Source organism: Anomalospiza imberbis, unplaced genomic scaffold (genome assembly GCF_031753505.1).
Source record: "Anomalospiza imberbis isolate Cuckoo-Finch-1a 21T00152 unplaced genomic scaffold, ASM3175350v1 scaffold_61, whole genome shotgun sequence".
NCBI classification, from domain to species: domain Eukaryota; kingdom Metazoa; phylum Chordata; class Aves; order Passeriformes; family Viduidae; genus Anomalospiza; species Anomalospiza imberbis.
This window is the reverse complement of record NW_027100224.1, coordinates 146368-276627: the sequence shown is the minus strand read 5'-3', so window position 1 is coordinate 276627 and position 130260 is coordinate 146368. Positions and strand designations below refer to the sequence as shown.

Here is a 130260-nt window from a genome sequence, read left to right as displayed (position 1 = left end):
TTCTCGTCACTGTCCTGCGTCCTCTGCAGCATGTACTGCCACACGGGGGACAGGTGAGCTCACCTGGGCACAGGTAACCCCTGGACTGTGCCCCAAACCCTCACCTGGGCACAGGTAACCCCCAAACCCTCACCTGGGCACAGGTAACCCCCCAAACCCTCACCTGGGCACAGGTAACCCCCCCCCAAACCCTCACCTGGGCACGGGTAACCCCTGGACTGTGCCCCAAACCCTCACCTGGACATGGGTAACCCCCCCAAACCCTCACCTGGGCACAGGTAACCCCTGGACTGTGCCCCAAACCCTCACCTGGACATGGGTAACCCCCCCAAACCCTCACCTGGGCACAGGTAACCCCTGGACTGTGCCCCAAACCCTCACCTGGACACAGGTAACCCCCCCCCAAACCCTCACCTGGACATGGGTAACCCCCCCCCAAACCCTCACCTGGGCACGGGTAACCCTCCCAAACCCTCACCTGGGCACAGGTAACCCCCAAACCCTCACCTGCGCACAGGTAACCCCCAAACCCTCACCTGGACACAGGTAACCCCCAAACCCTGCCCCAAACCCTCACCTGGGCACAGGTAACCCCTGGACCATGCCCCAAACCCTCACCTGGGCACAGGTAACCCCCCCCCAAACCCTCACCTGGGCACAGGTAACCCCCAAACCCTCACCTGAACACAGGTAACCCCTGGACTGTGCCCCAAACCCTCACCTGGACACAGGTAACCCCCCCCCAAACCCTCACCTGGGCACGGGTAACCCTCCCAAACCCTCACCTGGGCACAGGTAACCCCCAAACCCTCACCTGCGCACAGGTAACCCCCAAACCCTCACCTGGACACAGGTAACCCCCAAACCCTGCCCCAAACCCTCACCTGGGCACAGGTAACCCCTGGACCATGCCCCAAACCCTCACCTGGGCACAGGTAACCCCCCCCCAAACCCTCACCTGGGCACAGGTAACCCCCAAACCCTGCCCCAAACCCCTCACCCGTGCCCAGGTGCCCCCAGCCCCTCACCTGTGCCCGGTGCCGCTCACCTGGATGATGCTGTACATGTGGGGGATCAGGCGGTCGATGCGCACCTCCAGCAGCATCACCAGCGCCCGGCACACGTTCTTCCGCACCTCGGGCTCCTCGTCCACCGCCAGCGCGAACAGGTGCTGGGGAGGCACAGGTGAGACCCCGGGGACCCCCGGGGACCCCCAGGAACCCCCCAGGGACCCCCAGGAACCCCCAGGTGCTGGGGAGGCACAGGTGAGACCCCAGGGACCCCCAGGGACCCCCAGGAACCCCCCAGGGACCCCCAGGTGCTGGGGAGGCACAGGTGAGACCCCAGGGACCCCCAGGGACCCCCAGGAACCCCCAGGTGCTGGGGAGGCACAGGTGAGGCCCCAGGGACCCCCAGGGACCCCCAGGAACCCCCCAGGGACCCCCAGGAACCCCCCAGGGACCCCCAGGAATCGCCAGGGACCCCCAGGTGCTGGGGAGGCACAGGTGAGACCCCAGGAACCCCCAGGAACCCCCAGGTCCTGGGGAGGCACAGGTGAGACCCCAGGGACCCCCAGGGACCCCCAGGGACTCCCAGGGACCCCCCAGGGACCCCCAGGGACCCCCAGGTGCTGGGGAGGCACAGGTGAGACCCCAGGGACCCCCGGGGACCCCCAGGAACCCCCCAGGAACCCCCAGGAACCCCCCAGGGACCCCCAGGGACCCCCAGGTGCTGGGGAGGCACAGGTGAGACCCCAGGGACCCCCAGGGACCCCCAGGAACCCCCAGGAATCCCCAGGGACCCCCAGGTGCTGGGGAGGCACAGGTGAGACCCCAGGGACCCCCAGGAACCCCCAGGGACCCCCAGGGACCCCCAGGTGCTGGGGAGGCACAGGTGAGACCCCAGGGACCCCCAGGGACCCCCAGGAACCCCCAGGTGCTGGGGAGGCACAGGTGAGACCCCAGGGACCCCCAGGAACCCCCCAGGTGCTGGGGAGGCACAGGTGAGACCCCAGGGACCCCCAGGAACCCCCCAGGGACCCCCAGGTGCTGGGGAGACACAGGTGAGCCCCCAGGGACCCCCAGGGACCCCCAGGAACCCCCCAGGGACCCCCAGGGACCCCCAGGTGCTGGGGAGGCACAGGTGAGACCCCAGGGACCCCCAGGGACCCCCAGGGACCCCCAGGGACCCCCCAGGGACCCCCAGGTGCTGGGGAGGCACAGGTGAGACCCCAGGGACCCCCAGGGACCCCCAGGGACCCCCCAGGGACCCCCAGGTGCTGGGGAGGCACAGGTGAGACCCCAGGGACCCCCAGGGACCCCCAGGGACCCCCCAGGGACCCCCAGGTGCTGGGGAGGCACAGGTGAGACCCCAGGGACCCCCAGGGACCCCCAGGTGCTGGGGAGGCACAGGTGAGACCCCAGGGACCCCCAGGAACCCCCCAGGGACCCCCCAGGTGCTGGGGAGGCACAGGTAAGACCCCAGGGACCCCCAGGGACCCCCAGGGACCCCACAGGGACCCCCCAGGTGCTGGGGACAGACCCAGGTGAGCCCCCCCCAGACCCCCAGAGCCCCCAGGTGCCCGGCACAGGCCCAGGTGAGCCCCCCAGGGACCCCCCAGGTGCCAGGTGTGCCCTCACCTCGATGAAGGTGTCGATGTTCTCCATCAGCGCCTGCGCCCGGTCCATGATGAACTGGTTCACGCAGGCGATGGCGTGCGACCTGCGGGCGGGGCAGGGGTCACCTGGGCACCCCAGAACCCACCTGGGCACCCCACAACCCCCCCGAGAGACACCTGAGGACCTCAAAACCCACCCGGGCATTTTTGGGAATCAGGATTTTTTGGGGCCACAAAAGCAACAAAACAGCCCCGTGATCCTGCTTGACCAGGTAAGGGGGCACAGGTGTGTGCCCACCTGCCCCACACCTGTCCCCACCTGTCTCACACCTGATTGTGGGGCTGCAGTGCACGAGGAACTGCAGGAACTTTGGGGATCACAGCGTTTTGGGGAATCAGGATTTTCTGGGGCCACCAAAGCAGGGAGGCACTGCCGTAATCCCCCCTTCCAGCAGGTAAGAGGCACAGGTGTGTGCCCACACCTGTCTCACACCTGACTGTGGGGCTGCAGTGCACGAGGAACTGCAGGAATTTAGGGGATCACAGCGTTTTGGGGAATCAGGATTTTCTAGGGCCACCAAAGCAGGGTAATCCCTGCCGTAATTCCCCCCTCCAGCAGGTAAGAGGCACAGGTGTGTGCCCACACCTGTCTCACACCTGACTGTGGGGCTGCAGTGCACGAGGAACTGCAGGAACTTTGGGGATCAGAGCGTTTTTGGGAATCAGGATTTTTTTGGAGTCACTGAAGCTCCATATCCCCACCTGCCCGAGGCAAAGGGGCACAGGCGTGTGCCCACCTGTCCCACACCTGTCCCCCACCTGATTTTGGGGCTGCAGTGCTTGAAGAACTGCAGGAATTTGGGGATCATGACGTTGAGGGGCCGGTTCAGGGCGTCGCTGTCCAGCAGCTCCGAGGAGTCCTCGCAGATTTTCTGCAGCGCCCCGAAAGCGCCCTGGGAGCACGGACCGGGGGGCGCGGGGTCAGCGGCGGCCACGCCCCCCCCAGGTGCGCCCAGGTGCTTTCCAACCCCCCCCAGGCAGGTGCACCTCGCAGGTGTTGTAGTCCTCGGAGTTGAGCAGGTTGCAGAGCTGGGGCAGCAGCTCCGGCCACATCTGCAGCTCGCCCTTGGAGGCGATGGTGGTGATCAGGATACCTGCGGGCAGGTGCACAGGTGAGCGGGTTTGGGGGGGTTTGAGGGGATTTTGGGGGGTTAGGAGGGGTTTTGGGGGGATTTTGGGGGGTCTGAAAGAGATTTTGGGGGGTTTTGGGGTCACATCTGCAGCTCGCCCTTGGAGGCGATGGTGGTGATCAGGATACCTGCGGGCAGGTGCACAGGTGAGCGGGTTTGGGGGGGTTTGAGGGGATTTTGGGGGGTTAGGAGGGGTTTTGGGGGGGTTTTGGGGTCACATCTGCAGCTCGCCCTTGGAGGCGATGGTGGTGATCAGGATACCTGCGGGCAGGTGCACAGGTGAGCGGGTTTGGGGGGGTTTGAGGGGATTTTGGGGGGTTAGGAGGGGTTTTGGGGGGATTTTGGGGGGTCTGAAAGAGATTTTGGGGGGTTTTGGGGTCACATCTGCAGCTCGCCCTTGGAGGCGATGGTGGTGATCAGGATACCTGCGGGCAGGTGCACAGGTGAGCGGGTTTGGGGGGGTTTGAGGGGATTTTGGGGGGTTAGGAGGGGTTTTGGGGGGGTTTTGGGGTCACATCTGCAGCTCGCCCTTGGAGGCGATGGTGGTGATCAGGATACCTGCGGGCAGGTGCACAGGGGAGCTGGGAACGGGGTTTGGAGAGGATTTTGGGGCGTTTGAAGGAGATTTTGGGGGGGTTTGGGGTCGCAGCTGCAGGTCCCTTTTGGAAACCGTGGGGTGATGGGGGAAGACGCACAGGACAGGTGAGGGGGGGTCTCAGAGAGGTCAGACAAGAGCCCAGGTGTGACCCAGGTGCCCAGGTGTGCCCAGGTGCCCCCAGAGCAGGTTCTGGATCAGGGGTTTGGGTCACACAGGTGCCCAGGCGTGACCCAGGTGTGACCCAGGTGTGATCCATGTGCGCAGGTGTGACCCAGATGCCCAGATGTGACCCAGGTGCCCCCAGGGCAGGGTCAGACAGATGCCCAGGTGTGACCCATACACCCAGGTGTGACCCAGACGTGACCCAGGCACGACCCACATGCCCAGGTGTGACCCAGACACCCAGGTGTGGCCCAGGTGTGACCCAGGTGTGACCCAGGCATGACCCACATGCCCAGGTGTGGCCCAGGTATGACCCAGGTGTGGCCCAGGCGTGACCCAGGTGTGATCCATGTGCGCAGGTGTGACCCAGATGCCCAGATGTGACCCAGGTGCCCCCAGGGCACGGTCAGACAGATGCCCAGGTGTGACCCAGACATGACCCAGGCACCCAGGTGTGGCCCAGGTGTGGCCCAGGTGTGACCCAGACGTGACCCAGGCACGACCCACATGCCCAGGTGTGACCCAGGCACCCAGGCGCGACCCAGGTGTGACCCAGGTGCGACCCAGGCATGACCCAAGCATGACCCAAGCATGACCCACATGCCCAGGCGCGACCCAGGTGTGACCCGGGCGTGGCCCAGGTGCGGCCCTCACCGATGGTGGCCCGGATGAGCGAGGAGGCGTCGCCCAGGTGCTTCAGGCACTCCTGCTTGATGAACTCGGCCACGGGCGGGGGGAAGCTCTGGAAGTGCGCCTTGACGTTGTTCTTGAGGATCAGCCCGCTCAGCGACCGCGTGGGCTCGTCTGGGGGGGCACCGGGGGTTGGGGGGGGCTCTGCGCCCCCACCCCGGGGGGTCACCGGCACCCCCAGACCCACCCCCACCCCCAGCCCGGGACCCCCTCCCCAAAACCTTCGGATTTGAGGCGGGTGAGCACGAAGATCAGGTAATTGTTGAAGTCCGGGAACTGGTTCAGCTGCTTCAGCTTCTGCGGGGGGGTTAAGGAGGGCAAGGGACACGAGGGGACATGGGGGGCACGGGGGGACACGGGGGACACGGGGGGACATGGGGACATGGGGACATGGAGGGACACAGGGACACAGGGGGACACAGGGAGACACGGGGGGCATGGGGGGACAGAGGCACATGGAGGGACACAGGGGACATGGGAGGACACGGGGGGACACGGGGGTGCCCACCCTGCATCGCCCACCCCGGTATTCCCCCCACAAAAGAGAGACCTCCACACCCCGGGGGTCTGAGCCCCCCATCCCGAGGGTCCCAGCCCCATCCCGAGGGTCCCATTCCGATCCCAGTGATCCCAGCCCCATCCCAGGGATCCCATCCCCATTCCCAGTGACCCCAGCCCCATCCCAGCGCTCTCACCCCACTCCTGGTGGTCCCATCCTCATCCTGAGAGTCCCACCCCCATTTCCTGGTGCTCCCCGTGCCCCCGGTGCCCCCCAGGACAGATCCTGCCCCATTCCCACTGCCCCCGGAGCCCCCAACCCCGTTCCTGGAGCCCCCGGAGCCCCCAGCCCCGTTCCCGGTACCCCTGGAGCCCCCAGCCCCGTTCCCAATATCCCCCGGAGCCCCCCAGCCCTGTTCCCGGTGCCCCCCAGCCCCATTCCCAGTACCCCTGGAGCCCCCAGCCCCGTTCCTGGTGCCCCCAGCCCCGTTCCCGGAGCCCCCAGCCCCATTCCCAGTACCCCTGGTGCCCCCAGCCCCGTTCCTGGTACCCCCAGAGCCCCCAGCCCCATTCCCAGTACCCCTGGTGCCCCCAGCCCCATTCCCGGACCCCCGGAGCCCCCAGCCCCGTTCCCGGAGCCCCCAGAGCCCCCAGCCCCGTTCCCGGAGCCCCCAGCCCCGTTCCCGGAGCCCCTGGAGCCCCCAGCCCCATTCCCAGTACCCCTGGAGCCCCCAGCCCCGTTCCCGGAGCCCCCGGAGCCCCCAGGATACGTCCTGCACCACCCTCTGCGTGGCCGTGTTGGGCGACTGCGAGTCCTTGAGCAGCTGCAGCACCTGCTGCAGGCCCTGCTCGTCCGGCTGCCACTCCATGGCCCGGGGGTCCCGCGGGGGTCCCGGGGGGGTCCCGGGGGTCCCGGGGGTGGCAGCGGCTGCGGAGAGAACGGGGGATGGGGGACAGGGAGAAATGGGGTGGGGGTAAGGGTCAGTAAGAGTGGGGGGGCCGGGGGGGGTCAATAACTGGGGAGGGGTCAATAAATTGGGGGGAGGGGGTCGATGAATGGGGGAGGGGCACAGGGGAGGGGTCAAGGAAGGAGGAAGGGGTGTGGGGGGGTTGATAAATGGGGAGGGGTCGATAAATGGGGAAGGGTCAATAAATTGGGGGGAGGGGTCGATAAATGGGGGAGGGGCACAGGGGAGGGGTCAAGGAAGGAGGAAGGGGTGTGGGGGTCAAAAAATGGGGAGGGGTCGATAAATGGGGAGGGGTCGATAAATGGGGAGGGGCCGATAAATGGGGAGGGGTGCCTGGGGGTCATGGGGACAATAAATGTTGGGGGGGGCGGTCAATAAATGGGGAGGGGTCGATAAATGGGGGGAGGGGCATGGGGGAGGGGTCGATAAATGGGGGGGGAAGGGGCGTGGGGGGGGTCAAGAAAGGCGGGGGGTGTCCATAAATTGGGGAGGGGCGCGCGGGAGGGTGAGGGGGTCAATAAATGGTGAGGAAGGGGCGCAGGGGGGGTGTGGGGGGGTGGTCCCGGACATTTGCCCCCCCCCCCGGTCCCCGCTGTGGGGGTGGGGGCGGGGCGGGAGCGGCGCACGTGGGGCCGGGACCGGGAATGGCGGGAGAACCGGGATGGGGGGGGAGGGGAGGGAAACGGAACGGTCCGGTGCCCCCCCCACCCCCCCCCCCCACCCCTGCGCCCCCTCCCCAGGATTAAACCCCCCCCCCCCTTTCCCCAGCACCCCTCGAACCCCAGCCCCCCCCACCCCGGTTGGAGCCCCCAAACCCCCCCAGTCGCCCCCAGACCCCCCCCAGTCGCCCTCAGACCCCCCCAAACCCCCCCTCAGACCCTCAGACCCCCCCAGAGCCCCCAAAACCCCCCCGGACCCCCCCCAAACCCTCTGAGCCCCCCCCAAACCCCCTCACAACGCCCCCTCCTCCACTTTGCCCAACCTCCCCCGTTCCCCGAGCCCCCCCCCGTTCCCTCCCCCGGCCCCCCCCCCCAATTCCCCCCAGTTCCCCCCTCAGCGCCCCCCATCCCCCGCCAGGCCCCGGGCCCGCGCGCCGCCCCCCGCCTGCCGGTACCTGCCCGCTGAGTCTTGGGGGGGGGGGAGCGGGGTCCCGCTGTGGTTTTTGGGGGGGGTCCCGGTGTTTTTCTTTTTTGGAGGGGGGGCGGGGGGGGTGCCGGTGTTTTCGGGGGGGGTCGGAGCGCGGCCGGGGGGGGCCGTTTCGCCGCTGCCCCCCGTGACCCCCGCCGGCCACCGTCCGCCCCGCGCGGCCGCGTCACGTGCGCAGGGGGCGGGGCTTCCGGGGGGGAAGAGGCGGGGCTACGGCGCGCACGCGCCGAGTCCTCGGGAGGCGGCGGGGACTGCAAATCCCAGCGTGCACCGCGCGCGGGCGGAACCATTGCTGGGCAAGGGCGGGGGGACCACGAGCACCGGCAGGAACTGGGATGGACTGGTGAGGGAACTGGGATGGACTGGGATGAACTGGTGGGGGAACTGGGATGAACTGGGATTGACTGGGGGGAACTGGGATGGACTGGGATGAACTGGGATTGACTGGGGGGAACTGGGATGGACTGGGATGGACTGGGATGGACTAGTGAGGGAACTGGGATGGACTGGTGAGGGAACTGGGATGGACTGGGATGAACCGGGATGGACTGGTGAGGGAACTGGGGGGAACTGGGATGGACTGGTGAGGGAACTGGGATGGACTGGGATGGACTGGTGAGGGAACTGGGATGGACTGGGATGAACTGAACTGGGATGGACTGGGATGGACTGGTGAGGGAACTGGGATGGACTGGGGGGAACTGGGATGGACTGGGGGATGAACTGGTGAGGGAACTGGGGGGAACTGGGATGGACTGGTGAGGGAACTGGGATGGACTGGGGGGAACTGGTGAGGGAACTGGGATGGACTGGGGGGAACTGGGATGGACTGGTGAGGGAACTGGGGGGAACTGGGATGGACTGGGATGGACTGGGGGGAACTGGGATGGACTGGTGAGAGAACTGGGATGGACTGGGGGATGAACTTGTGAGGGAACTGGGATGGACTGGGGGGAACTGGTGAGGGAACTGGTATGGACTGGGATGAACTGGGATGGACTGCTGAGGGAACTGGGATTGACTGGGGGGAACTGGGATGGACTGGGATGAACTGGTAAGGGAACTGGGGGGAACTGGTGAGGGAACTGGGATGGACTGGTGAGGGAACTGGGATGGACTGGGGGGAACTGGTGAGGGAACTGGGGGGAACTGGTGAGGGAACTGGGGGGAACTGGTGAGGGAACTGGGGGGAACTGGTGAGGGAACTGGGGGGAACTGGTGAGGGAACCAGGATGAATTGGGTGAGGAACTGGGCTGAACTGGGGGAGGAACCGGGCTGAGCTGGGGATGAACTGGGCTGAACCGGGCTGAGGCGGGGCTCCGGCCGCGGGCGTCGCTCGGAGCTTCACTGAGCCAGAACGCCCCAGAACCAGTAAAAGCTGCACACTGGGAGCACTGGGAGCACTGGGGGGGACACAGGTGACACCGGGGGTCCCCGCCCCACCCAGACCCCCCAAAAAACGGCTCAGCACCTCCGAAACCTCCGAGCTCTTTAATGCCGCCCCTCCCCCACAAACCCCCCCAAAACGCGAACGGGGGGAGGGGCGGGGGGCGGCGCTGTCACTCAAATCCAGCTGGGGGCGGGGCGGTAGAAAAGGGGCGGGGCCGCCACAAAAGGGGCGGGGCCCTCACCTTTCCATAGGAATTTCGGGGGGGTGGGGGAAGGGCGGGACCCCCCCAGGGGGGATTTTGGGGGGGCCGGGGGGGTCCCCACCTTCGCAGGTGTTTTTGGGGGAAGGGGCGTGGCCGCTTTTGGGGGAGGGGCGGCCACGCCCCCCACACCACAGGGAATTTTGGGGGGGGGGGGGTCAGCGCTGGGGGGGCGTGGCCATGACCCCCCCGTGGTTCTTTTTTTTGGGGGGAGGGGTCAGCACTATTTCCATTTTTTGGGGGTGGGCGTGGCCATGACCCCACCCTTATTTTTTGGGGGGTCAGCACTATTTCCATATTTTTGGGGTGGGCGTGGCCATGACCCCACCCATATTTTTTTGGGAGGGTCAACACTTTCAAAATTTCTGGGGTGGGCGTGGCCATGACCCCACCCGTATTTTTTTTGGAGGGGGATCAGCACAATTTCCAAATTTTGGGGTGGGCGTGGCCATGACCCCACCCATATTTTTTTTGGAAGGGGGGATCAGCACAATTTCCATATTTTGGGGGTGGGCGTGGCCAGCAGCCCCGCCCCGCAGCCATTTTCCGGGAGGGGGCGGGGCCTATTTGACCAGGCGTTTTTTTGGGGGGGGTCCGGGCCGGGTTGGGACCCCCCCGCGGGGTTTTTTTTTGGGGGGGGGCCGGCGCTATTTGACCAGGGGCCGCGTCTTGTCGTCGTCGCTGCACTGGTGAGCTTTGTACTTCTGCACCTCCGCCAGGTACTTGGCCCAGGCGTCGCCTTTACTCGTCAGCACCTGCCCCGAAACCGCCCAAATTCACCCCAAAAATCGGGGGGGGGGGGTGGGTTGGACCTCGGTCACCGCCCCTCCCCGAGCCCCCTGCCCCAGGAGCCTCAGTTTCCCCCCGGGATGCCTCAGTTTCCCTCCAGGACCTCAAATTCCCCATCTCTGATCCCAATCCCCCCACCCCGACCCCAAGTTTCCCTGCCAGGACCCCCCCAATCGCCCTCCCAGGACCCCAAATTTATCCTCCCAGGACCCCAAATCCTCCCCCGATCCCAATTTCCCCCTGCCAGGACCCCAAGTTCCCCATCCCCAATCCCAAATTTCCCTTCCCAACCCCAAATTCTGCCCCCCCCCAATCAAATCTCCCTCCCAGGACCCAGAATTTCGCCCCCCAAACCCAAATTCCCCCTCCAGGACCCCAAATTTTCCCTCATGGAACCCCAAACCCCCCCCCCCGACCCTAATCCCCCTCCCAATCCCAAATTCCCCCTCCCGGGACCCCCAATTCCCCATCCCAGGACCCTCAATGTCCCCCCACGACCTCAAGTTTCCATTCCCAGGACCCCCAATTCCCCTCCCAATCCCAAATTTCTCCTCCCGGGACCCCAAATTCCCCATCCCTGACCCCCAGTTCCCCTCCCAGGACACCCCATCCCCCTCTCGACCTTAATCCCCCTCCCAGGACCTCAAATTTCTCCTCAAAAAACCCAAAATTCCCCTCCCAACTCCAAATTCCCCCTCCAGGACCCCAAATTTCTCCTCCTGGGACCCCAAATTCCCCATCCCTGACCCCCGTTCCCTGCCCGGGACCCCCAAATCCCCTCCCGAATCCCAAATTCCCCCTCCCTGACCCCAAAGTCCCCCTCCCTGACCCCAAATTCCCCATCCGGGATCCCAAATTCCCCCTCCGGGACCCCCAGTTCCTCGCCCCCGACCCCAAATCCCCCCTCCCGGTAGCCCCCACCCCCCCCGGTTCCCCGGTCCCACCTCCTCGTCCGTTTTCTGCTTCTTGGCCACCACTCCCGTTTTCAGGGCCAGCTTGTTGCCCCCCCGCCGCCGCCCCACCTGGGGAAGGGACACACCTGCCCCGTTACCGGGAGCGGGGAGGGCCCGCCGTGACCCCCGGGGGCTCCAACCCCGTCCCCGGAACGGCACCGGGGGCTCGGGAGGGCAAGAACCGGGGACGACCGGGGAGGCACCGGGACGGACGAGTCCGGCGGCGGCGCCGGGGAGGAGGCGCCGCCGCTACCGAGGAGCTCCGGGCGGGGTCCCGAGGAGCCCCGGGAGCGGCCCCGGGAGCGGCCCCGGCCGCGCCGCCCTCACGCGTTCGGGCCGGGCCGGCGGGAGCGGAGCCGGGAGGGGCCCGCGGGCCGCCGCGTCCTTACGAAGCTGAGCGCGCCGCCGCTCCTCTTCGCGCCGTCGGCCCCGCCGCGCTGCTGGCCGAGCCCGGTGCCGCCGCCGCCGCCACCGCCGGACGCCTCCGCGGCCGCCGCCGCCTCGCGCTCCCGCTGCTGCTCCTCCGCCTCCATCTTGCGCTTGAAGAGCTCCAGGAAGCTGCCGTCGTTCGCGAACACGTTGACGCCGCCGCCCGGGCCCGGCGGGGGCGGCGAAGGCGCCTCCGGAGCCTCCCGGTCCTCGCCGCGCGCCGCCATCTTGTCCGCCGCCACAGCCGCCGGCGCCGCCCGATGACATCAGCGCGACCGCCGCGGCGGCGGCGCCGCTTTGTGACGTCACGAGCACCGCCCTCCCGCCGGCGGGGCGGCGTTGCCCGGCAACGCGAGGGGCTCGCGCCGCTCCGCCCCGCCCCCAGCGAGGATTGACGGGCGAGGCGACCAATGGGGAGCAGAAGAAGGGAGGGCGCGGCGGCGCGGCGGCCAATCAGCGCGCGGCGGGCGGCGGCGCGGGGAAGATGGCGGCGGCGGCGGCGGGCGGGTGGACGGCCGAGGGCCCCGAGGAGTTCGAGGACGCGCCCGACGTGGAGCCGCTGGAGCCGACGCTGGCGAACATCATCGAGCAGCGCAGCCTCAAGTGGATCTTCGTGGGCGGCAAGGGCGGCGTGGGCAAGACCACGTGCAGGTGCGGCCGGGGCACCGGGACCGGACGGGACGGCACGGAGCGGTCGGGGAGGGATAACCGGATCGGGGCGGGATCACGGGATCAGGGAGCCGGGGTGCGCTGGAGCAGCAGCCCCGAGAGGGCCTGGCGGGCACCGGGACGGTGGGGGGAACCGGGATGTGGGAACCGGGGACCGGGATGTGGGAACCGGGGACCGGGATGTGGGAAACGGGGACCGGGATGTGGGAACCGGGATGTGGGAACCGGCAACCGGGATGCGGTGGGGACAGCAGAGCCCGCGGGGGGAACCGGCACCGACCCCGGGATGTGGGGACACCCCTGACCCCCCCAGGGGACACCGCGCACACCTGGGGAGGGGTCACACCTGGTGGGGGTCACACCCTGGGGGGGTCACACCTGGTGGGGGTCACACCCCTGGAGGGGGTCACACCTGAGGGGGATCACACCTGGGGGAGGGGTCACACCTGGTGGGGAGGGGTCACCCCTGGTGGGGGTCACACCTGGGGGAGGGGTCACACCTGGTGGGGGTCACACCCCTGGGGTAGGTCACACCCCTGGGGGGGTCACCCCTGTTGGGGGTCACCCCTGGGGGGGTCACCCCTGGTGGGGGTCACACCTGGAGGGGAGGGGTCACACCCCTGTCGGGGGTCACCCCTGTCGGGGGTCACCCCTGGGGGGGTCACACCCCTGGAGGGGGTCACCCCTGTCGGGGGTCACACCTGGTGGGTGTCACACCTGGAGGGGGGGGTCACACCTGGAGGGGAGGGGTCACACCCCTGGAGGGGGTCACCCCTGTCGGGGGTCACCCCTGTCGGGGGTCACACCCCGGGGGTCCCGCCCCCTCTCCCCGCGGCTGCTGCGGGGGCAGAGCGGGCCCGGGGCGGTGCGGGACGCCCCCGGTGACGCCCCCGGTGACGCCCCCGGTGCCGCCCCAGCTGCAGCCTGGCCGTGCAGCTGTCGCGGGTGCGGGAGAGCGTGCTGATCATCTCCACTGACCCCGCGCACAACATCTCCGACGCCTTCGACCAGAAGTTCTCCAAGGTGCCCACCAAGGTGACCGGCTACGACAACCTCTTCGCCATGGTGCGTGCCCGGGGGGCTCCCGGGGGGGTCCCGGGCCTCGGGCGGGGCTGAGCCCCCTCCCCACACCGAGCGGGAGTTGAACGAGCTGGGGGCCGGGGTGGAAGGGGCCGCTTTGAGGGTGGGAACGTCAATAACACGCGGCGCCGAGGCAGCGGGCTCGCTTAGAGAGATCGTCCCGCGCAAAACTGGCTCACCTAAAATTGATCGGCTTCAGTTTGTCTCGCTTAGGAAATGCTCGCTTAAAGTTGTGTGCCTTGAAAAATGGTCTCGCTTAAGAAAAGGGTCTTGCTTGGAATTGTCTCGCTTAAAAAATTCTCACTTAAAATTGTCTCACTTAAAAAATTCTCACTTAAAATTGTCTCACTTAAAAAATTGTCACTTAAAAAATTCTTGCTTAAAAAATTGTCACTTAAAAAATTGTCTCGCCTAAAAAATTCTCACTTAAAATTGTCTCCCTTGAAAAATTGTCTCGCTTAAGAAAAGGGTCTTGCTTGAAATTGTCTCGCTTAAAACTGTCTCACTTAAAACTGTCTCACTTAAAAAATTCTCACTTAAAAAATTCTCACTTAAAATTGTCTCACCTAAAAAATTGTCACTTAAAATTGTCTCACTTAAAAAATTCTCACTTAAAAATTTCTCACTTAAAAATTTCTCACTTAAAAAATTCTCACTTAAAACTGTCTCGTTTAAAAAATTGTCACTTAAAAATTTCTCACTTAAAAAATTGTCACTTAAAACTGTCTCGCCTAAAAAATTCTCACTTAAATTTGTTTTGTTTAAAAAACTGTCCAACTTAAAACTGTCTCGCTTAAAATTGTCATTTTTAGAAAATTCTCCCTTAAAATTGTCTGACCTAAAATAGTCTGACTTATAATTGTCTGGCTTAAATTAAAATTGTCCGTCTGACTTAGAATTGTATCCCTTAAAATTGTCTCACTTTAAATTGTCTCAAAATTGTCTCACTTAAAAAATTGCCTCGCTTAAAATCGTCTCTCTTTAAAAAAAAGAAAACAAATTTCTAAGAATTCCTTGGGATTTTTTTTTTTAATTCCTCAAAACTTTTTAGGGGTTTTTAGAGTTCCTTAGGATTTCTTAGAGTTTCTTAGGATTTTTTAGGATTTTTTAGAATTTCTTAGAATTCCTTAGAGTTCCATAGAATTTTTTCAAGTTTCTTTGAATTGTTTAGAATTTCTCAGCATTTTTTTGAATTCCCTAGAACGTCTCAGAATTTTTTTGAATTCCTTAGAATTCCTCAGAGTTCCTCAGGATTTTTAGGATTCCTTAGAGTACAAATTTCTCAGCTGAAAGGATGAATTTTAAGAAAGCCCCTTCAGACCCCAGAACAATCGGCACCGAGTGATTCAAGAGTTCTTTCTGTGCTGCCTGACAGAAATCAGGTGGGAGCTGGAAGTGAAGCCAAAATGAATATGCATGAGCCCCTTGTGGAATCTGCATATGTAAATTAGCTGGAGACAGCGAGGGGAGCTCTCAGGGGTTTTTAATCCAATTTTGCTTCCTGCAGGAGATCAACGTGCGATAAAACATTCAAATCCGTGCTGGAATTGTGGGGTTTTGGGTTTTTAATCCACTTTTTGCTTTCTGCAGGAGAGCAAACTGTAATAAAACATATGAATTTTTGCTGGAATTGTGGGGTTTTGGGTTTTTAATCCAATTTTGCTTCCTGCAGGAGATCACCCTGTAATAAAACACACAAATTTTTGCTGGAATTGCGGGGTTTGGGGTTTTAACCGAGTTTAACTCCTTACAGGACATCCACCTGTAATAAAACATTCAAATCCTTGCTGGAATTGTGGGGTTTTGGGTTTTTAATCCACTTTTTGCTTCCTGCAGGAGATCAACCTGTAATAAAACATATAAATTTTTGCTGGAATTGTGAGGTTTTGGTTTTTTAGCCCTGTTTTCCTCCCCACAGGAGATGAACCTGTAAGAGAATGCACACATTTTTGGTGGAATTGCAGGGTTTTGCTTTTTTAATCCACTTTTTGCTTCCTGCAGGAGATCACCCCGTAAGAAAACACACAAATCTTTGGTGGAATTGCAGGGTTTTGGTTTTTTACCACCTCTGCCTCCCCGCAGGAGATGAACCTGTAACGAAACATTAAATTTTTGGTGGAATTGCGGGGTTTTGGTTTTTTAATCCACTTTTCCCTCCCCGCAGGAGATCACCCCGTACGAAAACACACAAATTTTTGGTGGAATTGCAGGGTTTTGGTCTTTTACCACCTCTCCCTCCCCACAGGAGCTGAACCTGTAAGGAAACACACAAATCTTTGCTGGAATTGCAGGGTTTTGATTTTTTATCCACTTTTCCCTCCCCGCAGGAGATCACCCTGTAATAAAACACACAAATTTTTGGTAGAATTGCAGGGTTTTGGTCTTTTACCACCTCTCTCTCCCCACAGGAGATCACCCTGTAAGAAAACACACAAATTTTTGGTGAAATTGCAGGGTTTTGGTTTTTTATCCGTGTTTTCCTCCCCACAGGAGATGAACCTGTAAGAGAATGCACATATTTTTGGTGAAATTGCAGGGTTTTGATTTTTTTATCCATTTTCCCTCCCCGCAGGAGATCACCCTGTAAGGAAACACACAAATCTTTGCTGGAATTGCAGGGTTTTGGTCTTTTACCACCTCTCTCTCCCCACAGGAGATGAACCTGTAATGAAACATTCAAATTTTTGGTGGAATTGCAGGGCTTTGGTCTTTTACCACCTCTCCCTCCCCGCAGGAGCTGAACCTGTAAGGAAACACACAAATCTTTGCTGGAATTGCAGGGTTTTGATTTTTTATCCACTTTTCCCTCCCCGCAGGAGATCACCCTGTAATAAAACACACAAATTTTTGGTAGAATTGCAGGGTTTTGGTCTTTTACCACCTCTCTCTCCCCACAGGAGATCAACCTGTAACGAAACATTCAAATTTTTGGTAGAATTGCAGGGTTTTGGTTTTTTAATCCACTTTTTGTTTCCTGCAGGAGATCACCCTGTAAGAAAACACACACATTTTTGGTGGAATTGCAGGGTTTTGGTGTTTTACCACCTCTCCCTCCCCGCAGGAGATCGACCCCAGCCTGGGCGTGGCGGAGCTGCCCGACGAGTTCTTCGAGGAGGACAACGTGCTGAGCATGGGCAAGAAGATGATGCAGGAGGCCATGAGCGCCTTCCCCGGCATCGACGAGGCCATGAGCTACGCCGAGGTCATGAGGTGGGGCTGGGGCGCGGCCAGGTGGCCACACCTGGGGGCTGGGGGGGTTTGGGGCAAGGATCTGGGCCAGGTGAGCGCACCTGGGGGGGTTTGGGGGGCTGGGGAGGGGTTTGGGGCAAGGATCTGGGCCAGGTGAGCACACCTGGGGGGTTTGGGGGGCTGGGGAGGGGTTTGGGGCAAGGATCTGGGCCAGGTGAGCGCACCTGGGGGGGTTTGGGGGGCTGGGGAGGGGTTTGGGGCAAGGATCTGGGCCAGGTGATGCTCACCTGGGGGGTTTGGGGGGGCTGGGGAGGGGTTTGGGGCAAGGATCTGGGCCAGGTGAGTGCACCTGGGGGGGTTTGGGGGGCTGGGGAGGGGTTTGGGGCAAGGATCTGGGCCAGGTGAGCGCACCTGGGGGGGTTTGGGGGGCTGGGGAGGGGTTTGGGGCAAGGATCTGGGCCAGGTGATGCTCACCTGGGGGGTTTGGGGGGCTGGGGAGGGGTTTGGGGCAAGGATCTGGGCCAGGTGAGTGCACCTGGGGGGGTTTGGGGGGCTGGGGAGGGGTTTGGGGCAAGGATCTGGGCCAGGTGAGCGCACCTGGGGGGGTTTGGGGGGCTGGGGAGGGGTTTGGGGCAAGGATCTGGGCCAGGTGAGCACACCTGGGGGGGTTTGGGGGGCTGGGGAGGGGTTTGGGGCAAGGATCTGGGCCAGGTGAGCACACCTGGGGGAATGCAGGGGATTTGAGGGGCTCGGGAGGGGTTTAGGGCAAGGATCTGGGCCAGGTGAGTGCACCTGGAGATGTAGGGGGGATTAGGGGGGCTCAGGAGGGGTTTGAGTGGGCAGGTGATGCTCACCTGGGGGTGTAGGGGGGATTTGGGGGGCTCAGGAGGGGTTTGAGTGGGCAGGTGATGCTCACCTGGAGGTGTAGGGGGGATCTGGGGGGCTCAGGAGGGGTTTGAGTGGGCAGGTGATGCTCACCTGGGGTTTAGGGGGGATTTGGGGGGCTCGGGAGGGGTTTGAGTGGGCAGGTGATGCTCACCTGGGGGAATTCAGGGGATTTGGGGGGCTCAGGAGAGGTTTAGACCAAGAATTCAGGCAGGTAACGCTCGCCTGGGGGTGGGATTTGGGGGTTTAGACCAATATTCGGACAGGTAACCCTCACCTGGGCCGTGGGGGAGGGGTCTCTGGGGGGCTGTGCTGACCCCCCCGGCCCCCCAGGCTGGTGAAGGGGATGAATTTCTCGGTGGTGGTCTTCGACACGGCGCCCACCGGGCACACGCTGCGCCTGCTCAACTTCCCCACCATCGTGGAGCGCGGGCTGGGGCGGCTGATGCAGATCAAGAACCAGATCAGCCCCTTCATCTCCCAGGTGGGCTCCTGGGGGGGTCCCGGGGGGGATTTGGGGCTGGGGGAGGATTTGGGGCTGGGGGGGCTGATGCAGATCAAGAACCAGAGCAGCCCCTTCATCTCCCAGGTGGGCTCCTGGGGGGGTCCCGGGGGGGATTTGGGGCTGGGGGAGTCCCTGGAGGGGATTTGGGGCTGGGGGAGGATTTGGGGCTGGGGGGGCTGATGCAGATCAAGAACCAGAGCAGCCCCTTCATCTCCCAGGTGGGCTCCTGGTGGGGGGGGAATTTGGGTCTGGGGGTGAACCAGGGGGGTGGATTTGGGTCTGGGGGGTTCCTGGGGGATCCTGGGGGGATGGATTTGGGTCTGAGGGGTGTCCCGGGGGGTGGATTTGGGTCTGGGGGTGTCCCCGGGGGTGGATTTGGGTCTGGGGGTGTCCCGGGGGGTGGATTTGGGTCTGGGGGTGTCCTGGGGGTGTGGATTTGGGTCTGGGGGGTTCCTGGGGGTGGATTTGGGTCTGGGGGTGTCGCAGGGGGTGGATTTGGGTCTGGGGGTGTCCTGGGGGTGTGGATTTGGGTCTGGGGGTGTCCCGGGGGGTGGATTTGGGTCTGGGGGTGTCCTGGGGGTGTGGATTTGGGTCTGGGGGTGTCCCGGGGTGTGGATTTGGGTCTGGGGGTGTCCCCGGGGTTGGATTTGGGTCTGGGGGTGTCCCGGGGGTGGATTTGGGTCTGGGGGTGTCCCGGGGGGTGGATTTGGGTCTGGGGGTGTCCCCGGGGTTGGATTTGGGTCTGGAGTGTCCCGGGGGGTGGATTTGGGTCTGGGGGTGTCCCCAGGGGTGGATTTGGGTCTGGGGGTGTCCCGGGGGGTGTCACAGCCCGTGCCCCCCCAGATGTGTAACATGCTGGGGCTGGGGGACATGAACGCCGACCAGCTGGCCTCCAAGCTGGAGGAGACGCTGCCCGTGATCCGCTCGGTCAGCGAGCAGTTCAAGGACCCGGTGAGACTGGGAGCACTGGGAGCACTGGGAATGGGGGAGGGGGGACTGGGAGCACTGGGGATGGGGGCTGAGGGGCACTGGGAGCACTGGGAATGGGGGAGGGGGGACTGGGAGCACTGGGGATGGGGGCTGGGGGGGACTGGGAGCACTGGGGATGGGGGCTGGGGGGCACTGGGAGCACTGGGAGCACTGGGAATGGGGGCTGGGGAGCACTGGGAGGGACTGGGGATGGGGGCTGGGGGGGACTGGGAGCACTGGGGATGGGGGCTGGGGGGGACTGGGAGCACTGGGGATGGGGGCTGGGGGGCACTGGGAGCACTGGGAGCACTGGGAATGGGGGCTGGGGAGCACTGGGAGGGACTGGGGATGGGGGCTGGGGGGCACTGGGAGCACTGGGGATGGGGGCTGGGGGGGGACTGGGAGCACTGGGAGGGACTGGGAGCACTGGGAGCACTGGGGATGGGGGCTGGGGGGGACTGGGAGCACTGGGGATGGGGACAGGGACAGGGCTGGGCCAGTCTGGGCACATTCCTGAGGGGAATAAAGCCCCGGGGGACGGGCAGGGACAGGGACAGGGCCAGAGAGGGGGACAGGGATAGGGACGGGGACAGGGATGGGGACAGGGATGGGGACAGGGATGGGGATGGGGACAGGGCCAGGAACAGGGACAGGGATGGGGACAGGAATGGGGATGGGGCCAGGGCCAGGGAGCCCTCGGGGCAGGCACGGTGATAAAGATGGGGACAGAGATCAGGCAGGAGCTGTCTAAGCCCTGTCCCTGTGTGTTCTGTCCTGGTGTCCCGTGTCCCTGTACCGCTGGCTGTGGTGTCACCGTGCTCCTGTCCCCAGAGTCCCCAGGAGCAGACCACGTTCATCTGCGTGTGCATCGCTGAGTTCCTGTCCCTGTGTCTGTCCCTGTGTCTGTCCCCGTGTCCCTGCTGTGCCCAGTGTCCCCAGTGATGTCCCCAATGTCCCCAGGAGCAGACCACGTTCATCTGCGTGTGCATCGCCGAGTTCCTGTCTCCGTGTCCCCATGTCCCTGTGTCTGTCCCTGTGTCTGTCCCCATGTCCCTGTGTCTGTCCCTGTGTCTGTCCCCGTGTCCCTGTGTCTGTCCCTGTGTCTGTCCCCATGTCCCTGCTATCCCTGCTGTCCCCAGTGACGTCCCCAACGTCCCCTGCTGTCCCCAGGAGCAGACCACGTTCATCTGCGTGTGCATCGCCGAGTTCCTGTCCTGGTGTCCCCATGTCCCTGTGTCTGTCCCCATGTCCCTGTGTCTGTCCCTGTGTCTGTCCCCGTGTCCCTGCTATCCCTGCTGTCCCCAGTGTCCCCAGTGACGTCCCCAACGTCCCCTGCTGTCCCCAGGAGCAGACCACGTTCATCTGCGTGTGCATCGCCGAGTTCCTGTCGCTCTACGAGACGGAGCGGCTGATCCAGGAGCTGGCCAAGTGCCGCATCGACACGCACAACATCGTGGTCAACCAGCTGGTGTTCCCCGACCCGCTGCGGCCCTGCCGCATGTGCGAGGCGCGCCACAAGATCCAGGCCAAGTACCTGGACCAGGTGGGCACACCTGGGGGGCTCAGGAGGGTTTAGGGCAAGGATCCAGACAGGTAACGCTCACCTGAGGGGCCTGGGGGGGATTTGGGGGGCTTACAAAGGGTTTAGGGCAAGGATCTGGACAGGTAATGCTCACCTGGGGGTCTGGGGGGGATTTGGGTGGCTCAGGAAGGGTTTAGGGCAAAGATCTGGACATATGAGCACACCTGGAGGTGTGGGAGGGGGATCTGGGGGGCTCAGGAAGGGTTTAGGCCAAGTACCTGGACCAGGTGGGCACACCTGGGGGGCACCCGGGGGGCTCAGGAGGGTTTAGGGCAAGGATCCGGACAGGTAACGCTCCCCTGGGGGCGTGGGGGGGGGTTTGGGGGGCTCAGGAGGGGTTTAAATGGTCAGGTAAACCCTGAAGAAGGGGTTTAGGCCGAGTACCTGGACCAGGTGGGCACACCCGCAGGCCTGGGGTGGGAGCTGGGGGTCTCAGGAGGGGTTTAGGGCAAGGATCTGGACAGGTAATGCTCACCTGAGGGGCCTGGGGGGGATTTGGGGGGCTCAGGAAGGGTTTAGGGCAAGGATCTGGACAGGTAATGCTCACCTGGGGGGCCTGGGGGGGATTTGGGTGGCTCAGGAAGGGTTTAGGGCAAATATCTGGGCCAGGTGAGCGCACCTGGGGGCGTGGGAGGGGGATCTGGGGGGCTCAGGAAGGGTTTAGGCCAAGTACCTGGACCAGGTGGGCACACCTGGGGGGCACCTGGGGGGCTCAGGAGGGTTTAGGGCAAGGATCCGGACAGGTAACGCTCCCCTGGGGGCGTGGGGGGGGGTTTGGGGGGCTCAGGAGGGGTTTAAATGGTCAGGTAAACCCTGAAGAAGGGGTTTAGGCCGAGTACCTGGATCAGGTGGGCACACCCACAGGCCTGGGGTGGGAGCTGGGGGTCTCAGGAGGGGTTTAGGGCAAGGATCTGGGCAAGTAATGCTCACCTGAGGGGCCTGGGGGGGATTTGGGGGGCTCAGGAGGGGTTTAGGGCTAGGATCACGGCCAGGTGAGCGCACCTGGGGGCGTTGGGGGGGGATTTGGGGGGCTCAGGAGGGGTTTAGGGCAAAGATCTGGGCCAGGTGAGCGCACCTGGGGGCCTGGGGGGGATTTGGGGGGCTCAGGAGGGGGTTAGGGCTAGGATCACGGCCAGGTGAGCGCACCTGGGGGCCTGGGGGTGGGAGCTGGGGGGCTCAGGGGGGGTTTAGTACCTGGAGCAGGTGAGCACACCTCAGCCTGGGGGTCTGGGCAGGGATTTGGGGGGGCTAGGAGGGGTTTAAATGGACAGGTAAACCTCTGAGGAGGGTTTAGGCCGAAGTACCGGGACCAGGTGGGCACACCTGGGCTGTGGGGAGGTTTCATTGGGTTTTTATTTGGGTGGTTTTGGGGTTTATTGGGCTTTTATTGGGCTTTTTTTGTTCGTTTTTATTGGGTTTTATTGTTTTGGGGTTTTTTTGGGGGGGTTTTTTGGTGGTTTTTTTGGGGGGTTTTTTGGGGGGATTTTTTTTTGGTTTTTGGGGGGTATTTGTGGGTTTTGAGGTTTTTGGGGGGGGGTTTTGGGTTTTCTTGGGGTTTTTTGGGGTTTCTTGGGTTTTTTTGGGTTTTATTGGATTTATTGGGGTTTTTTATTAGTTTGGGGTTTTTTGTTTGTTTTTATTGGGATTTTTTGACTTGGGAGGGGGGGTTGAGGTTTTTTTGAGGGCTTTTTTTTGCGCATTTCTGGGTTTTTCTTGCGTTTGGCCCCACCCAGCTCGCGGCAGGAGCCAGGCCTGGGAGTGGGGCTGGGGGATTTTGGCCTGGGCCGTGCAGGGGGGGGGTCCGGGGTGGGGTGGGGGTGGTTTTGGGGGTCCCGTTGTGACCCCCCCGCGCCCACCCCCGCAGATGGAGGACCTGTACGAGGATTTCCACATCGTGAAGCTGCCGCTGCTGCCCCACGAGGTGCGGGGGGGCGACAAGGTCAACACCTTCAGCTCCCTCCTGCTGGACCCCTACCAACCCCCCAGCCCCAAATAACCCCCCCCGAGACCCCCCCGGACCCGAACGACCCCCCCCCACCCCCAAACCCCCCCCTCGCTCGCGAGGAGGGGCTGGGGGGAGGGGCACAGCCCCTATTTATGCCCCCCCAGGAGGGAGGGGGGGGGCGGTTTTGCCTCCCCAAAATCGCGGCCCTGTCCTCCCCCCACCCCCCTGGGGGTCGTGCGCACCCCCCGCTGTCACCCCAATTTTGGGGGGGGGGTGGGGGAGGAGGTGGGACCCCCTCCTGGAGAGGGGGGGGCGTGTAAATAATAAATTTGAGAAGCAAAACGAGTTTGGGGTGGGGGTTTGGGGGGGTCTGGATGAATCTGGGGGGGGTCTGGATGGATTTTGGGGGAGGTGGGATGGATTTTGAGGGGGTCCGGGTGGATTTGGGGGTTTCGGGATGGATTTTGAGGGGGTCTGGATGGATTTGGGGGTTTCCGGGTGGATTTGGGGGTTTCCGGGTGGATTTTGGGGGGCTCTGGGTGGATTTTGGGGGGTTTCCGGATGGATTTGGGGGGTTGAGGATGGATTTTGAGGGAGTCCGGGTGGATTTGGGGGTTTCGGGATGGATTTTGGGGGGGTCCGGATGGATTTGGGGGTTTCCGGGTGGATTTTGGGGGGGTCCGGGTGGATTTTGGGGGGCTCCGGGTGAATTTGGGGGTTTCCGGGTGGATTTTGGGGGGGTCCGGATGGATTTTGGGGGGGTCCGGATGGATTTTGGGGCGGGTGACGTCAGCGGCGCTGGCCCCGAGCCCGCGGGACGTGGGAACCCTCATTAGCGGCGGATTAAGGGCGGGGGGCGCGGGGGTGGGGGGGGTCCTGGGGAGGGTTTGGGGGTCCCGGGAGGCGTTTCGGGGTCCCGGGAGGGGCAGAGGGGGTGCGGCGGCGTTTTGGGGGGGTCCCCGTGGCCGCCGCCCCCCCCCCATTCCCGCGTCCCCCCCCGCGCCTGTCCCCGCGCCCCGCTGGGATCTGTCCCCGCGGCCCCCGGCGCTGGCCCGGGGCCACCGGGACGGAGCCAGAGCCGCGGGGGGGGCCCAAAACAACCCCCCGGCCACAAAACAGACCCCCCCCGGCCCCAAAACAACCCCCGGCCACAAAACACCCCCCCGTCCCCAAAACAACCCCCCCCCACGTCCCCAAAACAACCCCCCGGCCCCAAAACAACCCCCCGGCCCCAAAACAACCCCCCGGCCCTAAAACAACCCCCCCCGGCCACAAAACACCCCCCGGCCCTAAAACAGACCCCCCCTGCCCTAAAACAGACCCCCCCTGCCCCAAAACAACCCCCCGGCCCTAAAACAACCCCCCCCCACGTCCCCAAAACAGCCCCCCGTCCCCAAAACAACCCCCCGGCCCCAAAACAACCCCCCGGCCCCAAAACAACCCCCCGGCCCTAAAACAGACCCCCCCGTCCCCAAAACACCCCGTCTGTCCCCAGAAAACCCCTCCTGGCCCCCAAAAAACACCCCCTGCCCCAAAACAGCCCCCCGGACCCAAAACAGCCCCCCGGACCCAAAACACCCCCCTGGCCCCAAAACACCCACCCTGGCCCCAAAAAAAAAACCCCTGGCCCCCCCAAAAAAAAAAAACCCGGCCCCAAAACCCCCCTGGCCGCGCGGGGGCTCGGGACCGGCCGGACCGGCGCGGCCACTCCCGGGGGGCTGGGGCCGGACCCCCCCGTCCCCTCCCCCTGCCCCCTGTCCCCTCCCTCCGGTCCCCGGGTCCCCTCGGGGTCGCCCCCCGCGGGCTGGCCCGGCCCCGCCGCGATTTAAGCGCCGGCCCGGGGCGGTGGCCACAGAGCCCGGACCCGCTGTGGCCACAGAGCCCGGACCCGCGTTGGCCACAGAGCCCGCACCCGCGGTGGCCTCAAAACCCGGACCCGCGGTGACCACAGAGCCCGGACCCGCGGTGGCCACAGAGCCCGGACCCGCGGTGGCCACAGAGCCCGGACAGGCGGTGGTCACAGAGCCCGGACCCGCGGTGGCCACAGAGCTCGGACCCGCGGTGGCCACAGAGCCCGCACCCGCGGTGGCCACAGAGCTCGGACCCGCGGTGACCACAGAGCCCGGACCCGCGGTGGCCACAGAGCCCGGACCCGCGGTGGCCACAGAGCCCGGACAGGCGGTGGTCACAGAGCCCGGACCCGCGGTGGCCACAGAGCCCGGACCCGCGGTGGCCACAGAGCCCGGACCCGCGGTGGTCACAGGTGAGGGGGGGACAAAGGGAGGGAGGGGGGTGGCGGTGCCACCGGGCGAGTCCCCCGGGCTGGCGGGTGGTCCCCGGTGTCGCCCCGCGGGGTTTTGGTGGCCCCACCCCCCCTCAGGGTCCCACCCCCAGGTGTCCCCCTTGGGGGGCGGTGTCGCCGCGGTGTCACCTGGGTGCTGGGGGGTCCCCGGGGTGTCCCCCAGGTGTCCCCGGGGTGTCCCCAGCACCCCGCAGGTGTCCCCACCCCGAGCCGGGGCTGTCCCGCGGTGTCCCACAGTGTCCCTCTGTCCCTCAGGTGTCCCTCTGTCCCGCGGTGTCCCTCAGGTGTCCCTCTGTCCCTCAGGTGTCCCTCTGTCCTGCTGTGTCCCTCAGGTGTCCCGCTGTCCCTCAGGTGTCCCACAGTGTCCCTCTGTCCCTCAGGTGTCCCTCTGTCCCGCCGTGTCCCGCTGTCTCCCTCAGGTGTCCCTCTGTCCCTCAGGTGTCCCTCTGTCCCGCTGTGTCCCGCTGTCTCCCTCAGGTGTCCCTCTGTCCCTCAGGTGTCCCTCTGTCCCTCAGGTGTCCCGCTGTCCCTCAGGTGTCCCTCTGTCCCTCAGGTGTCCCGCTGTCCCTCAGGTGTCCCACAGTGTCCCTCTGTCCCTCAGGTGTCCCTCTGTCCCTCAGGTGTCCCTCTGTCCCTCAGGTGTCCCGCTGTCCCTCAGGTGTCCCTCTGTCCCTCAGGTGTCCCGCTGTCCCTCAGGTGTCCCACAGTGTCCCTCTGTCCCTCAGGTGTCCCGCTGTCCCTCAGGTGTCCCTCTGTCCCTCAGGTGTCCCTCTGTCCCTCAGGTGTCTCTCTGTCCCTCAGGTGTCCCTCTGTCCCGCCGTGTCCCGCTGTCTCCCTCAGGTGTCCCTCTGTCCCTCAGGTGTCCCTCTGTCCCTCAGGTGTCCCGCTGTCCCTCAGGTGTCCCACAGTGTCCCTCTGTCCCTCAGGTGTCCCTCTGTCCCGCTGTGTCCCGCTGTCTCCCTCAGGTGTCCCTCTGTCCCTCAGGTGTCCCTCTGTCCCTCAGGTGTCCCGCTGTCCCTCAGGTGTCCCACAGTGTCCCTCTGTCCCTCAGGTGTCTCTCTGTCCCTCAGGTGTCCCTCTGTCCCGCTGTGTCCCGCTGTCTCCCTCAGGTGTCCCTCTGTCCCTCAGGTGTCCCGCTGTCCCTCAGGTGTCCCTCTGTCCCTCAGGTGTCCCACAGTGTCCCTCTGTCCCTCAGGTGTCCCGCCGTGTCCCTCTGTCCCTCAGGTGTCCCTCTGTCCCGCTGTGTCCCGCTGTCTCCCTCAGGTGTCCCTCTGTCCCTCAGGTGTCCCGCTGTCCCTCAGATGTCCCTCTGTCCCTCAGGTGTCCCTCTGTCCCTCAGGTGTCCCTCTGTCCCGCCGTGTCCCGCTGTCTCCCTCAGGTGTCTGGCTGTCCCTCAGGTGTCCCGCCGTGTCCCGCTGTCCCTCAGGTGTCCCTCTGTCCCTCAGGTGTCCCTCTGTCCCGCCGTGTCCCTCTGTCCCTCAGGTGTCCCGCTGTCCCTCAGGTGTCCCTCTGTCCCTCAGGTGTCCCTCTGTCCCGCCGTGTCCCTCTGTCGCCATGACTGTCACCTACACGTCGCGCGTGGCCACCGCGCGCTTCGGGGGCTTCTCGCGGCTGCTGCTGCTGTGGCGCGGGAGCATCTACAAACTGCTCTACCGGGAGCTGCTCCTCTTCCTCGCCGCCTACCTGGGGCTCAGCCTGGCCTACCGGTGCGGCCCGGGACACCGGGGGACACCGGGATACCGGGGGACACCGGGACACGGGGGGGACACCGGGACACCGGGGGACACCGGGATGGGGGGGACACCGGGACACCGGGGGACACCGGGATGGGGGCGATACCGGGACACGGGGGGACACCGGGACACGGGGGGACACCGGGATGGGGGGGACACCGGGACACCGGGGGACACCGGGACAGCGGGGGAGACACCGGGATGGGGGGGACACAGGGATGGGGGGGACACCGGGACACCGGGACACGGGGGGCACACCAGGACACGGGGGGGACACCGGGGGACACCGGGACACCGGGGGGACACCTGGACACGGAGGGGACATGGGGAGGTACCAGGACGCCGGGGGGGGTGTGTGGGGGGGACACCGGACACCGTGGGGCATGGGGGACACGGGGGGACACCGGGACACGGGGGGACACAGGGACACCGGCACACGGGAGTGGACACCGGGGGGACACGGGCACACGGGGCGGGGGCGGCGTGGGAGAACACAGCGGGGACGTCGAGGCGGGGACACCCGGAGGTCTGGGGACACCGGGATGGGACACGGGGGGACAGCGGGGGTCGGGGCCGGTGCCAGCCCCGGCGCCGGCCCCGGTGCCAGCCCGGTGTCCCCCCAGGTTCCTGCTGTCCGAGGCGCAGCGGCGTCTCTTCGAGAAGCTGGTGCTGTACTGTGACAAATCGGCCAACCTGATCCCCGTGTCCTTCGTGCTCGGTGAGAGCCCGGGACCCCCCGGGACCCCCCGGGACCCCCAGAGCCACCCCCGGGACCCCCCGGGACCCCCAGAGCCACCCCCGGGACCCCCAGCCCTCCCCAGTGTCCCCACAGAGCCACCAACCTGATCCCCGTGTCCTTCGTGCTCGGTGAGAGCCCGGGACCCCCGGGACCCCCCGGGACCCCCAGAGCCACCCCCGGGACCCCCCGGGACCCCCAGAGCCACCCCCGGGACCCCCAGCCCTCCCCAGTGTCCCCACAGAGCCACCAACCTGATCCCCGTGTCCTTCGTGTTCAGTGAGAGCCCGGGACCCCCGGGACCCCCCGGGACCCCCAGAGCCACCCCCGGGACCCCCAGAGCCACCCCCGGGACCTCCAGAGCCACCCCCGGGACCCCCTGGGACCCCCCGGGACCCCCCAGGACCCCTCCCAACCGCCTCATTCCCCCCAGTAACCCCTCCCAGTGCTCCCAGTGCCCTCCCAGTGCTCCAAGTTCTCCCAGTGCCCCCTCCCAGTACTGCCAGTTTCCCCCAGTACCCACCTCAGTGCCCCTCCCAGTTCTCCCAGTTCCCCCAGTACCCCTCCCAGTGTACCCCCGGGACCCCCGGGACCCCTCCCAACCTCCTCATTCCCTCCCAATGCCCCTCCCAGTTCCCCCAGTGCCCCCAATACCCCTCCCAGTGCTCCCAGTTCTCCCAGTGCCCCTCCCAGTGCTCCCAGTGCTCCCAGTGCTCCCAGTGCCCCTCCCAGTGCTCCCAGTGCTCCCAGTGCGCTCCCCGCAGGGTTCTACGTGGCGCTGGTGCTGGAGCGCTGGTGGGGGCAGTTCCGGACGGTGCCGGCCCCGGACGGGCTCATGGTGGCCGTGGCCAGCAGCGTCCAGGGCTCGGACGCGCGGGGGCGGCTGCTGCGCCGGACGCTGCTGCGCTACGGGAGCCTGGCGGCGCTGCTCGTGCTGCGCGCGGTCAGCACGCCGGTCTACAAGCGCTTCCCCACCACTGACCACCTGGTGCAGGCCGGTGAGTGACCGCTGAGTGACCGCTGAGTGACCGCTGAGTGACCACTGAGTGACCACTGAGTGATCACTGAGTGACCACTGACCGCCTGGTGCAGGCCGGTGAGTGACCGCTGAGTGACCACTGAGTGACCACTGAGTGACCACTGAGTGATCACTGAGTGACCACTGACCGCCTGGTGCAGGCCGGTGAGTGACCGCTGAGTGACCACTGAGTGACCACTGAGTGACCACTGAGTGATCACTGAGTGACCACTGACCGCCTGGTGCAGGCCGGTGAGTGACCGCTGAGTGACCGCTGAGTGACCACTGAGTGATCACTGAGTGACCACTGACCGCCTGGTGCGGGCCGGTGAGTGACCGCTGAGTGACCAGTGAGTGATCACTGAGTGACCACTGACCGCCTGGTGCGGGCCGGTGAGTGACCAGTGAGTGACCGCTGAGTAAACACTGAGTGACCACTGACCACCTGGTGTGGGCCGGTGAGTGACCGCTGAGTGACCACTGACCATTCCGTGTGGGTCACTGAGTGACCACGGACACACTGACCGCCTGGTGCGGGCCGGTGAGTGACCGCTGAGTGACCACTGAGTGACCGCTGAGTGATCACTGAGTGACCACTGACCGCCTGGTGCGGGCCGGTGAGTGACCAGGGAGTGACCGCTGAGTGACCGCTGAGTGACCACTGAGTGACCAGTGAGTGACCACTGACCGCCTGGTGCGGGTCGGTGAGTGACTGCTGAGTGACCACTGAGTGATCGCTGAGTGACCACTGACCGCCTGGTGCGGGCTGGTGAGTGACCACTGAGTGACCACTGACCGCCTGGTGCAGGCCAGTGAGTGACCAGTGAGTGACCACTGAGTGATCACTGAGTGACCACTGACCATTCCGTGTGGGTCACTGAGTGACCACGGACACACTGACCGCCTGGTGCGGGCCATTGAGTGACCAGTGAGTGACCACTGAGTAAACACTGAGTGACCACTGACCACCTGGTGTGGGCCGGTGAGCGACCAGGGAGTGACCGCTGAGTGACCAGTGAGTGACCACTGACCATTCCGTGTGGGTCACTGAGTGACCACGGGCACACTGACCGCCTGGTGCGGGCCGGTGAGTGACCGCTGAGTGACCACTGAGTGACCACTGAGTGACCACTGACCATTCCGTGTGGGTCACTGAGTGACCACGGGCACACTGACCGCCTGGTGTGGGCCATTGAGTGACCAGGGAGTGATCACTGAGTGACCACTGACCACCTGGTGTGGGCCGGTGAGTGACCAGGGAGTGACCACTGAGTGATCGCTGAGTGACCACTGACCGCCTGGTGTAGGCCGGTGAGTGACCGCTGAGTGACCACTGAGTAAACACTGAGTGACCACTGACCACCTGGTGTAGGCCGGTGAGTGACCAGGGAGTGACCGCTGAGTGACCACTGAGCGACCACGGGCACACTGACCACCTGGTGTGGGCCATTGAGTGACCAGGGAGTGATCACTGAGTGACCACTGACCACCTGGTGTGGGCCGGTGAGTGACCAGGGAGTGACCACTGAGTGATCGCTGAGTGACCACTGACCGCCTGGTGTGGGCCAGTGAGTGACCGCTGAGTGACCACTGAGTAAACACTGAGTGACCACTGACCACCTGGTGTGGGCCGGTGAGCGACCAGGGAGTGACCGCTGAGTGATCACTGAGTGACTACTGACCGCCTGGTGTGGGCCAGTGAGTGACCAGGGAGTGACCGCTGAGTGACCGCTGAGTGACTGCTGAGTGACCACTGAGTGATCACTGAGTGACCACTGACCGCCTGGTGCGGGCTGATGAGTGACCGCTGTGTGACCTCTGAGTGACTGCTGAGTGACCACTGAGTGATCACTGAGTGACCACTGACCGCCTGGTGCGGGCCGGTGAGTGACTGCTGAGTGACCAGTGAGTGACCAGTGAGTGACCACTGACTGCCTGGTGTGGGCCATTGAGTGACCAGGGAGTGACCACTGAGTGATCACTGAGTGACCACTGAGTGACCACTGACCACCTGGTGCGGGCCAGTGAGTGACATCACAGCTCAGGGGTGACATCATGGATCAGAGGATGACTTCATGGGCCAGTGATGATGTCATGGCTCAGGGGTGATGTCACATCCCAGTGATGACATCACAGTCCAGAGGGTGACGTCACAGCCCAGGGCGTGACGTCACGGCTCAGGGGTGACGCCATGGGTCAGCGATGGTGTCATGGCTCAGGAGGTGACATCACGGCTCAGTGATGACATCACAACCCAGGGGTGATGTCACATCCCAGCGATGGTGTCACAGTCCGGTGGGTGGTGTCACGACCCGGTGATGACGTCACTGCTCGGCGATGACGTCGCGGCACGGTGGTGACATCATGGCCCGGTGGTGACGTCACGGCCCAGCGGATGACGTCACTGCTCAGTGACGCCGCGCTCCCCGCAGGGTTCCTGACGCGCGCGGAGCGGCGCCGGCTGGAGGGGCTGCGCTCGCCCTACAACAAGTTCTGGGTGCCGCTCGTGTGGTTCGGGGCGCTGGCGGGGCGCGCGCGGCGCGAGGGGCGCGTGCGCGACGACTGCGCCCTCAAACTGCTCCTCGAGGTGCCCCCAAAACCCCGGGACCCCCCTGGGACCCCCAAAATCCCCCCAAAACCCCGGGACCCCCCTGGGACCCCCAAAATCTGGGATCCCCAGAATCCCCCCAAAACCCGGGACCCTCAAAATCCCCCCAAGCCCCGGGACCCCCCGGGATCCCCAAAACCTGGGACCCCCCCGGGACCCCCAGAATTCCCCCAACCCCGGCACCCCCAGAATCCCCGCCCAAAACCCGGGACCCCCAAATTCCCCCCAAGCCCCGAGACCCCCTCGGATGCCCCTGGGACCCCCCCTGGGACCCCCGTGAGACCCCCGGGAACCCCGAGACCCCCCCAGGAACCCCCTGAATCCCCCGGGACCCCCAGGACCCCCCTGGGACCCCCCCTGAGACCCCCGGGACTCCCCCTGGACCCCCCAAGACCCCCCAAACCCCCCCGGGGCCCCCCTAAACCCCCCCAAACCCCCCCTGAGCCCCCCCAGTTGTCCCCCTTGAGTCCCCCCTGCCCAGCCCCCTCCCGGACCCCCTGGACCCCCCATGAGCCCCCGGGACCCCCCAGGAGCTGAACGAGTTCCGGGCGCGCTGCAGCCTCCTGTTCCACTACGACTGGATCAGCGTGCCACTGGTGTACACCCAGGTGGGCACTGGGGGCACTGGGAGGGCACTGGGGGCACTGGTGTACACCCAGGTGGGCACTGGGGGCACTGGGAGGGCACTGGGAGGGAACTGGGGGCAAAGGGTGGGCACTGGGAGGGCACTGGGGGCACTGGGGGCACTGGGAGGGCACTGGGAGGGCACTGGTGTACACCCAGGTGGGTACTGGGGGCACTGGGAGGGCACTGGGAGCACTGGTGTACACCCAGGTGGGCACTGGGAGGGCACTGGGAGGGCACTGGGAGGGCACTGGTGTACACCCAGGTGGGCACTGGGGGGGCACTGGGGGCACTGGGGGCACTGGTGTACACCCAGGTGGGCACTGGGAGGGCACTGGGAGGGCACTGGGGGCACTGGTGTACACCCAGGTGGGCACTGGGAGGGCACTGGGAGGGCACTGGGGGCACTGGTGTACACCCAGGTGGGCACTGGGGGGGCACTGGGGGCACTGGGGGCACTGGTGTACACCCAGGTGGGCACTGGGAGGGCACTGGGAGGGCACTGGGGGCACTGGTGTACACCCAGGTGGGCACTGGGGGCACTGGGAGGGCACTGGGAGGGCACTGGGAGGGCACTGGTGTACACCCAGGTGGGCACTGGGAGGGCACTGGGGGCACTGGGGGCACTGGGAGGGCACTGGTGTACACCCAGGTGGGCACTGGGAGGGCACTGGGGGCACTGGGGGCACTGATGTACACCCAGGTGGGCACTGGGAGGGCACTGGGGGCACTGGGGGCACTGGGGGCACTGGGAGGGCACTGGGAGGGCACTGGGGGCACAGGTGTACACCCAGGTGGGCACTGGGAGGGCACTGGGGGCACTGGGAGGGCACTGGGGGCACTGGGAGGGCACTGGTGTACACCCAGGTGGGTACTGGGAGGGCACTGGGGGCACTGGGGGCACTGGGGGCACTGGGAGGGCACTGGGGGCACAGGTGTACACCCAGGTGGGCACTGGGGGCACTGGGAGGGCACTGGGAGGGCACTGGGGGGATGTGAGGACAAGGGGGGACACCTGGGGACACCTGGAGGGGGGGTGAGGATGGAGGGACACGGGGGGTGACAGCAGGTGGCACAGGTGGCACAGGTGACACGGGTGACAGGGGGAGGTGACACAGGTGGTACAGGTGACACGGGTGACAGGGGGAGGTGACACAGGTGGTACAGGTGGCACGGGTGACAGGGGGAGGTGACACAGGTGGTACAGGTGGCACGGGTGGCACAGGTGACACAGGGAGGTGACACAGGTGGCACAGGGAGGTGGCACAGGTGGCACAGGTGACACAGGTGGTACAGGTGGCACAGGGAGGTGGCACAGGGAGGTGACACGGGTGGCACAGGTGACACAGGTGACACGGGTGACCGGGGGAGGTGACACAGGTGGTACAGGTGACACAGGTGGCACAGGGAGGTGACACGGGTGGCACAGGGAGGTGGCACAGGTGACACAGGTGGCACAGGGAGGTGGCACAGGTGGCACAGGTGACACAGGCGCCCCGCAGGTGGTGACCATCGCCGTGTACACCTTCTTCCTCACCTGCCTGGTGGGGCGGCAGTTCCTGGACCCCGCCCAGGGCTACGCCGGGCACGAGCTGGACCTGGGCGTGCCCGTGTTCACCCTGCTGCAGCTCTTCTTCTACGTGGGCTGGCTCAAGGTGGGCGCACCTGGGGGCACCTGGGCACGCCTGGGAGTACACCTGGGGCACCTGGGATACAACTGGGATACACCTGGGCACACCTGGGATACACCTGGGCACACCTGGGGGTACACCTGGGCACACCTGGGATACAACTGGGCACACCTGGGCACACCTGGGATACACTGGGGGCACCTGGGGGCACCTGGGCACACCTGGGATACACCTGGGATACACCTGGGGCACCTGGGATACAACTGGGCACACCTGGGCACGCCTGGGGACACCTGGGCACACCTGGGATACAGCTGGGCACACCTGGGCACACCTGGGGCACACCTGGGGGCACCTGGGCACACCTGGGATACACCTGGGGGCACACCTGGGATACAACTGGGCACATCTGGGGGCACCTGGGATACACCTGGGCACACCCGGGGGCACCTGGGAGCACCTGGGCAAACCTGGGATACACCTGGGCACACCTGGGGCACACCTGGGCACACCTGGGCACACCTGGGATACAACTGGGCACACCTGGGGCACACCTGGGCACACCTGGGATACACCTGGGCACACCTGGGGGCACCTGGGATACACCTGGGGGCACGGGGGGCCAGGCACACCTGGGCACACCTGGGATACACCTGGGGGCACGGGGGGCCGGGCACACCTGGGCACACCTGGCAGCCCAGGTGAGCCGTGCCCCCGCAGGTGGCCGAGCAGCTCATTAACCCCTTCGGGGAGGATGATGACGACTTCGAGACCAACACGCTCATCGACCGCAACTTCCAGGTGTGTGAGGGGGCACAGGTGTGGGGGGGGGCACAGGTGTGGGGGGGGGCACAGGTGTGTGAGGGGGCACAGGTGTGTGAGGGGGGGTCTCAGGTGTGTGAGGGGGGACCCAGGTGTGTCCAGGTGCCCCGGGCTGACCCCAGGTGTGCCCAGGTGCCCCCAGGTGTGCCCAGGTGCCCCCGGCTGACCCCAGGTGTGCCCAGGTGTGCCCAGGTGTGCCCAGGTGCCCCCGGCTGACCCCAGGTGTGCCCAGGTGTCGATGCTGGCGGTGGACGAGCTGTACGGGGAGGTGCCGGCGCTGGAGCGGGATCGGTTTTGGGGCGCCCCCAGCCCCCGCGCGCCCTACACGGCCGCGGCCGCGCCCCTGCGGCGCCCCGCCTTCCGCGGCTCCGCCTTCGACGTCACGTGAGCGCGGGGACCCCCCCCCGAGCCCCCCAAAATCCCGGGAACCCCCCCCCCAAAATCCTGGGGATCCCGCCCGAGCTCCCCAAAATCCCGGGAACCCCCCCCAAAATCCTGGGGATCCCGCCCGAGCCCCCAAAATCCCGGGAACCCCCCCAAAATCCTGGGGATCCCGCCCGAGCCCCCAAAATCCCGGGAACCCCCCCCAAAATCCTGGGGATCCCGCCCGAGCCCCCAAAATCCCGGGAACCCCCCCCAAATCCTGGGGATCCCCCCGAACCCCCCAAAATCCCGGGAACCCCCCCCAAAATCCTGGGGATCCCGCCCGAGCCCCCAAAATCCCGGGGACCCCCCCAAAATACTCGAGAGGGTTTTTAGGGTTTTTTGGGGGTGACCTCCGGGAGGAATTTTGGGATTTTTTGGGGTTCCAAGGGTGGATTTTTAGGGTTTTTGTGAGGTTCCTGGGGAGGATTTTTTGGGTGTTAGGGTTTTTTTGGGGTTCCCGGGGAGGATTTTTTGGGTTTTTTGTGAGGTTCCTGGGGAGGATTTTTGGGGTTTTAGGGTTTTTTTGGGGTTCCCGGGGAGGATTTTTTGGGGTTTTTTTTAGGTTCCTGGGGAGGATCTTTTGGGTGTTAGGGATTTTTTGGGGTTCCCGGGGTGGATGTTTTGGGTGTTAGGGATTTTTTGGGGTTCCCGGGGTGGATTTTTTGGGGTTTAGGGTTTTTTTGAGGTTCCTGGGGAGGATCTTTTGGGTGTTAGGGATTTTTTGGGGTTCCCGGGATGGATTGTTTGAGTGTTAGGGTTTTTTTGGGGTTCCCGGGGAGGATTTTTTGGGTTTTTTTTGGGGTTCCTGGGGAGGATTGTTTGGGTGTTAGGGATTTTTTGGGGTTCCCGGGGAGGATTTTTTGGGTGTTAGGGTTTTTTTGGGGTTCCCGGGGAGGATTTTTTGGGGTTTTTTTGGGGTTCCTGGGGAGGATTGTTTGGGTGTTAGGGATTTTTTGGGGTTCCCGGGGTGGATTTTTTGGGTGTTAGGGTTTTTTTGAGGTTCCTGGGGAGGATTGTTTGGGTGTTAGGGATTTTTTGGGGTTCCCGGGGTGGATTGTTTGAGTGTTAGGGATTTTTTTGGGGTTCCCGGGGAGGATTTTTAGGGTGTTAGGGATTTTTTGGGGTTCCCAGGGTGGATTTTTTGGGTGTTAGGGATTTTTTGGGGTTCCCGGGGTGGATTTTTTGGGTGTTAGGGATTTTTTTGGGGTTCCCGAGGTGGATTTTTTGGGTGTTAGGGATTTTTTGAGGTTCCTGGGGAGGATTTTTTGGGTGTTAGGGATTTTTTGGGGTTCCCGGGGTGGATTTTTTGGGGTTTAGGGTTTTTTTGAGGTTCCTGGGGAGGATCTTTTGGGTGTTAGGGATTTTTTGGGGTTCCCGGGATGGATTGTTTGAGTGTTAGGGTTTTTTTGGGGTTCCCGGGGAGGATTTTTTGGGTTTTTTTTGGGGTTCCTGGGGAGGATTGTTTGGGTGTTAGGGATTTTTTGGGGTTCCCGGGGAGGATTTTTTGGGTGTTAGGGTTTTTTTGGGGTTCCCGGGGAGGATTTTTTGGGGTTTTTTTGGGGTTCCTGGGGAGGATTGTTTGGGTGTTAGGGATTTTTTGGGGTTCCCGGGGTGGATTTTTTGGGTGTTAGGGTTTTTTTGAGGTTCCTGGGGAGGATTGTTTGGGTGTTAGGGATTTTTTGGGGTTCCCGGGGTGGATTGTTTGAGTGTTAGGGATTTTTTGGGGTTCCCGGGGAGGATTTTTTGGGTGTTAGGGATTTTTTGGGGTTCCCGAGGTGGATTTTTTGGGTGTTAGGGATTTTTTGAGGTTCCTGGGGAGGATTTTTTGGGTGTTAGGGATTTTTTGGGGTTCCCGGGGAGGATTTTTTGGGTGTTAGGGATTTTTTGGGGTTCCCGGGGTGGATTTTTAGGGTTTTTTTGGGGGTGACTCCCTCTCCCGCAGCCTGGCCAAGGAGGAGATGCAGTTCCAGCCGCTGGAGGACATCGGGGACCCCCCGGGGGACCCCCTGGACCCCCCCCCCGGCAGCTCCGAGGGGAGGGACAGCGCCGAGCCCCCCCCGGGGGACGGGGACCCCCAGGAGCAGTGGCTGCTGCACCCCAAAGCCGAGCTCGAGGTCTGAGCGGGGACCCCAAAACCGCGGCCGGACCCGGCCCGAGCCCCCCAAGAAACGGCGCAATGAAAACCCCAAAAAACACCCCAAAAATGCCTCAATAAAAACCAAAAAAAAACCAAAAATGCCTCAAGAAAAACCCCAAAAATGCCTCAATAAACACCCAAAAAACCACCCCAAAAAATGTCTCAATAAACACCCCAAAAATGCCTCAATAAACACCCAAAAAAACCCAAAACAATGCCTCAATAAACACCCCAAAAAAACCCAAAAATGCCTCGATAAAAACCCCAAAAATGCCTCAATAAACACCCCAAAAATGCCTCAATAAACACCCCAAAAAAACCCCAAAAAAATGCCTCAATAAACACCCCAAAAAACCCCAAAAATGCCTCAAGAAAAACCCCAAAAATGCCTCAATAAACACCCCAAAAATGCCTCAATAAACACCCCAAAAACACCCCAATAAAAACCCCAAAAAACACCCCAAAAAATGCCTCAATAAACACCCCAAAAACACCCCAATAAAAACCCCAAAAAACACCCCAAAAATGCCTCAATAAAAACCCAAAAAAACCCAAAAATGCCTCAATAAAAACCCCAAAAATGCCTCAATAAACACCCCAAAAAATGCCTCAATAAACACCCAAAAAACCACCCCAAAAAATGCCTCAATAAACACCCCAAAAAACCCCAAAAATGCCTCAATAAACACTCCAAAAAATGCCCCAATAAAAACCAAAAAAATGCCTCAATAAACACCCCAAAACACCCCAAAAAATGCCTCAATAAACACCCCAAAAAACCCCAAAAAATGCCTCAATAAACACCCCAAAACATCCCAAAAATGCCTCAATTATCAACCCAAAAATGCCTCAATAAACACCCCAAAACATCCCAAAAATGCCTCAATAAACACCCCAAAAATGCCTCAATAAACACCCCAAAAAACCCCAAAAAATGCCTCAATAAACACCCCAAAAACACCCCAATAAAAACCCCAAAAAACACCCCAAAAAATGCCTCAATAAATATCCCAAAAACACCCCAAAAAAAACCCCAAAAAACCCCCCAAAAACATCTCAATAAACACCCCAAAAACCACCCCAAAAACCCCAATACCTCAAAAACATCTCAATAAATACCCCAAATACCCAACAAATACCAAAAAAACCCCAAAAAACCCCAATAAACACCCCAAAAGCACCTCAATAAACGCCTCAAAAACCACCCCAAAAAACCCCAATAAACACCCCAAAAACACCTCAATAAACGCCTCAAAAACCACCCCAAAAATCCCCAATACCCCAAGAAACACCTCCAGAAAAACCCCAAAAACCACCCCAAAAACGGCCTCAAGAAACACCCCAAAATCCCCAATAAATACCCCAAAAATTTTGGGGGGGGGGATTTATTTGGGGCATTTTTTTCGGTTTTCTTTTGAGTTTTCTTTAGGGCTTTTTTGAGGTTTTATGCGGGGAGATTTTTGGGGGGTTTTTAGGTTGGTTTTTTTTGGGCTATTTGTGGGTTTCTTTTGGGATTTTTTAGGGGGGTTTGGGGTTTTTTGGGGGTTGTTTTGGGTTTTTTTTAATGTTTTTTGGGGGTTGTTTTGGGGGTTGTTTTGGGTTTTTTTTAATGTTTTTTGGGGTATTTTTTGGGGGTTGTTTTGGGTTTTTTTAATGTTTTTGGGGGTATTTTTTGGGGGTTGTTTTGGGGATTTTTAATGTTTTTTGGGGGTATTTTTTGGGGGGTTGTTTTGGGGTTTTTTTAATGTTTTTTGGGGTATTTTTTGGGGGGTTGTTTTGGGGTTTTTGGGGGGATTTTTGGGGATTTGTGTTGGTTTTTGGGGAGGATTTTTAGAAATTTTTTGGGATTTTTGGGTGGTTTTTTTTCGATTTTCTTTTGAGTTTTCTTTGGGGTTTTTTGCGGGGAGATCTTTGGGTTTTTTTTTTTTTTTTTTTTGTGTTTTTGGGTTTCTTTTGGGATTTTTTGGGGGGTGGCTTTTTTGGGGTTGTTTTGGGGTTTTTTGGGATTTTTTGTGGGGTTTTTTGGTATATTTTAGGGGAGTTTTGGGCTTTTTTTTGTTACTTTGGGGATTTCTTTGAGGTGGTTTAGGGTTTTTTTTTTTTACAGTTTTTGGGGATTTTGGGGTGGTTTTTTTTCTTATTTTTTGGGCTGTTTGTAGTTTTTTGGGGGGACAAATCCCGGCAAAACTCAGCACCCTCGGAGGAAACCCCGAAGCACAGCGAATCCTTTATTCCGCTGCCATCCGAGCCGAAAAAGGAACCGAACCGAGCCCGCGTCACCCCGAAGCGCGCGGTTTCGGCGCTTCCTCCTCGCCGATCTCGGCCTCGCTGAGCACCACGGCGCGCAGCCGCTCCCGGTGCAGCCGCTCGTTGCGCTCGGAGCGGAGCTGCGCGGGGCTCAGGCGGCGCAGCGGCTCCGGGAGGTGCCCGAACTCCTCCTCGTTGATGTCGCGGTCGCGCAGCGCCGCCTCCAGCAGCCACCAGCGCCCCGCGAAGCCCACGTCCAGCAGCGCCCCGCGCTCCCACGGCCACGGCCGCAGGTGCGGGCAGCGCGCCCGGTAGAGCGCGGGCTCGGAGCCGTGCGGGTCGGCGGCGGCCACGGCGGCCAGCCCGAGGCTGCGGACGCGGAGCCGGCCGCGCTCCCGCAGCCGCAGCAGGCGCAGCACGCGGCGCTCGGCGCGGGGGCTGCGGGAGCCCGGCGGCAGCTGCGCCAGCGCCGCGCCCGCCGCCACCGCCGCGCTCTCCAGGGAGCCGCGGTCCGGTACCGAGCGCGCCAGGCCGGTGCCGAGCGCCAGCGCCGCCAGGGCGGCCGCGGTGAGCGCGGGGCGGCGGCGGGCGGAGGAGGCGGCGTCGCGGAGGGACGAGGAGTAATCGCGGAGGAGAGCGCGGCACCAGAGAGCTGCGGGGAGAGCGGGGAACGGCAACGGGCTTAACGGCGATAACGGGAAGGGAACGGGGGAAACGGGAAAGGGGAAAGGGAATGGGGTTAACGGCGTTAACGGGGCTAACGGGGTTAACGGGGACGGGAACGGGAACGGGGGAAACGGGGAAGGGGAAAGGGAATGGGGTTAACGGGGTTAACGGGGCTAACGGGGTTAACGGGGACGGGAACGGGAACGGGGGAAACAGGGACGGGACGGGACGGGAACGGGAATGGGGTTAACGGCGTTAACGGGGCTAACGGGGTTAACGGGGAACGGGAACGGGGGGAACGGGAACGGGAACGGGATTGGGGTTAACGGCGTTAACGGGGCTAACGGGGTTAACGGGGTTAACGGGAAGGGAACGGGGTTAACGGGGACGGGACGGGAACGGGAATGGGGTTAACGGCGTTAACGGGGCTAACGGGGTTAACGGGGTTAACGGGAAGGGAACGGGGTTAACGGGGACGGGACGGGAACGGGAATGGGGTTAACGGCGTTAACGGGGCTAACGGGGTTAACGGGGACGGGACGGGAACGGGAATGGGGTTAACGGCGTTAACGGGGCTAACGGGGTTAACGGGGACGGGAACGGGAACGGGGGAAACGGGGAAGGGGAAAGGGAATGGGGTTAACGGCGTTAACGGGGCTAACGGGGACGGGGTTAGCGGGGAACGGGAACGGGGTTAACGGGGACGGGACGGGAACGGGAATGGGGTTAACGGCGTTAACGGGAAGGGAACGGGGTTAACGGGGACGGGAACGGGAACGGGGGAAACGGGGACGGGAACGGGATTGGGGTTAACGGCGTTAACGGGGTTAACGGGGTTAACGGGGTTATCGGGGACGGGAACGGGGTTAGCGGGGAACGGGAAAGGGAACGGGGTTAACGGGGACGGGACGGGAACGGGAATGGGGTTAACGGGGTTAACGGTTAACGGGGTTAACGGGGTTAACGGGGTTAACAAGGACGGGGACGGGGTTAGCGGGGAACGGGAAAGGGAACGGGGTTAACGGGAATGGGAATGGGGTTAACGGCGTTAACGGGGTTAACGGGGACGGGAACGGGGTTAGCGGGGAACGGGAAAGGGAACGGGGTTAACGGGGACGGGACGGGAACGGGAACAGGGTTAACGGGGTTAACGGGGACGGGGTTAGCGGGGAACGGGAAAGGAAACGGGGTTAACGGGGACGGGAACGAGAAACAGGAACGGGAATGGGGGATAACGGGAATGGGAACGGGGTTAACGGGAAACGGGGAAGGGGAACGGGAACAGGAACGGGGGATAACGGGAACGGGAGTGGGAACAGGAACGGGGGTTAGCGGGGACGGGAACGGGGTTAATGGGGACAGGAACGGGAAACGGGATCGGGATCGGGAACAGGAACACGAATGGGCGACTGGGGAACGGGGGTTAACGGGAAACGGAAACGGGGATTACCGGGAACTGGGAACGGGGAATGAGAACGGGGGTTAACGGGGACCGGGAACGGGAAACGGGAAGGGGGAATGGGAACCGGGAAACGGGAACGGGAAACGGGGGTCAGGGGAGCTAGAGGGGTCAGGGGGGTCAGGCGGGTCCCCGTGGGGGGAACCGGGGGCTCAGGGCGGTCCGGGGCTCACACCGAAGTCACGGCTGGGGCACAGCGGAGAACGGGAGGGGCTGCGGACCCCCGAGCCCCCCCCGGCTTACGGGGACCCCCCGAGCCCCCCTCGGGTTCTGGGTGCCCCGCAGCCCCCCCCAGACCCCCCCGAACCCCTCTCAGGGTCAAGGGCCCCCCCAGACCCCCCGGGGGCCCGAATCGCCCCGCCCCCACCGGAGCCGCGCCCCCCAAGGGCCCGGGTCCCCCCTCCCCAAGTTCCCGTCACCCTTGAGAGCCTCCGGGACCCCCCTCACCGAGCCGGGTGTCCCCCAGGCGCGCCCAGAGCCCGCGGCTCGCCCCGCCCGCCGCCGCCGCCGCCATCACCGGAGGGGCTCCGCGCCGGGGGGGAACCAAAGCGGCGGGGCCGCGGGGCGGGCGGGACGCGGACGGGGTGACACACAGGGCGGGCGGAACCGAGGCGGGGGCGGGGCCGCGCATGCGCACAGCGGCCCCGGTTCAAACGGCGCGCGGGACGGAGCCCCGAGGGAAAGCGGGGGAAATGGTAAAAAACGGGAAAAAAACCGGGCGAAAACGGGCAAAACCCGGCAGGCAGGGAGGGCAGCTGGCCGCGGGAACGGAGGGGGGGTTAACGCGGTCCCGGCGCGGGATCCGGGGGTGTCACCCCCCCCCCCGGCCTCGGTGCCTCCCCGGGCCGGGCCCCCAAACCGAGCGCTTTGTCCCCAAAACCGTTCCCATCCCTGTTTTCTCGCCGTGCCCCGCCGTCCCCCGTTTCTCCCCGTCCGTGTTTTCTCGCCGTTCCTGTCCCCGCTTCTGCCCGTTCCCCGCTGTTCCCGTCCCTGTTTTCTCCCCGTTTCCCCCGTCCCCGTCCCGGTTTTGTCCCCGTTGCCCCCGGTTCCCGTTCCTGTTCCCGTTCCCATCCCGGTTTTGTCCCCGTCCCCATCCCCGTACCCGTCCCCTGTTCCCATCCCGCTGCCCCGGTTCCCGTCCCCGTCCCGGTTTTACCCCGGCCCCGTCCCGGTTTTGCCCCCGTTCCCGTCCCGGTTTTGCCCCCGTTCCCGTCCCCGCTCCCATCCCGGTTTTGTCCCCGTCCCTGTGCCCGTGCCCATCCCGGTTTTGCCCCGTCCCCGTTCCCATCCCGGTTTTACCCCGTTCCCATCCCGGTTTTACCCCGTTCCCATCCCGGTTTTGTCCCGTCCCCGTTCCCATCCCGGTTTTGTCCCCGTTCCCATCCCGGTTTTGTCCCGTTCCCATCCCGGTTTTGTCCCGTCCCCGTTCCCATCCCGGTTTTACCCCGTTCCCATCCCGGTTTTGTCCCCGTTCCCATCCCGGTTTTGTCCCGTTCCCATCCCGGTTTTGTCCCCGTTCCCATCCCGGTTTTGTCCCCGTTCCCATCCCGGTTTTGTCCCGTTCCCATCCCGGTTTTGTCCCGTCCCCGTTCCCATCCCGGTTTTACCCCGTTCCCATCCCGGTTTTGTCCCCGTTCCCATCCCGGTTTTACCCCGTTCCCATCCCGGTTTTGCCCCGTTCCCATCCCGGTTTTGTCCCGTCCCCGTTCCCATCCCGGTTTTGCCCCGTCCCCGCTCCCATCCCGGTTTTGTCCCCGTTCCCATCCCGGTTTTACCCCGTGCCCATCCCGGTTTTGCCCCGTCCCCGTTCCCATCCCGGTTTTACCCCGTTCCCATCCCGGTTTTGTCCCCGTTCCCATCCCGGTTTTACCCCGTTCCCATCCCGGTTTTGTCCCGTCCCCGTTCCCATCCCGGTTTTGTCCCCGTTCCCATCCCGGTTTTGTCCCGTCCCCGTTCCCATCCCGGTTTTGTCCCATCCCCATGCCCATTCCCATCCCGGTTTTACCCCATTCCCATCCCGGTTTTACCCCGTTCCCATCCCGGTTTTACCCCGTTCCCATCCCGGTTTTGTCCCCGTTCCCGTTCCCATCCCGGTTTTACCCCGTGCCCATTCCGGTTTTGCCCCGTCCCCGTTCCCATCCCGGTTTTGTCCCGTGCCCATCCCGGTTTTGTCCCGTCCCCGTGCCCGCTGCCCGGTTGCCGTGCCCAGGAGGCCGCGGGGTTCCCGCCGGTGGAGGAGGTGGAGGAGCTGAGCCAGGAGCTGCTGCGGGAGCTGAGCTCGGGCTGCACCGAGGAGCTGCTGCGGCGCGGGCTGCAGCGGCGCGAGCGGCTGCACCGGCGGCTGCGGGACACGCAGAGCCGGGCCCGGGAGCTGGCCCAGGGTGGGTGACCCCAAACAGCCCAAAAAACCCCAAAACAGCCCGAAACCTCCTCACTGACAGCCCAAAAAAACCCAAAACAGCCCGAAACCTCCTCACTGACAGCCCAAAACACCCCAAAAACCCCAAAACAGCCCGAAACCTCCTCACTGACAGCCCAAAACACCCCAAAAACAGCCCAAAACCTCCTCACTGACAGCCCAAAATACCCCAAAAACCCCAAAACAGCCCAAAACCTCCTCACTGACAGCCCAAAACACCCCAAAACAGCCCAAAACCTCCTCACTGACAGCCCAAAACACCCCAAAAACCCCAAAACAGCCCAAAACCTCCTCACTGACAGCCCAAAACACCCCAAAAACAGCCCAAAACCTCCTCACTGACAGCCCAAAACACCCCAAAAACAGCCCAAATCATCCTCACTGACAGCCCAAAACACCCCAAAAACAGCCCGAAACCTCCTCACTGACAGCCCAAAACACACCAAAAACAGCCCAAAACAACCCAAAACAAACAGCCCAAAACACCCCAAAAACCCCAAAACAGCCCGAAACCTCCTCACTGACAGCCCAAAACACCCCAAAAACCCCAAAACAGCCCAAGACCTTCTCACTGACAGCCCAAAACACCCGAAACAGCCCGAAACCTCCTCACTGACAGCCCAAAGTACCCCAAAAACCCCAAAACACCCCAAATCATCCTCACTGACAGCCCAAAACACCCCAAAAACCCCAAAACAGCCCAAAACCTCCTCACTGACAGCCCAAAACACCCCAAAAACCCCAAAACACCCCAAATCATCCTCACTGACATGCAGAGCCAGGCCCGGGAGCTGGCCCAGGGTGGGTGACCCCAAACAGCCCAAAACACCCCAAAAAACCCCCCAAAACAGCCCCCACTGACACCCCCAAAACCCCCCAAAACGGCCCAAAACAAACACCCCAACCCCCCCCCCAAAAAAACCCAAAACAGCCCAAAAAGAAACAGCCCAAAACACCCCAAAACAGCCCAAACCACCCCAAAACAGCCCAAAACAAACAGCCCAAACCACCCCAAAACAGCCCAAAACAAACAGCCCAAAACACCCCAAAACCCCCCAAAACAAACAGCCCAAAACACCCCAAAAACCCCCAAAACAAACAGCCCAAAACAAACAGCCCAAAACACCCCAAAAAAAACCCCCAAAACCCCCCAAAACAAACAGCCCAAAACACCCCAAAAACCCCCAAAACAAACAGCCCAAAACAAACAGCCCAAAACACCCCAAAAAAAACCCCCAAAACCCCCCAAAACAAACAGCCCAAAACACCCCAAAAACCCCCAAAACAGCCCAAAAAGAAACAGCCCAAAACACCCCAAAAAAACCCCAAAAACCCCCAAAACAGCCCAAAACCTCCTCCCTGCTCCCCCACTGTCCCCCAAACAGCTCCCACTGCCCCCCAGCCCCCCCAGTGCCCCCCAGCCCAGCCCCCCCAGCCTCCTCAATGCCCCCCAGCCCCCCTGTGCCCCCCAACCCAGCCCCCCGTACCCCCCAACCCCCCCACTGCCCCCTCAATGCCCCCCAGCTGCCCCTGAGCCCAGCGCCCCCAGCCCCCCCCAGTGCCCCCCCAGTGCCCCCCAACCCAGCCCCCCCCTGCCCCCCAGCCCCCTCAATGCCCCCCAGCCCCCCCAGTGCCCCCAGTGCCCCCCAACCCAGCCCCCCCCCTGCCCCCCAGCCCCCTCAATGCCCCCCAGCACCCCCAGTGCCCCCAATGCCCCCCCAGCCCTGTCCCCCCAGTGCCCCCCCAGCACCCCCAGTGCTCCCCAGCGCCCCCAGTGCCCCCAGCCCCCCCAGCCCCCCCAGGGCCCCCAGTGCCCCCCAGCCGTGCCCCCCCAGTGCCCCCAGCCCCCCAGCGGCCGTCTCCGCAGGGCTGGCGGAGGCCGAGGCGCGGCTGTGCCGGCGGCTCGCTGCCGCTCAGGCCGACGTCCAGCGGCTGCGCGGCCGGAGGCAGGAGCTGGACACGGAGCTGGAGCGGGCCCGGGGGAACCTGAGCAGCGCCAGGGACAAGACCCAATATCCTGGCCCGTGGGCTCCTTTTTTGGGGGGGGGTCCGGGTGTGGGGGGGGTTTGGGGTTTTTTTTTTGGGGCGCCGCGTTTGCCTTGACCCCCTCCCTCCCCACGGCGCTGCGCCGGGGCCTGGAGGAGCTGCAGGAGCAGCTGCGGCGGCTGGAGCGGGACCGGGAGGAGGAGGAGGAGGAGCACAGCCTTCCTCCCGACGTGTGAGTGGGCACGGCGACCCCCCAGACCCCCACCCCTGGCACCCCCCAAAACCCCCCCTGAGACCCCCAAACCCTCGCCCCCAGGTACGTGGCGCAGCTCTACTACGAGATCAGCAGGATCGACTGGGACTGCAGCGCCGAGCCCGGCCGCATCCGAGGCAGTGAGTGCCCCCCGAAGCCCCCCCAGAAAACACCTCTGGGACCCCTCCCGGCCCCTGACGCCCCCACCCAACCCCGGGCTTTGCGCCCCCCTCCCCTCCGCAGTTCACTACGGCCCCGACATCGCCGTGCCGCTGGACGTGGACGCGGCCCAGCACTCGGGGACCTTCGTCAGCGATTACCTGTGGGGGCTGGTGCCCACCGAGTGGAGACCCCGGAGACCCCCGGTGCTGCCCAGGGAGCCGCTGGCACTGTGACCCCCCCCCCGCCCCAACAGCAACGTGCGACCCCCTCCCCATTAAATCACAAATCGCTTTATTCCCGCCTCCGGGAATCGGCAAAACCGGCCCGGGACCCCCGAGAGCTGGCCCTGAGCTGGGGGCGTCGGGGAGGGAAAAGTCCTGTGACCTTTTTTTTGGGGGGGGGGGGGTCGGTCGCCCCCTCAATCCGCCGCCGGCGGGGGATGGGTTGGGGGGGGGGGGGAATCGGGAAAAATCCGGAATTTCGGGTGCGGGGCTGCACCCGGAGCCCCCGTCCCCCGCCGGCGGCGCCGGGGTCAGCAGGGCCCGCCCGGGGGGGGCTCCTCGGGGGGGGGCTCCTCCTCGGGGTGGCAGGGCTCCATGGTGACGGCCACCCCCAGCCCGCTGCGCCCCGACGGCATCGGCGTCACCTCGGTCCAGGCGTCGGCCGCGGGGTCGTAGCACTCCACCGACTCCAGGAAGGAGTGGCCGTCGTAGCCCCCTGCCCACGGGGGGATGGCGGGGTCAGCCTGGGAACCCCCCACCCCGGAACCCCCCCGAGGGGCAACGGGAGCCCCACACAGAGCCCCAAAGGGACCCCAAAACCCCACAGAGACCTGACCCTAACCCCAGCCAGACCCCAGAGCCCCAGAGAGACCCCAGAGCCCCAGAGGGACCCCAGAGCCCCAAAGGGACCTGACCCTAACCCCACACAGACCCCAGAGACCCCAGAGCCCCACACACACCTGACCCTAACCCCACAGAGACCCCAGACCCCCAAAGAGACCCCAGAGCCCCCAAGGGACCCCAAAACCCCACACAGACCCCAAAGCCCCAGAGAGACCCCAGAGCCCCACACACACCTGACCCTAACCCCACAGACACCCCAGACCCCTTCCCAGAGCCCCACACAGACCCCAGGAGTCCCCCCAAAACCCCCGAGGACCCTCCAGTGCCCCCACAAGCCCTCCAATGTCCCCCATGCCCCCCAATTCCCCCCCATGCCCCCCTCCGTGCCCCCAATACCCCCCACAATGCCCCTCCATGCCCCCCAATGCCCCCCTCAATGCCTCCCATACCCCCCAATTCCCCTCAATGCCCCCCAAATGCCCCCCAATGCCCCCTGCATGCCCCCCAATTCCCCCCAATGCCCCTCCGTGTCCCCCAATGCCCCCTCCATGCCCCCCAATGCCCCCTCCATGCCCCCCAATTCCCCCTAATGCCCCTCCATGCCCCCCAATTCCCCACCAATGCCCCCAGTTCCCCCCAATATCCCCCCCAATGCCCCCCCAATGCCCCCCCGTGCCCCCCAGCCCCCGGCCGTACCCAGCACGTAGATCCTGCCGCGGAAGGCCGTGACCCCCAGGGCGCTGCGCCGGTGCCCCATGGGCGCCACGAAGCTCCAGGTCTCGGTGTCGGCCCGGAAGCGCTCGGCGCTGCTGAGCTGCTGCGTGCCGTCGTAGCCCCCCATGGCGTACAGGCAGTTCCCGAGGGCACACACCCCTGGGGGACCCCCCAAATCGGGACTGAGCGCCCCCGGGAACCCCCAGGGACACCCCCAGGAAACCCCCGGAGAAAAACGAGCCAAAACTGACCCAAAATGGCCCAAAACTGACCCAAAATGGCCCAAAACTGACCCAAAATGGCCAAAAACTGACCCAAAATGGCCCAAAAAACACGACCCAAAAACATCAAAAAAATGACTCTGAGACCCCATCCAGGACCCCCACACCCCACCTGGATCCCCCCAGTCCCACCTGGACCCCCCAAACCCCTCCGAGACCCCTCCAGGCACCCCAAATCCATCCAGGACCCCCCCAAACCCCTCCCGAGACCCCTCCAGGCCCCTCTGAGACCCCTCCAGGACTCCCCAAATCCCTCCAGGACCCCCCCAGCCCCTCCAGGACCCCCTCCAAACCCCTCTGTGACCCCTTCAGGACCCCCCAAACCCCTCCAGGACCCCCCCAAACCCCTCCAGGACTCCCCAAACCCCTCCAGGACTCCCCCCAGCCCCTCCGAGACCCCCTCAAACCCCTCTGAGACCCCCTCCAGGACCCCCCCAAATCCCTCCAGGACCCCCAAACCCCCCCCCCAGCCCCACCTGGACCACCCCCAGACCCCTCCAGGACCCCCCCAGCCCCACCTGCACTCCCCCAAACCCCTCTGAGACCCCCCAAAACCCCATCCAGGACCCCCCAGGCCACCCCCAGCCCCACCTGGACTCCCCCAAACACCTCTGAGACCCCTCCAGGACACCCCCAAACCCTTCCAGAACCCCCAAAGCCCCCTCAAGAGCCCTTCCAGGACCCCCAGACCCCTCCAGGCCCCCCCAGGCCGCCCCCAGCCCCACCTGCGCCGCTGCGGACGGTGGCCATGGGGGGGATGGGCTGCCAGCGGTCCCTCTCGGGGTGGTAGCGCTCGGCCGAGCGCAGCCGGGCGCTGCCGTCGAAGCCGCCCACGGCGTACAGGAGGCGGTTGAGCACCGCCACCCCCACCCCGATGCGCCGCGTCCCCATGGGCGCCACCTGCGCCCACTCGTCCCGCTCGGGCTCGTACCTGGGGGGCACAGCGGGGTCAGGGCGCCGGGACCCCCCCAGAGGGGCACTAACCCCAGTGTGAGACCCCCCGGGACCCCACAAACTCCACTGTGAGACCCCCTGGGACCCCACAAACCCCACTGTGAGACCCCCCAGGACCCCCAGAGGGGCACTAACCCCAGTGTGAGACCCCCCGGGACCCCACAAACTCCACTGTGAGACCCCCTGGGACCCCACAAACCCCACTGTGAGACCCCCACTGGGGCACTAACCCCACTGTGAGACCCCCCAGGACCCCCAGAGGGGCACTAACCCCAGTGTGAGACCCCCCGGGTCCCCACAAACTCCACTGTGAGACCCCCTGGGACCCCACAAACCCCACTGTGAGACCCCCCAGGACCCCCAGAGGGGCACTAACCCCAGTGTGAGACCCCCCGGGACCCCACAAACTCCACTGTGAGACACCCCGGGACCCCACAAACTCCACTGTGAGACCCCCTGGGACCCCACAAACTCCACTGTGAGACCCCCTGGGACCCCACAAACCCCACTGTGAGACCCCCCAGGACCCCCAGAGGGGCACTAACCCCAGTGTGAGACACCCCGGGACCCCACAAACTCCACTGTGAGACCCCCTGGGACCCCACAAACCCCACTGTGAGACCCCCACAGGGGCACTAACCCCACTGTGAGACCCCCCGGGACCCCACAAACCCCACTGTGAGACCCCCAGAGGGGCACGAACACCACTGTGAGACCCCCAGAAGGGCATTAACCCCACTGCGAGACCCCCTGGAACCCCCCAGAGGGGTTCAGCCCCCCATTCTGGCCCCTCCCAGCCCCATTTCCTCCCCAGCCCCTTTTCACCCCCAGCCCCACCCCACCGCCCTCACCCACCTCTCCACCGAGCAGTGGTGGGTGCAGCCGTGGGACCCCCCCACGGCGTAGATGAGCCCGTCGATGACGCCCACCCCGATGCGGTTGCGGGGCACGCTCATGGGGGCGCAGGGCGACCACCGCCCGCTGACGGGGTTGTAGCAGTCCACGGCCGCCGAGTCCGTGTTGCCCTCGGGCGAGTTGTTCCTGCCCCCCACGGCGTAGAAGAGCCCCCCGACGGCGCAGCCCCCCAGCCCCGAGCGCGGCGTCTCCAGCGCCGCCAGCCGCACCCAGGAGCCGCGCTCGGGGTCGAAGGCCTCCAGCGTGCTCAGCGAGCGCCGCAGGTACCCCCCGGCCGCGTAGATCAGCTGCCGCACCTTGGGGGTCCTGCCGGGCGGGTCCCCGGAGGGTCTGTGCAGCGCCAGGTCGCGGAAGACGCGGGCCAGGTAGCGCAGGGCGTCGCGGCCCAGGTCGTGGCGGCGGCGCAGCTGGGCGCGCAGGAAGCGCGGCGTGAGCGCGTGGCAGCGCACGGCGCGCAGCAGCGCCGGCAGGAACGGCGCCCGCGCCCCCCGGTCCTGCTGCACCCAGGCCACGCAGGCCTGGAACACCTCGGACTCGCAGCGCACGTTCAGCTCGTCGCGGCTGACCAGCGTGGCCAGCTGGCAATGGGACAGGGAGAGGAACTCCTCCTGCTTGGAGACCTGCGGGGGAAAGTGAGGGGATTAGCAAAACTGTCAAAATCAGATCAAAACCAGCTCAAAACCAGCTCAAAACCAGCCCCAGAATGGCAATCTGGCATGGGACAGGGAGAGGAACTCCTCCTGCTTGGAGACGTGCACAAAAACGAGGTGAAAATGCGAGGGAAACTCCAAAAAAAGGCCAGAAAGCAGCAAAAACCCAACAGCCGCGAGCGGGGCAGGGACAGGGGCTGCTCCTGCTCAGGAGCTCGCTGGGGTCCCTCCGTGGTGTCCCCCCATTCCTGGTGGGACCCCCAAAACCCCTCAAACACCCCCAAACCCCACCCAAACCCCCCCAAACTCGGCAAAGTTCGTGTAGATGTACTCGCGAGCCTTCTGCTGCAGCTCCAGGCAGCCCAGGCGCCTGCTGGGGTCCCTCCGTGGTGTCCCCCCATTCCTGGTGGGACCCCCAAACCCCCCAAAACCCCTCAAACACCCCCAAACCCCACCCAAACCCCCCCAAACTCGGCAAAGTTCGTGTAGATGTACTCACGAGCCTTCTGCTGCAGCTCCAGGCAGCCCAGGAGCTCGCTGGGGTCCCTCTGTGGTGTCCCCCCATTCCTGGTGGGACCCCAAAACCCCTCAAACACCCCCAAACCCCCCTCTAGCACCCCCTGAAGCCCTCAAAGCCCCCTAGATCTCAGCGAGGTTCGTGTAGATGTACTCGCGGGTCTTCTGCTGCAGCTCCAGGCAGCCTGAGACCTCACTGGGGTCCCTCTGTGGTGTCCCCCCATTCCTGGTGGGACCCCAAACCCCCTCGAACCCCCCCAAAACCCCTCCAAACCCCCTCGAACACCCCCGAAACCCCCCAAACCCCTCCCATACCTCGGCGAAGTTCATGTAGATGTACTCGCGGGCCTTCTGCTGCAGCTCCAGGCAGCCCAGGCGCTCGGCCAGCGCGGCGATGCCGATGGCGTTGCTGGGGTGCAGCTGCCCCCCCAGGAAGGCGCAGCAGGCGCGGACCACGGCGTCCACCTGGTACATGAGGGCGCCGTGCAGCAGCGGCAGCACGCAGCGCTCGCCCACGGCCACGGCCGCCGTGTAGGCGAACTCCACCAGGCGCTCCATGGCCCGCGGCTGCACGCCCTCGATGGGCACCTCGGCCAGGCCCCGCTCGCGCAGCCCGGCCGTGAACATGGCGCGGAACACGGGGCTGGCGGCCGCCAGCACCACGCGGTGCGCCCGCAGCTCGGTGGCCGGCACGTCGCGGCGGTGCCGCACGCGCAGGGTCACGTCGCACAGGTGGCCCTCGAGGCGCAGCTGGTTCATGGCGGCCAGCGCGGCCGCCGGGTGCTCGGACAGCGTGTAGCGGCGCGGCGACGACGGCGACGAGGGCGAGCCCGGCGACGACGGCGTCACCTCGGCCGGGCACTCCGGGAGCGGCGGGGACGGGCAGGACATGGCTGGGGGGATGGGATGGGGCCCTCGCCCCGCGCCGGGGTCGAGGGGGTTTGGGGCGGTGGAAAGGCTGTGGGGGGGGGGGGTGGGGGAGAGAAAAATGGGGTTAGAGCAAGGGAAACTGAGGCACGGAAGGCAGAGAGGGGGACAAGGGTCTGCCTGGAATGGGATCTGGGGGAGTTAGAGCAAGGGAAACTGAGGCACGGAAGGCAGAGAAGGGGACAAGGGTCTGCCTGGAATGCGATCTGGGGGAGTTAGAGCAAGGGAAACTGAGGCCCAGAGGGTGGGGAGGGTTGTGGGGTGAGAAAAATAGGGTTAGAGCAAGGGAAACTGAGGCACGGAGGGCGGGGAGTGGGACAGGGACTCCCTGGAATGGGATTTGGGGGGGAGGGGCTGTGGGGGGAGAAAATAGGGTTAGAATGGGGGAAACTGAGGCACGGAGGGTGGGGAAGGGGACACAGACCCCCCCCCCCCCCCACCCCCCAATCACCGGGACCTTTTTGGGGACCCCCGGGGGTCCCATCGGTCCGCGCCGGTGTCGGGGGTTTTATTTTGGGGTATTTTAGGGGTCTCGCAGCCCATGCCGCTACCGGGGCGACCCGGGGTGGATTTGGGCGATCTCGAGCGGCATTTTGGGCTGTTTCGGGGCTATTTTGGGCTACTTCGGGCTATTTCGGGTCTATTTGGGGCTACTTCGGGTCTAATTTGGGCTATTTTGGGCTATTTCGGGGCTACTTCGGGCTACTTCGGGGCGGTCTCACGGCCCACGCAGCGGCCCCGGTGCCGGAGCTGTCCCGGCGGTATTTTGGGGGGTCCCGGGGTGTGTTTTGGGCGATTTTCGGGGTCTCACCGGCCCGTACCGGTCCCGGGGGGTATTTTGGGGGGTTCGGGCCGTTGTTTTGGGTGTCCCGAGGGGGATTTTGGGGTCAGTTCGAGGGGATTTTGGGGACCTCACCGGTCCGTGCCGGTACCGGCGAGTCCCGGGGGATAGTCTCGGGGGTCCCGGGGGCTTTTTGGGGATAGCCTGGGGGGTCTCACCGGTTCACGCCGCGGCCCCGGGGCCGGGGGGGCGGGGGCGGGGCCGTGACTAAGCAGCGCGCGGAGCCCCCGCCGCGGTAAGAGCCCCGGGACACGCCCTGTGACGTCACGGGCACGCCCACGGCCGCGCCCCTCGCCGCAATAAAAGTCCCCCGGGGCCGGTGGCGGCACCGGGAGGGTCACCGAGACCCCCGCTGTCACCCGGGGGGTTCCTGTGGCTCCCCATGTGACCCCACAACGCCCCCGTGACCCCCCGGTGCCACCCCGGGACCCCAAAATGTCCCCGAGGCCTCCCGGTGTCCCCCGGGGGAGCCCCAAAGTGACCCCGAAATGGCCCCGTGCCCCCCCCACCCGGGGAGGGGGTGGGTGTGTCCCCGTCAGGCCACGCCCCCTCGCCATGACCACGCCCCACACCCAACGATGATCTGCATAGCCCCGCCCATTCGCCGGGATTCGGGCTCCGCCCCCTTCCCGCCCTCACGTTCTGGCCACGCCTCCTACGGGGTCCCGCCCCCCCCCCGCGCGCGCCGCCGCCGCCATGAGCGGGGGGGGGGAGGGACCGGGACCCCCCCCGGCACCGGGACCGGCACCGGGGCCGGGGCCGGGGCCGGGGCCGGGGCCGGGCCCCCCCCCCGGGGCCGAGCGGGGCGGGCAGCGCGTGCGGGGCCGCGTGCTCGCGGCCTGGAACATCGTCAAATACGGTGGGGACCGGACACCGGGACACCGAGTTACCGGGGACGGGACACTGGGGCACTGGGAACGGGACACCGGGACACCGGGAACGGGACACCGGGACACCGGGACACCGGGAACGGGACACCGGGACACCGGGAACGGGACACTGGGACACCGGGAACGGGACACCGGGACACCGGGAACGGGACACCGGGCAGGGGGACGGCGTCCCCGGGGTCTCGGGTGGGTGCGGTGCCGGTTCCCGGGACCGCGGGGATGGGGCGGGGATGTCCCGGGATGGGGGTCCTGGGGTGGGAATGGCGGGGGGAGCCCCGAGGGGGTACCGGGGGTCCCGGGGGGTGCCGGGGTTCGGGGTACCGGGGTTCGGGGTGCCGGGATCTGGGGGTGCTGGGGTTCGGGGTACCGGGATCTGGGGGTGCTGGGGTTCGGGGGTCCCGGGGTTCGGGGTGCCGGGATCTGGGGGTGCTGGGGTTCGGGGGTCCCGGGGTTCGGGGTGCCGGGGGTCCCCTCTGACCCCGTTTCTCCCCCAGGCTGGACGCTGCGGCCGCGGCCCCACTTCAGCCGCGGGACCCCCTGTACCTGCTGGGGAGGGTCTACACTCCGGGGAACGGGGGTGAGCGGGACCCCCGGGGGGCTGCGGGGGCCGGAGGGGCTCGGGGGGCTCCCACCCCCATTTTTTATCCCCCACCGAGAACCAGGCGCGGTCCCGGTGGGATTCCTGCTCCCGGCGCGGCGGATCCCCGGGTCCCCGGAGGGGATTTGGGGGCTCTGAGGGGGGTCTCGGGGGTCTGAGGGCGGTCTCGGGGGGTCTCCCACGTCCTCTTCCCCCCCCCCCCCCCCCAGAGGAGCTGGCGCGGTTCCGGCGGGATTTCTGCTCCCGGTTGTGGCTGACGTACCGGAGCGGGTTCCCGGCGCTGCCCGGGACCCTCCGCACCACCGACTGCGGCTGGGGCTGCACCCTGCGCAGCGCGCAGATGCTGCTGGGCCAGGGGCTGCTGCTGCACCTGCTGGGCCGCGGTAAGCGACCCCCGGGCCGGGGAGGGACCCCCGGACCTGCGGGAAGACGCCCGGACCGGGGGCGCACTCCTCGAGCCCCCCCATCCCTCAATTCCAGACTGGATGTGGCCGGAGGCGCTGCTGGAACTGGAGCCGGGGGGGTCCCGCGGGAGCCGCGACCCCCCGGGACGGACACGACCCCCCCGGGATGGACCGAGGGTCCCCCGGGATGGACACGGATCCCCCAGGACGGACAGTGCGTCCCCCGGGAGGACGCGGGACCCCCTGGGATGGACCCAGGTCCCCCCAGGATGGGCGCGACCCCCCCAGAACGGACAGGGACCCCCCGGGGTGGACACGGGACCCCCCAGGATGGACACGGAGCGCTCCGGGGGGACACGGGACCCCCCGGGACGGGCACGGGACCCCCCGGGACGGGCATGGGACCCCCCGGGACAGCCCCGGGACCCCCCGGGACGGGCACGGGACCCCCCGGGACAGGCACGGGACCCCCCGGGCGCCCCCCGAGCCCCCCGGGACGCGGAGCAGCGGCACCGCGCCATCGTGTCCTGGTTCTCCGACCACCCCCGCGCCCCGTTCGGGATCCACCGGCTCGTGGAGCTGGGCCGGGAGTTCGGCAAGAGCGCCGGGGACTGGTTCGGCCCCGCCATCGCCGCCCACCTGCTGCGGTGAGCGGGGCCGGGGGGGCTCGGGGGGGACCCCGTGGGGTTCGGGGGGACGCCGGGACCCCCCCGGACCCACCGATCCCGTCCCGCTCAGGGGGGCCGTGGAATCCTGCACGGAGACCCCCGGGCTCGCCGTCTACGTGGCCCAGGACTGCACCGGTACGGGGGGAACTGGGGGGTCCCCGGTCTGGGGGGCTGGGAGGGGGTTGGGGGCGTTTTCAGGGGGATTTGCGGTGTTCCTGTGGGGCCGGGAATGAGCGGCCCCCTCCCCTTTTTTGTAGTTTACAAAGAGGACGTGGCCAGGTTGGTGCGGGGCGACCGTGACGGGGGGACAGCGGGACCGGGAACACCGGGAGCCCCGGGACACGGGACACCGGGAATGCCAGGATTGGGAACACCGGGAGCGCCGGAGCCGGGGCAGCGCCGCGGGCTCGTCCTGCTGGTGCCGGCGCGGCTGGGGGGCGAGAGCCTGAACCCCGTGTACGTGGAGTGCGTCAAGGTGGGTCTGGGGGCGGCCGGGGGCCATCCCGGTGCCATTCCCGGTGCCATTCCCGGTGCCACCGCGTGTCCCTCCTCTCCAGGAGCTGCTGCAGCTCCGCTCCTGCCTCGGCATCATCGGCGGGAAGCCCCGGCACTCGCTCTACTTCCTCGGCTTCCAAGGTACCGACCCCGCGGGAGGGGGGCCCGGGGGGGGTCCCCGGGGGTTCCGGGGGTCCCAGACCCCTCCGTGCCCCCCCCCCCCCAGGTGATTCCCTGCTCTACCTGGACCCGCACCTCTGCCAGCCCTGCGTGGACACGGCCCGGGAGAACTTCCCTCTCCAGGTGGGTGCACCCCAAAAACGGGGTTTGGGGGCGATGGGGGGGGGGGGCTCAGTGGTTTGTGACCCCCCACCCCCACCCCCAAACTTTCCTGCCCCCTCCCCAAGTCCTTCCACTGCTGCTTCCCGCGGAAAATGTCCTTCGGGAAGATGGATCCCAGCTGCACCTTCGGCTTCTACGCCGGCGGGACGGAGCTGGAGCAGCTCTGGGGGGACCTGGCCCGGGTGAGTCCCCTGGGGGGGGGTCGGGGTGTCCTGTCCCCCCCCCCCCCTTTTCCCCGTGCTGACCCCCCCCTCCCCCGTTTACCCAGGTGCTGGCCCCCCCCGCGGCTCCGGAGCGTTATCCCATCTTCACGCTGGCCGAGGGCCGCGCTCGGGACCAGGCCCTGGACGCCCCCCCCGGGCCGCCCCCTGCCCTCCCCCGCCGGGGGAAACGCCCCAAAAAACCCAACTCGGACGAGTTCGTTCTGCTCTGAGCCCCCCCCCGAACACTGGATCGGTGCAGCCGCGGCTCGGGGGGGCGGGGGGCCGCGGGCACCTCCCCTCCCCCCCCCAAATTGGGGCTGTTTTGGGTCACTACTGCCCCTCCTCCACTCCCACCACCTCACACTCCGGGACCCCCCGAATCGCCGGGACCCCCCCGTTCACTGTCAGAGGCTGCTCAGGGTGGGGGGGGTTATTTATTGCTCCACTCAGGACCCCCCCGGCCACGCCCCCCCCCCCCCCCCAATAAAGACGACTTGAATCGAGCTCAGCGTCCCTGCGCTTTCCCGAGGGATTCCGGGGCTTTTCCGGGACGGTTTCCTTCTTTTCTGGGGGTTTCTGGGGCTTCTCCAGAACCTGTGGAGTTTTTCGAGGTGGTTCTGGTGTTTTCCCGGGGGTCTCAGGTGTTTTCCCGGGGGTTTCATGTGTTTTCCTGCGGGTTTGGGGCGTTTTTCCTGCGTTTCTGTTTTTTCCCATTGACGGCTGCTGTTTTCCCAGTGGTCCCGGGGTTTTCCTCGATGCTCCTGGGGTTTTTCCCGGTGTTCCCGGGGTTTTTCCCAGGGTTTTTCCCGGTGTTCCCGGGGTTTTTGCCGGTGTTCCCGTGGTTTTTCCGGGGTTTCTCCGGGGGCTCCCCACGTTTCCCCCCCTCCTCCTTTCCCCGCTGCCGCCGGAGCTGCCGGAACCGGAGCCTGCGGGGGTTGAGGCCGAAGGCTTCCAGCCTCTTCCCGCTGAACTCCTGGCCCCCCAAACGCACGGCTGCACCCAGGGGGGCGCCCCCCCGGCGCCGAGGACCCCCGGGATTTTGGGGGGCCGCGGGGGGCTCCCCTTTTTCCGCCTCCTCCACGCGCTTCCTCTTCTCCCGGCGTTTCTTCCCAAATTTCGGCTTCGCCGGTGCCGCCTCCACCTCCTCGGGGCTGTGACGATGATGACGATGATGAGGGGGGGTCGGGGGAGGTGTGAACACCCCAAAAACCTTCCCGAGACCCTCCCCAAACTCCCCGTACTCAGCCACGAGAGATCTCAGGATCTGGTGCTTCTTGCTGAGGTTCTGCGCCCGCCGGCTGTAATTGGCCTGGTCCTGCCGCTCCTCCTGCTCCGAGCTGCGAGGCGGTGTTGGGGGGGGGTCCGTGAGCCCCCCCCAAATCCCGGGGGGCACCCGGGACCCCCCCCAGAGCCCCCCAGAGCCCCCCCTCACCGGTACATGCAGGTCTTGCGCAGGGAGCACCAGCGGTTCAGCTCTTTGTCATCGGCCGCCAGGATCTGGGGGGGACACGGGGTTTGGGGGGGGGTCCCAGCGCCCCCAGGGGGGTCCGGGGGGGGGGTCCCAGGGGGTTCTACCTCGTCCGTGGTGAGGCCGAAGTCGCAGGGCAGCACCCGGCGGTACTTGAAGCGGCAGGGGAGGTCCCCGACCATGTCCTCGAAGTCGAGGCCGTAGAACTCGTCCAGGTACTGCTCGAAGGGGCCGGAGGCTGCGGGGATGGGGAGGTCTGGGGGGTCCCGGGGGGGTTTGGGGGGCCCTGGGGGGTCCCAGAGGGTTTTGGGGGGCGCCAGGAGGGGTTTAGGAGGGTCATGAGTTGGGTTTGGGGTCATGGGGCTCGGGGAAGATCAGGATTTTGGGGGGGTTATCAGGATTAATGGGGTATCCGGATTTTTGGGGGGTGTTGTGCCAAGGATTTTGGGGATCGGGGGGGGGGTCTCAGGGGTCCCGTTGCTCACCGGGGTCGAACGGGGGCTTCTCCCTCTCCAGGGCCTCCCGGAACCGCGTCCGCCGCCGCCTCTTCCCGAAGGTCACCTCGGGGGGGGCCCGGCCTGGGGGGGCCGCGGGGTCGGGGGGGGCCTCGGGGACGTAATCGGCGTCCATCTGTGGGGGAGGGGTCAGCGGGGAGGGGTCAGCGGGGCGGGGGCTGCACCCCCCGATCCGGGACCCCCCCCCCCAAAATCCCTGGGCTGGGTTCTGCCCGGCCTCAGCTCGGGGCAGGGGGGGGGCTCATTCCAAGGGAGGGGAGGGGGGGTTGGGCACAGCTTTGAGGGGGGGTCTCATTCCAACTGCGGGGGGGGTCTCCTCCTCCTCCTCTTCCTCACCACGAAGTCGGGGTCCTCGCAGTGCGGCTCCCCCTCCTCCCGCCCCGTCCAGCCGTCCCAGTTCCACTCATCTGCAGGATTGTGGGGGGACACGGTGACACCGGCAGCGGGGGGAGGGGGGCACACACACTGAGGACCCCCCCCCCCACCCATCCCCGGGACCCCCACTCACCATCCAGCCCCTCCTCCTCCTCAAACTGTGGCTTCTCCTCCTCCCCCCGGCCGTAGTATTCCTCCCCGAACCATTCCTGCCGGGAGGAAAAGGGGGCTCAGCGGGAACCGGGGGGGCTCGGGGGGGCCCGGGGGGGCTCAGCCGGGGCACCCACGGCCATGAGCCGGTCGTGGCGGGCGGGGTCGAAATCCTCCTGGAGCAGGGAGTCGGTGAGGCCGAAGGCGTCGGAGCCGGAGGCGTCGCGGATGCGGGCGATGCGGGCGGCCAGCTCCTGCCGCTTCAGGTTCTTCAGCTGCTTCAGCTCCTCCCTGCGCCGGGCCCGATCCTGGGGGGGGAAAAAGGGGTGGTGGGGGGCGTGGGGGGCAGCCCGGGAACCCCCAAAACCCGCCCGGGATCTTCCTCACCTTCCTCTTCCTCTCCCGGATCTGCTCCCGCTTCTCCTTGCGCCGCTCGTCCCGGCGCCGCACCGAGGTGGGGATGTGGCGTGGGAAGGTTTGGATCTGGGGGGGGGCAAAGAGAGGGGTCAGGGACCCCCAGCGCTGCCCCCCAAAAATGGGGAGTGTGGCCCCAAAATCACCCTGCCAAAACCAGGAGTGTGCCCCCAAAATGGGGAGCGTGCCCCTAAAATCACCCCAAAACAGGGAGTGTGCCCCCAAAATCACCCCCCAAAATGGGGAGTGTACCCCCAAAATCACCCTGCCAAAACCAGGAGTGTGCCCCCAAAATCAGCCCCCCCAAACCAGGAGTGTGCCCCCAACATGGGGAGTGTGCCCCCAAAATCACCCCCCAAAATGGGGAGTGTGCGCCCAAAGCCGGGGTGTGTGCCCCCCAGACCAGATCCCCAAAAAGGGGAGGGTACCCCCAAAACCAGCCCCCCAAAAGCGGGACCGTGGCGTGGGAGCGTCTGGATCTGGAGGGGGTGGGGGGGGGAAAACAGATCAGGGACCCCCAAACTTCACCCCGACCTCTGCCCCCCAAATTCCGCCCCGTGAATCCCCTCCCTACCCCCCTAAACCTTCCCCCTTTTCCTGTTTTTGCCCCCCGTGCCCCCACCTGAGCCGCTCCCGGCTCCTCGAAGCGGAAATTGTGCCGGCGCTCGAATTCCTGCTGCCGCTCCAGGAACTGCTCCCCCTCGTCCGAGGAGTCCTCCAGGGGGGGCGGGGGCGCTCTGGGGGGTGGGGGTCACAGAGGGTCCCCACTCCTCATCCGGGGGGGGCTCCAGGAGCGGCTCCCCCTCGTCCCAGGGGGCGTCCAGGGAGGAGTGGGGATGGTCTGGGGGGGTTCCAGGGGGTCTGGGGGGCTCCAGATGGTCTGGGGGGGTTCCAGGGGGTCTGGGGGGGCTCCAGGGGGTCTGGGGGGGGCTCCGGGGGTCCCGCTCACCCTTCGTCCCCCTCCTCCTCCTCCTCGTCCTGCCGGCAGCCGCTGCCCAGCAGGTAATCCCGCAGGAATCGCTCGCCCGGCTCCAGCGCCGGGTCCGACCAGAACTTCTGCAGGGGCTCCTGGGGGAGGGGGGCGGCTCAGGGCCGGGGGTCCTTCCCCACCACCCCCTCCGGGACCCCCAGCCCCTCCCCAGAGCCCCCAGCCCCTCCCCAGAGCCCCCAGCCCCTCACCAGGTCCTGCAGCGGCTCCGGGGGGGGCTCGGCCTGGCCCCGCAGCCAGCGCAGGTACTGCTCCTCCTCCTGAGCCTGGGGGGGACACGGGGTCAGAGAGGGACCCCCAAACCTCCCTGAGACCCCCCGGGATCCCCAAACCTCCCTGAGACCCCCCCCCAGGACCCCCAAACCTCCCTGAGACCCCCAACACCCCCCAGGGTACTGCTCCTCCTCCTGAGCCTGGGGGGGACACGGGGTCAGTGAGGGACCCCCAAACCTCCCTGAGATCCCCCAAACCTCCCTGAGACCCCCCCCAGGACCCCCAAACCTCCCTGAGACCCCCCAAACCTCCCCAAGGACCCCCAACACCCCCCAGGTACTGCTCCTCCTCCTGAGCCTGGGGGATACAGGGAGTCAGAGAGGGACCCCCAAACCTCCCTGAGACCCCCCCCAGGACCCCCAAACCTCCCTGAGACCCCCCCCGGGATCCCCAAACCTCCCTGAGACCCCCAAACCTCCCTGAGACCCCCCCCAGGACCCCCAAACCTCCCTGAGACCCCCAACACCCCCCAGGTACTGCTCCTCCTCCTGAGCCTGGGGGGGACAGGGGGTCAGAGAGGGACCCCCAAGCCTCCCTGAGACCCCCCCAAACCTTCCTGAGACCCCCCCCAGGACCCTCAAACCTCCCTGAGACCCCCCAGGACCCCCAAACCTCCCTGAGACCCCCAAACCTCCCCAGGGACCCCCAACACCCCCCAGGTACTGCTCCTCCTCCTGAGCCTGGGGGGGACAGGGGGTCAGAGAGGGACCCCCAAACCTCCCTGAGACCCCCCCAAACCTCCCTGAGACACCCCCCAGGACCCCCAAACCTCCCTGAGACCCCCCACAGCCCCCAAACCTCTCCAGGACCCCCCCCAAACCTCCCCAGGGACCCCGTGAGACCCCCAAACATCCCTGAGACCCCCGGGACCCCCAAACCTCCCCGGGACCCCCAGCCCCCCCTCACCTTCTCCTCCCGGGACCGTTCCCGTGGCCGGAGCAGGGCCCCCCCCTCTTCCTCCTCCTCCTCCTCGCTGTCGGCCACGAAGGCTCGGAAGCTGCGGGGGGAGGTTCAGGGTCACCCCCTGGTGCCGAGGACCCCCCCCCAAAATCCCAGAGCCCCCCCAAACCCCAGGACCCCCCCTCACCTCTCCTTCAGCGCCCGCTGCTCCTCGGCGTAGCTCGGGGAGGCCTCGGCCTGGGGGGGAAAGGGATTTTGGGGGGGTCACAGGGATTTTGGGGGGGTCACGGGGATTTTGGGGGGTCACGGGGATTTTGGGGGGTCACGGGGATTTTTTGGGGGGGTCACGGGGATTTTTTGGGGGGTCATGGGGATTTTTTGGGGGGTCACAGGGATTTTTGGGGGGAGACTCTGGGATTTCTGGGGCGGTCACGGGGATTTTTGGGGAGGGAACAGGGATTTTTTTGGGGGTCACAGGAATTTGGGGGGGGGGCTCACAGGGATTTTTGGGCGGGGTCAGGACCCCCCCCTCCCCTCACCTTCCTCCGCCTGGCCGCCGCCTCCTCATCCTCCTCATCCTCCTCGTCCACGTATTTGCTGCGGGGGGAGGGGACGGTCAGGGCACCCTGGGGTGGGGGTGGGGGGCTCAGGACCCCCCAAACCCCCCCAACCCCCCCCCCAAAGCCCCTTCCTCACCCTTCCTTCTCCAGCACCACCTTCCGCTCGTAATCCTTCAGGAACATCGGCTTGGCCGCCCGCTCTTCCTCCTCCTCCTCCTCCTCCTCGGATTCTGGGAGGGGCCGGGATGAGTTCTGGGTGCCCCCCCAGGCTTTTGGGGACCCCCCCCCATCCCCCCACCGGGATTTCCCCCCCCCCCAGCTCCGGTACCGGGGCGGGTGAAGAACGTGGTGTCCTCCCGGTAAATGCGGGGGTCGCGGGTCTTGAGCAGCGCCAGCGTCCGGTAGAACTCCCGCTCCTGCCGGGGGTCCCGGGCCTGCGGGCGGGCCGGGGGGGGGCTCAGGGGGGGCTCCGGGACCCCCCCCGGGACCCCCCGTCCCCCCCACTCACCACATCGTCCCCGCTGGACTCGGAGCTGTCGCTGTCGCTGTCGCTGCTGTCCGCGGTGTCCCCGTACCGGTCCCGCACTGCCGGGGGGCACCGGCGCCGCTCAGCACCGGGGGGGCACCGGTTCCCCCCGACCGCCGTTCCCGGTCCCAGGCCCGTTCCTGGTCCCGTTCTCCCCCTCCGGGCCCGGTTCCCGCTCCCGTTCCCTGTGCCGTTTTCCCCGCTCCCGGTGTCCCACGGCGCTGCAGCTCCTCCCGCCCGGTTCACCCCGTTCCCAGCCCCGTTCCCAGCCCTGCAGCTCCTCCCGCCCGGTTCCCCCCGTTCCCAGCCCCGTTCCCGGCCCTGCAGCTCCTCCCGCCCGGTTCCCCCCGTTCCCAGCCCTGCAGCTCCTCCCGCCCGGTTTTCCCCGTTCCCAGCCCCGTTCCCGGCCCTGCAGCTCCTCCCGCCCGGTTTTCCCCGCTCCCGGCCCCGCTCCCGGCCCTGCAGCTCCTCCCGGCCCCGCTCCCGGTGTCTCACGGCGCTGCAGCTCCTCCCGCCGCCGGTACCGCCCGTAGCGCTCCGCGAACGCCGCGTTCACGCGGAGCTTGGGCTCCGCCATGGCCGCCCACGTGACCGCCCGGCACTTCCGGATCCGCCGCCACGTGACAGGGGCGCCCCGCCCCTCCCCGGGCCGGCCAGCCCCGCCCCTTCTCGCTCTTAAAAGGGCAACGGCGCCCAAAGCGGCGGGTGGGGTCCACCGCGCCCCTCTGCACCCCCCCATTCCACATCGCCCCTCTCACCCGGGACCCCCAAAATGGAGCCAGGACCCCCCCACTCTGTTCCCACTCGAGACCCCCCAGACCAGCGGGACACAGTCTCAGCTCCATCTTTATTGGGGCAGAGGAGGGGGGTGGGCTTGGGGGGAACTGGAGATGTGGGGGGTCCATGGGGGTCGGGGGGTCCATGGGAGACCCCCCTCAGCTGGTGCGGATCTGGTAATCTGCAAGAACAAGAGAGGAAGTGAGGTGGGGGGCGCAGGCTGGGGGTCTCAGGGGGATTTGGGGGTCCCAGGGGGATTTGGGGGGCCCGGGTGGGGGTCCCGACTCACCCCCGCTCTGGGTGATGTAGCGCACCCAGGGCAGCGCCTGGTACCCGCTTTTCTCGATGATCTTCATGTACCGCACCTGGGGGGCACCTGGGGAGTTACCCCCACCCCAAAAACCCCCAGAGTCCCCCCCCATCCTCTGCCCACACCCCTCAGGATCCCCTCCTGGAGACCCCAGATCCCCGGACTCCGCCTGTCCCACCCTCATCCTGTCCCCAAACCTCCCGGGCCCCCTCCCAGGGACCCCAAACCTCCCCGGAGACCCCACTCCCCCCCCTCATCCTGTCCCCAAGCCCCTCGGGACCCTCTCCCCGGCACTGCAGCCCCCCCCGGAGACCCCTCGGGGACCCCTCCCGAGCCCCCCGGGGCACCTGGATGCCCGAGACGGTGAAATAGGGGATCTCAAAGCGGACGGCGATGGGCGGCCGCCCCTCCTCCTCCTCCTTCTCCACGCTGGGCAGCCCGAAGTGAGCGCGCATCAGGTGCTCCTTCCCCCCCTGCGACCCCGCAGCGGCTCGTGGGGACCCCCGCGGCCACCCCCGAACCGGGGGGGGACAGGGGGACAACCCAGGATGGGGGACAAGGAGAGGGGGGGAGCCTGGAATAGGGGCTGGGGGACACCCCGGGACAGGGGCTGGGGGATCCCCGGGATGGGAGGACAGGGCTTGGGGGTCCCCAGGCCGGGCTGCTCACGGGGAAGGACTTGATGCTCCAGATGACCACGTTCTTCTCGGGGAGGTACCGCGCCGACCCCACCGTGGTCTTGAATTTCGGGGAGTCGGCGTCGCTGGGCACCGGCACCGAGATCTCCACCCCGTTGGCCACCGACTGCTTCTTGAACTGGCCCTTGGCCTGGAGGGGACACACAGCGGGGTGGCAGGGGCCGGCTGGGGGTCCCCGAGGGGCGGGGGGACGCCCGGGCTCACCTTGACCATGATCTCCACCCGGCTGTGGGAGAACTTCTCGATGATGGACTCGATCCAGATGAGCGGCTTCACCTGGGGGGGGCACAGGGGTCACTCCTGGAGTCCCCTGGGGGTCCCCAGGTGTCCCCGTCACCCCAGGAGGGGTCCTGGCCACACAGACAGAGGTGCTGGACACACGGAGAGGGGCCACAACCCCAGGGAAAAGGGTCCCAGCCCCTCAGACTGTGGCCCCAGAGTGGGTTTGCAGCCCCCAGCCCGGGTTTGCAGCCCCCAGAAGGGGGTCCCAGCCCCACAGGTGTCCCCACCTGGGTGTGCAGGCGGTAGGACATGAGCTCGAAGTCGCCGTCGGGGGGGATGAAGGAGATGGTGCGGTCGTTGTCGAAGCGGGACAGACGGACACACTGGTGGAACTTCACGTCCTCCAGCTCCACCGACTTGTTCTTCCCCCCTGGAAGGGAGCGGGGGGCTCAGGAGGGACGGGGGGGGACGGGGCCGAGCCCCCCGCCCCGGCACTCACGGCCCGTGAGCTCGAAGAGGACGCGGTCGTTGAGGCCCAGGCGCAGCTCCGGCATTCCCGACAGGAAAACCTTCAGCTTGATGGTGCCCACCACCTCGCTGAGCACCACGCTGCCGTTGGCGCTCACCTGCGGGCACCGCCCGGCTGGGAGCTGGCACCGGCTCCACCCTGGGCGTCAGCCCCAGCCTCACCCCTGTCCTCGTTATTGGCCCCGTCACCATCACCTTCCTCGTGCCCAGCACATCCCACCCCAATCCTCATCGCTTTTCCACCCTAATCCTCATTCCCACCCCAATATCCATCCCCTTCCACCCCCAATCCCCATCCTTTTCCACCCCAGTCCTCATTCCCACCCCAGTCCCCCACCCTTTCCCACCGAAAACCTCTTTCCCACCCCAATCCTCTTTTCCACCCAAATATCCATCCCCTTCCAACCCCAATCCCCATCCCTTTCCCACCCCAATCCCCATCCCTTTCCCACCCCAATCCTCACTCCCACCCCAATATCCATCTCTATCCCACCCCAATCCTCATTCCCACCCCAATCTTGCTCCCTTTCCCACCCCCATCCCCACCCCTCTCCCATCCCCCCCGTGCCCCCCTGCCCCTGCCCCTCACCAGCAGGTTCACCGCCTCGATGACGTCGATGAACACCTCGTTCTTCTTGTAGCGGATGCCCTCGGAGCGCCAGGACACCGCGTTGGTCACCGTGGTGGGCACGCGCGACTTCCCCGTGTCCAGCTTGTTCCCCTCCTGGGTGATGTACCTGACGGGGGGTGGATGTTCTCAGTTCAGTCAGAGAGAAAAAGAGAAGGATTTCTGCCAGGCTCAGCCTGGGAAGAAGTCCGGGAGGAACGTGAACAATCTGTTTTCTTGCTTTCTGTTCACATTGCTCGTAGAGCTGCCCTCCCACACTGACCCAAGCCCAGTGCACCCTTCAGGTGAAATGTTTTTACTGTAAGACCGATGGAATTAACGAATTCACAACGATCTTTATAAACAAGAGACTTGCTTTTGAATAAACATTCATTTGCCTTCCGAAGCCCGTGCGAGTCATTTCGCCCGTGCCTGGCTCAACAGCGTCACTGGGGGGCTCCGGGGGAGTCCCGGTGCCCCCCGGGCCCCTCCCCACACTCACTCCTGCAGGATCTTGCTGTCCGTGGTCTGCGGGAAGCCGAAGTCCATCAGCTCGTCCAGCAGCTCGTAGACGATGACGAAGTTGTCACGGATGCTTTCCTCCTCCAGCTCCTTGAAGTACTCGCAGAACACCTGGGGGAGCACACACCCAGCACCTCTGTCACCCCCCCCCCCCCCACCCCGGGAGGGGAGACCCTGAATTTGGGTGGTCCTCACCCCCCAGGCCACCGCTGAGACCCCCAGCTCACCTCCACCACCTTGTAGAGGAAGGAGAAGACCAAGGAGGCGTTCCCGTTCTTCTTGGTGGTGGCCACCACTGCGGGGGTTAAGGAAAAGGGGGGCACCGGTGGGTGCCCGCGGCTGGGGGTGTCCCGGGGGGGGTCCCGGAAGGATACGGTACAGGTTGGCGTGTTTGATCCACAGGAAGTGGACGTGGCCGTAGGTCAGCACGGGCGTGAGCGTCCCCTCCTCCTCCCGCTGCAGCAGGACCCCCATGAAGTGCTCGATCTCCCCCAGCCCCACGTCCCCCTTGTAGTTGCGGCTGATCAGCGGCTGTGGGGTGAGGGGTGGGGGGTCAGAAATGGGGACACCCCCCCCCCACCCCCCCAAACCGCTCACCCCACCTCGGGGTCACGGGGTCACCGCCACTGACCTTGGCTGACCTTCAAGGGCAGAGGGGACAGTGGGGTGTCCCCCACCCCAGACACCCGGGTGACCCCCGGCAGGGTTTGGGGTGGTCGTGGCGCGGAGGGGGGGGGGGGGTGTCACACGTAGAGCACCCCCCCCCCCCCCAAAATCCTCGGGGTCACGGGGGTCACCGCCACTGACCTTGGCTGACCATCAAGGACAGAGGGGACGGGCGCGTGTCCCCCGGGGGGGTTTGGGGTGGTGGCGGGGGTCTCACCTTCCCCTTGAGGTCCAGGATGAAGAGGGCGGAGGCGGCCATGGCGCCCGCGCGGCACCGTCACCTCCGGCACCGTCACCTGCCCAGGTGAGCGGCTGCGCCCACGGGCGCGTGGGGCCTTAAAGGGGACGGCCCAGCCCCACTCCCCCCGGCGGGGGTCCCACCCCGGCGCTCGGGGGGGGATCCCCAGGCTCGGCCACCTCACCAGGGCTTCGGCCACCTCCAGCCTGACCCCACGGTTTTGGGGTGGGGGGCGTGGGTGGGACCCCGAGACGGCCCAAAGGGGGTGGGTTTGGGACTCTTGGATATCTGGGTGCCCCACCCTGGGGGGGGGGTCTCTGCACCCCCAAACTCTCCCTCTTGGGGGGTCCCCGCAGCCCCTGACTCCTGTATTCCCCACTCTGGGGGTCGCTGCACCCCCAGACCCCCTGTGGCCCCCCATGAGGGGTCTCCACAGCCCCCCAACCATCAGATTCCCCACCCTGGGTGGTCCCTGCATCCCCAGACCCCCGCATCCCCCACGGGAGGGTCGCTGTACCCCCGCATCCTCCCCTCTGGGGGTCCCCGCACCCCCAGATTCCCCGCGGGGGTCTCTGTATCCCAACATCCCCCACTCCCCAAGCCCCCAGACCCCCGGATTCCCCTCGGGGGGTCCCTGCACCCTCAAATTCCCCACCCTGGAGGATTCCCGCACCTCCAGACCCCCCCCCCCTCCGCATCCTCCGGTCCCGCCGGAGCCCCGGGCGGGGCGGGACGGCCCCGGGCCCGGCCCCGGGGGCGGGTCGGTGCTGAGGGCCGGGCCCGGAGCCGCCCCGCCCGCAGCCACAGCCCGGGGCTACCGGGGGCTACCGGGGGGTCCGGGGCAACCGGGGGTTCCGGGGCTACCGGGGAAGCGGCGGGGGAGCCGCCCAGAGCCGCCGCCGCCATGGACCGGCCCGCGGGCAGGAGGGACCCGGACGGCGATTACGGTACCGAGCATCCATCCACCCCGCACCCCTCCCGGGGCTCCCCCAGAACCCCCGGCTTTGGGAACTCCCAGATTTTGGGCACCCCCAGAGCTTTGGAGACCCCCGGCTCGGGGCCCCTCGGGTTTAGGGACCCGCGGGCGTGGGAAGTCCCAGCTCTGGGGACCCGCAGGGGTTTTATACCCTCCAGGCTTGGGGATCCCCCTGGTTTTGGGGGTTTGAGACCCCCCCAAGACTGAAGACACGCAGGTTCAGGGACCCCCGCCTTTGGGGACCCCCGCGTTGGGGACCCCCGCGTTGGGGACCCCCGTCCAGCCCCTGGGACCCCCCCGAGGAGGCGGCAGGGGCGGCGGCCCCGTACGGTTTGGGGGCGCTGCTGGGGCTCCGGGCTGTGTCGGGGGGCTCGGGGTCGGGCCGGGGGTCCCGGGGGCTCCTGGGGGTGTCCCCGGTGCCCACTCCGATACCGGAGGGAGGGAGGGACACGGGAGGCAGCGCCGGGACCCCTCCCCGCGGGCACCGGAGCCCCCCGACAGGCGGGACCCTCTGTGTCTCCCCGTTTTCCGCGGGCGGCGGCTCCCCCCGGCCCGGTCTTTGTTCCCTGTGCGCGGGGGGGGGGACCCGCAGCCCTGACATCACCGGCGGCCTATGGGCGCCGGGATCCCGCCGCTGCTCCCGGTGATTTATTTACCCAAATATAACCGGGGCGGGGATGGAACCGGCGTCACCGCGGGGGGAGCTGACACCGCCCGCCAGCCCTTTCCCGGCAGGAACCGGACATTTCCCGCTCATTCCCAACCTCTGGACTGGGTTTGGCGGGGCCGGACCGCGCCCCGGTGCTTCCCGGTACCGGAGCCGGAGCTCCTCGGTTTGCCCCGGTGCCGGAATTCCCCGGTAACCCCGGGACCGGAGCTCCCCCGGGTTTCCTCCGGTGCCACAGCCCGTTCCCCTCATTGCCACCGGGAGACGGAGCCAGGTCTCCCCGTGCCCCCCGGTGCAGGAGTCGGTTCTCCGCGGAGCCCCCCGGTGCCGGTGCCCGCTCCCCCCTGCTCTCTCCGGTGCACCGCGGAGCTGGTGCTCTCCGGGGCGGGGTTTGGGCCACGTTCGTGCCCCGGAGGGCGGATTTTGGGGAGGCCGTGACGGAGGCGGGGTCGTCTGAGCCCTGCCCTGCCCAGCCCAGCCCGGCCCGGCGCGGACGAGGACGGGAACGGGGACAGCGGCGGGTCCGGGGGCTCGGGACGCTCGCCGGGATGGGGGGACACGGGGACAACTACTACGGCAAACACGGTAACGGGACGGGGGGGCTCGGGGGCGTATTTGGGGGTTCCGAAGCGCGGTCGGGGCTCGGGGGAGTCTTTGGGGGCTCGCCCGGGGTCGGGGGCCCCGTTCGGGGTTCCCGGTGGGTCGGGGGCACCGCCCGCTGCGGGCTGGGGGCTCTTTTGGGGATCCACCGCGGTTTGGGGGCACCTTTGGGGGCTTCCTGCGGGTCGGGGCCCCGCAGCTCGGCGCGGAAGGAGTCAAACGGCCGCAGGGAAAGGCGGAAAACAAACCCGAAATGGGCGGAAAACGGGGCAATAAAAGGCGAAGCAAAGCGAAAGCAAAAGCGGCCGCGCCCCGCACGAGGGGGGGCCGCGGTTTTGCGGGGCTGGGGAGGGGTGCTCGGTTTTGGGGGGTGGCTGAGGGGGCTGCGGTTTTGGGGCCGCCCTCCCCGGCAGGCGCAGAACCGGCCCGACGGCCGCGGTCGGACCCGGCGCCGGGACAAACCGGCTCCGGCGGTTCTGGGGCGTCACCGCGGCGCCGGCACCGCCGGGATCGGCGGCCCGGGGGTGTCCCGGGATCGCTCCCGGTTCTGACCCCCCCGCGCCGCTGTTTAGGGAGGTTTGGAGAGGGGAGATCCGCCCCCGGAAAGGGAGCGAACTCCAGAACCCCCCCAAAATATCCCAAAGCAAACGTGTCCCCGCCACGGGGCTGCCGTGAGCCTCCCAAAATCCACCCTAAATCCCCGGCCCCCCTGCCCTGGGCCGCTCCCACGCTGGCTCCATTCCCACCCTAAAAATAAAGCGGAGCAGCGGCGCGGCGCCGGGGAGGCTGCGGCAGGGCTGGGGCTCGGCGGGACCCCCGGTGAACCCCCCCGGCCCGGTATCGCCGCCCCCAGCCCCGCTCTGCCCCCGCAGCTCTTTGGTGCTTCCATAGAATTTGGTGTCTCTGGTGTTCCCATGGGATTTCGGGTCCTTCTCGCCACCGCCTGGGGACATTTTTGGGCAGAGCCACCTGTGGAAAGGAGTTTTCCAAGGGAATCGCTGTTTCCCAGCCCGGGAAGCGGATCCGCAGAGGTTTTTCCTCCTGATGACGCTTATCCTGAGGATTTTTCTGGGCAGCGTTTGGCTCCCTCGCTGCTGCGTGCTGGGGGGCAAGGAGGATGAGGAGTGCCTTCCTCCCGCCTCAGCCATTCCCCGTTGCCATTCCTCTTTTTCCCCACAGGAACGCCACAAAAGTATGACCCGACTTTCAAAGGTCCCATCTATGACAGGTAAGCAGAGCCCCACAGTGTCCCCAAATCGAGGGTCCCCAAATCGAGGGTCCCCAACCTTGCTGTCCCCGCTGGCAGGGGCTGCACTGACATCATCTGCTGCGTCCTGCTGGTGGTGGCCATCGTGGGCTACGTGGTGGTCGGCGTCGTGGGTACGTCCTGGGGGCTCAGGAGGGGCCGGGCAGGGCCCTGCGGGGTCTGGGGGCTGCAAAGAGGGGGTGACTGACCACGGCCCCATCGTCCTGTGCCCCCCCAGCCTGGACCCACGGGGACCCCCGGAAGGTGATCCACCCCACGGACAGCCGCGGGCAGTTCTGCGGGCAGCAGGGCACCCCCAACGAGTGAGTGCCGGACGTGCCGCTGGAGAGACCCCGAATTCCTCGGGGAAGCGTGGCGGGGGTTTCCCCAAACCGGGCGGTTTTGGTTTGTTTTGCAGGAAAAAACCTTTCCTTTTTTACTTTGACATCGTCAAGTGTGCGAGCCCGCTGGTGCTGCTGGAATTCCAGTGCCCGACCACGCAGGTACGGCCCGGCCCCTCTGGACCGCGGCGTTCTCCGAATTCCCCACGGAATCCGGGACTGCAGCCCCCACCCCGTGTCCCCCTCCCGTGCAGATCTGCGTCAGCAAATGCCCGGACCGGTACATGACGTACCTGACCGCCTACGGGAACGCCGCGTCGCTGCAATATTACCGGAATTTCTGCACCCCCGAGTTCAAGAACTCGCAGAAGGTGGGTTGTGGGGTCGGTGTTCGCGTGCCGTGGGGTGATTCCTACCCGGAGCGCTGATGTCCGGCTCGTTGTCCCCACCCAGGCTCCCCTCGAGGTGCTGAGGGACAAGGAGTGTCCGGCCATGCTCATTCCCAGCACCCCACGTACGTCCGGAATTAGCAAGGAGCTCGTTAACGATTCGCTGGCTTCCATCGGGATTTTTCGGAGGCTGTTTGGGGGTTCCGGGGGTCCTGCGGGGGTTTGGGACTCCCGTTTTCCCAGCTGAGCCAGCCCCTCTGTCTCACCAGTGGCACGGAGATGCTTCCCAGCCATCCAGGCCAAGAAGGGTGTCATCATGGTGGGCAACGAGACCACCTACGATGATGGCCACGGGCGCCGCAGGAACGTCACCGAGCTGCTGGAAGGAGCCAAGTGAGTCCCGGGCCAGTGCCCCTCGTTAAGAGATGCTTCGTTAGCGCTGCTTTGCCCGTTTGAGGCATCAGGTTCTTGCCAGAAATCCTGCACCAAAATCCCATGTTGGAAAAGTGGAAGGCGGCAAAGGAGGCCCAGTGCGGACAGCTCCGGGGAATTTGCTGTGCAGAATTGTTGAATTTTTTTGGTTTTGGGGTCCCCCCGGCTCCCGTTCCATCGGCATTCCCCGTTTCCTTGCAGAAAAGCCAACGTGGTGCTGGAGACCCGGCAGCTGGCCATGAAGATCTTTGAGGATTACACGGTGTCCTGGTACTGGATCATCATGTGAGCATGGGGCAAAACTCAGGGATTTCCAGTATTTCACAATTCTCACAAGCCCTGGCTTTCCCACAATTTCCACCGAGCAGAGCACGAGCAGTTACATCCGTCCCGTCCGTCCCCGCCGCGGTGCTCACGTTTGGGGGATGCTGGGGCGCAGTGGGAGGGTGGTGACACGTGGCTGCCTTCCTCCCGCAGAGGCCTCGTCATTGCCATGGTGGCCAGCCTGATCTTCATCGTCCTGCTGCGCTTCCTGGCCGGGATCATGGTGTGGGTGATGATCGTGATGGTGATCCTGGTGCTGGGATACGGTGAGCAGGGGGCTGGGAGCCTCTCTCTGGCTTTTCCCTGTTCTCCTTTCCCTATTTCCAGTGGGATTTGCGCTGCAGAAGTTCGCACGCTGCATCCTTCCGGCTGTCTCCTCCCTGGCCGGCATCCGGCTCTGCCTCTCCTGTGCAAAAAGGACAATTTTCTGCTTTTTGCCGCAGGAATCTTCCACTGTTACATGGAATATGCCAAGTTAAAAGGGGAAGCAGGGTCGGATGTGTCCCTGACAGACCTGGGCTTCCAGACCGACCTCCGTGTCTACCTCCACCTGCGGCAGACGTGGCTGGCGTTCCGTAAGTGTCTGTCCTCCTCTGGAATTGGGATGGGACCCAGGACAGGGCACGGGAAGTGGGGGTCATAACGGGTTTTTGGGCTGTTCCCACGTGAAGGAGGGACTTTGCTGGGTGCCCAGCCATGGGGCAGTGCTGGATGTTCCTGGGAGGAGGCTTTGGTGCCGTAGGGGATTCCCTGGGGAAGGTGAAGGTGGCCCTCACGCTGCTCGGGGCTCCCTTCCCCTCCCAGTGATCATCCTGTGCGTGCTGGAGCTGGTGATCATCCTGCTGCTCATCTTCCTGCGCAAGAGGATCCTCATCGCCATTGCGCTCATCAAGGAGGCCAGCAGGTCTGGCTGTCCCCGTCCCCACGGCCTCTGGCACCCATCGCTCCAGGGTTTAACCAGGGTTTAACCGGGGTTTAACCAGGGTTTAACTGGGGTTTAACCATCTTCTCGCAGGGCCGTCGGTCACATCATGTCGTCGCTGCTGTTCCCCTTGTGCACCTTCTTCTTGCTGTGCCTCTGCATCGCCTACTGGGCCAGCACTGCCGTGTATCCTTTCCTCTTCCTCACCCTCTTCCTCATCCTCTTCCTGTTCCCTGCATCCCTGTTCCCCGCATCCCTGTTCCCCAGAAGTCCAATGTCTCCCCAGGCACGGAGCAGGATCCACTTGCGGATCCACCTTAAATCTCTGAGGTTTAACCCAAAACAAATCCTGGGGTGGAAGAGCAGCAGTGGGAGCTTGGGGAGAGTGAAGTGGAGCCTGGTGTGGATTTAGGGTTGGGTTTGGAAAATGGCCTTTCCTTAGCGGTGACCCGCAGCTTCCTGTCCACCTCCAACGAGGCTGTTTACAAGGTGTTCAACGAGTCCGCGTGCCCGTTCTCTGGGCAGACCTGCAAGCCCGAGGTGAGGACCTCAGGAAACTCAGAACCTGTCAGAGATGAGACCACGGGGGTCGCTCTGGGTTGACCGGCTGTGTCCTGTGTCCTCTCCAGACCTTCAACACCAGCAATGTCACCAAGCTGTGCCCTGATGCCCAGTGCCTCTTTGCGTTCTATGGCGGTGAGACCGCCTATCACAAGTACCTCATCGTGCTCCAGTTCTTCAACGTCTTCATGTTCTTCTGGCTTGCCAACTTCGTCATCGCGCTGGGCCAGGTGACGCTGGCGGGTGCCTTCGCCTCCTACTACTGGGCCTTCAAGAAGCCCGACGACATGCCGGCCTTCCCGCTCTTCTCCGCCTTCGGCCGTGCGCTCCGGTGCGTCCGTCCCCACGAGGGTGGCCTGGAGCTCTAGGAGGTTGTGCCTTTATAACTGGGGTGGTCCATCCCTAGGTACCACACCGGCTCGCTGGCCTTCGGCTCGCTGGTCCTGGCCATCGTCCAGGTCATCAGGGTCACCCTGGAGTACCTGGACCATCGGCTGAAAGGTACCAGGGCTGGGATGGGAATGGGGAGATGAGCGGGGTTGGCCTGTGGTGGGGGGTGGAATGGGATGGGCTGCAAGGCCCCTTCCAACCCAAACCATTCCATGATGCTGTGAAGTGTTTCCCGGGGCGGGAGCCAAGGGACTCGGCCAGCCCGCCCCGGTGCCAGGGAATTCTGTGCCGTGCGGCCGTTCATCGGGAAATGTCAACAGCGAGTGGGGGCGTGGGAAGGGCAGTCTGGGCCTCACAGTGGGTGCCCAGGGGGCTGAGAACAGGGCTTGGATGGGGGAACTGTGGCAACAAAGTGTCACCAGGGACCTTAAAGTGGCTGCTGGAAGATCTGACCCCTCTGGCTTTGGTGCTGACCCCTCTCCCTGCACCCTCCAGCCGCCGAGAACAAGTTTGCCAAGTTCCTCCTGAGCTGCCTCAAGTGCTGCTTCTGGTGCCTGGAAAAATTCATCAAGTTCCTCAACAGGAATGCCTACATCATGGTGAGAGTCACCCAAAACCAATGCCCTCGAAGTACTGGGGCTGCCACGGGGGCAGCTCAGAGATTTCCCTGGGAATTGTGTCTCCTGATGCTGCAGGAACATGGAACTTTGTGGTGTTTTTCAGCTTTTTGGCTGAAAAACCTTGACCTCAGCCACATTCTGTTGGCTTTGGGGAGGACCTTTTGCGGGTGGGGGTATTCAGCTCGGGGTCTCTGTGATGCCTGACGCGGCAGTGGATGAGAAAGCCCTTCCAGGGTGGGATTTGCACCCTCTCCTGGGTGGTGGACTCAGTGCAGCCCCGCTTCTCTCTCCTCTGCCCGGTTTTTCCGCCCCAGATCGCCATCTACGGCACCAACTTCTGCACCTCGGCCCGGAACGCATTCTTCCTGCTGATGAGGAACATCATCAGGTGAGATCCTGGGGGAATCACCCCAGACCGTTTGCCATACGTGCCTAGGCTGCTTCTGTCAGAACTCGGGGCGGGGAGCAGGTGTGGAAGCTCATCCCTCTCTTGTCTCCAGGGTGGCCGTGTTAGATAAAGTCACGGATTTCCTCTTCTTCCTCGGGAAGCTCCTCATCGTGGGAAGCGTGGGTAAGTGCTGGGTTCTGGAAGTTTCTCCTCGGGGCATCCAGCTGTTGTCGCCGGTTGTGCTGTCCCAAAAGCTCCACTCAAGTCACCCCTCCCGTGAAGCTGCTCCTTTCCATCCCATTTTCCATCTTGCCCACCCTCGTCCATCCCTTGTTTTCCCAGGAATCCTTGCCTTCTTCTTCTTCACCCACCGGATAAAGCTGGTCCAGGACACGGCGCCACCGCTGAATTACTACTGGGTCCCGATTCTGGTGAGCTGCCCTTTCTCTTTGGGGTGACTTTAGACAGAGGGGACAGCAATGCCCCACACCAACCCCTCCACACACCCGGTGCCTCAAGGAACTCCTTTGTTGGAGGTGTTTTCCCGGTTGCCTGTGCAATGAGCCCTTTGTTGGTTGCTGTTGGCGCCGCGCCCGCCTGCGCTGCCCACTTTGGCCTCCATCCAGTGGTGGCTGAGGCCTTTTGTCCCCACTCGGGCTGCTCTGAACAGTCTTGCCCTGTTCACTTCTCCTCCTTCCTCTGGGGAATGTGGGATTCAGCTCTTTCCTCCTCCTCCTCCTGCTGCTGCTCCTGGCTGGGGCTCCGGGCTCTCTGCTGGACGCGGCATCAGCGTGCGGTGTCTCTTCCAGACGGTGATCGTGGGCTCCTACCTCATTGCCCACGGGTTCTTCAGCGTGTACGGCATGTGCGTGGACACCCTCTTCCTTTGCTTCTGTGAGTATCAGCAAAAAAAAAAAACCCTCTCCCATCAGGCTCACCCCCAGAGTGTCCAATTTGGGGGTTTGCTCCCAATCCCAGGGTCCCTCTGGGTGGTTTTCTCCAGCTTTTTCCTTTCCTGATTCCTCACCTGCCTTCTCACCTGCTCTCCCCTGCCTGCTCCAGCAGAGACCCCCAGCCTGTCCGTGGGCTCCTGCATCTCTCCCTCTGTTTTGGTGCTTTGGGCTCGGTGGAATTAACTACAACTAACCTCGATTTCCCTTTTTTCCCTCCTTGTTTTCCTTCTTTTCCACCCCTCCCATGCCTCTGGTCACACGTTCTCCATCCTCCACCTCCGCCCTGTCTCTCCCTGGCTCCTCCACTGCTTTTCCCTCTTCCCCTTCATGGCCGCTTCTTCCTGGGGCTGGAAAAGGTGAAGATCTGGAGAGAAACGATGGATCTCCGGAGAGGCCTTACTACATGTCCCCCGAGCTCAGCGAGATCCTGCTGAAGGGGCACCTAGAACCTTCCAAAAGCGCCGATAGCCAAGGCTAGGGCCTGGCGCCCGGGCGGAGGCCGCGGGACCCTCCCGGCCCCCTGACCCCAGCAGCGACTCCCGCGGTGCCACTGTGTCCCCTGGAAGTCCTTTGAGGGTGGCGGGTGCCGACCCTCAGCGCCCGATGGTGTCCAGTCTACCTTCCTGCCCAAAAATCTGTGTTTCTGCGTCGAGAGAACCCACCCGGAGTCGGCTGGGGCTCCCGGTAGCGCCCAGCGAGGAGCGCGGTGCCTGGAGATCATCGTGGTTTTGAGGCAGAGATCTTTGTTCCTGAGGGAGGGCTGGCGTGGCTGGCTCGAGAGATCACGCATGGAGGGACAGGGCTTTGTGGGATGGGCCGAGTGGGTTCCGCCACCCCAAACTGGTCTCTGGGCGTTTCCTCGGTGTCTGCTTCAGCCAAGAACAGTGAAACTTTCTTTGCCCTTTCCTCACCCCTTTCCTTGCAGTTTTCTCACCCTTTTCCTCCCCTCGTCTCTATGCAAACCACAAAACTTTGAAGGATTCCGGGCGAGGTTGCAGAGCTTTGGCTTCACACCCGCTACTTTAGCCCTGCTTGTCCCTGTCCCCTGTCCCAGCCATCGCAGGAGCCGTCACCGGTGGCCATTGGGACTTGGTGGCCGCTGGGACTTGGAGGATTTCACTCCAGGCATGGGAGGGGGTCAGGATTTCTCCTCCAGACAGCCCAGAAATGATCAAGATTTAAAAAAACAGCTCTTGTGGCTCAGCCTCAGCCACAGCTCCCAGCCAGACCCTCCCAGGACAAAGCCGTGGTGTTGATGTTCCCATTTCCATCCCAGGAGGATCCAAATCCCTCTCAAAACACCCCCTGGGCGTTGCGAGCTCGGAGCTTTGTGGCTTTGTTTGGTTTTGAGGTGTTGTTTTTCCACGGCTGGGATTTTCCAACCTCGTTGGTGCGTCTGGAACGAGGGGAATCTCTTTGCATTGGCTCCACAGCCGTTGGGAAGAGCTAAAGAGTCCCTCCTGCCCTTGGCTCTGTTCAACTTTCCCCCTCGAGAAACAAAACACCCAAATTTCCTCTTTCTTCTCAATCCCTGCGGGCCATTCCCAGGTTTGCTGTGTCAGAGAGAGAAAAACCCCATTCCACGATGAGCCCAGAGACTTTGTTTAACCTGGGGAATCGTTGTTAGAGGATCCCAGGAGCCTCCATCACACCAACCCCATATCTGCCCCCGCTGCGGGGCCGGGGATTTCTCTTTGCAGTGGAAGACCTGGAGCGCAACGACGGCTCGGCGGAAAAGCCCTACTTCATGTCCCAGAACCTGAGGAAGCTGCTCAAGAAGACCAATAAAGGTCAGCCCGACGCGTAGCGCCGCGTCGGAGAGCGCCCGGCACCGCCTGTCCCATGTGGAATTCGCCTCTATGGACCTTGGACCACCCCTGGCAGCGTGGGTGGATTGGTAAAATGCAGATTTTTGATGACTCGGCCTTAAATCCTTGCGCTGGTAACGACGACGAGCTTGTCACCACTAACGAGCCGCAGGGTCCTGTGCCAGTGCCACTCCTGGGACAAAATCCCAATTCCCGAGGGTCAGCGACTCCAGAGTGAGTTTAATTGTGTTTGATCCCGTTTTGGTCCCGGTAAACCCTTCTGCAGCCAACCTTCCTTGGTGCCCACAGGGATCTGAGCAGATCTGGGCGCGGAGGTGACGTGGGAACGAGCTGGGAGGTTCAGGCAGCTCCTCGTGGGGTGTTTTCCTTGTGGCCCCCCTAAATGTTGAATTATGGTTGTGCATTCCTGCCCAGAGAGCTGGGATGGGCTGGCGTCACTTCCCATCCCTCGCTGCCCTTTGTCGACACCTGAGGGCCCTGGTTTGGGCACTAATTAATTAATTCTTTTAATAATAAGCTAATTAGTGCTTTTGTAGCCACTGCAAGGGGCGAAGGTGGAGGGGAACGAGGGGGCCGTGAGCAGAATTTGGGGCTTGAGGCTCTGTCCAGCTCTTGCACCTCTTGAGGACCTGCAGCTTCCACAGATTCCTCCCCAAAACGTGCATCTGGTTCCCCAAAGTTGCCAGTTTAGGGTAAACCCTTCCCCAGCTTCCCAAATGCTTCACCTGCGTAAGGGGTTTTGGGACACCCCCGCCCCAGGGCATGGGGAGGGGACGTGGATGGACCTGGGGGGATTTTGGTTTCATTCCCGGTGATTTTAGCAAAGCCGTGGCAGCCAACGCCTGCCTCCTGCCAGGAGGGGGAAAAAGGGATTTTTTTTTTTGGTGTGGAAAATGGGTCAATTAACTCTAAAATGTAACTAACTCAAACCTAAAATGTAACAGAATTAACCCTCAGACCCGGTGCAGCCTCAGGAGCAGAGCCACCAGCAGCAATTGGGCTTTTTTGGGGGGCTCATTTGTTAAAAAAGGACTTAAAGAAATTCTCTGAGGCTTTGGGGGACAATTTCCAGCTCCCACAGCCTGGGGGGGGTCCCACCTTACCTCCTCCCAGTGCTCACCTGGCTCCAGGAATTGGTGCTGAGGGATCCTTTTGGCTTCTTTTTATCCCAATTCCCCTGCCACCTTCAGGTTTTGTATCTTCCAGGGGACGTTTCTATGGAATTATCCAAATCTTTGGGGGGCTTTTGTATATTTTGCTTTTCCAGGATGTTTTCAGTTGTGGTTACTTGGAGCTTTTCCAGTGAATTTTTGGGGGCATGTTTTAGTTTCTCTGACGCCGCCGGGCAGAGCTTCCCTAGCTGGAATCAAACACTCTGATTTCTCTAATTTTTCTTTTTAAAATTCCCCAAATGTTCCCTTTTCCTCCCTCATTTTTCAGTGCAGATGATCAGCGGACAGTGGAGGAGTGGAAGGGAAAATTGAAGCCAAAAAAATGAAGGAAAAGGTAAAACTAGAAAGGTGAAGGGAAAGACAGAAAAATGAAGGGAAAGGTAAAAACAAAGCTGAAAAAGTAACAGTAAAGCTCAACAGAGCAGATCAAATGAAGCTAAAAAGAGGCAAATCCTCCCTGTTTGGGATAAGTGGGAATAATTCAGGGAATAATCACCAGACCTTGTTCCACTTACAGCCATTCCAGCACCTCCAGCATGTGTCCTGCAGCTCCTGATGCTTGTTCTGGGTTAATTCAGTTTTTTCCCTCCCTGTGCAGGTTTCGGGGTGGATTTGGTTTTATTTCTGCTCAGAATGTTCGTGTTGGGGGCAAATTCTCTCTCACTCCTCAGTTTTCAGCTGTTTTCCTCCTAAATCCTGACCCTTTGGGTGTGGGAACCTTGTGGGAAGCAGCTGAGGAGTGGCAGGAACTGGGTTTATTTGCTTAAAAAGGCAAAAAACAGCAGGAATTTGGAAGGCTGGAAGGAAGAGCGGTGAAGGAGAGAATAAATTTGGGAAAATGTGTTCCTGGGGAAGCCGGGCTGGCTCGGCTGCCTCCCAGCAGCACAGGATTTGAGGAGAATTAAGGATTTTTATTGCCAATAAACCCAAGTGGCTTTTTGTGAAGTGATGGAGAGCAGTGAGGGAAATATTCCTGTAAATTAGGGTTTTTCTGGGAAAACTCAGAGCGAGGGCAGCTGTCCGGGGGAATTCGGTGTCCGGAAAAGCTTCACTTCAAGACTGGGTTCCTGCTTCCAGGCAAAGCTCCATGTTTGAGGCATTAAATGATGGAATTTAGGAATAATGGCGCTTTTTCCCCCTGTCTAGAAATGCGGCTTGTGTCCCTACAAACCTGATTGTACTGCGGGCAAAGAAAACAACCCCAAATCCTAAAAAAAAAAATATGCTAAACCCGCAGGGGTGACGTTTTACAGGAAAATGCTCATTTCTCGTGTGTTTTTGAGGCATTAAGGGTGCTGTGACACTCCGGAGTCTCTGCGCGGTTCCGTCAGCGTCGCGACCAACAATAAAAAAGTGCCTGTTTGGACCTCGTTCTGTTGTGAGACATCACAGGGCTCTAATGTCACAGGGCTGACACCAATTCCGCCACGTTTCACCCCAAAACGGCCATTTCAGCATTTGTTCAGCTGATTTTAAAGTCGGGGGGTTGTCGGGGGGTCACTGATTTTGGGGAGTTTTGGTTGAATCTGAGTAATTTTCCAACAATCCCTGAGGCGCAGGATCTCCAAGAGGGGATTTTAAAGAGCAAAGTGCTCCTTCAGACACCTATTGAATGATGTCTCCCTGGTCATCAAAAGCAGAAGGTGTTTTTGTGGTCAAATGCCTCCAAAAAGGCATCATTGAGGTTGTTCCCCTCAAAAATGCAATGGTTTTGAGGTCAAGTCACTGAAAAATCTGCATTTTTGAGGTCAAACCCCTTCAAAAAAGGAGGTTTTGAGGCCAAACCCCTTCCAAATACGGTGGTTTTGAGGTCAACACCCTCCAAATAAGGTGATTTTGAGGTTGTTGCCCTCGCAAAAAGGCGATTTTGACATCAAACCCCTCCGAAAAAAGGCACTTTGAGGTCAAACCTTTTCATTCCTCGTCAGAGAAGGATCTTCCCGGTGGAACACTGGCTGGGCTCAGGTGCTCCAGGGGGTCGCGCGGACTTGTCCCCTCAGGGAGATCGTCTCCGGCCATCGCTCCCCTCACGGCGTCCCCTCAGCCAGCGCCCCCCCCGGCCCGTTCCCGCCACCGCTCTCGGCCCCGCCCCTCCTGCACCACCTTCCCTCCTCCCTCTCCCATTGGTCTTGACCCTTGTCCATCACCTCCTGTCGGGCCTCCCCATTGGCCCGCGCCCGCCCCCACGCCGTTTATCCCCGCCTTCCAGTCCCGCCCCCCTCTCCTCCCCGCCCCCTGTCCGTCACCCTCCCTCCGCCCTCTCCGATTCGCTCTGCCCCCTGTCCGTCACCTTCCCTCCGCGCCCTCCAATTGGCCCGCGCCGGCCGCTCTCCCCATGGCCCCGCCCCCCCCGGCGCGCGCGCGCCCCCCGCCGGCGGCGGCCCCGCCCCCGCCGCAGTCCCGGCGCCGCCGCTCCGGCCCCCGCTCCGGCCCCGCTCCGGCCCCGCCGCGGCCGCTCCCGGCCCCGCTCCGGCCCCTCCCGGGCCCCGCCGGCCGGGCCGGGCCGGGCCGCCCCCGCGAGGCACCGCCGGCAGCGCCCCGGTAGGAGCCGTGCCCCACGCCGCGCTGGGGGGAGCCGCGCCGGGCCGGGCCGGGGCGGTGCTGGGGCGGGAGGAGCCGGTGTGAGGAGCCGGTGTGAGGTGGTGGTGCTGGTGGTTGGTGGGGGGGGTGGTGGCGGCGGCGGTGAGGCGGGGGGGCGGCGGGACGTGGTGACCCGGCCCCCCCCGTGTCCCCTCCCTCCCGCCCTGCCCATTGTGTGCAGACAAAATGGCGGCGGTGAGTGAGGGGAGGGTGGGGGGGGGGGCGGCCGGGCCCCCTCACGGAGCCCCCTCAGCAGCGCCCCGAGGGCCGGGGGGGATCGAGCTGCCGCCCGGGGAGCGCGGGTGCCGCACGGGGCGGCCCCGGACTCCCCTCGGTTGTGGCCGGCGCCGCTTTGTTCGCGCCGCGTTTGCAAATGGCGGCAGCGCCCGGCGGCCCCCGCGCCCCCTCCTCACCCCCCCGGCGCCCCCTCCTCACCCCCGGGCCCCGCGCCCCCTCCTCGATTTCGCCCCGCGGCCCTGCACTGGAGTGGGGACGGGGATGCGGGGGTCTGAAGGGGGGGCCGGTCCTTTTCCCGACCCCCTCAGCCGCCCCTGGGTGGGATGTTCGGGGGGGCACCATGGAGGAGGTGGGCTCATCCCCCTTGGAGGGGCTTAAAGCCCCTCTTCCCCCCCATCCCACCTCATCCCAGGCTGGGAATTGCAGTGGGATCGTCCCAGTTTGGGGGGATTTTATCCCTTCTCCCTGCTTAGGACTAGGATTCTCCTCTCCTCAGCTTTTCGCGGCCCCTGTCCGTTCCCCCGTCACGGTTCCCGCTGCTCCAGCCCCGTTACCCCGTGGCCGCTCCGTTTCGGGAGGGTTCAGAGGAGCAGAGAGATCCAGCACCCCCTTCCCGCCGCGGGGACTGACGGCTTTGTGCCCCCTTCCCTCCGGGATTCCCGCTGGAATCCGCGCTCCCGGCGTTCCTGGACTGCTCCCCGAGAGGGCCGTGGTGTTCTGGCTCCTCATCCATCCCGGGCAGGTGCCAAAACTCAGATAAAAGCGGGCAATTCTTTCTTATAACGCGGCCTTGAGCCCCAAGCGTGGCTTCGCCGGGTTCGCGCTTTCCCACGTTTAGGGCAGAAATTCCAGCCTTTTACGTCCTTTGGTTGTTTTTCCCTCCGTCCTCCCAAAAACGCCTTCGGGAGAGTCACTCCTTCCCTTGGGAGGCTCGATGGCAGCGCGGGAAGTTTGGTGAATTCCTGCTGGGGGTGGGAGTGGAGGAGGGGGTGAGGCCGAAACCAGGTGATATTCCAGAGCTTGTCCCGTTTCCAAGGGCAGCGATTGTTTCTGTCGGGGTTGGGCTCCTGGTTGAACTGAATCTGTGGTTCTCCTCCTCAAGGGACACACATCTGGTGGTGCTGCAGCATCAGCTCCCGGATTTCTCCCTCCAAAAATCCCAGAAGAGGGATAATGGGAGGCTTTCTGGCTGTTGTGATCCTGACTGTAGGAGCAACTGGGTGGGATTTCAACCCTTTCCTTTTCCAGCCTGAAGGAAACTGAGGGAATTTTGAGGAAAGTAATGAGGCCTTCAGGGCCCAGCCCAGAGCTGAAAGCACCGGGAGATGCCATGTGGCTCCTTGGGAATGATTCTCCCTGCTCAGCCGGCGCCGGTCGGAGCTTAATTACAATTAAATCCAGATTTATGGCATCCTGTGAATGAACTGGCAGGATTGGAATCAGAGGGGTTTCCTTGGATGGAATTGTGTATCCGTACAGCGGCTCGAGGGAATGAGTTTTCCTGGTTTTTATCCTAAAAATGTGAGCCCCAGCTCTGGGTGAGCTTGGAACAAATTTGAACAAAAACGAATTGGAACAAAGGCTCTGCTGCCCCAGCTGGGGGCGGTTGCCACAAAAAGGCAGGAATTAGGTGTCACTTGGGCTGAATCTGTTGAATTCCAGGACTTTTGAGCACTGGGTTCCCACCTGGATTTCCCAGTGCAGCTGCTCCAGTGTGGAGAGGGCAGTTGTGTCGGCTTTGGAGATGGGAGCGGGAGCTTTGGAAAAGTCCCATTTCCCGGGAAAACCTCTTGGGAATAAAAGGGAGTAAGGAGTAGATGCTCTGTGGTCCTCCTTTGTCAATCTGCAGGTCTCTGGGATATAAATCCTCGGGAGCAGAAAGCTGGGCTTTGGCTGACGAGTTGGGATCTGTCTAATTGCTGTTCCTGCTTCCAGCTCCCGCTGCTCCAGCGTGTGTCCCAGGCTCTGGCTGCTCCGGCTGCCCCGGCTCACCCGCTCTCTGTCGCTTTCAGATCCCGGAACGCCGCGGTGCCGCGACACTCTGCTCGCCGGAAAAAATCCAAATAAACGCCTCTGAAGCGTTCAGGCAGGCAGCAGAAAACAAAAATGGTAAGGGACGGGTGGATTGGCGGGCGTGGGGTGAATATCCGTGTCCTGGCGCTCCCTAAATATTGCCAAATATTCCTGCCCTCGCAGCGCCCAATGCGGATCTTTGTGAACGACGACCGGCACGTGATGGCCAAGCACTCGGCCGTGTACCCCACGCAGGAGGAGCTGGAGGCCGTGCAGAACATGGTGTCCCACACGGAGCGGGCGCTCAAAGCCGTCTCCGACTGGATTGACGAGCAGGAGAAAGTCAGCGGGGAGCAGCCAGAGACGGAGTCCATGGAGACGGCGGCCGAGGAGGAGAACAAGGAAGGAGGGTGAGGACCGAAGCTGCTGGTGGGACCGCCCTGCTTTAGATCCCTAAAATTCGCTTAGCTCCCTAAAAACCCGCCCGTGCTGGTGGAAAAGTTGTCTTCCCTGGCTGGGGACCTGAGGGGAATTAGCCAAGGGAGGGATGAGGCGAGTGCTCTGGGTTGATCCTCACGGATCCATCCCTCTGGTTAGGTGGGGCGTCACTGGGCCGTGAGTTCCGCCGTCGTGACCCTGTCCTGTGTTTTTCCAGGGATCAGAAAGCCACGGAGCAGCTGACGAGGACCCTGCGGGGGGTGATGCGCGTGGGGCTCGTGGCCAAAGGCCTCCTGCTGAAGGGGGACCTGGACCTGGAGCTGGTCCTGCTGTGCAAAGACAAACCCACAGCCAAGCTCCTGGAGAAAGTCGCCGATAACCTGGGAGTGCAGCTCGCGGTGAGCGGAGCCACCGGGGAAATTCCCTTTGGGATCGTTCTGGTCCCCGTGTTCTGGCTTGGAAAAGCCATTTCCAGAGGCGCGCGGTGGCGTTCTTTGGGATTGCTAAAGGAGCTTGTGCTCGTTAATTGTGGAATGCTTTGGGTTGGAAGGCACCTTGGAGCTCGTCCTCTTCATGGGCAGGGACACCTTCCACAGGCTGAGTGCCCCTGTCCAGCCTGGCCTTGGGCACTTCCAGGGATCCAGGGGCAGTCACAGCTTCTCTGGGAATTCTATCCCAGCCCCTCCCTGCCCTCACAGGCAGGAATTCCTTCCCAAAATCCATCTAAATCCCCCCTTTTCCAGGGTGAAGCCATTCTCTTTTGTCCTGTCCCTCCATGCCTTGTCCCAAGTCCCTCTCCAGCTCTCCTGGAGCCCCTTTAGGCGCTGGAAGGGGCTCCAAGGCCTCCCCAGAGCCTTCCCTGCTCCAGGAGAACATTCCCAGAGCAGAGGGGCTCCGGGATTACGGAATCATGGAATGGTTTGGGTTGGAAGGGACTTTAAAACCCATCTTACTCCAACCCATCTCCACCCCAACGCTGCAGGCAATCACCGAGGACAAGTACGAGATCATCCAGTCTGTGGGAGATGCCGCCATCATCATCAAGAACACCAAGGAGCCCCCGCTGACCCTGACCATCCACCTGACGTCGCCCGTGGTCAGGGAGGAGCTGGAGAAGCAGCTGGCCGGAGGTACGGCCGGCCGGCGCCCGGCGTCCCGCGGCTAACGACCGGGAAAGTGCTCTTCAGCTTCAGCCGGAGCCGTGGCAGCTCTTCCTGGCCAAATCCTAGCCAAATTCCTTCATTGCGCCAACCTCGCTGAGATCCCGGTTGTGGTTTACCCGGACCGAGCTTCCGAAGCTGAGGAGCACCTTTCACGCGGGATTTTGCTCTATTTTGGTTTTTTTGTTTTTTTTAAGTATTATTATTTTATCCTTTCTTTTGGTTCCACTTGGGCCTTTAGTTCACTAATTCATCATCTCGTTGTATTACTCGTGGTTTGTCCCCCGGCCATGTCAGTGCAGTGACATGAAAATAGAAATCAGATTTGTTTAAGAAACCCAAAAAAAACCCTCTTGAAGGCTTCTTGTCCGAGGAGTTGCATGTCCATGAACCGGGATGTTCCGGGATGTTCCCCCGGTGTGTGTTGCAGCAGAACACCGGGTGCTCGGGGCTCCCCCCGTGGCTCTTGCAGCACCTCAGGTTCAGAATTCCGGAAAGCGATGCAGAGTTTTGGATAAAGTTAGCTTCTCCAAATTCCCTTTGGAATCAGATTTCCAGCAGCTGCTGGTTGTCCGCTCCAATTCCGATGGGCTCCGTAGGGCCGGCGGTTCCCCCGCTCCGCACTAGCCTTATCTAAAACCCTGATCTCGAGCAATTTTGGGCGACTTCAGGCCCTTCCTCAGTTTTGCTGCAGCACAAACCGGGACCTCTTTGTGCTCTTGATTGTTGATCTCTGGTGTTGATCTCTGACCTCGTCTCCGAGCCTTCTAGTTTGTCGATTTTAGGGACGCTGGACCTTTGACCAACAGGACGTTCTCTGTCGCGGGCCGGGGCCGGGGCAGCCATCCTTCCGGGCGGAGGGTTCCCTGGATCCTCTCCAAGCCTCGCCCTTCCCTCCTCCCCACCCCCTGCGCTCCAGGTGCGGAGCCGGGGTTTCACCCCCTCAAATTTCCCCATCGCCGGCCTCGCCGCCGCCTCTCCATCCATCCAGGATTTATTTCTGTGCCCTCCACCGAGCCTCAAGCCCGGTCTCCTCCTCCTCTTCCTCCTCTTCCTTCTCCCAGCCTACATTCCAGTCCATCCCGCCCTGGGAGTTGAGCTTCCCCAGCGCCCAGGCGAGGCCGCGCGGCGGCAGCGCCGCAGCCCCTTCCCTCCCGCTCCCAGCATCCCAGCAGGATTTTTTGGGAGCCTCAGCTGCCCGTTAGGATGCTGCCTCATCCCCCTCGGCCCGACAGAAGCCCCTTGGTCAAACCGTGCCTTGTCTTCTTATTCCATCCACGACTAGAAACGCTCTCAGTCACCGACTCCCCGGACGTTCTGGACAGGCAGAAATGCCTTGCTGCCTTGGCGTCTCTGCGCCACGCCAAGTGGTTCCAGGTTTGCATTTTGTTCTTATATTTATCTTTAAGTAGAAGCGTTGGTAAACTCTCTTAAGGGGCTGAGTGTTTTTTTGGAGTTGGAGTTTCAAGTGGCTGCTGGCCGCTCGGAGGTGCCGGACTGTGGGCGCTGGAGTGACTTAGGAGCCTTTGTACGGAGCAGCCCGCGGAGCTGCCACTTTGTGTGAGGAGTAACGTCCCCTTGGCCAAGACCTTGGTTAAGACCTTGGCCAACCCCTTGGCCAACACCTTAGCTAAGACCTTGGTCGACCCCTTGGCTAACCCCTTGGCCAACCCCTTGGCTAAGCCCTTAGCTAAGACCTTGGCCAACTCCTTGGCTAAGGCCTTGGCCAACCGCTTGGCTAGGACCTTGGCTAAGACTTTGGCCAAGCCTCGGCTGTCGCGGCGCGGCTCCGGGCGCGGGCCCAGGCTCCGGCTTTACCCTCGGCAAAGCAGCACCTGGAGGGAGCGTCGGCGGCGCGGGCGGGCGCTCGGTGAACCCCTGTCTGGTTTGGTTCCGCTTCCAGGCCAGGGCCAACGGGCTGAAGTCGTGCGTCATCGTGATCCGGGTGCTGCGGGGACCTCTGCACGCGCGTTCCCACCTGGGCCCCGCTCAGAGGATGGGTAATTCCCCTTCTCCCCTTCCGGGGGGGTGGCAGCGTTTCTCCCAGTCCAGCTCTGCTCTTTCCCAAGGTTCCAGGCACGTCCCCTTTCCCAGGTTGGGGATGTCTGTGGATGAGCGGCTTCTCTGCACCGAGAGACACACATGAAATGTCTGTGGTGCAAATGGGTTTATCAGTCGTCAGCTGATCTTACTAATTATGAACTCACATTGTTAGCAAATTGGTAATGAATGAACAAGTCGCCTTGATGCTGGGTTGCTTTGGCCATGATCAGCTCAGGTTGTTGCTGAATTGCTTTATCAGTTATCAACTCATCTTACTATAGAGTTGTTTTATCGATTATTAAATCACATTTAAATCAAAACGTTTTCTCAGCTACCAAATCACATTATTGTCAGTGTTATCAGCTATCAAGTCTTGTTGCTATCAAATTGTTTTATCGGTTATCAAACCACATCGTTATCATTATCAAATTGTTTTATAAATTATCAAGTCATGTTATCATCAAATATTAAGTATCAAATTGTGTTGTTTTAAAATATTTTTATTAATTTTCAAGTCTTGTTATCAAATAGTTTTATCAATTACCAAATCAGTTTATCAGTTACCAAACCATGCTGTCCTCAAATACCATCATCAATTTTCTTTATTGATTAACAAATGGTTTTATCAGCTATCAAACAACTTTATCTTATCAAATCACATCATCAGCTTGTTTTATTAATTACCAAATCGCGTTGTTACCAAACTGTTTTATCCATTCACAACTTCCACAGCCTGGCTTCTCTCCTCCTTTGGGCACCAGAAGCTGCTCCCAGATGGGTCCCTTCCCTGGAGTCCTTTCTTGGATCCCTTCCCAGGGATCCCATTTCCCGGAGTGTTCCTGAGGTCCCTCTCCCAGGATCCCTTTTGATGTCCCGTTCCAGGGGGTCCCTTTGCCAGGATCTCTTTTTTGGGGCCCTTCTCCCAGATCCCCTTCTCTAGGATCCCTCTCCCAGATCCCCTTTTTGGGGGTCCATTTCCTGGGATCCCCTTCCCAGGGTCCCCCTCTGGGATCCCTCTCCCAGATCCCCTTTTTGGGGGTCCATTTCCTGGGATCCCCTTCCCAGGGTCCCCCTCTGGGATCCCTCTCCCAGATCCCCTTTTTGGGGGTCCATTTTCTGGGATCCCCTTCCCAGGGTCCCCCTCTGGGATCCCTCTCCCAGGCCCCCTTTCTGGGGTTCCGTTTCCTGGGATCCCTTTTCCAGGGTCCCTGTCTGGGATCCCTCTCCCAGGCCCCCTTTCCGGGGTTCCATTTCCTGGGATCCCTTTTCCAGGGTCCGTTTCCTGGGATCCCTTTTCCAGGGATCCCTCTCCCAAGTCCCTCTCCGGGCTCCGTCTCCCCTCTCCCCTCCCTCACTTCCCTCCTTCCCTTGCAGCCTCTGGAGCTGCTGTGTGAGAAGTCCATCGGGACGGCGAACCGGCCGATGGGCGCGGGCGAGGCGCTGCGCCGGGTGCTGGAGTGCCTGGCCTCGGGCATCGTCATGCCAGGTGAGCCCCGGCCAGGTGAGCGGAGCCGGGAGGAGCGCGGGGGGTGCCGGCGGTCGGGAGCGCCTCGATCCCCCACGGGCACACGGAGATTCCCGGCCCTACCGTGCTCTGGAGCCACCTCAGCCCCGTAGAGAGAGGCGCCAGCGGAATTTGGCTCCCGGGGAGCGCCATTCCCACAGAAATCCCGGCGATCCGCGCCTTCGGAGCTGCCCCAGGGAACTTAGGGTAGAGACCCGGGATAATTCTCTGCATATCTTCCTTGTTTCCTGCCTTCAGATGGTTCTGGTATTTATGACCCTTGTGAAAAAGAAGCCACTGATGCTATTGGGCATCTAGACAGACAACAAAGGGAAGATATCACACAGAGTGCTCAGGTATAGTGTGACCTCCATCCGGCCCTTCCCAATCCCCGGCTCGCTCCGCTCCCGGCTCCCTCGGCCAGCATAGATTAGACCCGTGGTCACTCGGCACTGTGGTCGCTTGGCACCGTGGCCACACGGTGCTGTGGTCACTTGGTGCCACGGTCACTCCACCAGGCCACCCGCGTGGGCCCCATAGTTTGGCCACCCAGAGCAAAGAATCAGGTGTTGAGTAGTGAATTGTCCCGACGCCCCATTTTTGGGTGAAAGTCCCCAAAATCAATCGGAGAGCCCCGCTGAGGATGGATCGGTGCAGGGGGGCTGCGTGGGGCTGTGAGCAGGGGGGTCTCTGGCAGCTCCCGGTGACCCCCGCTCCTGTCCCCAGCACGCGCTGCGGCTCGCCGCCTTCGGCCAGCTCCACAAGGTCCTGGGCATGGATCCCCTGCCCTCCAAAATGCCCAAGAAACCAAAGAACGAGAACCCAGTCGATTATACTGGTACGTACTGGGAGGGGACGGCCCCGCATCCCGTCCCGAGGATTTGGGTGGAAAACGGGGATTTAGGGAGTGCTTGTGCTCGTTCCTGCAGTTCAGATCCCGCCCAGCACCACGTACGCCGTGACCCCCATGAAGCGGCCGATGGAGGAGGACGGGGAGGAGAAATCCCCCAGCAAAAAGAAAAAGAAGATTCAGAAAAAAGGTATTGAGTTAACGAGAGGTAGGTACGGCCTGGGGGGAAATGGGGTGGAAACTGGGGGTGCAGATGGTGCTCAGTGCAGGACTGGGGGCATGGGGGGTGCTGTAGACAGGGGGTACAGGGTGTGGGGATGGATAAAATAACTTAAAAGTCTGAGATTTGTGCTGGGCAGAATTGAAACCGAGGAGGAAAAGGTCAGGACTTGTCTGGGAGTTGGAAAAGACTAGTGGGAACTCGTCTGAAATAGGAAAAGACCAGTCAGAACTGGTCTGGAATTGGAAAAGATCAATGGGGACTGGTCTGGAATTGGGAAAGATCAGTGGGAAGAGGTCTGGGATGAGAAAAAGCCAGTGGGAACTGGTCTAAAAAGAGAAAAGACCTGTTGGAACTGGTCTGAGATCAGAAAATACTGGTCAAGACAGGTCTAAAATGGGAAAAGACTGGTCAGAACTGATTTGCAATTGGAAAATACTGGTGGGAACTGGTCTGGAATGGGAACAGACCCATGGAAACGGGTCTGGAATTAGCAAACACCCATCAGGACTGGCCTGAAACAAAAAATACCAATTAGAACTGGCCCCAAACTGGAAAATACTGGTCTGGAATCACTTTTGCTTCTTCGAAGGAGCCGCCAAACACCCGCAAACTTTCGGTGTTGGTTTTTCCCCCATGCAGAGGAAAAGCTGGAGCCTCCACAGGCCATGAACGCGCTGATGAAGCTGAACCAGCTCAAACCAGGGCTCCAGTACAAACTGGTGTCCCAGACCGGCCCCGTGCACGCTCCCATCTTCACCATGTCCGTGGAGATCGACGGCAGCACCTTCGAGGCCTCGGGGCCCTCCAAGAAAACGGCGAAGCTTCACGTGGCTGTGAAGGTGGGAATGGGAATGGGAGTGGGAAAACCACCAGAACCTCCAGGATGGGGTGGGAGCAGCACCGGCAGCTCCCGGTGTGCCTCGAGTGTGCCTGCAGGATTCGGGAGTGCCGAGCACTGGAGAGAGTCAATAAACGGCCTGGAGCAGCTTCCTGGAGCGTTTTCCCAAATGGGTGGTGCTGGAGCTTGGCTCCTGACCTCCCTGCTGCCTTCCAGGTGCTGCAGGACATGGGATTGCCCACCGGAGTGGAAGGCAAGGACTCCGGGAAGGGCGACGAGTCGGCGGAGGAGACGGAGACGAAGCCGGTGGTTGTGGCTCCTCCGCCCGTCGTGGAAACGGTGTCGACGCCCACGGCAGCCTCACCCCCCTCGGATCAGACCCCTGAGGTGGGTGGGGGGACAGGGGATGGGACGCGTGGCACCATGGCAGCTCTGCTGGTGCTGGCTTTGGGTCGCTCCTGGCTAAAGCAGGAGGCGGAAGTGGCTCCTCTGGTGTCCTTCCCAAAAAAGTCGGGAAGCAACTCCGTGTGTGGTGGGGATGTTTAGGGGCTCACCCAGCCTTTCTCCGCCCGCAGAACGTGAAGCAGCAGGGACCAATCCTGACAAAGCACGGGAAGAACCCGGTGATGGAGCTGAACGAGAAGCGGCGCGGGCTCAAGTACGAGCTGATCTCAGAGACGGGCGGCAGCCACGACAAGCGCTTTGTCATGGAGGTGAGGGGACAGGGGCCCTCCTGCCCTTCCCAGCAGCCCCAGTCCAGAACTCCTCGGGTGGGAAAAGGGCTTGGAAAGCCACCTCATCCCCTTCCCAGGAGTTTAAATCATCAAATCCAAGAGGTTTGGCTTGGGAGAAACCTTTTAAGGCTCACTAATGGGCAGGGACAGCCTGTGACACTTCCAGCTGTGGGATTCCCTGTAGGTCTCCCATTTTTTCCTGCCCTTTCCCACTTCAATTTGTGATTCCATCCCTGTCCAAGGTGGAGGTGGACGGGCAGAAGTTCCAAGGCGCCGGCTCAAACAAGAAGGTGGCCAAAGCCTACGCGGCGCTGGCCGCGCTGGAGAAGCTGTTCCCAGATGCTCCCGTTGCCATTGAGCAGAACAAGAAGAAAAGAGCCCCTGTTCCAGCCAGGGGTGGCCCCAAATTCCCAGTCAAAGTGAGTGAAAGCCCCAATCCCACAGCTCTGGAATGGGAAAAGGGTGGTGGGAACTGGTCTGGAGTGGGAAAAGACCAATGGCAACCAGGCCAAGATCAGAAACTACAGATCAGGACTGGTCTAAAACAGGAAAAGACTGATGGGAACTGGTCTGAAATTGGAAAAGAACAATGGGAACTGGTCTGGAATGGGAAAAGACCTGGGGTCTAACTCTGGGGTGTAACTCACTGGCCATTGGCACTGGGTTTTGATCCTTTTCTGGGCATGGGAGCAGAGCAAACAGCTTGGAAGCACAAACCCCATAAGGTTTTGCAGCAAAACCCTCTGGTTTGGAGGTGCCTGGATTTGGGGTCCCCCTCAGTGGCTCTTGTTCTGGGGAAGCGGCGTCCTGTGGCTCTGTTTTGGGAGGTTTTTGGGAAATCCCTCACCCCAGCTCCAAGTGACACCTCTGTCCCCTCTCCTTGTCCCTTCAGCAGCACAACCCGGGCTTCGGCATGGGGGGGGGGCCCCATGCACAACGAGGCCCCCCCGCCCCCCAACATGCGGGGCCGCGGCCGGGGCGGCAACATCCGGGGCCGTGGGAGAGGCCGGGGCGGCTTCGGCGGCAACCACGGCGGCTACATGAACACAGGTGAGGGCCAGCGGCACACCTGGGGGGGCTCAGACCCCACCACCACCCCTGGGCATCAACCTTTCCCCCTGGTATTGCATCCATGGCACCTGGAAATTCCAGAACTCTCCATAGGGGAATGACTCCACCCACCCCACTCTGGTGTTGTGTCCATGGCTCCTGGACGTTCCAGAGCCCCCCAAATCCCTGTGAGGGAACAAATCCCCCTCTGGCTCCTGGACATTCCAGAGTTCCCCAAATCCCTGTGAAGGAACAAATCCCCCTCTGGTGTTGTGTCCATGGCTCCTGGACATTCCAGAGCTCCCCAAATCCCTGTGAGGGAACAAATCCCCCTCTGGTGTCGTGTCCATGGCTCCTGGACATTCCAGAGCCCCCCAAATCCCTGTGAAGGAACAAATCCCCCTCTGGTGTCGTGTCCATGGCTCCTGGACATTCCAGAGCCCCCCAAATCCCTGTGAGGGAACAAATCCCCCTCTGGTGTTGTGTCCATGGCTCCTGGACATTCCAGAGCCCCCCAAATCCCTGTGAGGGAACAAATCCCCCTCTGGTGTTGTGTCCATGGCTCCTGGACATTCCAGAGCCCCCCAAATCCCTGTGAGGGAACAAATCCCCCTCTGGTGTCATGTCCATGGCTCCTGGACGTTCCAGAGCCCCCCAAATCCCTGTGAGGGAACAAATCCCCCTCTGGTGTTGTCTCCATGGCTCCTGGACATTCCAGAGCCCCCCAAATCTCTGTGAGGGAACAAATCCCCCTCTGGTGTTGTGTCCATGGCTCCTGGACGTTCCAGAGCCCCCCAAATCCCTGTGAGGGAACAAATCCCCCTCTGGTGTTGTGTCCATGGCTCCTGGACGTTCCAGAGCCTCCCAAATCCCTGTGAGGGAACAAATCCCCCTCTGGTGTTGTCTCCATGGCTCCTGGACATTCCAGAGCCCCCCAAATCCCTGTGAGGGAACAAATCCCCCTCTGGTGTCGTGTCCATGTCAGTGTGATTTCCTGAAGCCCTCCATGGGGGAATGAGCCCCCAAATTCGGGACATTTCACCCTTGGGATCTCTGTTTATTCCAACATTTCCTTCCTCTGCAGGGGCTGGGTACGGGAGCTACGGCTACGGAGGGAATTCCGCCACTGCTGGCTACAGTAAGTCCCTTTTTCCACCCAAAATCCCAACATGTGTTGTCGTGCTTGGGACTGAAAATTCCCACAAAAATGGCTCAAAGGGAAGCTTTTTTTTTCATGGAAAGCAGTCCTTGGTTTTTAAGGAAACCAAAGTGTTTTCATCAATTTTATTTTAGCTTACAGCAAGGTTTTTTCTTAAAAAATCCAAGCCTTTTAATACATCCCAGAGATTGGGTCAGACTCCTCTGGGTCTTGGGAAGACTTTTCCACATGGATCTGGTCCAGCCCAGCCTTTTAAAGATGTGAAATTCCCTGATTTGCTGGAATGCTTGGATTTGCCCGTGTGCTGGAGCAAATCCTTTGTCACACACTGGGCTCTGGGAATTGTACCTGTGCTCCCCATCCCGATCCAATAAATATCCAGGCATTGGGGAGTGTCTTGGATGCTTTGGGAAAATCCATGGAGTCCTCAGTTGCCATGGAAATGGGCTCTTGGAGCAAAATGCTTCCTCAGAGTGCTGGAATCACCTGGAGAATGAAATATCCCCAAAATATTGGGGAATTTTGGAATTGACTTGAGTCTCGTAATCCCTCGAATTCCGAGCATTTTGGTCCTTTATTCCTTGTGTTTTGGGTTTGAAAGTTGTCTTGGCTGGATTTGGTGGCACCATGGTTCCCATCTTTGAGGCCCTTGATTTAATTCCATAATTTAAACAAAAAAGAAGGAAAAGGAAGCTCCAGGTTTGAACTAAGCAAGTCCAAGGAGTTCAGTGGATCCTTAAAATATTTGTAATAGTAATTACCTCATTTTTTTGGGAAAAAAACACAAAACAAAACAAAACACAACATTGTTGGAGGTCCTGACTCTTTATCCAGGGGACAGATCCCATCCTGGATGATCCAGAAATGGTCCTTAAGATCCCTCCCACCCCAGCCCCTCTCCCAGGTGGAAAAACTGCCCTTCCCAAGCCACCACGTGGTGCTGGATATTTCTGTCCCTGAGCTCTGATCTGGGGAAAATCGCAGCTAATCCCATGTCAAGCATGGAAGCTTCGGAATTACCCTTGGAATGTTGGGATAAAGTGGAAAATCCAGAACTCTTGAGGTGGGAGAGCTCCACTTCCAGCTCTGCAGCCTGAATCCCCACACTCCTGGATCCAAACCCCAGGATTTTCCCACTGGGATGGCCCAAGGGGACTCTGGTCCAGCACAGACAGGTTTTGCCCCAACCCTGGAGATAAATTTATTCCGGAGCCTCGTTTCTGCGGAGTGAATCCGGGATTTTCTGTGGAAGAGGAATAAAAACTTCACATGGAAAAGGGGACGTGGAAGAGAATCCACGAAACGAGCCCAGAATTAACAGGTCCCAGAATTTAAAGCCTCCAGAAGCTCCTGGCAGCACAGCCACGGGATTTGGGGATGGAGCTGGGATTCGCCTGGGATCAATCTGGGCGTTCCACACAGAGCTGTGGAAGTGAAGCACCTGGAATTTCACTCCTTGGCTCCTTTTTAACCAAATTCTGCCCCATTTTGTTGCTGGCAGATCCCTCCTGATCCCATGGGGTTTTAGGTTCTGGTGGCTTTTTTTCCCTCAAAAATAAGTTTAGTTTTGGATGCTCCCAGTTTTCCATGGAATGGCAGGAATCGGGCAGGAAAAGAACCACTCAGAGTTTGGCTGTGGGAGCCTGAAGAGATGAAATCAAACCCAGATGAACTCCGGATCCCAGATGGAATTACCCAAATCCCGAGAAGATAAACGGTGCAGTCACATGGATTCCTCAGTCCTGGAGCAGGATTCCCCCTCATTCCAGAGCATCTCTCACTCCAGGATGGTGTTTGGACTTTGTAGGGTTGAGGGAGGCCCAGGATGGATCCAGGTGGGAGATTTGCTGGGATCACAGAGATGGATCCAGGTGGATCCTGCTGGAGTCACAGGGATGGAGCCACATGGGAGATCTGCTGGAATCACAGAGATGGATCCTGCTGGAATCACAGGGATGGATCCAGATAGGAGATCCTGCTGGAATCATAGGATGGATCCACATGGGAGATCTGCTGGAATCACAGGGATGGATCCACATGGGAGATCTGCTGGAATCATAGGATGGATCCACATGGGAGATCTGCTGGAATCACAGAGATGGATCCTGCTGGAATCACAGGGATGGCTCCAGGTGGATCCTGCTGGAATCACAGGGATGGATCCAGATGGGAGATCCTGCTGGAATCACAGCGATGGATCCAGGTGGATCCTGCTGGAATCACAGGGATGGATCCAGATGGGAGATCCTGCTGGAATCACAGCGATGGATCCGGGTGGATCCTGCTGGAATCACAGGGATGGATCCAGGTGGGGGGGTCTGGATGGGAGTGGAATCACAGGGACAGATCCACGGGGGTGGGTTCTGCTGCACTTACGGGGGGTCCCACTGGGGTCCCGGCGAGCCGAGGGGTCTCCATCAGCTCCGGGTCACGCTCGGCCTCGCAGGACCTCCTCCCCCTCCGGAGGGGCTGAGCCCCCCGGGAGCGCTGACCCTCCTCTCTCTGTCCAGGCCAGTTCTACAGCAACGGCGGCCACTCCAACTCGGGGGGCGGCGGCGGCTCCTCGGGCTACGGCTCCTACTACCAGGGCGGGGACGGCTACACGGCCCCCGCGCCGCCCAAGCACGGCGGCAAGAAGCAGCAGCACGGCGGCGGCCAGAAGGCCTCGTACGGCTCCGGCTACGCCACACACCAGGGCCAGCAGCCCTACGGGCAGGGCCAGTACGGCGGCTACGGCCCCGGGCAGGGCAAGCAGAAGGGCTACGGCCACGGCCAGGGCGGCTACTCCTACTCCAACTCCTACAACTCGCCCGGCGGCAGCTCCGACTACAACTACGAGAGCAAATACAGTGAGTGGAGAGGGGCAGCTGTGGGTGGGAAAGGTTTGGAGTTGAGGGTTGACGTTGGATTTGATCCCAAAGGGCTTTTGGGTCAGAGTTGTTACAGGGCGGTCTCTGGAGCAGCTGGAGGGGGCCCTGGTGACCCCTCTGTGCTGGGGAGGGAGCTCCAGGGGGTTCTTCCCGCCCCTCCCAGGAGCTGGAGCTGCCAATAAGGGGGGGTTTGGTCGAAAAGAGGGATTTGGGACTGGAGCTGGGATGAGTAACAGGGAGAGGGGACAGAGGGGGTGGGTGCCCAGCCCTGGGCACATTCCTAGGGGATAATCCATGGCTCAGAATGCTCCTGGCAGGGCGGCAGGGTGGGATAAAGATCCCTCCGCACCCAAATCCTCCTGGAATTCCAGGCTCTTGAGGAGGGCTTGGCTTAGTTGAACCGAGCGCCCTGAGGGTGCTGGGGGTCCCTGCCCACGTCCTCATCCCCACTTTTTCCCCATTCCCAGGTTACAGCGGCAACAGCGGCCGCGGCGGCGGCAACAACTACTCCGGGGGCGGCTCCTACAACTCGGGCTCCCACGGGGGCTACGGGGGCTCCGGGGGCGGGGGCTCCTCGTACCAAGGTAAGGCAGGTCAGTATTGACACCCCCGCGCCGCCGGGTTTGGGGCCCTGCTCCAGCTCCACGGCGACCCTAATTCCTCCCTCTTCCTCCTCCTCCTCTTCCTCCCGGTGCTCTCCGCAGGCGGATACTCCTCCCAGTCCAACTACAACTCCCCGGGTTCCCAGAACTACAGCGGCCCCCCCAGCTCCTACCAGGCGTCCCAGGGCGGATACGGCAGGAACGAGCACAGCATGAGTTACCAGTACAGATAAACCCCCGTGTCCCGCCGCGCTGCCCCCGGGATCCTCCCGGTTTTATCCCCTTTCCCCCCAACCCCATTGCTCTGTGTGACCCGTCACCGGCGGCCGTCCCGTGCCCGCCGCCCCTGGGCCTCTATTTAATGGGTCGTAGTTGCCACGACGACTTGGTCTAAATAGGATTATTATTATTATTTTGGTTTTTTTTTTTGTTGTTTTTTTTTTTTTTGTTTTTTTGGGTTTTTTTCGGGGAAGTCGATCCATTTCTGGAGCCTTTTCCCAGGCCCCGGCTGGGGGACGGGCCCTTGTTGTTCTGCTTTTGTGAAGTGCGTTAAAAAGGAGCTTTTTTCGGTATTTTCTGGCTTTGGTGGTTTCAGTTTTTTTGGGGAAGGGGTCGGGGGAGGAGGGGGGGTGGAGAAGGTGAATAAACCCAAAATTTGGGATGGTTCGGGCTCCCAATGCATTGTTCTGCACCTCCAAACCCCCATACTGGGAGGATTCTCATAAAAAAAAGAAACCTAAATTCCAAGTATTTGTCCCTTAAACCCCTTAAGTGCAGAGTACTGGGGTTGAAGTGGGGCTGAACTGGGGCCAAACTGGGGTTGAAGTGGGGCTGAACTGGGACCAAACTGGGGTTAAACTGGGGCTAAACTGGGGCTAAAATGGGGGTACTCTGGGGCCAAACTGGGGCTAAAATGGGGGTACTCTGGGGCTAAACTGGGGTTGAACTGGGGCTTCGTGGCTCCTTTGGATGAACCTCGTGCCGGTGGTTCTGGATCGTTGTGTGCTGGAACCAGACCTCAGGAAACACCGGGAACACTGCCTGGAATGCGGCACATCCCGGGAAACACCGGGAACGGTGCCTGGAGCGGGGCACGGCCTGGCAAACACCGGGAATGGCGCCTGGAGCGGGGCACGGCCTGGCAAACACCGGGAATGGCGCCTGGAGCGGGGCACGGCCTGGCAAACACCGGGAATGGCGCACGGCCTGGCAAACACCGGGAATGGCGCCTGGGATGCGGCACACCCCAGAAAACACCGGGAATGGCGCCTGGAGCGGGGCACGGCCTGGCAAACACCGGGAATGCTGTCCAGAGCGAGGCACATTCCAGCGCCAGGGCCCCTTCCCCACCCGGATCCGTCGGGATGGCGGCAGCAGCACAGACGAGGCTCCAGGCCTTTTATTAAAAACATCGGATATAAGTTAACGCGGCGCGGCAGATCCCGGATCCGGGCGGATCCCAGCCCCTATGGATCCTCGATAACCAAACAACGACTCGGGTGAATGGATGGAGCAGCTGCTCCGGCGGCTCAGAGGGACAGGAACATCCTCAGGGGGACCCCGAGGTTCAGCGGCTGCTCCGGAGACAGCACCAGGAGATCCCAGTTACAGTCAGTAGATCCCAGTGACACCAGTGGATCCCGTTTACAGTCAATGGATCCTAGCTACAGCCAGTTGGATCCCAGTGACACCAGTGGATCCCGGTGACACCGGGAGATCCCAGTGACACCAAGAGATCCCAGTGACACCAGTGGATCCCAGTTACAGCCAGTGGATCCCAGTGACACTGGGAGATCCCAGTTACAGTCAGTAGATCCCGGTGACACCAGTGGATCCTGATGACACCAGTGGATCCCATTTACAGTCAATGGATCCCAGCTACAGCCAGTTGGATCCCAGTGACACCAGTGGATCCCGGTGACACCGGGAGATCCCAGTGACACCAAGAGATCCCAGTTACAGACAGTGGATCCCGGCAACACCGAGAGATCCCAGTTACAACCAGCGGCTCCCAGTGACAGTCAGTGGAAAGGGACACCGGGCAGAGCCCGGCGCGTCCCCGCCCTAGGGACACTTGACGGACGCGTTGCGGAAGTGCGGCCACACCCGGAGCAGCTCCCGGGGCCCGTAGTGGTGCACCATGACGAGCCGGGAGAAGCGGCACCTGTCGTAGTCCAGCCGGTACATGGTGAAGGCGCCGGGCGGCGGGTCGGTGACGGCCACGCCCAGCGCGTGCAGGCAGATGCCCACGAAGGCGTCCTCCATGTTGATGACGGGCAGCGTCTGCGCCACGCCGAAGACGCGCAGCGCCAGGTCCCCCGAGAGCACGTAGGCGGGCCCGCCGCAGTAGGGCGGGTAGGTGTCGTTGGGGTACACCTCGCGCGGCACGAACCACTTGTAGGCGCGGTTCCGCAGCGGCCCGGTCCAGCGGTACACGTAGCCCGTCAGGAAGTCGGTCCTGGGCGGCCGCAGCAGCCCCGCCAGGTACTCCAGGTTGAGGAAGACGTCGTGGTCGGCCTTCATCACGTAGCTGGCGTTGGGGCAGAAGCGGCTCACCCACTCCAGCCCCATCAGCGTCTTGAGCGTGAGGTTGTTGTAGGTGTCCAGGAAGTCCTGCTGCAGGAGGTCCCCGTGCAGCGCGTCCTCCTCCTGCAGCACGGGGCGCAGCTCGGCGCCGAACACGGGGTGCACGCCGAGCAGGAAGAGCCGCAGCACCGTCAGCCCCGGCACGGCGCTCTCGTCGCCCCAGGTGCGGCGCACGGCGTCGCGCGCGGCCAGGTCGGCCGGGGACGTCACCACCAGCAGCACCAGGAACGGCGCCCGCTCCCGGCACTTGTCGGGGTGGTTCAGCAGGAAGCGGTAGGGGTACGGGTACGGCGGCTGCAGCGGGTGCCGCGGCGGCCGCGGCGGCTCCGTGGCGTTGCCGGGGCGCGGGGTCGGGCTGGGAGGGGCGGTGGTGCTGGGAGGGGGCACCGAGTGCCGGGCGTGCAGGGCCAGCAGGGTCAGCGCCGCGGCCACCGGCAGCAGGAGCAGGCGGCAGCTCGGAGGCAGCTTCATGGTTGACCTGCGGGGTGGGAGAGGGGCTCGCGGTGGGCTCGGCACCGGGGAGGGCTGGCACCACCAGCCCCTGCTGGCACCGCCATCCCACTGCCTGGGCATCCCAATCCTGCCGTGCCCAAATCCTGGCACTCAAATCCCACCGGCACCGGGATCCTACCCAGATCCCGCTCCCTGAGCACCCCAATCCCACCCAGATCCCGCTCCCTGAGCACCCCAATCCCTCCCAGATCCCATTCCATGAGCACCCCAATCCCACCCAGATCCTGCTCCCTGAGCACTCCAATCCCACCCAGATCCCGCTCCCTGAGCACCCCAATCCCTCCCAGATCCCATTCCATGAGCACCCCAATCCCACCCAGATCCCGCTCCCTGAGCACCCCAATCCCTCCCAGATCCCATTCCCTGAGCACCCCAATCCCACCCAGATCCCATTCCATGAGCACCCCAATCCCACCCAGATCCCGCTCCCTGAGCACCCCAATCCCTCCCAGATCCCATTCCATGAGCACCCCAATCCCCCTGGCACCACGATCCCACCCAGACCCCCTGGCCAAGTGCCCACCTGAGGCTTCCTGGGTGCCCAAACCCCCCCTGCACCCCCTCAGCATCCACAGGGGCCCCACCCTGGGCACGGAGACCCCACCCCCCTCTGCTGGACACCCAACCTCCTGCCCCCCTCCGTCCCTGCCCCCTCCCCATTCCAGGGTCCCCTTGTCCCTCCCTGTCAGGGATACTCCCTCTCCCTCTCCCATTCTGGAATCTTCCCTCTCTCCCCCTCCCCATTCCCAGACCCCCCCCTGTGCCCCCTCCCCATTCCCGGATCCCCCCCGTGCCCCTTCCCCGTTCCCGGATTCCCCCCGTGCCTCCTCCCCATTCCTGGTTTCCCCCTCTCCCCCCCACCATTCTGGGTCCTGATAAGGCTCCGGACGCGATAAGGGCAGGAGGCGCCGCCGGAGGCCCGCCAGTTCCACCAGTCAGACCAGTTTGGGGTCTCCGGGGAGCTCTGGGGGTCCTGGGGCTGAGTCCAGCTCTGCCCAGTTCACCCCTGGGCTTTCCCAGTTCGCCCCAGGCTTTGCCACACCACCTTTCCCAGTTCCTCCCAGTTTGTCCAGGTGCCACGTTCAGCCCTTCCCAGTTCCCCCAGCCTTTCCCAGTCCCCCCAGTGGCTCCCAGTTAACCCCAGGTGCTGCTCCCAGCCCTTCCCAGTGTGTCCCAGTGACTCCCAGTGTGTCCCAGTGGCTCCCAGTTAACCCCAGGTGCTACTCCCAGCCCTTCCCAGTGTGTCCCAGTGACTCCCAGTGTGTCCCAGTGGCTCCTAGTTAACCCCAGGTGCTGCTCCCAGCCCTTCCCAGTGTGTCCCAGTGACTACCAGTGTGTCCCAGTGGCTCCCAGTTAACCCCAGGTGCTGCTCCCAGCTCTTCCCAGTGTCTCCCAGCGAGTCCCAGTGTGTCACAGCCATTCCTGGTGGCTCTCAGCCCTTCCCAGTGTCTCCCAGTAACTCCCAGTGTGTCCCAGTCACTTGCAGTGGCTCCCAGTTAACTCCACGTGCAGCTCCCAGCCCTTCCCAATGCTCCCAGTAACTCCCAGTTGTGTCCAGTCACTCACAGTGGCTCCCAGTGGCTCCCAGTTAACTCCAGGTGCAGATCCCAGCCCTTCCCAGTGCTCCCAGTATCCCGCCCGCCGTGGCTCTGTGGCCGCGGTGCCCAGCAGGGGTAGAAATGAGAGGGCACAGGTGACGCAGGTGCCACACCCGGCCCGGGCCACGCCCTCCGGGCCACACCCAGCCCTCCTCAAACTTCCTCCTGCGGCTACACAGGGGCCACCAAACAGGTGTCACCAAGGACCCGCAGGTGTCACTGAACACGTGTCACCATGGACATCCAGGTGCACCTTGGCCACAGAGGTGCCACCACACCGGCACCATGGCTGCCACAAACAGGTGACGGGGACCCCCAGGTGCCACCGTGGGCCCAGAGCTCACAGGGACCCCCAGGTGCCACCATGGGCCCAGAGGTGACGGGGACCCCCAGGTGCCACCGTGGGCCCAGAGGTGACGGGGACCCCCAGGTGCCACCGTGGCCCCAGAGCTCACAGGGACTCCCAGGTGCCACCGTGGGCCCAGAGGTGACGGGGACCCCCAGGTGCCACCGTGGCCCCGGAGCTCACGGGGACCCCCAGGTGCCGCCGTGGGCCCAGAGCTCACGGGGACCCCCAGGTGCCACCGTGGGCCCAGAGGTGACGGGGACCCCCAGGTGCCACCGTGGGCCCAGAGGTGACGGGGACCCCCAGGTGCCACCATGGGCCCAGAGGTGACAGGGACCCCCAGGTGCCACCGTGGGCCCAGAGGTGACAGGGACCCCCAGGTGCCACCGTGGCCCCAGAGGTGACGGGGACCCCCAGGTGCCACCGTGGGCCCAGAGGTGACAGGGACCCCCAGGTGCCACCGTGGCCCCAGAGGTGACGGGGACCCCCAGGTGCCACCGTGGGCCCAGAGGTGACAGGGACCAGGGACCCCCAGGTGCCACCGTGGCCCCAGAGCTCACAGGGACTCCCAGGTGCCACCGTGGGCCCAGAGGTGACAGGGACCCCCAGGTGCCACTGTGGCCCCAGAGCTCACGGGGACCCCCAGGTGCCACCGTGGGCCCAGAGGTGACGGGGACCCCCAGGTGCCACCGTGGGCCCAGAGGTGACGGGGACCAGGGACCCCCAGGTGCCACCGTGGGCCCAGAGGTGACAGGGACCAGGGACCCCAAGGTGCCACCAGTCAGGGTCCGTTCCTGTCCCCCCCCAGCCACATCCCAGCTGGGTGGGACAAAGGGACAAAGGCCACCGTGGGAAGGGGCTGGGAACAGCAGGAATGTCACAGCAGGAACTCCCCTCCCCCCACCCGGGACCCCCAGAGCTCCACCCCATTCCCGAGTCCCCAAAATGTGTCCCCGGCCCCACCTGGAACCACGTGAGCCATTTCCCTTCCAAATTCTTTTATTTCCCACCCCTTAAAAACCCCAAAATGGTAAAAAAACCACAAAAAAAGTATAAAAATACACAGTGGGGGGAGGGAACTGGGACAGATTTCCCCTGGGAATGGGGGAGGTTCTGGCTGGGGGGGTTCCCCAGGGATCGGGGGGGGGTTCCCCAGGGATCCAGGGGGGTTCCCCAGGGATCCGGGGGGGTTCCCCTCAGCCCAGGGTGATTCCCACGGACTCCAGAGCCTCCCGAGCCCAGGAAGGGGGCCCCCCCCGCCCCCCGTACATGGCGTCCATGAACTCCCGCACGAACTCCGGGAAGCGCTGCCGCAGGATGCTGTCCCGGATGGAGCCCATCAGCTTCATCTGGGGGGAGGGCCGCGGGTTAGAGGGGTGGGGAGACCCCCGAGACCCCCGGCCCCCAAAAGCCCCCCCCTCACCTGGTAGGCGATGTTGTGCAGGGTGAGCAGGTGCAGCGCGGCCGTGTTGGAGCGCAGCAGCGCGTGCAGGTACGCCCGGGAGTACCTGGTGGAGGGGGGAGGTGGGGAAATGGGGAATTTGGGGGTGGGGGGCAATCAGCCCCACCTCGGGGACCCCCGAGACCCTCCCCAGAGCCCCCCGCCCACCTCTGGCACGTGGGGCAGCCGCAGTCAGCGTCGATGGGCCGGAAATCTTTGGCGAATTGCTGATTTTTCAGCTGCAGGGACCCCCAGGGCACCAGGGCGGAACCGAAACGCTGCAGGGGAGGGCAGGGCGGGTTACGGGGGTTTCCCAAACCCCGGGGAGGGGTCCCCAAACCCCCGCCCGGGCCCCCCTTACCGCCGTGCGGGTGGGGAACACGCAGTCGAACATGTCGCAGCCCAGCGCGACGCAGACTACCAGGTCGGTGGCGTAGCTGGGGGCGAATCGGCGGTGACTCCGGGGGTCCCCCCCAGCCTGGGGGGGACTGGGGGGGGACCCCCGGACTCACCCCACGCCCATCAGGTAGCGGGGCTTGTCCCGGGGCAGGTGCTCGGTGCTCAGCTTCACCGTGCGCCAGAACTGCGCCTTGGCCTCGCCCCCGCTCAGGCCCCCGATGGCGAAGCCGGGCACGTCCCGCTGGGTCATGGCTGGGAACGGGGACCCCAGATCACCCCTGAGCCCCCAAATCACCCACCCTGAACCCCAAAGCACTCCTGAGCCCCCAAATCACCCCCCCCAGGGACCCCACATCATCCCTGAACCCGCTGGGACCTCCAGATCACCCCTGAACCCACAAATCACCCACCCTGAACCCCCTGGGACCCCAAATCATCCCTGAACCCCCCTGGGACCCCAAATCACCCCTGAGCCTACAAATCACCCACCCTGAACCCCCCTGGACCCCAGATCACCCCTGAGCCCCCAAATCACCCACCCTGAACCCCCCTGGACCCCAAATCACCCCTGAAACCCCAAATCACCCACCCTGAACCCCCCTGGACCCCAGATCACCCCTGAGCCCCCAAAACACCCACCCCTGAACCCCCCTGGGACCCCAAATCACCCCTGAAACCCCAAATCACCCACCCCTGAACCCCCCTGGGACCCCAAATCATCCCCGAAGCCCCGGGACCTCCAAATAATCCCTGAACCCCCAAATCATCCACCCCTGAACACCCCCAGGACCACCGGAGCTGCCCCAGGACCCCCAAAGCCCCTCCCAAGCAGGGATGAGGATGAGGAGGAGGGCGAGGAAGGCCTGGGGATGAGGGTGAGGATGGTGAGGAGGGTGAGGAAGGCCCAGGGATGAGGGTGAGGATGGTGAGGAGGGTGAGAAAGGCCCAGGGATGAGAGTGAGGAGGGTGAGGAAGGCCCGGGGATGAGGGTGAGGAGGGTGAGGAAGGTCCAGGGATGAGAATGAGGGTCAGGAAGGCCCGGGGATGAGGGCAAGGAGGGTGAGGAAGGCCCAGGGATGAGAATGAGGAGGGTGAGGAGGGTGAGGAAGGCCTGGGGATGAGGGCGAGGAGGGTGAGGAAGGCCCACCTCGGATGCAGCGCAGGCGCAGCTCGGGGTCCAGCCCCCCCTGCACGATGGCGAAGAGCAGCTGCTGCTGCGGGCGGGCGTGAGCGGCCACGCAGCGATCGAGCCAGCGCACCGACCTGGCCACCGACAGCGGGCTGGGGGCTGGGGGGCCTCAAGGGGGTCCCAGGGGGGGCTGGGGGATTTAAGGGGGGTCCCAGGAGGGGCTGGGGGGGTCCCAGAAGGGGTTGGGGTGTCTCAAGGGGGTCCCAAGAGGGTCAAGGGGGTCTCAGTGGGAATCGGGAGGGCATCAGGGGGGTCCCAAGAGGGTCGGGGGGTCTCAGAGGGGTCCTGGGGGGATCCCAAGAGGAGCAGGGGGCTCTCAAGGGGGTCCCAGGAAGGTCAAGAGAGGCCTAGGGGGTCTCAGAGGGGTCCCAGGGGGTGTCAGAGAGGTCCCAAGAGGGTTAAGGGGGTCCCTGGGGGGGTCCCAGGAGGATTCAGAGGGTCTCAGGGTGTTTCAGGGGGTTCCCGGGGGGGGTCTCAGGGTGTTTCAGGGGGGTCCTGGGGGAGTCTCAGGGTATTTCAGGGGGGGTCTCAGGGTGTTTCAAGGGGGTCTCAGGAGGATTCAGAGGGTCCCAGGAGGATTCAGAGGGTCTCAGGGTGTTTCAGGGAGGTCCTGGGGGGGTCTCAGGGTATTTCAGGGGGGTCTCAGGGTGTTTCAGGGCGGTCCCGGGGTGGTCCCAGGGCGTTTCAAGGGGGTCTCAGGAGGATTCAGAGGGTCCCAGGGTGTTTCAGGGGGGTCCCAGGGTATTTTAGGGGGGTCCCAGGGCAGTCTCAGGGTGTTTCAGGGGGGTCCCAGGGTGTTTCAGGGGGGTCCCGGGGGGGTCTCAGGGTGTTTCAGGGGGATCCCAGGGTGTTTTGGGGGGTCCCGGGGGGGTCCCCACCTGTGCATGGCCTCCTCGACGCGCGGCCCCGTCGTGGTGCTGCTCACGACATCGTCCAGCTGCATCACGATATCGGCCCCTGGGGTGGGGGGCAGGCTGGGGGTCACCCCCGTCCTCCCCACCTCCCCCGCCCCGGCATCTGGGGGTCCCGGCGCCCCCCCTCGCCCCCCTCACCCAGAGCGTTCTGGATCTCCATGGATTTCTCGGGGCTCAGCAGGATCTGCTCCCCGCCGTGGGGGGGCTGGAAGCGCACCCCCTCCTCCGACACCTCCGACAGCTCCAGCAGGGAAACCATCTGGAACCCCCCGCTGTCCTGGGGGGGACCCCAAAACGGGGGGCTGAGGGGGCGGGGACCCCCCGGGATTGGGGAGCGGGGGGTGCCCGGACCCCCCTGAGGCTCGGGGTGGGGGGGACAAACCTTGGGGGTGCCCTCCCAACTGGGGGGGTCCTGCCCCGCCGATTAGGGGAGCTCTGGGGGTGCCACCCTCCCAAATTTGGGGTGCCGCCCTCCCAAATTTGGGGTGCCGCCCCCCCTCACCGTCAGCAGGTTGTGCGGCCAGTCCATGAAGCCGTGGAGGCCCCCGGAACGCCGGACCAGCTCCGCGCCCTGCGGAGAGGGGAGAGAGGAGAGCTGGGAACGCCGCCGGGAGCAGGGGAAGCGAGCGGGATCCCCCGGGAACGCCCCGGGAACGGCGGGGGCCGCGCTGGAATAATCCCGCCGCGATCCTGCCAGGGGAGCGGCGCCAGCTCCGACCCCCCGGCCGGAATGTGGGAGCGGAGGGAGCTCGGGGCAGGGAAGCCGGGCAAAAGGGGGACGGGGTGGAAGCGCGGAGCCGCTCACCGGCCGCGTGCCCAGGTGGAAGGTGTTGCCGAGGCAGATGCGGCAGCCGAGCGCCGCGAGCTGCGCGGCCGTCAGGCCCTTGGCGGTGCCGCGGGTGCCCACGGGCATGAACACGGGGCAGGGCACGGTGCCGTGCGGCAGCCGCAGCTCCCCGGCCCGGGCGCGGCTCCGCCCGCACTCGGCCACGATCCGCAGCACCGGCGCCGGCCCCGCCGCGGGCGCCGCCATCTTCAGCGCACGTGACCGGAAGAGGCGGTGGCGCCGCCGCCGGAAGTGACCGTTACCACGGCAACGCGGGAGCCATGTTGGGCCTTGTATGGATGGGCAACGGCCGAGGCCGGAGCCGCCCAGAGACCCCCAGAGATCGCCCAAAGTCAGCAGAGACCCCCCCCAAACCCCGTCAGGGCAGGGAGCGGAGCCAATTCCTGCTGCTTCTGGTCCCTGGGGGATCCCCAGGCCCTTCCCGGGGGGGTTCCAGCCCCGGGGCTTCGCTTCGCTGTCGTTCCCCGCGAGCGAACGCACGACGCTCGACGGTCACGGGAGCGCCGCGAAGCACCGGAGCAGCCAATGGGCGAGAAGGCCTCGCTGACTGACGGCCGCCTGATCCACTGCGAGAGGCTTTTCTGTTCCCCAAGTCTCCTCTCTCGGCTGCATCGGCCAGCCCGCTCGGAGTGGCGGGCGCGCTGTCTAACGGAAGGGAGAGCGGGGAGGGAGAGCAGGGCGGGCTCCCGGGGCTGCGCTCCCGAGGGAAGCTCCGTCCGCCAATTCAATGGCGGAACCGCTGAGGGGCGGGACCACGTCCCCGCCGCCTCAGCTGACACAGCAGCGCCACCTCCCATTGGCTGCGAGCGATGAGCGACGGCCGACAGACCAATAGGGAACGAGCTTGTCTTCCAGGTCCCGCTCTTTTCCGATGATTGGCAGCTCCCTGCTCCACTCCGCTCTGCGCGCTGCGCTGACGGGCAGCCCAGCCGGCCAATGGCGACGCGCGCTGCGGGAGCGGGGCGGGCCCGGCGTTGCCGGATGAGGAGACTCTGAGGGGAAGTTTGGCCGCCGCCGCCGCCGCCGCGGGCCCCGTGAGGAGGAGCCGCCGCCGGGAGCGCGGGCCCGGCACCGCCGCGCCGCCATGGGCAACCGGGGCATGGAGGAGCTCATCCCGCTGGTCAACAAGCTGCAAGACGCCTTCAGCTCCATCGGCCAGAGCTGCCACCTCGACCTGCCGCAGATCGCCGTGGTGGGCGGGCAGAGCGCCGGCAAGAGCTCGGTGCTCGAGAACTTCGTGGGCCGGTGAGCGGCGGCAGCGGGGAGGGCGGCGGCGGCGGGCCCGGAGCGGCGGGAGCGGCGGGCGGCGCTACGGGCGTAGGGCGCGTTCGGGAATAGCGGCGGCGTAAGGGCGCGGCCGGCGGAGCGGGCCCCGCGCTGCGCCAGCGGCGCACGGGCCGCGCAAACGGCGCAAGGCCGCGCTGCGCCAGCGCCGGGACGGCGGCGGGGCCGGCGGGGCTCGGAGCGGGCCGGCCGCGCTCGGAGGAACGGGAGCGGGGCGGGGCGGCCCGTACGGTGTTGGCGTGGGGGGGGTTCGGGTCGGGGCGGTCAATGGCGGTGGGAGTGAGGGCAGCGGGGGTTGAGCGGGTTCCGAAAGGATTCGGCGGGTTCCGAGGGCGCTGCGGGATCCCCGGTTGTCGCTGCTGGGTGTCGGCTCCGTGCCCGGGACGGCGGCACGGGATGGTGCCTTGGCGCCCCGGGATTCCGGGATTCCTCGGGAATGCTGAGCTGCGTGGGACTTCCTGCCCACCACCACCATCATCATCATCACCATCATCATCCTCGCCGTGGGGCTGTGCCCCGGAGATAGCAGCGGCGCTGGGGTGGGCCCGGGAGCCGAGCGTGGCCGCCCCGATAACGGGGAGCAGAGCTGAGCACCCTCCCGGCAGGGCAAGGGGGTCATCCCTTGGGGAAATCCACAAAAAACCGGGTTGGGCTGCACCGGCAGAGCGCTGCCCCGGCCCTTTGCCTTTGTCTGCATCAGCTGCTCGCCCCGTCCGTGCCGAGCCGGTTCCTGCCGGCTGCCCCGTCCTCCCCTTCCCCTCCGTCCGGGGCTGTCACCTCCTGAAGCGTCCAGGACACCGACAGAAGCCTCCTTGCCGTGATGTCCTTCCATCCCGGCCCCGTCCCGCTCTCCCCTCAACCTTCCCGTTCCCAGAATTCCCATCCACGTGTTTTTCCCGCTGTTCCAGGCTGGTTTTGACAGCCCTTTCTCGGTGGAAATGCCCCACTGGGAGCTCCAGCGGGGCTTTCCTGCAGCTGGGCTTTCTGCACTGGATCCCTCCCTCCCTTCCTGTGGCGTTTCTCCAGGTGGATCCGAGTCCAGGCTGGGATCCATCGCTTTTCCCTTCTATCCCAGTGCAGGCTGGATTCCCGGCCTGGCTTTGGGCTTTTCCAGCAGCAGTCAGGGTGGAAGCAGTGGAGTTATTCCCCATCCTGAATTCTTGGGAATTTTGGCAGCCTTTAATTACGGCGCTGCTGGAAAACCACCCCTGGTAATTAAACCCCTTCGTGTCGCAGTCGGATCCATCCCAGTCGGATCCATCCGGGAATCCTTCCCCACCTCGTCGTGCAGCTGGTGCTAATTAGGGTTAATTACACCCCAGGGGCGTCCTGTTCGTGTCCTTGGGAATGTGCGGATGGGACGGTGAGGAATGCTGACCTGACCGTTGTCATCCCAGCTTTTAGGATGAACAGGGGCTGGGGTTTTTTTCCCTGGGTCACGAATTCCAGCTGGGATGAGCCGGGGCCTCAGGGCTGTTCCGACTGTCCCAACGATCCGCACGGATCCATCGAGCCCGGCTCGGAAACTGCCCGTGGGGGGTTGCTTCTCTCGATCTTTGCAGCTGTGGAAGCTTTATCTCGGCTTTTCCGAGCCACCAGGAAGCCCTGGATCTGTGCTAGGAGGCCCTGGATCTGTGTTGGGAAGCCATGGTCCTGTTTCTGTGGGTTTTGTACCCCCAAAATACATGGGAAGATAATCCTGAGGTGCCCAGAATCCCTTGGAGCGACCTGGAATCGGGCTGGGAACGCTCTAAATCCATGACTTAGCCTGACTGGGCTGGAATTTCTCCATGGGGAAGGGCCTGATCTCACTGGGACATCCATGGGGGGATTGGGATTGGTGGTGAGGGGCCTGGAGCACCGCAATCCCTGAATTTAGTGGGAGAAGCACCGAGGGAATGACCCGGGATCGTCACTGGCATTCTTTGTGGCCCCAACATCCCTCTTTGGAGCCTTGTCCCGGCCCAGCTCCGACAAATCCCGGAGTCCCAGCCCTTCCCGGAGCTGTCTCTGGCCTGGGGGACAATGGAGCCGTTGTCCCCCGGGGGTGGGGACAATCCCGAGGGATCCTGACCTCAATGGGGCATTATGAGCCCTTGTGCCCAAGGGAAGGCCTTGGGCCAGGCTGGGAATCCTTATCCCGCCTCGGGGAGCGTCCCCTGAAATGCCTCGGGGATCCCAAAGTGGGGCTAAGCCCCAGGGTTTGGGATCAGTGGGATTTGGGGCCAGAGGGAGAGCTGAATCCTACGGGAACGGGGACGAGGGCGGTGACCATCCCGAGGGATTGACCGTCCTGGGTCTGGTGGGGCTGGAGATGTCCAGGGGTAAATCCATGGGTTTGCCTTGGTGGAGTGGGTTTGGTGGGAGCCATGGCCAGAGGAATCCAGGGAATTCTGTCAGGAATGGGAAGGGAATCGTTTGGAGTGAGGTGAAACCAGGGTTAGGTGTTGTGGGAACATGCTCAGGTGTTTCCCCGGCGGTTTTCCTGGCACTGGGAAGTTCCCACCGCACTTCTCCACCCTGAGACCTTTGTCCCTTTATCCCTTTGTCCCTTTGCTGGCCCTGGTCACACCTGAGCCCAGGTGGGAGGCGGCAGGATCCGGGCAGGTGACGTCCCGGGGCTCCTTCGCACGTCACCGCGGGGCTCGGATCCTGCCGAGCCGGACACGGGGACAGCCGGGGCTGGGTGGCACCTGCCACCCGTGTCCTTCCCGGAGTCCCCTCCTTCCCCTCTGCATCAGGGACTGCCAGCTGATGGAGCCGGGAATCCCGGGATCGGGGCTGGGACAGGGAGATCACCTCGATTCCCCCGGGATCAGGGCTGGGACAGGGAGATCACCTCGATTCCCCCAGGATCGGGGCTGGGACAGGGAGATCACCTCGATTCCCCCGGGATCAGGGCTGGGACAGGGAGATCACCTCGATTCCCCCGTGATCGGGGATGGGACAGGGAGATCGTCTCGATTCCCCCAGGATCACGGCTAGGACAGGGAGATCACCTCGATTCCCCCGGGATCGGGGCTGGGACAGGGAGATCACCTCGATTCCCCTGGGATCAGGACTGGGAAAGGGAGATCGTCTCGATTCCCCCGGGATCGGGGATGGGACAGGGAGATCACCTCGATTCCCCCGGGATCAGGGCTGGGACAGGGAGATCACCTCGATTTCCCCGGGATCGGGACTGGGACAGGGAGATCACCTTGATTCCCCCGGGATCAGGGCTGGGACAGGGAGATCACCTCGATTCCCCCGGGATCGGGGCTGGGACAGGGAGATCACCTCGATTCCCCCAGGATCAGGACTGGGAGGAGGGAGCAGCGGATTCAGAGGCGTTGGACCCCACTTGGTGGGAATCCCCCTGGGCCCAACGTTCCTGTCGGGATCGACATTCCCGCGGGGCTCAGCGGGGCCGGGGGGCAGCTCGGGCCTCCCCGAGGTCCATTCCGCCTTTTCCCACCCCGGGAGCTGCCCGGGGCTGTCCCGCTCTCTTCCCGCCGGACCTGTCCTCCCAGTTGGGCAGGAAGTGCATTTCCGAGCTGTCACCCCGGGTCCGGGACAGGGCTGGGGGTTTGCCGGGAAGGCTCCGGCGCGGTGTCGGGGTGACGCCGTCAGGGTGACACCGTCAGGGTGTTGTTGGCACTGCCGTGACGTCCAGGCCGGGCAGTTCCCGTCAGAGCCGCTCCCTGGGTGATCCCGGGCAGTTATCACTCCCAATTCGCAGCAGGCGCTTCCCTGTCCCATTTCCTGCTCGGGAGAGGGGTGGTGACAGCCCCAGTGGCCCAATTTCGCCATTGGAGCACCGCCTTTTCCAGGCAGGATTCTCCCAAAAAAGCTCCGGGCACTGAGTCCAGAAGGAATTCTGTGGGAATTTCCTGCTTTCCGTGGGGATCTGCACTCCCAGGAGTGTCCTGTTCTCTCCCCCAGGAGAGCAGGGATTGATCCCGTGTGTTCCCAAGCCCTTCCTAGTCCCTTCCAGTCCCCTGCCAGGGCTCTCCAGCGCTGGAGGAATCCATAGGATTAATTCATTTATTGACCCATCCTTTCATCCCTTCCAGGGATTTCCTTCCCCGCGGCTCTGGGATTGTCACTCGCCGGCCTCTCATCCTGCAGCTCATCTTCTCCAAGACGGGTACGGGGCTGGAAAGCAGGGAAGGAGTTCCCTGTGCAGCCGTGGGGGTTTGCACACAGCAGCCCTCCCACACGGCACCTTCGGGTCCATCCCGCTGCCCCCACGTTCCCAGGTTCCCCCGCTTATCAGGGAGGAATGCGGGGGAGAGCTCAGGGAATGCCTGGGAATGCTGGGGAGGCCAGAGGAATTCCAAGGAAAACCAAGGAACGCTGAGCTGGGCACGGGGGTGACTCATTTCCCCAGCCAGATTTCCTTGGTTGCCATCAGCCATCCCGATATCCAGGGAGAATTCCTTTGCCCCCTTCACCTTGACCAGCCAGGCGCTTCTCCTGCCAAAAAAATCCCTGGATTTGGGTGAATCCCAGAGCCCCTGGTGACCTCCTGGAGCCATGGGTGGCTCCCGGGAGCTGAGGGAGGCTCGGGAAGAGCCGGCCTTGGAGCGGTGGGAGGGTTGGTGAGGGCTCTGGGCTGAGGGGTGAGGTGTCGGGGATGATTCCAGCCCTGCCAGGGGTGGGAGGGCAGGGCAGCGCTGAGGTTTCCGCTCTGCCCACACGGAGGGAAGGAGGAAGGAAGTTGCACCATCCCGGCTGCCACAGCGCGGCCCCAGAGCTGCTGAAATCCCTTTTCCTGGGGCAGATTGGGATCCAGGGGAGCTCCTTGGTGTCCCGTGTCCTGCAGCCCCTCCTCGGTGTCCTGCAGCCCCTTCCCCATGTCCTGCAGCCCCTCCTCAGTGTCCTGCAGCCCCTCCTCGGTGTCCTGCAGCCCCTCCTCGGTGTCCTGCAGCCCTTCCCCATGTCCTGCAGCCCCTCCTCAGCATCCTGCAGCCCCTCTTCCGTGTCCTGCAGCCCTTCCCCATGTCCTGCAGCCCTTCCCCATGTCCTGCAGCCCCTTCCCCATGTCCTGCAGCCCCTCCTCGGTGTCCTGCAGCCCTTCCCCATGTCCTGCAGCCCCTTCCCCATGTCCTGCAGCCCCTTCCCCATGTCCTGCAGCCCCTCCTCGGTGTCCTGCAGCCCCTTCCCCATGTCCTGCAGCCCCTCCTCAGCGTCCTGCAGCCCCTTCCCCATGTCCTGCAGCCCCTCCTTGGTGTCCTGCAGCCTCTCCTCGGTGTCCTGTAGTCCCTTCCCCATGTCCTGCAGCCCTTCCCCATGTCCTGCAGCCCCTTCCCCATGTCCTGCAGCCCCTCCTCAGCATCCTGCAGCCCCTTCCCCATGTCCTGCAGCCCCTTCCCCATGTCCTGCAGCCCCTCCTCGGTGTCCTGCAGCCCTTCCCCATGTCCTGCAGCCCTTCCCCATGTCCTGCAGCCCCTTCCCCATGTCCTGCAGCCCCTTCCCCATGTCTTGCAGCCCCTCCTCGGTGTCCTGTAGCCCCTTCCCCATGTCCTGCAGCCCCTCCTCGGTGTCCTGCAGCCCTTCCCCATGTCCTGCAGCCCCTCCTCGGTGTCCTGCAGCCCCTCCTTGGTGTCCTGCAGCCCTTCCCCGTGTCCTGCAGCCCCTCCTTGGTGTCCTGCAGCCCTTCCCCACATTCCCCACACATCCATCCCGATCTCCCTGCCCCGCTCTGTTCCCATCCCCCCGAACACTCCCTGTTTTTGACGTTCCCAATCCCTCCCAGAGTATGCCGAGTTCCTGCACTGCAAATCCAAGAAGTTCACGGATTTCGATGAGGTCCGGCAGGAGATCGAGGCGGAGACCGACCGGGTCACGGGCACCAACAAGGGCATCTCCCCCGTGCCCATCAACCTGCGCGTGTACTCCCCGCACGGTGAGGGGAAATCCCAGAAAATGGGGACACTCTGGGGGTTATGGGGCCACGCAGGAGCGAATCCATCGCGAATCTGGCTCCGGAGGGAGGGTTGGGTGCGGATCCCCCGGAGGGATCCCCCCGCTTCACCCCATCTGTGTCCCCCCAGTGCTGAACCTGACCCTGATCGACCTCCCGGGGATCACCAAGGTGCCGGTGGGGGATCAGCCGCAGGACATCGAGTTCCAGATCCGGGACATGATCCTGCAGTTCATCAGCCGGGAGAGCAGCCTCATCCTGGCCGTCACGCCGGCCAACATGGACCTGGCCAACTCGGACGCGCTCAAGATGGCCAAGGAAGTGGATCCGCAGGGTAAAGGGATGGGGCTCGCTCCGGGGAGCGGCTTTGGGGCTGCAGGGGGCTTCTCTGCCTTCCTCGCCCTCTTCGTCCTCCTCTTCAGTTCCTCTCCGTTCCGTGGGGTCCCTGTTGTGTTTGGCTGGGATGAACTGGGATCAACCCTTGGCTCCACAGGCCTGCGGACCATCGGCGTCATCACCAAGCTGGACCTGATGGACGAAGGCACCGACGCCCGGGACGTGCTGGAGAACAAACTGCTGCCCCTGCGGAGAGGTACGGCCGGGCCCGGGTCCCTGCGTGTCCCTCTCAGGTCACTCCGTGTGTCCCCCTCAGGTCATTCTGTGTGTCCCCTGCCCCGTGTCCCTCCCTGGTTTCCCCCGTGTCCCCAGTATCCCCAGTGCCCCCAGTGTCCCCTTCCACCCCGCGATGTCACCGCGTGCCCTCCGGGCGCCGTTCCCGGGCCGGGTCCCACCGTGTCCCCGCTGTGCCAGGGTACATCGGGGTGGTCAACCGCAGCCAGAAGGACATCGACGGCAAGAAGGACATCCGCGCCGCGCTGGCGGCCGAGCGCAAGTTCTTCCTGTCCCACCCGGCCTACCGGCACATGGCCGAGCGCATGGGCACCCCGCACCTGCAGAGGGTCCTCAACCAGGTGGGACGGCCCCTTCCCGCCGCGTTCCGGCCTGGAACGGCCGAGTTTTCCGGGCTCCCGGCTCAGCTTTCCCCGTCCCTCGGCAGCAACTCACCAACCACATCCGGGAGACGCTGCCCTCGCTGCGGAGCAAGCTGCAGAGCCAGCTGCTGTCCCTGGAGAAGGAGGTGGAGGAGTACAAGAACTTCCGCCCCGACGATCCCGCCAGGAAAACCAAAGCCTTGCTGCAGTGGGTTCCTCTCCAGCTGCCTTCCCGGCGGGAGGGGATTTGTCCTTCCCAGCTGGGAATATTCCTGTTGGTCTCGGGGAAGAGCTGGAATTGCTCTCCTTGCAGGGCAGAGGGACGGGGAAAGCTTCTCCTGGGAATGCCCCTGGAGCATCCCTGCATTCCCTGCTTCCCGTGGGAACTGGGAGCATGGGCCATGTCCCTCCCTGACCCTCCCACGCCGCAGGAAAAGTGGGATTTGCACTTCTCCGGCCCCAGCTGGAGGAACCAGGGGAATTTTTGCTCCAGGGGAGCTCCCTCATTCCTGGTTTTCCTGCCCAGGATGGTGCAGCAGTTCGGGGTGGACTTTGAGAAGCGGATTGAGGGTTCAGGAGATCAGGTGGACACTCTGGAGCTCTCCGGGGGCGCCAGGATCAACCGGATTTTCCACGAGAGATTCCCCTTTGAGCTCGTGAAGGTGAGGATTGGGGTGGTCCCTGTCCCTGGAGGCTTTTCCAGCCCAAACCATTCCATGACCCCATAAAAATCCCGAGATTTGAGGTAGATAGAACGGAGCAGCCCCTGCCTGGTGAGGCTGCAGGGATGGTCCGTCCTGGGACGGGTCATTCCGGACAGTGGGACAGCCCAGGCTGATTCCTGCTGATTCCTGATTCCCACTCCCTTTCCCGGCAGATGGAATTCGACGAGAAGGATTTGAGGCGGGAGATCAGCTACGCCATCAAGAACATCCACGGGGTGAGGCAAGTATCCAGCACGGATCCTTCCCTGGACACAGTTCCCAACCCAGAGCCTGCTCAGGGTGGGTGGGAAGGGCTCTCCTGGAGTAGGGGTTTTCTCTGCTGAGGTGGAAATTGTTCTCCAGGAGCAGAATTGCTCCCTAGGAGTAGGAACTGGCTCTCCCAAACCCGGGAATTGCTCTGTGGGGTCAGGAAATCCCTCCCTGGGATGGGGCACCGTCCCAGTCCCATCCCAGTCCTGCTCTGATCCCGCTTTTCCCGCTCCCTGGGCTCCAGGACGGGGCTGTTCACGCCGGACCTGGCGTTCGAGGCCATTGTGAAGAAGCAGGTGGTGAAGCTGAAGGAGCCGTGCCTGAAATGCGTGGATTTGGTGATCCAGGAGCTCATCAACACCGTGCGCCAGTGCACCAGTAAGGTACTGGTCAGCCCAGTGACACCAGTGACATACTGGTCAGCCCAGTGACACCAGTGAGGGACTGGTCAGCCCAGTGACACCAGTGACATACTGGTCAGCCCAGTGACACCAGTGAGGGACTGGTCAGCCCAGTGATACCAGTGAGGGACTGGTTAGCCCAGTGACAGTGAGGGACTGGTCAGCCCAGTGATACCAGTGACATACTGGTCAGCCCAGTGACAGTGAGGGACTGGTCATCCCAGTGACAGTGACATACTGGTCAGCCCAGTGACACCAGTGACATACTGGTCATCCCAGTGACACCATGAGGGACTGGTCATCCCAGTGACACCATGAGGGACTGGTCAGCCCAGTGACACCAGTGACATACTGGTCAGCCCAGTGACACCAGTAAGGGATCTCTGGCCAGAGCCATTCTAGCCCCATCCCTCCTGCAGGTGCCTCCCTCCACCCAAACCCCACCACTGGTGGAATTTGGGATCAGACTGGACATTCCTGGGTTTCTCCTGGCGTTCCCTGGCCTGGGACAGATCCTGATGGATGGGCTGGGATTTTGGGGATGCCCCACAGCCCACCCAGCTCCTGTGGGAGCAGTGGGAATGGGAACCCCTTCTGCAGCTCCCGGGGCAGGAGTTTGGTGGGGTTTGGTGGGGAGTGGAGCGCTGCTCCCCCCGGAGCTGCCTGGCTCCATCCCAGCGGTTCTTCCCGGGCCTTTTCCCTCTTTTCCAGCTGGGTTCCTACCCCAGGTTGCGGGAGGAGACCGAGCGGATCGTCACCACCCACATCCGGGAGCGGGAGGGCAAAACCAAGGACCAGGTCAGCTCCCACGCCATTCCCAGCACCCCCAGCCTGGGAATTCCCACCTTCCCTGACTCCCGATTCCCTCAGATCCTGCTGCTCATCGACATCGAGCTCTCCTACATCAACACCAACCACGAGGATTTCATCGGGTTCGCCAAGTGAGTCCTTTTCCGGGGGGGACAGTTGTGTTTTCCTTGTGGGGGACACCGGCGTCTCCCACATCCCACCAGCGCCTTTGGCACCCGATTCCCTCAGGTTTGGGGTACGGGAAAGGGGCTGGGAAAAGCTCCAGCCTCAGGAATTTGGATGAATCCCAATGGTTCGGGCTGGTGGAACCACCCTGGAGCTGCCACGGAGCAGGAGTCGCTCCCTGCCCTCTCTGTCCCTCCTCATCCTCTCCCCTGCCAGGAGCAGGGCTCTCTCTGCCACCTTCCCTCGACTCTTCCCGGTGTTTTCCAGCCCCAAACCTCCGGGGAGCTCCCAGACTGCGGCTCAGGGTGCCTGGAGCCCGCCCCCTCTCCTGCCCCTTAAATTCCCACACTCCTCCTCCTGTTTTTTTCTCTCTTCCCCCTTTTTTCTCTCTTTCCTCTCCGGTCACACTCCCTGCTCTCCTCCTGCTCTCTGCTGTTTCCCCTTGGATCCATCACCTCTCTCTGTCTCTGGACTGTTCCGATCCTCTCCCGCCCCAGCTGTTTCACTGAGCAGCACGTGGCGACCGGGTGGGTACCGGGGGCAGCTCCCCCTCCCCAGGGCATCCCGGGAGCTTCCCCGGGGGCTGGGAGATTGGGAGCTTGGGTTTGGGATCCTGGCGCTTCTCCTCCCAGTTCAGCTTTGGGTTTGGGATCCTGGAGCTTCTCCTCCCAGTTCAGCCTTGGAATTGGGATGCTGGAACTTCTCCTCCCAGTTCAGCTTTGGGTTTGGGATCCTGGAGCTTCCCCTCACAATTCAGCCTTGGGTTTGGGAACCAGGGAGCTTTTCCTTTGGATCTGGGAGTTAGGGAGCTCCTCCTCCCAGTTCAGCCTTGGAATTGGGACCCTGGAGCTTCTCCTCCCAGTTCAGCCTTGGGATCCTGGAGCTTTTCCCTCAGATTTGGGAGCCAGAGAACTTCTCCTCGGGGTTTGGGAGCTGGGTTGTTTCCCCTCCCAGTACAACTGGGAGCCTGGAGCTTCTCCTCCCAGTTCAGCTGGAGTTCACCCACGTCACCCCTGCCCTGGGATCCGGGAGGAGCTGTCGGGATCGGGGCAGGCAGGGAGGGCTCCCCCAGATCCCCCAAATCCCAGCGCTCCCCTTTCCCAGGGGTGGGTGTGTCCCCCCCGTCGGCTGCTCCAGGGTGTCCCGGTGGGATTCTAACGGATTTCCTGGATTTTGTTCCCGCTCCTGACTAACGGTTCCGCCCCCTCGGTGCTCAGGAGAGACAGGTAGCTTTTCCCTCTGGTGCAGGTAATGCTCGATCCCGATCCCGTTTTGGGGGGAATTAGGTGTTTCTGGAAGCTCCTGGCTCTCGGTGGTCGGAATTCCCTCGGGAATCTGCAGCCGCTGCTCCGCTCGCTCGGTGTTTTACACCCTCCTCCCTCTGGAGTCGCGTCCTGGGAATGCCCATCCCCCAGGAGGAGATCCCGGTGTCCCGTCCCCCCTCTCTGCGCTCGGTCCTGGGCAAAACCTCGGGAAAAACCTCGGGAAGGGGCTCTGGAATTCCACCCTTCGGATCGGCTCCTCCCCGTGGCGTTCCGGGTGCGTGGCCCTCGCTCCCCTTCCTCTTCCCCACCTCAAAATCCCGTTTTTTTCCCCCTTTTTTTCCCAGCGCGCAGCAGCGGAACACGCAGACCAACAAGAAGAGAGCGATCCCCAACCAGGTACAGCCGGAGGCTCCCGGAATTCCTGCTCCTCCTCCTCCCCCTGCTCCGAGCTCCGAGCCCATCCATTAGCACCGATAGCCAAGGCCGGGCTTGGACGTGGAAAAGCAGACTGGGAGCGGAATTCCTGCCTGAAAGCAGCGGGATTTGGGACAAAGCGGGCGGGAGACGCAGCCCTGGCAGTGGGGGGCGAGGGACTGGGAACTGGGACGACACCGGGGTGTCCCGGGAGGACCCCGGGGTGTCCCCACGGCCGTGTCCCCTCCAGTCCTGCTCCCAGGGGGATGTTGGGATGAGCAGGAGCGGCCGTGCCCCTTCCCCGGCCTCGGGCCCTCGCTCCCTCCGGAAGCCGCTCCGAGGGATTAACGCTGGGAATGACCATTAATAGCATGTAACGGGTTTTCTTCTGCTGTTTTTCCGCTTTTTTCCTCCCTTCTTTGTGCTTCCCGCTCTCTCCCTCTCCTGTCACTTCCTTCCCTGTCCTGTCTCCTCTTCCTGCTTTTTTTTTTTTTTTTTTTTTTGTCTTTTTCCCCCTTAATTTTGCGCGCCCAAAGGGGGAGATCCTGGTAAGTACCACGGAGCGGGATAGTGCCGGGACAGCGCCCGGCGAGGCCCGGCCCTGCCAGGAGCAGCGTTCCCAAAAACCCCAAAAAAAACCCCAAAAGTGCTGCTCCCCTGCTCCCCAGGATGGAGGATGCTGGTGGGAGAAGGGGAACGGGATTCCCAGAGGGAGCAGCCGGGATGTGCCAGGTGGAAATTGGCTTTGTCCCCCCCGTGCCCGCTCCAGGGGCTTTGGGGTGACCCCAGCTCGTGCCTGGGATCCGGGACAGGGAATGCTGCCTGCTGGGGTTCAGGTCGCTCCCGGTTTTCCCAAACTTTGGGAGACAGGAGGCCAAAATCTTTCTGGTTCAGCCCAGAATGGCTGTGGGGGGTGAGATTCCCCTCAAATCCTTTGGGAACACATGGAGGGAAGGGCTGGGAGTTCATTTCTCCCCCCAAATGCCCTTTTTTTGGGAGGGATTTGGAGTTTAGCCTTGCCCTGCCAGCACCAAAATTCCCAACCTGGCTGCTCCAAGCCCCCAATCATTCCACCCACAGAGCTCCTCCCTCCTGGGACAGGGAGAGCAGCATTCCCTGTCGGGGATCCAGGGGATCCCAATCCCACTGCTGCACACCCGGAGCCTGTCACCGCTCCAGGAACGTGGAAGTGTCTGAGAGGGAATCCTTTCCAAACCCCCACGTGTGGATTTACAGCCTCGGGGTGGCCTCAGCCCCCCTGCGCAAGAGAAGCAGGATAATGGCGTGCATCCTGCCCCTGGATTAGAGCTGGAATGTCGGAGCCAGGGGCAGGAGGAGCTCCCTGGTGTCAGCCACCACGTTCCCCTGGGGAAACGGCCGTGGGCTGGCACTGAAACGCTTTCATTGTCCCAAAATGCGGATTCCACGGGGCCGCTCTTCCCGGGAGGGTCTGTGCCTCCCATTCTCTGAATCCCTGTCGCAGATCCGGCCTTTCCCCGGCTCTTCAGACACTTCCACTTCCTCTCAGCAGCCCCCAGGTGTTCTGGGAAGCCCCAGGACCCCCAGAGCTCCGGGCAGGGCCGTTCCCCCGCCGGCCGTGGGACGGGATCGCGACGGGAAGGGGGGAGAGCTGGGAATTCGGGATTGGGGGAGCCCTGCTGAGCTCCGAGCCCCAAAACCATCCCTGTTTTCACCAAAATCCATCGGTTTTAAAGGAACTTCCTCCTGCTCCTACTCCTGGGCTTCTCCCGGAGGCTCCAGCTCCCGCTGGGCTGCACGGACCCTCTCCCTTTTCCCTGTAACCCCTCAGAATTCCCCCAGTGCCTGCCAGACCCTGTCCCCTTCCCCTGCTCCACAGGCAGATCCCTTTTTTTCCTTTCAGCCCCTTTTCCTCATGATCCCTTTTCCCAACAACCCCCCAAGCCCCCCCGACCCCTCTGGTTTCGCTCTGATCCCTTTCCCACTGCACATTCCCGATCCCGGATCCTCCCCGCTCCTCTCTCTCCCCCTTCCCGCCTCAGTTCCTTTAAAACCCGCTCGGATCCAATCCCAGGGTGGTTCCCAGATGGGAACGGGGCTCTCGGAGATGAAATCCCCCTCCCCTGCCCCCTGCAATTCCCGGGCTCTCCGTCCTTCCCGCGCCCGGAGCGCTCCGTCCGCGCTCCGCCGCAGCTCCAGCTTCGCTCCTTCCTCGCCACGGGAATCTGCCGTGGCTCCTGCGCTGGAAAACCGACCCCAACCCCAGCCCTGGGAGGGGCCTGGCACCCGCTGGGCTCCGGGGATCCCGGTGTTCCTGTGGAGCCACGGCAGGCTCCGTGTCTAACCCGGCTCTGCCCCTTCCCCGGGGCTGCTCCCGCTCCGGCCGCGCTTCCCGCTGCGCCCTGGCACTAACCCGAGGGGTGGGAGAGCCCCGGGTGGGGCAGCTGGGACACGGGCAGGGGCTGGGACACAGGGATGAGGTGCTGGGGTCCGGGGATGTGCTGGGATAGGGAAGCGCTGGGATGTGGACTCCGTGGTGGATCCCTGCCGGGTCCCTCCTGCCCAGGGTCCTGGAAAATAATTCCTCGGCAATTCCCAGCATTCCTGGGCATCGGGTGGGCACTCCCCAGGACTCTGGGATCCACCCATGGATCCCTGGGGGGCAGCGGGATCCACCCGAGGGCTGCTGGAGCCTTCCCTCCCCGACAGCGGATGGGAATTCGGGATGGGAATTCGGGATCGTCCCGCTGGCCCGGGCAGGAGCTCCCTGCTTTTCCCACCGGGCTTTGGGAGCTGCTCCCAGCTTCCCTGCGGCACGGGGAGGCCCGGCGGGCTTTGGGGTGGCTGCGGGACCCCGCTGATCTCCTGCCTCGCCCCGGCGTGCTGCAGGTGATCCGCAGGGGCTGGCTCACCATCAACAACATCAGCATCATGAAGGGCGGCTCCAAGGAGTACTGGTTCGTGCTCACGGCCGAGTCGCTCTCCTGGTACAAGGACGAGGAGGTACGGGCGGAAAAACGGGGGAAAGTCCGGGATTCCGGGGGGAAAATCTGGGATTCCGGGGAAAAAACGGGGAAAACCCGGGATTCCCGGGGCTCCAGGGGAAAAAACGGGGAAAATCTGTGATTCTGGGGGAAAAATGGGGAAAATCCAGGATTCCCAGGGCTCTGGGGGAAAAAACGGGAAGAATTTTAGATTCTTGGGTCTCTGGGGGGAAAAACGGGGAAAATCTGGGATTCCTGGGGCTCTGGGGAAAAAAAGGGGTGTGGGGAGGGAATCTGGGATTCCCTGGGGTTCCAGGTATAAAAATGGGGTGTGGGGAGGGAATCTGGGATTCCTTGGGGCTCTGGGGGGAGAGATCCTTGGGACTGGGGGGGGGTGATTAGCACTCAGGGTTAATTTTCACCAGAACCAATCCCGAATTCCCCCTCTCCAGTCCTCGGCATCCTCTGCAGCCCCATTCCAGCAGGGAATGCCGGCCCTGGAGGGAGCTGGGGTGGGTCCTGCTCCCATCAGGATGACCCCGATTCCCTCCCTGGCTGGGCTTTGGGGTGCTGGAGCCAGCAGATCCCCCCTTTTTCCTGCTGGCAGTTTGTTTGTTCCTGGCCAGTCCCGCTGTTCAGGGGTGCTCCAGACCCCCCCTCATTCCCAAAGTGATTCCCCCAGGAAGGGCCGGGGCAGCTCCGGCTCCTTCCTGGAGGTTTTGGGTTTTCCCGCCTTCCCGCCCCCGGGATCTGATCCCGCTCCTCCCCTGGCGTCACCAGGCACTGTGGGGGGGGGCCCTTCCCGGGATCTGGGGGGGAATCGCGGCGCAGGGAGGGCTCTGGAGGGGCCGGAGCCCACACAGGGTCAGGGAAAGGAGGCACGGACACAGCGTTTATTTCCCGGGAGCGTCCAGGCACGGCTCGCGGGATCCAATCCCGCTTTTCCTTTGTTCCTCCGGCCTCTTCCAGGCGAAGGCAAAGCTCTGGAGCACCCCCCGACCCCCCCAGACCCCCCCAAATCGCTGCTCCCCCTGCACATTCCTGCCCCGAGCCCTCCCGGTTTCCTGCGGGGCCTCTCCAGGGGGAGCGGGAGCAGCCTCGGGATGAATGAGGCTCTGTCCTCACCCCGCCCGCTCCCCCCGCTCCCAGACGCCCCAATCCCCAAAAACCGGGAGACGCCGACCGGGCACAGCCCCCCCCGGCCCTCCCACCCCTCACCCCTGGGGAAAATCCCACAGAAAACCTGCGGGATGGGCCGGGAGAGGAGCGATTCCTGGGATACGGGTGATTCCTGGGATAGGGGTGATTCCTGGGAAGAGGCCATTCCCGGGATAGGAGCCATTCCCAGGACGGGGTCATTCTCGGGAAAGGGGTGATTCCCCGGAAGAGGCGATTCCTGGGAAGGAGGCAATTCCCGGGAAGGGGCAATTCCTGGGAAGGAGCCATTCACGGGATAGAGGCCATTCCCGGGATAGGAGCCATTCCCGCTTACCTGCGGCAGCTCCGGCTCCGGCGCCGCCCGCGCCGGCGTAACCAATGTGCAGACTACTGTACATCCCTTCCCACCTGAACAGGTAGTCTGAACACTGGGAACGCCGGCCCGGCTCTCCCCATCCCCCGGCGGCTCCGGGGCTGGTTTTTGGGGGGGCGGGGGGGGGGGGGTGTCGCTGTCCCGGGGCCGCGGCTTTGTCTGGTCCTGACGTGGCAGAGCCCTCGGCACCGAATCCCGCCTGGAAAAGCGCTGTGGGTTTGTCAGGAAATCGTGTGGGGGGCGGGGGGCCGGCCCCGGGTTCGTGGCCTCTCCACAAAGGCCAACGTCACTTTTTGGGACCATCTGGAGACAAAGTGGAGCTGGAGCTGCTCTAAACAATTCCAGATGTTGCCGTTCCGGCGGCCCCTGGCTGGAAGCGGCTCCGAGGCTCCTTCCAGCCGCATTCCTGGGGGTCTGTGCTGGAGCAGGGTGGGCTCCGGGGGGGTCCGGCCCCATCCTGGAGCTGCCCACGGAGCCGGAGGGACCAAATCCCAAAGCAGCCCTGGGAAAGGCAGAGCGGCACCCACAGGGATCCCTGGTCCCTCCCGGAGCAATTCCCCATCCCAGGCTTCACGGGATGAGCTGGGAATCTCCCGTTGAGCCTTTTCCAGCGGGAGTTTGGGGTCTGCAGTTCCCAAAGCCGGGGTTCATCCGCCCTCCTTGGCCTTCGGGGAGCTCATCCCTGCTTCCCTCTCGTCCCCTTTCCCAGGAGAAGGAGAAGAAGTACATGTTGCCTTTGGATAATCTGAAAATCAGGGATGTGGAGAAGGGATTTATGTCCACCAAACACATCTTCGCCATCTTCAACACGGAGCAGAGGTGGGGAATCCTTCTGGACAAGGCTTCTGGTTTTCAGGGATTTTCCCTTCCCTGTTCCCGCAGGCTGAGGTCCCACATGGGGGATTCTGCAGAGGAAGCAGTGGCTCATCCCACATTCCCACTGGGATTCTGCGGGGATTCGGGGCTCTGGGGGCTCCCCCTGACCCCAGTCCCTCCTTCCCCTGCAGGAACGTGTACAAGGATCTCCGGCAGATCGAGCTGGCTTGCGATTCCCAGGAGGACGTGGACAGCTGGAAAGCCTCCTTCCTCCGGGCGGGAGTTTATCCCGAGAAGGACCAGGTGAATCCGATCCCCAGCCCGTCCCTGCGGGGCTGGGAGCAGCCAGGAGCTGCCCAGGACTCCTTGGAGGTGGAGGATGAGATCCCCAGGGTGCTGCCGGACGGATCCCGGGGGTTCCAGGCTTTGGAGTAACCCCCAGGATGGGAATGGGGCCGGGAGTGGAGCAGGGGGATCCCTCCCGCTCCTCCCTGATCCCAGGGGTGACCATTCCCCATTCCCTGCCTTTCCAGACGGAGAGCGAGGACGGGGCCCAGGAAAACACCTTTTCCATGGACCCGCAGCTGGAGAGGCAGGTGGAGACCATCCGGAACCTCGTGGATTCCTATGTGGGGATCATCAACAAATCCATCCGGGACCTCATGCCAAAGACCATCATGCACCTCATGATCAACAATGTGAGGGGGAAAGAGGGATGGAGAGGGGGGAAAAAGGGATGGAGACGGGGGAAAGGGGATGGGATGGGGGGAAAGGGGCTGGAGAGTTGGAAAAGGTGCTGGAGACCAGGGAAAAAGGGCTGGAGAACTGTGGGAGCAGCTGGAGGGGCTGGAGGGGCTCAGCCTGAAAACAGGAGGCTCCAGGGGCATCTCCTGGCTCCTGACAATTCCCTGGAAGGAGATTGGAGCCAGCCAGGGGCTGATCCCTCCTCCCAAAGGGAACAGCACAAGAGGAAATGGCCTCAAGCTGTGCCAGGGGAGGGTCAGCCTGGATTTGGGGAAAATTTTTGAGTTTTCCAGCCCTGGCATTCCCCTCCCTTGGGAAGTACCTCAGAGCCGTGCACACGGCACCTGGGGGGACAGAGACCGGGACAGCACCCACCCCAAACCACCCAAAAACCCCCAACTCCCCCCGGGACCCGCCCCATTCCCGCAAACCGGGGCGCTGCCCCACCCCTGAGCAGCGCATCCCAGCCCTTCCCTCGTGTTCCCAGACCAAGGATTTCATCCACTCGGAGCTGCTGGCCTTCCTGTACTCCTCGTCCGACCAGGGCAGCCTGATGGAGGAGTCGGCGGAGCAGGCGCAGCGGCGGGACGAGATGCTGCGCATGTACCACGCGCTCAAGGAGGCGCTGGCCATCATCGGGGACATCAGCACCAGCACCGTGTCCACGCCCGTGCCCCCGCCCGTGGACGACACCTGGCTGCAGCCCGGGGCCGGCCACAGGTGGGGTGTGGGGTTGGGGGGTTCCTGGAGGGGGGTTTGGGGGGGTTTGCTGCTGGTTTTGGGGGGTTTGGAGTGGTCCATGTGGTGCCTGGGGGTTTCCCAGGGGGTTTGGGGTGTCCCAGTGACCGATCCCATCCTGTGTCCATCCCAGTAACCGATCCCATCCCATGTCCGTCCCAATGTCCAGCCCCATCCCGTGTCCATCCCGCTGACCGATCCCATCCCGCTGACCGATCCCATCCCAATGACCGATCCCATCCCATGTCCATCCCAATGTCCGGCCCCATCCCGTGTCCATCCCGCTGACCGATCCCATCCCGCTGACCGATCCCATCCCATGTCTGTCCCAATGTCCGGCCTCATCCCATGTCCACCCCGCTGACCGATCCCATCCCAATGACCGATCCCATCCCATGTCCGTCCCAATGTCTGGCCCCATCCCGTGTCTATCCCGCTAACCGCCCCGTTCTGTTTCCAGCCCCCCGCCGCAGCGCCGGCCGCCCTCGGCCCTGCTCCCCCCGGGCCGCCCCCCGTCCCTGCGGGCCCCGGCCCCGGGGCCGCCGCTGCTGCCGCTGCCCGGGGGAGCCCCGCCCGGGGGGGCCCCGCCCGCCTTCACCGCGCCCCCGATCCCGTCTCGCCTCGGCCCCTTCGCCGCCGCCGCCACCGACCCCTTCACGGCCCCGCCCCAGATCCCCGCCCGGCCCGCGCGGATCCCACCTGGGATCCCGCCCGGAGTGCCCAGGTGAGACATCGGAGGGCTGGGATCCACTGGGACGGGCTGGGAATACACTGGGATGGGCTGGGAATACACTGGGATCCACTGTGATCCATTGGGGCTGCGCTGGGATCACCTTGGGATCTGCCAGTAATACTCTGGGATCCACTGGGGTGTGCTGGGAGTACACTGGGATCTAATGGGATTACAGTGGGATCCACACTAGGATCCACTGGGGCTACACTGGGATCACCTTGGGATCTGCCAGTAATACTCTGGGATCCACTGGGATCCACTGGGGGGGTGGGATTACACTGGGTCCACTGGGATCTACTGGGATGGGCTGGGATTGGCTGGGATCCATTGGGATCCAGGGCTGTAGTGGGCTGGGATCTCTCAGGGTCTCACCGGGATCCATTGGGATCCCCCGGGATCCCCCCGGCCCTCAGCCCCCGCTGTTCCCCCACAGGAGGCCCCCGGCGGCCCCGAGCCGCCCAACCATCATCCGCCCGGCCGAGCCCTCCCTGCTGGATTAACCACGGGATCCACGGGATCCACCCCGGGCCACTGCCCTCGGAATGGGGAGAAACCGGGGGGGGAAACAGGGGAAAAACGGGGGGAAATGGGGGAAAAGCAACCCAGAGACACAGAGCCAGCCCGGGGTGATCCCCGGGCTGATCCTGGTGGGATCCCAGATCCCATCCTGGGGCTGATCATGAGCTGATCCTGGGGTGATCCCAGATCCTAGGGCTGATCCCAGATTGCATCACGGGGTGATCCTGGGCTGATCCCAGATCTTGGAGCTGCTCCTGGGGCTGATCCTGGGCTGATCCCAGTTCCCATCCCAGGGCTGATCCCGGATCTTGGGGCTGATCCCAGTTCCCGGGGCTGATCCCAGATCCCATCCCAGGGCTGATCCCGGTTCCCGGGGCTGATCCCAGATCCCAGTTCCCGGGGCTGAACCCGGATCCCGGCGGGGGCAGCTCCCGGGCAGGTCCCAGCAGCTGATCCTGGCAGCTCCGGTGCCCCCGGTGCCTCCCCCGGTGCCTCTCCCGGTGCCCCCCCAGCCGGGGCAGCGCCGGATTTTGGGGCGGGGGGGGAACTTTGCACTTTGTCAGAATTCCCGAGGGGGGAGGGCCCAGCCCTGCCTCTGCCTGCCTCTCCCTCCTCCTCCTCCCCTGGCCCTCTGATTCTGGGGATTCTGCCCCAAAACCGCCCCCTCCCAGGCCTTGGGTTTGGGTTTTTTGTTGTTTTTGGTTTTTTTTTTTTTTTTTTAGGTTTTTTTTTTGTTTTCTATTTGGTTTTTGGTTTTTTTTTTAATGTGTTGTTTTTTTTGGTTTTTTGGGGGTTTTTTTGGGGGGTTTTTGGGGTTTTTTTTTTGTTTTCTTTTGGGGTTTTTTTTAGGGGTTTTTTTTTTGGTTTGGTTTCGTTTTTTTTTTTTTTTTTAATGAACTAGGGGGTTTTTAGGGCTGGGGAAAACACTGGAATTCCCAGAGGGATTCACCAGTTATCCCAATTCCGTGAGAACCTCAGGAATTTCATCTCGGGAATTGCCCCGGGAGAGGAGGAGGAGGAAGAGGAGGGGGGAGGGGGAGGAAGCTGCGGCCCCCCTGGGCTGGGGGAGGGGGCTTTGCTCTAGAAGCTTCTCCCCCTCCCCCCACCCCCCGCGTTCCCGATCCAGCTCCGCCGGGAGCCGAGGTTGTAAATATTTTTACAGACTTGTATTAATTGTATAAAAAAAAAAAAACACACACACACACACACGTAAAAAAAAAAAAAAAAAAAAAGAGGGGAAAAAGAAAAAAACTAAAAAAAAAGCCAAACCAGGAAAAAAAAAAGAAAAAAAAAAAAAAGAAAAAAAGCCACAAACCGCGGCCCAGCAATAATGTGGATTTTTCCAACCCCCCCGGCCCCGGTGCCTTAACGACCCCCCGGCTCGGGGGGGCCAATTAATCCATTAACGAGCCGGGGGCGGTTTTGGGGGGGCGGCTCCGGCCCCCCCCGGGGGTCCCCCCGAAGTGCCTCCGCTCCGCGTCCCATTAATGAACTAAAAACCGGCAAAAAAATCCGAATAAAGGGAAAAAAAAACTAAAAATGGCTGAGGTCTGTGCAGTTCCTGGCGGTGGGGGTCTCACGGCACGGCTGCCCCCATTCCCAGCGGATCTGGCCCTGTCCTGCTCCCGTTCCCGGGGGGAATTCCTTGCGGAACGGCGAAAAAACGGTGAAAAATGCCGAGGTTTAATTCGGGAGCGGGGAGCCGCGGGCTCCGCCCTGAACACCGGGACGTGGATCCGGGGGGATTCACCCCCGCCCCAGACGGGATTCCCCGTGCGTAAACCCCAGGAATTCGGGGAGGTTCGGGACAGGAATCCCGCCAGGATCCGCCACGGGCGCCACCATGGCCGCCACCATGGCCGCCGCCATGGCCGTGCGACGCCGCTCAGGAAGGCCCTGCCGGGGACTGCCCTCGGCGCTGCCTGAGGTGGGAGGTGACCCAGGGACCGCGGCTGACGGCGTTCCTGGCAGCGGATCCCGGTGAGTGATCCTGCAGACGGATCCTGCTGGCGGATCCCACCGGCGGATCCCCGCCGTTCCTCCACTCGCTGATCCCGGAGTTTTTCAGGCGCCGTCGGGGCCGCCCGAGGCTCGGGGTCCTTCGCTGTCCCCTCCGCGCTCATTGGCTGCTCCCTCCCCGCTGTCCTGAGCTCTGATTGGTCAGCGCGAACCTGGGCCCGCCCCCTCCGCGGCCCGCGGGCGCCCCCTGGCGGAGCTTGAGTCCCACAATGCACCGCGCGGGGCCCAGGGGGATTTGGGTGAATTTGGGGATTTTGGGGCGAATTTGGGGGGATTTGGGTGAATTTGGGGATGATTTGGGGTGGATTTGGGGGAATGTGGGGCAGATTTGGGGGAATTTGGGGTGGATTTGGGGAATTTGGGGGGATTTAGGGGGAAATTGGGGCAGATTTGGGGAGGATTTGGGGAATTTGGGGGAATTTGGGGCGGATTTGGGGAATTTGGGGCGGATTTGCAGGTCCTGGGGGGGAAATGGGGACAGATTTGGCGGTGTGGGGGCGGACCTGGGGAAGCTTGGGGCTGATTTGGGGCTGGGGGCAGATTTGAGGTGTTTCAGGGCAGATTTGGGGGGGCCTTGAGGCAGATTTTGGGTGTCCGGGGCAGATTTTGGGGCCCAGGGGCGGATTTTGGGGTGCAGCCTCCCTTCCTCCACCCATTCCACGCGAAGATCGCGACGCTTTTCCACGGATTCCACAGAAACCTTTTCCCAGCCCGGAGCAGCCGCGTTCCCCCCACCCCGAGCTCGGAGCTTTGGGTACAAAAACCCCATTTTTGCGCAATGGGCGAGAAACTCCCATTTCCTGCGGCCCGGCCGCCGCTTCCTTCCCGCGCCCCGAGCCCCCGGCCCGGCTGCTCCGGCGGATCCCAGCGGATCCCGGCGGATCCCGGCGGATCCCTCAGTCCCGGGGAGCTCCCGGAGCAGGAGGAGGAGGAGGATGAAGATGAGGATGAGGTTGGAGTTTCTGCTCCTCGTGGCTGCGGCTTTCGCCTCGTGCTCCAGCCAGACCGGGCACGATCCCAGCGAGGATTCCCGCCGGGATTTCCGGGATTCCCGCCGGGATTCTCCCCCGCATTCCCGCCGGGATTCCCCCCGGGATTCCCCACGGGATTCCCGCCGGGATTCCCCCCGGGACTCCGGTTCCGCCGCCCCCAGGCTCCTCCCGGCGCCGCTGCTGCTCCGGCTGCCCCCGGAGCCGGGTCCGCCCCGGATCCGCTGCCTGGCCCCGCGGCGCTTCACCGGCAGCACCTTCGAGCTGCTCCGGGGAGTCCCGGGGCTCCCGGTGCGGAGCGTCCCCGCCGCTCCCGACCGGCACTGGG

The 130260-nt window shown here is 63.5% G+C and overlaps 15 protein-coding genes across 23 annotated transcripts in view; 7 read left to right on the top strand and 8 right to left on the bottom strand.

The window, feature by feature from the left end:
* The window catches only part of TNPO2 (transportin 2), a 16149-nt gene extending 9463 nt beyond the window's left edge, over positions 1–6686 (bottom strand). The window contains exons 1-8 of the mRNA XM_068178820.1: positions 6526–6686; positions 5479–5554; positions 5222–5371; positions 3665–3771; positions 3437–3570; positions 2640–2721; positions 1049–1171; positions 1–35 (exon numbers count right to left, since the gene is read on the bottom strand). The exon at positions 1–35 is cut by the window's left edge and continues 84 nt beyond it. Of these exons, the coding sequence (XP_068034921.1) occupies positions 1–35; positions 1049–1171; positions 2640–2721; positions 3437–3570; positions 3665–3771; positions 5222–5371; positions 5479–5554; positions 6526–6624 (806 nt within the window). The 5' untranslated portion in view covers positions 6625–6686. The remainder of the gene's footprint in view (positions 36–1048; positions 1172–2639; positions 2722–3436; positions 3571–3664; positions 3772–5221; positions 5372–5478; positions 5555–6525) is intronic.
* Positions 6687–9996: 3310 nt separating this feature from the next.
* TRIR (telomerase RNA component interacting RNase) lies at positions 9997–11963 on the bottom strand. The gene is made up of 3 exons (XM_068178830.1): positions 11651–11963; positions 11253–11330; positions 9997–10274 (listed from the first exon to the last, which is right to left on the bottom strand). The coding sequence occupies exons 1-3, from the start codon at positions 11915–11917 to the stop codon at positions 10167–10169; spliced, it is 453 nt and encodes a 150-aa protein (XP_068034931.1). The 5' UTR covers positions 11918–11963; the 3' UTR covers positions 9997–10166.
* A 71-nt stretch (positions 11964–12034) lies between these two features.
* Positions 12035–60826, top strand: GET3 (guided entry of tail-anchored proteins factor 3, ATPase). 2 transcript variants are annotated; one of them, XM_068178826.1, is made up of 8 exons: positions 12064–12341; positions 13277–13424; positions 16501–16649; positions 17847–17997; positions 18862–18969; positions 20333–20530; positions 22434–22572; positions 60808–60826. In XM_068178826.1, exons 1-7 carry the CDS (start codon positions 12175–12177, stop codon positions 22563–22565), a joined length of 1053 nt encoding a protein of 350 aa, XP_068034927.1. In that variant the 5' UTR covers positions 12064–12174; the 3' UTR covers positions 22566–22572; positions 60808–60826. The 2 variants fall into 2 exon arrangements, with proteins under 2 accessions (XP_068034928.1, XP_068034927.1); XM_068178827.1 differs by lacking the exon at positions 60808–60826 and having other exon boundaries at positions 12035–12341; positions 22434–22581.
* BEST2 (bestrophin 2) lies at positions 26353–34376 on the top strand. Its single transcript, XM_068178832.1, has 8 exons — positions 26353–26522; positions 27173–27267; positions 28050–28283; positions 30736–30890; positions 31442–31519; positions 33038–33190; positions 33887–33967; positions 34221–34376. The coding sequence occupies exons 1-8, from the start codon at positions 26371–26373 to the stop codon at positions 34374–34376; spliced, it is 1104 nt and encodes a 367-aa protein (XP_068034933.1). The 5' UTR covers positions 26353–26370.
* On the bottom strand, positions 38791–41470 carry TIMM29 (translocase of inner mitochondrial membrane 29). The gene is made up of 2 exons (XM_068178829.1): positions 41371–41470; positions 38791–39450 (listed from the first exon to the last, which is right to left on the bottom strand). Exons 1-2 carry the CDS (start codon positions 41435–41437, stop codon positions 38828–38830), a joined length of 690 nt encoding a protein of 229 aa, XP_068034930.1. The 5' UTR covers positions 41438–41470; the 3' UTR covers positions 38791–38827.
* SPC24 (SPC24 component of NDC80 kinetochore complex) lies at positions 43091–45984 on the top strand (the record flags this gene model as incomplete). The annotated part of the gene is made up of 5 exons (XM_068178878.1): positions 43091–43304; positions 45210–45395; positions 45437–45560; positions 45645–45721; positions 45825–45984. Coding segments are annotated over 5 exons (753 nt in total), but the record flags the coding sequence as incomplete, so codon positions are not given.
* Positions 46183–52958, bottom strand: KEAP1 (kelch like ECH associated protein 1). Of its 2 annotated transcripts, none has more exons than XM_068178814.1 (6): positions 52462–52958; positions 50934–51576; positions 49393–50072; positions 48309–48514; positions 47285–47461; positions 46183–46460 (listed from the first exon to the last, which is right to left on the bottom strand). In XM_068178814.1, the coding sequence occupies exons 1-6, from the start codon at positions 52941–52943 to the stop codon at positions 46276–46278; spliced, it is 2373 nt and encodes a 790-aa protein (XP_068034915.1). In that variant the 5' UTR covers positions 52944–52958; the 3' UTR covers positions 46183–46275. The 2 variants fall into 2 exon arrangements, with proteins under 2 accessions (XP_068034915.1, XP_068034916.1); XM_068178815.1 differs by having other exon boundaries at positions 46188–46460; positions 52545–52673.
* Positions 53061–56255, top strand: ATG4D (autophagy related 4D cysteine peptidase). Its single transcript, XM_068178823.1, is given in 12 exon segments — positions 53061–53245; positions 53771–53806; positions 53809–53853; positions 54084–54257; positions 54355–54428; positions 54654–54925; positions 55017–55081; positions 55204–55421; positions 55504–55582; positions 55668–55744; positions 55849–55965; positions 56052–56255. Coding segments are annotated over 12 exon segments (1485 nt in total). The 5' UTR covers positions 53061–53082; the 3' UTR covers positions 56217–56255.
* Positions 56491–62739, bottom strand: KRI1 (KRI1 homolog). Its single transcript, XM_068178821.1, has 19 exons — positions 62651–62739; positions 62138–62214; positions 61958–62063; positions 61766–61859; positions 61609–61666; positions 61257–61306; positions 61076–61166; positions 60088–60162; positions 59858–59976; positions 59531–59645; positions 58882–58977; positions 58632–58802; positions 58478–58553; positions 58306–58376; positions 57940–58084; positions 57562–57692; positions 57419–57483; positions 57228–57323; positions 56491–57137 (listed from the first exon to the last, which is right to left on the bottom strand). The coding sequence occupies exons 1-19, from the start codon at positions 62730–62732 to the stop codon at positions 56645–56647; spliced, it is 2211 nt and encodes a 736-aa protein (XP_068034922.1). The 5' UTR covers positions 62733–62739; the 3' UTR covers positions 56491–56644.
* A 261-nt stretch (positions 62740–63000) lies between these two features.
* Positions 63001–66858, bottom strand: AP1M2 (adaptor related protein complex 1 subunit mu 2). The gene is made up of 12 exons (XM_068178895.1): positions 66703–66858; positions 66194–66350; positions 66047–66114; positions 65800–65930; positions 65280–65427; positions 64662–64788; positions 64450–64592; positions 64145–64216; positions 63912–64070; positions 63590–63715; positions 63222–63297; positions 63001–63113 (listed from the first exon to the last, which is right to left on the bottom strand). Exons 1-12 carry the CDS (start codon positions 66742–66744, stop codon positions 63091–63093), a joined length of 1272 nt encoding a protein of 423 aa, XP_068034996.1. The 5' UTR covers positions 66745–66858; the 3' UTR covers positions 63001–63090.
* Positions 66859–67604: 746 nt separating this feature from the next.
* On the top strand, positions 67605–77451 carry SLC44A2 (solute carrier family 44 member 2 (CTL2 blood group)). Of its 4 annotated transcripts, none has more exons than XM_068178893.1 (22): positions 67605–67670; positions 70146–70194; positions 70273–70346; positions 70451–70535; positions 70631–70715; positions 70808–70924; positions 71007–71067; positions 71212–71335; positions 71576–71659; positions 71852–71964; positions 72142–72273; positions 72503–72602; positions 72714–72806; positions 73076–73160; positions 73250–73512; positions 73588–73682; positions 74067–74170; positions 74506–74579; positions 74692–74762; positions 74922–75010; positions 75389–75473; positions 77233–77451. In XM_068178893.1, the coding sequence occupies exons 1-22, from the start codon at positions 67628–67630 to the stop codon at positions 77337–77339; spliced, it is 2133 nt and encodes a 710-aa protein (XP_068034994.1). In that variant the 5' UTR covers positions 67605–67627; the 3' UTR covers positions 77340–77451. The 4 variants fall into 4 exon arrangements, with proteins under 4 accessions (XP_068034994.1, XP_068034992.1, XP_068034995.1 ...); XM_068178891.1 differs by having other exon boundaries at positions 75889–77451; XM_068178894.1 differs by lacking the exon at positions 67605–67670 and adding an exon at positions 68827–68951.
* A 3461-nt stretch (positions 77452–80912) lies between these two features.
* On the top strand, positions 80913–97215 carry ILF3 (interleukin enhancer binding factor 3). Its single transcript, XM_068178897.1, is given in 22 exon segments — positions 80913–81074; positions 83363–83459; positions 83547–83773; positions 84019–84199; positions 84784–84931; positions 86247–86338; positions 86865–86915; positions 86917–86961; positions 88379–88490; positions 88767–88864; positions 89235–89346; positions 89438–89548; positions 90221–90420; positions 90636–90806; positions 90995–91132; positions 91396–91572; positions 92046–92072; positions 92074–92203; positions 93288–93341; positions 95873–96211; positions 96700–96816; positions 96937–97215. Coding segments are annotated over 21 exon segments (2664 nt in total). The 5' UTR covers positions 80913–81074; positions 83363–83456; the 3' UTR covers positions 97068–97215.
* Positions 97216–98852: 1637 nt separating this feature from the next.
* Positions 98853–101516, bottom strand: LOC137467387 (beta-1,3-galactosyltransferase 2-like). Its single transcript, XM_068178890.1, has 2 exons — positions 101500–101516; positions 98853–99898 (listed from the first exon to the last, which is right to left on the bottom strand). Exon 2 carries the CDS (start codon positions 99889–99891, stop codon positions 98899–98901), a length of 993 nt encoding a protein of 330 aa, XP_068034991.1. The 5' UTR covers positions 99892–99898; positions 101500–101516; the 3' UTR covers positions 98853–98898.
* A 1458-nt stretch (positions 101517–102974) lies between these two features.
* On the bottom strand, positions 102975–106939 carry QTRT1 (queuine tRNA-ribosyltransferase catalytic subunit 1). The gene is made up of 10 exons (XM_068178849.1): positions 106626–106939; positions 106323–106391; positions 105959–106097; positions 105785–105863; positions 104865–104980; positions 103831–103969; positions 103680–103755; positions 103487–103596; positions 103301–103385; positions 102975–103226 (listed from the first exon to the last, which is right to left on the bottom strand). Exons 1-10 carry the CDS (start codon positions 106851–106853, stop codon positions 103074–103076), a joined length of 1194 nt encoding a protein of 397 aa, XP_068034950.1. The 5' UTR covers positions 106854–106939; the 3' UTR covers positions 102975–103073.
* Positions 106940–107575: 636 nt separating this feature from the next.
* On the top strand, positions 107576–128464 carry DNM2 (dynamin 2). Of its 4 annotated transcripts, XM_068178834.1 has the most exons (22): positions 107576–107912; positions 112007–112080; positions 113692–113841; positions 113990–114193; positions 114353–114451; positions 114670–114830; positions 114917–115059; positions 115378–115513; positions 115729–115796; positions 116070–116208; positions 116938–117024; positions 117097–117167; positions 117699–117728; positions 118811–118862; positions 119417–119428; positions 121749–121862; positions 124084–124193; positions 124382–124493; positions 124724–124888; positions 125422–125654; positions 126133–126396; positions 126839–128464. In XM_068178834.1, exons 1-22 carry the CDS (start codon positions 107752–107754, stop codon positions 126903–126905), a joined length of 2652 nt encoding a protein of 883 aa, XP_068034935.1. In that variant the 5' UTR covers positions 107576–107751; the 3' UTR covers positions 126906–128464. The 4 variants fall into 4 exon arrangements, with proteins under 4 accessions (XP_068034935.1, XP_068034936.1, XP_068034937.1 ...); XM_068178835.1 differs by lacking the exon at positions 119417–119428 and having other exon boundaries at positions 107577–107912; XM_068178836.1 differs by lacking the exon at positions 117699–117728 and having other exon boundaries at positions 107584–107912.
* Positions 128465–130260: the final 1796 nt, after the last annotated feature.

What these genes read in the sequence shown, in the direction of transcription:
- QTRT1 (XM_068178849.1), bottom strand. Translation starts at nt 106,853, where the DNA reads ATGGCGGCGCCCGCGGCGGGGCCGGCGCCGGTGCTGCGGATCGTGGCC. An exon ending in GGAGATCCAGAACGCTCTGG is followed by an intron (nt 105,864 to 105,958) that starts GTGAGGGGGGCG and finishes CCCCCACCCCAG; the next exon opens with GGGCCGATATCGTGATGCAG. An exon ending in GGCTGCCCCACGTGCCAGAG is followed by an intron (nt 103,386 to 103,486) that starts GTGGGCGGGGGG and finishes CCCCTCCACCAG; the next exon opens with GTACTCCCGGGCGTACCTGC.
- KRI1 (XM_068178821.1), bottom strand. Translation starts at nt 62,732, where the DNA reads ATGGCGGAGCCCAAGCTCCGCGTGAACGCGGCGTTCGCGGAGCGCTAC. An exon ending in CAGCGGGCGCTGAAGGAGAG is followed by an intron (nt 61,167 to 61,256) that starts GTGAGGGGGGGT and finishes CTCCCCCCGCAG; the next exon opens with CTTCCGAGCCTTCGTGGCCG. An exon ending in GAAGCCCCCGTTCGACCCCG is followed by an intron (nt 57,693 to 57,939) that starts GTGAGCAACGGG and finishes CCATCCCCGCAG; the next exon opens with CCTCCGGCCCCTTCGAGCAG.
- KEAP1 (XM_068178814.1), bottom strand. Translation starts at nt 52,943, where the DNA reads ATGGCGAGGGGGCGTGGCCTGACGGGGACACACCCACCCCCTCCCCGG. An exon ending in GCCGGTACCGGCACGGACCG is followed by an intron (nt 51,577 to 52,461) that starts GTGAGGTCCCCA and finishes CCCCCCCCACAG; the next exon opens with CCTTTCCACCGCCCCAAACC. An exon ending in CACCACTGCTCGGTGGAGAG is followed by an intron (nt 48,515 to 49,392) that starts GTGGGTGAGGGC and finishes TGTGCCCCCCAG; the next exon opens with GTACGAGCCCGAGCGGGACG.
- TIMM29 (XM_068178829.1), bottom strand. Translation starts at nt 41,437, where the DNA reads ATGGCGGCGGCGGCGGCGGGCGGGGCGAGCCGCGGGCTCTGGGCGCGC. An exon ending in CCTGGGGGACACCCGGCTCG is followed by an intron (nt 39,451 to 41,370) that starts GTGAGGGGGGTC and finishes CTCTCCCCGCAG; the next exon opens with CTCTCTGGTGCCGCGCTCTC.
- LOC137467387 (XM_068178890.1), bottom strand. Translation starts at nt 99,891, where the DNA reads ATGAAGCTGCCTCCGAGCTGCCGCCTGCTCCTGCTGCCGGTGGCCGCG.
- TRIR (XM_068178830.1), bottom strand. Translation starts at nt 11,917, where the DNA reads ATGGCGGCGCGCGGCGAGGACCGGGAGGCTCCGGAGGCGCCTTCGCCG. An exon ending in GCGGCGGCGCGCTCAGCTTC is followed by an intron (nt 11,331 to 11,650) that starts GTAAGGACGCGG and finishes TCCCTTCCCCAG; the next exon opens with GTGGGGCGGCGGCGGGGGGG. An exon ending in AGCAGAAAACGGACGAGGAG is followed by an intron (nt 10,275 to 11,252) that starts GTGGGACCGGGG and finishes GTTTCGGGGCAG; the next exon opens with GTGCTGACGAGTAAAGGCGA.
- SLC44A2 (XM_068178891.1), top strand. Translation starts at nt 67,628, where the DNA reads ATGGACCGGCCCGCGGGCAGGAGGGACCCGGACGGCGATTACG. An exon ending in GAGCTGCTGGAAGGAGCCAA is followed by an intron (nt 71,336 to 71,575) that starts GTGAGTCCCGGG and finishes GTTTCCTTGCAG; the next exon opens with AAAAGCCAACGTGGTGCTGG. An exon ending in ACTACTGGGTCCCGATTCTG is followed by an intron (nt 75,011 to 75,388) that starts GTGAGCTGCCCT and finishes TGTCTCTTCCAG; the next exon opens with ACGGTGATCGTGGGCTCCTA.
- AP1M2 (XM_068178895.1), bottom strand. Translation starts at nt 66,744, where the DNA reads ATGGCCGCCTCCGCCCTCTTCATCCTGGACCTCAAGGGGAAG. An exon ending in CAAACACGCCAACCTGTACC is followed by an intron (nt 66,115 to 66,193) that starts GTATCCTTCCGG and finishes TAACCCCCGCAG; the next exon opens with TGGTGGCCACCACCAAGAAG. An exon ending in CCTCTTCGAGCTCACGGGCC is followed by an intron (nt 64,593 to 64,661) that starts GTGAGTGCCGGG and finishes GCTCCCTTCCAG; the next exon opens with GGGGGAAGAACAAGTCGGTG.
- GET3 (XM_068178826.1), top strand. Translation starts at nt 12,175, where the DNA reads ATGGCGGCGGCGGCGGCGGGCGGGTGGACGGCCGAGGGCCCCGAGGAG. An exon ending in ACGACAACCTCTTCGCCATG is followed by an intron (nt 13,425 to 16,500) that starts GTGCGTGCCCGG and finishes CCCTCCCCGCAG; the next exon opens with GAGATCGACCCCAGCCTGGG. An exon ending in GCGAGCAGTTCAAGGACCCG is followed by an intron (nt 18,970 to 20,332) that starts GTGAGACTGGGA and finishes TGCTGTCCCCAG; the next exon opens with GAGCAGACCACGTTCATCTG.
- BEST2 (XM_068178832.1), top strand. Translation starts at nt 26,371, where the DNA reads ATGACTGTCACCTACACGTCGCGCGTGGCCACCGCGCGCTTCGGGGGC. An exon ending in TGACCACCTGGTGCAGGCCG is followed by an intron (nt 28,284 to 30,735) that starts GTGAGTGACCGC and finishes CGCTCCCCGCAG; the next exon opens with GGTTCCTGACGCGCGCGGAG. An exon ending in CCCTCAAACTGCTCCTCGAG is followed by an intron (nt 30,891 to 31,441) that starts GTGCCCCCAAAA and finishes GGGACCCCCCAG; the next exon opens with GAGCTGAACGAGTTCCGGGC.
- DNM2 (XM_068178834.1), top strand. Translation starts at nt 107,752, where the DNA reads ATGGGCAACCGGGGCATGGAGGAGCTCATCCCGCTGGTCAACAAGCTG. An exon ending in TCCCCTTTGAGCTCGTGAAG is followed by an intron (nt 115,514 to 115,728) that starts GTGAGGATTGGG and finishes CTTTCCCGGCAG; the next exon opens with ATGGAATTCGACGAGAAGGA. An exon ending in GAGCAGCACGTGGCGACCGG is followed by an intron (nt 117,729 to 118,810) that starts GTGGGTACCGGG and finishes TTTTTTTCCCAG; the next exon opens with CGCGCAGCAGCGGAACACGC.